Source organism: Limanda limanda, chromosome 7, assembly GCF_963576545.1.
Source record: "Limanda limanda chromosome 7, fLimLim1.1, whole genome shotgun sequence".
Taxonomy (NCBI): Eukaryota; Metazoa; Chordata; class Actinopteri; order Pleuronectiformes; family Pleuronectidae; genus Limanda; species Limanda limanda.
This window is the reverse complement of record NC_083642.1, coordinates 4,773,688-4,891,187: the sequence shown is the minus strand read 5'-3', so window position 1 is coordinate 4,891,187 and position 117,500 is coordinate 4,773,688. Positions and strand designations below refer to the sequence as shown.

General features: G+C 44.3%; 5 protein-coding genes across 5 annotated transcripts; 2 read left to right on the top strand and 3 right to left on the bottom strand.

The window, feature by feature from the left end:
* Positions 1–13,833: 13,833 nt before the first annotated feature.
* LOC133004634 (transmembrane and death domain protein 1-like) lies at positions 13,834–19,945 on the top strand. Its single transcript, XM_061074109.1, has 5 exons — positions 13,834–13,867; positions 16,572–16,763; positions 18,205–18,324; positions 19,124–19,273; positions 19,701–19,945. The coding sequence occupies exons 1-5, from the start codon at positions 13,834–13,836 to the stop codon at positions 19,943–19,945; spliced, it is 741 nt and encodes a 246-aa protein (XP_060930092.1).
* Positions 19,946–30,039: 10,094 nt separating this feature from the next.
* Positions 30,040–36,737, bottom strand: LOC133004633 (solute carrier family 26 member 9-like). Its single transcript, XM_061074108.1, has 21 exons — positions 36,613–36,737; positions 35,603–35,742; positions 35,368–35,478; positions 35,054–35,229; positions 34,311–34,475; positions 34,079–34,231; positions 33,868–33,950; positions 33,652–33,799; positions 33,461–33,574; positions 32,896–32,973; positions 32,708–32,803; positions 32,512–32,618; positions 32,333–32,402; positions 32,154–32,246; positions 31,917–32,066; positions 31,570–31,821; positions 30,948–31,002; positions 30,665–30,801; positions 30,384–30,500; positions 30,172–30,225; positions 30,040–30,051 (listed from the first exon to the last, which is right to left on the bottom strand). Exons 1-21 carry the CDS (start codon positions 36,735–36,737, stop codon positions 30,040–30,042), a joined length of 2,436 nt encoding a protein of 811 aa, XP_060930091.1.
* A 920-nt stretch (positions 36,738–37,657) lies between these two features.
* slc48a1a (solute carrier family 48 member 1a) lies at positions 37,658–41,035 on the bottom strand. The gene is made up of 3 exons (XM_061074946.1): positions 40,617–41,035; positions 39,104–39,271; positions 37,658–39,012 (listed from the first exon to the last, which is right to left on the bottom strand). Exons 1-3 carry the CDS (start codon positions 40,744–40,746, stop codon positions 38,876–38,878), a joined length of 435 nt encoding a protein of 144 aa, XP_060930929.1. The 5' UTR covers positions 40,747–41,035; the 3' UTR covers positions 37,658–38,875.
* A 3,498-nt stretch (positions 41,036–44,533) lies between these two features.
* Positions 44,534–64,045, top strand: rapgef3 (Rap guanine nucleotide exchange factor (GEF) 3). Its single transcript, XM_061074966.1, has 28 exons — positions 44,534–44,574; positions 45,176–45,261; positions 50,234–50,278; positions 54,593–54,699; positions 54,790–54,911; positions 56,566–56,743; positions 56,834–56,918; positions 57,260–57,320; positions 57,582–57,658; positions 57,745–57,891; positions 57,979–58,079; positions 59,223–59,311; positions 59,415–59,493; positions 59,830–59,980; positions 60,103–60,185; positions 60,309–60,339; positions 60,471–60,546; positions 60,672–60,809; positions 60,944–61,041; positions 61,154–61,279; positions 61,619–61,800; positions 61,912–62,002; positions 62,376–62,426; positions 62,528–62,615; positions 62,719–62,783; positions 62,884–62,938; positions 63,032–63,103; positions 63,510–64,045. The coding sequence occupies exons 1-28, from the start codon at positions 44,550–44,552 to the stop codon at positions 63,626–63,628; spliced, it is 2,628 nt and encodes an 875-aa protein (XP_060930949.1). The 5' UTR covers positions 44,534–44,549; the 3' UTR covers positions 63,629–64,045.
* A 1,733-nt stretch (positions 64,046–65,778) lies between these two features.
* Positions 65,779–101,412, bottom strand: itga5 (integrin, alpha 5 (fibronectin receptor, alpha polypeptide)). Its single transcript, XM_061074564.1, has 30 exons — positions 101,027–101,412; positions 90,071–90,201; positions 86,171–86,271; positions 84,695–84,818; positions 84,481–84,542; positions 84,014–84,059; positions 83,775–83,900; positions 83,643–83,687; positions 83,418–83,461; positions 83,133–83,189; positions 82,523–82,575; positions 82,169–82,377; positions 81,722–81,913; positions 81,582–81,627; positions 80,571–80,684; positions 79,191–79,246; positions 78,619–78,776; positions 77,459–77,596; positions 75,052–75,119; positions 73,656–73,806; positions 73,440–73,532; positions 72,742–72,821; positions 72,538–72,618; positions 72,324–72,429; positions 71,899–72,057; positions 70,956–71,075; positions 68,335–68,448; positions 67,600–67,701; positions 67,383–67,505; positions 65,779–66,854 (listed from the first exon to the last, which is right to left on the bottom strand). The coding sequence occupies exons 1-30, from the start codon at positions 101,227–101,229 to the stop codon at positions 66,771–66,773; spliced, it is 3,186 nt and encodes a 1,061-aa protein (XP_060930547.1). The 5' UTR covers positions 101,230–101,412; the 3' UTR covers positions 65,779–66,770.
* Positions 101,413–117,500: the final 16,088 nt, after the last annotated feature.

Genomic DNA, 117,500 nt, shown 5'->3' with positions numbered 1-117,500 from the left:
TCTCCCTCATATTAAACATCGCACACTATTAGCTCTCAATAATCATTTGCTGCAGCGGAGGACACAATGATTTCCCATGACACATAAAACTGCAATAACGTCAACTCGGTTTCAGAAATAATATTGCCGGCGTTCTTTTTTTATGTGTCTCCCCCAGCTGGAGAAAAATAGCTCGCCCACTCTCATATGGAGAAAAGAGATTGCACAAACCATTTGTAACTTTCCAAAGTTAACGAAAAATCTAGTTTCTGCACGTGTCTCCAGAAAATCCATATCTGAGTTACAGAAGCAAGAGGAAATATCAGGAGTGGAAATAGGCTGCACACTGAGAGCGACAGATAGTTAAATATTCGGAGCCTAGGCTTAAATATTGTATTCAACAGCTCCCTGACCCTAATAATTACCACACACATCCATAAATCATCTGGTTCGTATACTGTGCTGCATGTGAATGAGAGTTTACAATAAAAATACAGCTGATAATATGTCAAACTGTCACGTCCTCTGTGCGTGGATTGAGACGTTATTGTGTTTTCAAGACTCTGAATGGAGGAAAACCACAGGCTGCAATCTCCTTCTATTTGATGACAATAATAAGGAAAATGTGTTCACAGTCTGGGTCAAGTACAGGGTGAGTTAAAGAGCAAATACAATGAGATGTCAAAAAAAAAAAAAAAAAAGGAGGAAGCAGTCGAAAGCTTTTAAACTAGGAATCATTTCACATTTCTGCAGCGCGGACGGATACTCGGGGAATTTCTGTGGTTATCAAATAAAAAATTGAAGTGAGGCCCCCGGGCAGCGTGGGCAAGAAAAGACCGGGAGAGTTTCTCCTATTAACTCAGAAAGGTTATAAAAGTCATATTCCACAGGATGTCAGGTTTCAAATAAACTCAAAGATTTGTATCAGCCGACAGTCGAGTCTAATGAAGAGAGAAGAAAGTTCAGGGTTTAACTCAACTTGATTTCAAGTCGTCAGTTTATCCAGTTCATCCATTTGTAAATCTAGTTTTATCAAGATGAGGGATCTATTTACCTAAAGAGCATATACAGTACTATATTGTACTATACAGTACAATATTGATATTGGATGAGAGAGTGATTTCTTCTCATTTCTACCTTTACTTATTCTAATTCTATTGTATTAAATCTATTCGTCTGTTAATCGAAAAACTTCAAGAATTATTTAGCAAAGCACTTTTGTTGTGGCTTCAGTCCAAACGTTCTTCAGTCTGGGTCAGGAACAAGAAAATAAAAACATATATTGTGTGTCGGCATCTCTTAATAATAAGTTTGTAACGCATTATTGTCATGAAAAATTAACCTCACAGCTTTTTTCCATATAAATGAGCACGTGCTGTAATAAATTCAAACAAACTTTAAATCCATGTTCAATCTCAGAGGAAAATCTTTAAAAATAATGTCCATGCCTTATTATATATACAATATTCGGTTTTCATAAGAATGCATTTACAAATGTGCATTTTCCAAGTATTCCAAATATTTGTTTGAGTAATTTTCATATATTTCCGCTCCTACATTCTCAGGGTGTCTTTTAACGTCTAATTAAGATTTCCACAAGTCAAAAGTTTACTGTGTTCTTGCATTTTACTTGTTGTAGAGTTTCTGTCCACTGCCTGAAAACCCAGTTATGGATTGTTGTGAATTGAAGATCCTGCCCACGCACGCTTCCTTCTCTGCCTCAGTAGAGGGCGCACAAGTGTGTCTCCAGTGTCTCCAGTGTCTCCAGTCCACTCGACCAAACAAACACGTGATGATCCTCCTGCAGGTCGTCACTGAAGCTCTGCCTCAGGAATTGTTATTGCCCTTTTTGCAAATCACTAAGTTTAATTTTCCTGAGGAATAAATTGAGTAACTCCGGGGAGGAATCTGCGCTCAGTGTTTTTCTTATCGAAGGACATTTCCGTCTTGATTTCCTGATTCATTGCTCTGTCTCCAGATCTCCTTCAGAATCAAGGCAGAAAACGGTCAAGCGTTGCTGGTGTTAAAGCTCAACTCAATGAGCTTTCAAATTGTACATCATTACCGGGGACTCGGATCCCATTACGTGCATGGAGATGTGTTGCATCTGTGCATTTTGATGGTACTCCCACATAATAGAGAGAGAGCGGAGAGAAGCACCAAACTCTTATCTTCGCTCGAGGCAAGGCAAACTGTATTACTTTTCCATTTCAAAGAAAATCTCACGACTGGATCAGGTTTCATAGGCAGCCAGGTCCAGTGACTTAACCAGAGCTGATCACAGAGGGCGAGGAGCGTTACAAAGCTGCGGCTCATGTTGCCCTGTGTCAGCAGCGCTCGGGAGGAAAATAAAGGCATCCTAGCCTCTGTCAAATTCCTGCAGTAACCTCAGTAGGATGCTTCGGTGTGTGAGGAATGAAGGTGGAGGAGGAGGTGAAGGCAACACACTCATTTGTGAGTCAGCCTGCAGCACACGGGGAGCTGTGTCTGGGTTCTGAGGTAAATCCTCGGTCTGCTGCTTGGTTTTTTCCCTTTTCTAATAGCTTCGTAGCATCAATCACGAATCACAGATCGATGACGGTGGATTAGGATTCACGTTTGTTGTTTGTCCTCAGACATCGGACACAAAAGACTTGAGGAGACAAATCAGTCCATCAGCAGATAATGATGTTGATGTTGAACAAGTAGAAAAGGTTCCTACACGTCTTCCCCTTCTCTGTATTCATTCACAACTGACTCACCTAAATTGTCGTCACATCAAATATCACATATCTAAAATCTACATCTAAATATCTACATCAGTTGTAATTGTCTATGAATTCCAATAACAAGGGCCTACATTCAAATTATAAAGTTAAGGAACAAACATTTTGTTAACTTTCTGCTGTCACTTGGTGGAACTTTTTCTCCGGTTTTCTTTTCTTACGTCTGAGCTCGTTCTCACAGACACTCCAGGACATATTCTGCAGACAATGCGAGAACCAGACATGCTCCATCCTGTCAGCATTCCACCGTTCTGCAGAAACACTTCTGGAAAATTCCTTTCTGAAGGATGGCAGAGAAAAGAGGGGGTGGCGCGTTTGAAAGGACGGGGAAAAAAAGAAAAGACAAAACGCATCCCTCAAATGACTTTAAGGTAAATCTCTCCTCCTTGGATGATTCCACAAAGCAGGTATCAGCTTTTTAATCTGCATGGTGGTGACTGGCTGCAGGTCACAAAGCGAAACCCGCTCCCTGACTGCAAAGCATCTGCACACAGGAGATGTCCAAATGTCAGGAAGCTGCCCCAGAGCTCCGAGCTGACCCAACACACTCCCATTAATTCTGGGCTGCACAACACTTGAATAAAAAAGGCCATGGGATGAATATTTATCACTGATTAGATTGCAGAGCTTTCAATCAAAACCCATACCCACAGCGCTGCTCTTATCCACATACGAAGCAGGCCGTGTTTATTCTGCTAATAAATGGACACTTGCAGAGCTATAGGTCCGTGTTGCCTTCTCCTCGTAGAGCGCTTGGCCTGTGGAGAGAAATCACCATTAGATGTTGATACATAATTTAGTTTCCCACCTGTGAAATCCAACCTTTGCCGCAGAATGAATATGTAAAGCCGGAGGCTGTGGCTCTTATTTTAAACTGGGAAAACTCATTCTGCTCCTCGTGTTCTAAGCAGATAAGCAGCGGATAGAAAAAACGGCAGATTATAAAGTCTCAATTTAGAGCCAATGGCTTCTAGAAATAAAGTGATGTAGCTAAATCATCTCTGGGTTTGAAATCAACCAGTCAGGACACTGTTTATTTTGAGGTTGATTCAGGGTTCAGTGGTAAAAGCAGTGTCGACTCACAACAGGTTCTTGGTTTGAATCCCAGAGGTCTCTCTGTGTGGGGTCTGCATGTTTGCTCCGTGGCACTGTGGGTTTTCTCTGTATGGTTCTACATCCATACTCTGCTAAGGTCACGCCTGGCGTCCACACTGCTCCGGAGCTTCAGAGTCGCATTTTCAAAACGCTTCCACCGCTGTTTGTGTCAGAAAACTCTAGGGTAGTATTTTAGTAGCGATGGACAAAACTGAGATGTTTGGAAACGATGATTTAAACGCTCACAAACTCATTCTAGTTGGGTCTTTTGGTCATGAAATAGCCTTCAGTGATTCGTCAGGCTCCTGTCACATGATCCCCCTTCAAAATAAACTCAACCTGGAATCAGCCTAATGGAGAACACAACATGGAGAATCAATTACAAGCATTGATGAACCCATTGCACTCCATTTGACAATCACACAGTTTACAGGGACGAGCTTGTCTTCCTGTGAACACCTGCAACCACACGCCCCGGTTTACTTGAGTGATCATGAAATATGGGTTTCCAGGCGTTTTCGTTTGGACGAGGATTAAATCTGTTACAGATCCAAAAGCCTTGTGTCAACCGAGATTGTTTAAGATTGAAAAACGCCCTTTTTCAAACAGAAAACGTAGTGGTATGGATGTAGCCTGTACCCGCCTCTCACCCAGTGTCGACGGTGTAGATAATGGAAGGATGGACTGAACAATTCTCGCCTCATTCCACAGGGAGACGCACATCTCACCTGTTTATCACGGGAGCAAACGTGATATTACCACATGATCACTTCTCTTGGTGTTGATCTATAAATACAGCTCTTCTGACCCTTATCTAACTCTGTGGTTGCTCAACATTGAATATTAAGAACATACAGACGCTGGTTGTTGGTCAGGATCCACAAGAGTTGTTGTTTTTGTGTTTTTGTGCCTATATTTGTAATAATAACAACACTTCTGTGGTATTTTTATGAAGAAGCTTTAAATACCTGCAGGTGACACTGTGCTGAATGTGCCTGAGAACATTCTGCCACTAAATTGTTGTTTCACATTCTCACCTCCTACACATTTCACAGAAACAGTGCGTGTTGATTCAATTAAGAAATGAAGAGCGACCACTGCAAGGTTTCTATCAATAACAATGATTCCCTTCAACACTAACAAGTGGTGACGTCTGTGTCACTATAGAGTTGTTCACATAAAGATCTGGCAACATTGTTGAAGAAGTTAAACTTTCACAAGCATGGTATAAATAGTGGTTGTCTTTTCCCAACTGGCTGATCATCACCGACAAATACAATCTGTTAATTTGGGCCTTTTCCCAGTTCAATAAGAATCAAAACCATTCTGATATGTTGGATAAATATAAAGCAGAAACCAGTAGCTATAAACTTAGCTTAGCATAAAGGCAGGAAACAGCCTTGGTCCAGCAAAATGATTGGAGCAACATTCAACCTCAGATTAAACAAACAAGTCAATGTTAATTAACTATGGAGGTTGTGTTTTCATCTGTGTTTGATTAGTAGTTAGCGAAATAATCCAAAAGCTAACGTACAAACAAGGATTCCGGACCAGCAGGTGGCGCTAAAGTGTACAACAGTGATCCATCTAAAACTCAGTGAGCTTATTCACATTTTTGCGATAGAAAGAAACCAAAATAATAGTACCTCGTAGTTTTTCACTTATTTCCTTATAGTTATTCTACATCCTCATCCAAGACACCTTTCTAATAGCAACACTGGGCTGAGAAACATTGAGATATGCGCCGGTGCCGTATTTACCACCGACACTGACATATTAAAAGTGTAGTTTGTAGTTTCTTTGACCGAATAACCTCAACAAAGAGACAAACCCGTGCAGCCTGCAGCCTGTCACACCTCACACAGTTTTCCTGCAGCTTGTTGTGTCTGGGGATTGACTTTCGACTGTGGAAGCTTAAGAATCTAAATTGGTTGCCAGTGCTCCTTTCAGTCCCTTCAGACAACGTATTGACTTCCTGCGTCCAGGTACCTAAACCCTGCGCCCTGAGGTTAGCGGGGAAAAGGAAGAAGAAGAAGAAAAAGAAGAAGAAGAAAATCAATCCATCAGTGAATCTTTGAATTTAAAAACCAAGGGATGCAGAGAATATACCTTGAATAACCTGGACTTTAATGTACGAGTTAGGAATTCAGGTCTCGACGAGTTTTCATTTGAAACAGACACAGCTCACTTCTTTGTATAGAACACAATCATATACACAACACACACACACACACACTCATATGAGCCTGAGTCCTCACACTAATTATCATTCAGACCTTTTGGACGACAAAATTGCGGCGTGGTGACATTTGACCCCGGTGGTCCGTGTGCTGCTGTGTGACCCGGTTAACTAATGGACTAGCTAATCAAAGGTTGTTGGCCGCGTCTGTCTCACCTCTGTCAATAGACGAGTGTTGACCTCTCAATTACGGCCCCCCCGGCCCCCCCCTCCCCTGCACACAGAACAGACCAGCACTAATCAGCACCTCCGGCCACCTGGAATGTTCCCAGTTTGTAAAGAAGAGGAACCAGACAGGTCTTACTGAGCCGACAGCAAGCCCAGACTCGCTCAGCAGTCAGGGCTGCAGAGCGCCATTAGGAAAAGAAAAAAAAGAAAAAAGAAATGGGAGTGTTGTGGCAGCTTTTGTGTTTGTGTTCTCACAGGAAAGAAAATACACACTTGGCAGAGGAAATGTTGCCGATTCTGCAAAAAGTGCAACTATTAACGCAGCCAGACGTAATGAAACAAAAGCCTCTTATTGCATCTTGATGTGTTGAATCCCCATGGCAACAGGACGGGTTATTGCTTCTCCTTCTCGATGTTCCAGACGTTGTTCTGCACCGCGGTGATGACGATGACGAGCCGTTCACGCTCCAGTGATATTCAGATAAGGCACAATGTTGCGGCGGAATGGAGTTTTTTCAGTGATTCACGCTGCGATGCCGTTCCTCCTCCACTGTTATTACCACATGTTCCATTACACCACGTCAGGGAGAGAAGTGCATAAACACAGGGTACTGACAGACCCCCGGTCTCACACGTGAATGGGAGAATTACCCGACTCCCTCCTGCCCCGACACATTCACCCTGCAAGGCAACTTCTTTCTCCTTTTATTAACGCTGCTGCAATTCAACTATTCCTAAAGGTCCAGCGTGTACGATTTAGGTGAAACGATCTATTGGCAGAAATTGAATATGAAATAATCCTGCTGATGTTTTCACTAGTGTTTAATCACCTTTATATTTACATCAGGAGCAGGTCGTCTCTACGGAGGCCGCCATGTTTTTTACAGAAACACAAACTGGACAAACTATACCTTTTGAGTTTTTATGACAACTGAAGCTACCACAGGTTCTCTTTAAGGTTTGGAAGGGGAGGGTGAGGTGAGGGGTGTTCACCTGCAATGTGCAACTTCACCACTAAATGTCACTTAATCCTACACACTGATCCTTTAAGTCTGAATCAACATGATACACGCTAACATATCAGGAACGGCTACGACCAAATCAAGAAGCAAACATGGGTGCCTGCTTCATTATTTCTTAAAATCTCTGTCTGTCCACACTAAAATGGAATCCTGCAGTTTTCAAACTCCATTTTGTGGCTTCAAAACACATCCACTTTTCGAGTGAGCTAGTGTGGACTGCAGGCTTAACGTAGCTAAAGCAGCGCATTTTAAAGCTTGAATGTATAAATGTTTGGGTGTTGGCAAAAGAGCTCCATATTCGAGCAACTGCATGTTGACAAATTCAGTATTTTAACTTATAAGGTAGCAATGAGTGTTTCTGAAGACCCCAAATGGCCAAAACATTCTGTTATGACGGTAGAAGTAGCAAAAAAACCTGTAAAATGTGATGATTATCCTTGAAATCTCCTTTTCAAAATAATAAATTGAATGAAATCTAGATGTTCATGATTGTCTGTGATTGACATGAAACTACAACTATAAACTGTTACGCTTATAAAGAACAAATAACAAATAAAACGAAGGTTCTCCAGTAAAGTTCAGTGGCACATGACCGATTAAACTTAATTTAAATCGAAACACAGATAATAAAGTGTTTACGTTTGACACATTGAAATAACCCAGCCATTCGTTTACAATAATAGGATTTACTGAGAATCACAATGACCCAGGATCAGTCAGCACCAAACACTTCACTCCAGTTACAAACAAAAGACTCACTGAGGAATTTGCACGTATCGATTCAGATTCAGAGAACTCCGTAAATCTGCCTGAAACTATTTTCTGTGAAGCTCTTGTCAATGTTGTTTTATCAATTTCATTTCAGACAGATGTGACAGGAGCAGCTTTAAAAAAGCCATTTAGAAAAACCGTAGAAATGTTGGACATTCGGTTAATTGCATCGCCGGCTCCTGCCAATATCTCAGAAACTGGAATTTGATTAGACTGGAATTCAGACTTTATTATTATTTATTGTTTTGTTTTTGCAGAGTCTCAGTGATTCTCCATAAGACCTTATCACATTGCACCATATTTGTATAGAGCTCACACAAATCAAATTCACAGAGGTTCCTATTTGGTTTTTTTCCCACGGGAGAGAAAGTCCATTTGTATTCTGGGTGTGACTCCTCGAATCTGCATCCAAATGGAGGGAGAAATATTTATGCTGCGAAATGATGGCGCTCTTCATTGTCAATTTGCTTGAACATAAAAGTGCATTAGAAGGTAGGTGCATTCCTGCCCAGGCAAGTCAGGACAGCATCAGCCAATGAGGCGTCAGATAGACGAGAAAAGAGAACGAGGGGAGAATGAACGTGGAGAGAGAAGCTGTGGGCGGCCTCGGGCTGCAGAGCCTGCAGACACGGCCCACACCCAGGAATCTCTCAGAAAAACATCCAGACTGCAATAAATGTCGAAAGGCTCTGAATCAAACAGCATCAATTAGACATGAGAAGAGCTTGGGTGTGATTATTAAATAGGTAAGATTACTATGTGCATTTTTGCAGACGTGCATATGAGGGAAGGTGCAGAGCATGAATATGAAACGACGATGGCAGACAAAGACTCTTAATGCTGCATGTTCTACAGACATGAATAAACAATAAGCATCTGTGATATGAACGTGCAACGTTCCCATATGTTATTCGTGAAGAGATTTCTGAATTACAGAAAGAGACTGCAGCTTGGATGTTAATCTTTGAGATGAGATTTGGATTAAACTCATCTGCTTCCTGTGGATTAAAGTCAAAGTCAATGCTTACTGAGATGTATTGTGGCTCCTGCAGATGGACTCACAACACATCAGGTACATGAGATGCAAGAACTATCAAAGTTATTAGTCAACACTATTTTGTTAGTGGAAAGCACTTCAGGTAGTTCAGCGAAGTTTTGGCAAAGATTTGAAGGAATACCGTGTCGGATGAAAACAGCATTTACTATATAAGATAAGAAATTAAGCTAATAAACTTGAATTTCTAATTTATTCCAACTTTTTTCATTCAAATTGGCCAACCCGCCCATGTGCTTATAGTGATATATTCAATTAAATCATAAGAAACATTATCTCAAGGCACCAAATAAGGTTGAGGCCTCACAATACTATAGAGAAACCCAACTGTTCCATCAACGACTGTGGAGAGAGACTAAAACTCCCTTGTTAACTGGAAGAAACCTTCAACAGAACCAGTTGGAACCAGTTGGCGTCCCGTCGGGGGTGAAGAGGCGACTTGTGTCAAATGTCAAATAGTGAATCGTGTTGTAAGTCGATGATGCTGCAGTTGTCTCCTGATCACAGTGAACATTTTCAATCTAATCTTAAACCAACACAGGGGTTCAGCCATGTGTGGAGGATCCCAGTAACACACACACACACACACACACACACACACACACACACACACACACACACACACACACACAGGTGTCATCACCGAGGCTAATCTGACCGTTGAATCTGAACGTGTTGGAGCTCACATTCCTCACAGTGACGTGTTCCAACGGAGCCTTCACTCCGGTGAGCCGCTGCCTTCAGGGAGCGTGCAGCTGGAAACATCTCCTCCTCCTCAGCTCAGCCTCTGCGTCTAAGGGTCAGCGCTCATCTGCACAAAGCGCTCTGCACGGCAACCTGGCTTGTTCACTGCAGCAAAACATGGACGTAGTGCACCATCGACCAGGCTGTCAGAAGCTGGAGACAACAACACGTTCGAGTCGTAACACCATGAAACATTCAGCAAACACAAAGACGGTGATGAGATTGTTTTGCACACAAAACACCTGCAGGATATGAAACGTGTAAAAGTGAAATGATGTCAGACGGACCTGCTCTGAATCAGAGTCAGAGAGCAGCAGCAATCAGATCTACTCAGTGCAGCTTGTTAAACAGGAGCTTTGGAGCCTGTTTGTTTTCACTCAGCGCTTCATGTTTTACGTGTCTGCAGATTATTTTATGCGTCAATAAAGAAATGCTGCAGCGTTGAAGCCGTTTGTGGAGACTTCCTGTTAACACCGAGCGTTTTGATCTCATCTGAGCCACAACAGCATGCTCACACCTTTGTCACAGACTTCAATGGGACCTCAGTTCCTGCAGGTTGATGCACGGTGATACAAGCTGTCGGAGCCGTGGAGCCAAACAGGTTGTGTGTATATTACGTGTGTGTTTGCGTGAGACGTTTTTGAAAAAAACAAAGCGACGGCGGGAGTTCAGACGGTTCACGCTGCAGCCGGTGGAGCCCGAAGGAAAAACTCTCCTCCTGCAAAGTCTCTCTCGGTGTGGTGAGGAAGCTCCGAGTGCCGAGTGTTCAGAGGCTCGTTTTTCAGCTGTCACCTTCCAGTGGTCCAAAAGATTACCCCCCCCCACCCCACCACCCCCTCACCCCACCCCTCCCCACCGAACCAGCCAGGCTGTCCGGGGCTATCGGGGCCCACACAGAACACAGAGGTGTTCTGTGTGGGCCCAGTCTGTCTCCGGAGGAACCACAGCTCATAACTCACACATATTGGTGTCCTTGTCAATAAAATCACATATAAGGAAGATTGGCCTCGAATGAATGTGCTCTCCAGAGAAATATCTTGTCAGCTGAGGTGTTGGCGCTGCACCTCAGGAATGTGCCGGCGCTGTTCCCTCCTGCACCCACCCTCCCACCCACCCACCCACTCACCATCACCCCCCCCCCCCCCCCCCTCAAAACACCCTGCCATTGTGATGGGGAAGGAATGCTTTTCAAAAAGTTTTAGTCCTTTCACACTGAGGGATGTCGGGTGTCGCCTTGTTTTTCACTCAAGGGCCGAGAACAGGGGGGGGGGGGGTACACAGCTCGAGACGTGTCTTCATGCTTAATGCACACATGTAAATACTATGTACACTGATTCTAGGGCTGGATCATGTTCAGGAGGTGAAATGTAGAGCAACTGACTACAATGGAGATTCTTTTTTCTCTCTCTCGCCTCAGTTGTGAATTATCCCTGAACTATCTTTCTGGAAATGGGTTCAGGGGCTGGTGAAGTGCTTCAGAGACGCTCGGGCCTAATGAAGAATGTAAAGTTTACTCTGGAGATCAGGAGCAAAATGAGCAAATTACAGCAGCGACTCATCAAATAGTGCACGCGAGGCCCTTATTTGATGAATATTACATGAAACTCCTTTATTCCACTTGTAAGTTCAAGAGACTTCTTTCAAAGCCTTTGATGTGGTTGATGTGTTGTGTTAATAGGATGATTTTGAACATACTGTTGTTTGAACACAGAGGATTCGGGTTTACAAATTCACTTTGATTCCAGTTACCGTGTTTATCTTCCCCTTTCTGGATTCCTGGAAGTAGAACCATGCCACATTTCAGGGTGTGGCAGCTTTTTATGACCGGGAAGAAAATGGGCGGTCCTCCTCAGGTGAGACGTTCTCATTGGTCGGCGCGGTCCCTCTAAAACCCCAATACCTGAATCAGGTAGAGAAAAAAGCCAGAGAGGACACAGATAGCTCCCAGCCAGTCGCACCTCCAGTCGCTCCTGCAGACGGCCTTCAACGTTTTCCATCCGCTGTTTGATTTGCGCCGAGAAAAACAAAAGGAATCACAGAGGAACTAAAGGAGCAATTCAGGTGAGTGGTGCTTTTCCAACAAGGTAAGGAAACGTCTGTGCACAGAAACAAGTCTGATCCAGACAGCAGAGTCGTCGAGAGCTACAGCTTTTTCACAACCAACAGCAGAAGTAGTTGTAGTCAATGTGTTAAAACGATAAGATCACCCGGAGGAATCAGGTACTTTTGTTTTTTAGATTCTGCAGAAACCACCGAGATTTTCCAAAGTACGGGAGAAGGAGAGAGGAGGAAAAAGTCAGAATGGGTCCTAAATGCATAAAAGAGGAGAAAGTGTGACTATCACAAGTCTTCAGGTGCTTCAGGGGGTCGAGCAAATTGTTCAGGTGGTGTTGTGTTTCCTCAGGAGTGGGAGAGGGTGTGGGGGGGGGGTAGACAGTCACTCAGCTCAGGCCTGTGATAACCTGCCAGAGAAACCAGGATTCCAGCAGCAGCCTGAAACCCTGGAGCCACGAGCGGAGCCGGGCAGGCCTGGTCTCGCTCAGACTCGGGCTCCGACTCCAGGAAAAAAGGGAGAGGCCGGCATCCAACCTGCCACCCACCCCACCCCCCCACCCAAACCTCCGAGGCGTCCTCATAAATCATAGAGTCCCAATCGCCTCGCTCGGGCGCCAGGTGCCACGGCGCCTCCATCCTGCAGATTAACACTGAGAGTGAAAGCTTAGGGCTTTTTTCCTCCATGTTACTTTCACACTCCCAGGAAAAACTCATCGCAGGGTATCAGAGGAGACAGGGTTGTGTTTTAATTGTTGTTATTTGTCATGTTAAAATGTTGTGTCTTTTTTTAGTTTTTTTCCCCCCAGACGCCATCGGCAGGAATATTCCATGTGTTCTATCCTTCATTCCACCGGAGTCTGTATCTGCAGTTAACCAGATTTCAGTGGTGTGAAGTGTAAGAGACATGGGGATATGACTTCACCAGCAAACAGTCACAACACCAGACGGCAGCCGAGGCAAAAGTCGAACAAATAACACAGTTTGCTGTTTGGTTTTTCCTTTGGTTTTATTTTTAATGACGGAAACTATATTGTCTCCTATGAAATCCTGCTCTTTACTGCTGCTGTGTACTTTTCCTGTGATATATAGAATAAAATCTGCCATGTGTGTATTCTCATCAATAAGATAATGTACTGAGCAACTCTGTAATGTGAATAAACTCCCTGACCTCCTGCTCATGTGTTCAATATTTCCTGCAAGTGCAACATTCCAAATCATTACTGAGCCATTATACCACCCACTCCAACATTCTGTGGTTCTCAGCCCCAGAGCGTGATTCTGTTTTTTTCCAGTACAGCCAACCAGGAGAGATTGAGACTCAGCCCACACAAACAACCTTCACCGTTTGGCAAATGAAGCTTATTAAGAATTTAAAAACATGCCCCCACTGTAGCACACACAATGATATCATTAAACAGGTTCCTCAGCGGCTGGAGAGATGCACCTCGGCTCCTCCCAGCTCTCCTTCTCTCTGCAGCCGTGCACGTCCATGTGAAGGACTCACATAATTGTCTTCTTCGGTTTCACTTTGTAAATGCATCACACTCTTTACAATACAAGCGATGGAGATTCCATATATGAGGGATATTGGTTTTGTGGTTTTTGTGTAGCTCAGCGTCTCAAAGTGCAGGTTGTTTCCTCCCGGCCGGGCGGGTAAAGCTTTCAGCTCCGTGGAATTACAAATAAACAGAGCATATTGCATTCAGGTGTGTGTGAGCCCTTCACCGGCCGAGGTCTGTGTTGTTACTGACAACCAATTCCCTCTGGAGGCCTTTTAGAAACATGAAATAATAACAACACTAAAGACTAAAGGAACATGCAGTTGGCCCATGGTTATGTATGTGAGCTCGTATATATATAAACGCACACCCTCCTTTGTCTCAATGGCACGGAATGGATTTTTCCCCCAATGGCTTCTAAATGTATTTTAGTAGCTGAGCGATGTCGGGCTTTGAAGTGCATCGCTACGAGCAACGTGAGTCTCTGAGACAACAGGAAAACAGGCGGAGGAACAATGTGCTGGGATATGAAGAACATGCCCCCCCCCCCGAATGTTCTGTGCGGTCGTGTTAACAACCTGCGGTGGATCTGCAACCACAGCAGAATGTCATAGCTCCGCCCCCTCATCAAACCACATTTAAATCAGATCCAGATTTTAATTTGGAGCTGCACCACACATTCATAAATATCAGTCGTCTAAACAAATCAGATTTTTTTAGAATCATGATTGTGAAATCAAAGAAAAACCCTAAGTTCCTAATCTCATCCACATCACAGCATTACACCAACTTTCATGGAAAACAGGGTGAAATGTGCACTTTCTGAAGTTAAATAATAATAAATAATGATAAACTAGCAAATGTAGCATGTGATCTGCAGTTGTCAGACACAGTTAATGATAAATACAATCTGTCCCTGTTTAAACTGATTGTCTGGTTCACTAACGAGCTCGTTATCAATCAGCTCTCAAGGACAGAGATGATCCAAAAAGCAGAGAAGACGATGAGGTGATGGATGATGATGATGATGATGATGATGATGAGGATGATGATGAGGATGATGATGAGGATGATGATGATGTCACCTGTTGGTTCCCTGAGTTAAATGTGATCCACCTTTAATAGCCATTACAATATAAAAAATTCCAATTTTTAAGGATTAGGAAAAAAGGACAGAAAGCTGAATAACAACATGTTTATTATTAATAGAAATGTCATTAATTCTTATTTACATGTAAAAGTCATATTGTTTTCACAGAGAAGCTGATCCTACGTTGAGAAAATATAAAATTTATTTTAAACAAACAAACAAAACAAACACAGACAACAACATAACAGTTTAAAACATTGACCTTTTGATTTTAATTAAGCTGTTTATGGTGAAAACTAGAATATTTAGGCTGTTGACAAATGTTTTAATTTTAAATAAAAACTTCAACTTCCTATTAGAAGGATTTATATATTGTCAACATTTGTTATTTAGCTTCACATGTTTGCTGTGACAGGTTTCTTATTTGCTCACATAGATATTTTTATTTAAAAAAATGTTTGAAATAAAAACCTATCAAACTAAAAAACTAACTTTACTTATTAAAATGTTGAACTGGAAAATAAGTGTGTCAAACATTTGCATAATCAGTTGATGCTTCTTCAATTTCTCACAAATTAGAAAAGTAATCCATTCATAAACAGATTCTCTGGGGCACTAGTATAAATATTCAATCTAGCAAACTTTATTGGCTTGACAACTTAATAACAACAACATAAATATTTGAAAAACAAAATCTACTGCATCCTTTCAAACTGGCAGTTGCCCTGTTACTGGTTCAACTCACTCTGCATCATTTGTCAGTTATAAAACCTCAGTTCATAGTTCATCAGTTGTTTGCAGACTGGTTTGACTTACGTGTCAATGACGTATAAGGATTTGCAACAGGCCAATTTTAAAATACAAAAAAAAAAGAATATCTATTATGATTATTCTGACATTAAGAATATTGTGTACACAAAGTTATTTTGGACTAATGATAGATGAACATTTTAATGCAAATATACATTTCGTCCAGTAATGAACAAACAAATGATAAATTACTAATAAATTCATAATAACCGAGGTGAAATTACATGTTACATTTTTGGGGTGGTATTTATTCATGACATTGTTTTTTACATAAACCGTTGTTTCTGAAATATTAGAAGAAAAATAGTCCAATTGCTTTAAAATATTTTACTATTAGTACTAAATGTAAATCATTAATAGAATATAAAAAAGCAAATCTAGGACATATATCTATCATGTAAAACACTCTGCAATGGTCGCATCACATACAAAATCTAAAGGCACAGAATTGGCCACCAAAAGAAAACAAGCTAGGACAGCACAAAAGGTCACTATAAAAAATGAATAATCAAATTTTGTTTTTTTTAGGTCAAACCACATGATATCCAAATGTGGCAACCACATACCAGTTGATTAAAAGGTTATTTTTTTCCAAATTTGAGATTTACAAACCTGTTTCCATGTGTCCTTGGCAAAATGGCTTATGATGCAACTACCTGTCTTTGAATGCACTTCAACATCAAAGTCCCAAATTGGTCCTTTGTAAATGGTCGCATCACATGTTATTTCATAAAATGAACATCATGGGACAAAGTTTGTTTGTATACTATGATAGAAATATAAATGCAAATGCTTTGCAGCTTTATACAGGATTACAAAAGACTTTGGAAATCCTGCCAAATATGGCAGAAAATACATTTGAGTAGATTTTGAGTAAGTTCAAAGAAGTTTTCACGTCAATGACCCTACACAACTTCAACTGAAATCAAAAATGTGGACATTGTGTCTCCTCTTCATCTGTCCCCTTCTGAGTGTGACGCCGGGAGAGGACACAGGTGAGAGCAGATGTTCCCACAGCGCGTTGTGAGGAATCACCTGAAGACTGAATGTGCTGATTCGCTCTGTTCTCTGTGGTGAAATGTTGTTTGTTCGGTCTCTACTCCCGATGACAGTTTGACTGGAGCAGCCGTTGCTAATTGAGAGTGAAACCACGCTGCAGAAATGTTGTTTACGGTGTCGGCCGGATGCTTCGTTCAATCAGATTCACACTGTTGTTAATGTGGCCGGTGAAAACAGACTCACGCCCAACTGCATCTTTTCCTGTTTGTCTCCGTGTTCAGTGGCAGAAGATCTCGGTTCCCATCAGCTGCAGCGTCTGGTGGAGCTGCTGACACACCAGGAGTGTGAGGACCTGCTGGTCGCCCTCTCTCACCCGGAGGAGAACATCTTCCAGCATCTCGAGCGCCTCTCACCAGAGAAGAACCAGCTGGATATCAAACCGCGATCCAAGAGAGACACGTCTTCCTCTGATGGTCGGTACTGAAACATGTCTCACCTGAAACTTTTGGCACATAAGTCCCACATGGTTCCTAGACAGTCATTGAAAGTTAGAGGGCAGATATCAAGGGGACGAAGACAGATAACAGAGAGGAGACGCTCACTCGGACCTGTGTGCGTCTCCGCCTCCTGGTGTGTGTCTGTCTGACTGTCACCGGCCTGTCTGTGTCAGATCCATATGTTTTGTGTTTACCAGAGGAGAACATCTTCCAGCATCTCGAGCGCCTCTCACCGGAGAAGAACCAGCTGGACATCAAACCGCGATCCAAGAGAGACACGTCTTCCTCTGATGGTCGGTACTGAAACAAGTCTCACCTGAAACTTTTGGCACATTAGTCCCACAGGGTTCCTAGAGAGTCATTGAAAGTGAGAGGGCAGATATCAAGGGGAAGGAGACAGATAACAGAGAGGACACGCTCACTTGGACCTGTCTGCGTCTCCGCCTGCTGGTGTGTGTCTGTCTGACTGTCACCGGCCTGTCTGTGTCAGATCCATATGTTTTGTGTTTACCAGAGGAGAACATCTTCCAGCATCTCGAGCGCCTCTCACCGGAGAAGAACCAGCTGGATATCAAACCGCGATCCAAGAGAGACACGTCTTCCTCTGATGGTCGGTACTGAAACATGTCTCACCTGAAACTTTTGGCACATTAGTCCCACATGGTTCCTAGACAGTCATTGAAAGTTAGAGGGCAGATATCAAGGGGACGAAGACAGATAACAGAGAGGAGACGCTCACTTGGACCTGTCTGCGTCTCCGCCTCCTGGTGTGTGTCTGTCTGACTGTCACCGGCCTGTCTGTGTCAGATCCATATGTTTTGTGTTTACCAGAGGAGAACATCTTCCAGCATCTCGAGCGCCTCTCACCGGAGAAGAACCAGCTGGACATCAAACCGCGATCCAAGAGAGACACGTCTTCCTCTGATGGTCGGTACTGAAACATGTCTCACCTGAAACTTTTGGCACATTAGTCCCACAGGGTTCATAGAGAGTCATTGAAAGTTAGAGGGCAGATATCAAGGGGAAGGAGACAGATAACAGAGAGGAGACGCTCACTTGGACCTGTCTGTGTCAGATCCATATGTTGTGTGTTTACCAGAGGAGAACATCTTCCAGCATCTCAAGCGCCTCTCACCGGAGAAGAACCAGCTGGATATCAAACCGCGATCCAAGAGAGACACGTCTTCCTCTGATGGTCGGTACTGAAACATGTCTCACCTGAAACCTTTTGGCACATTAGTCCCACAGGGTTCACAGAGAGTCATTGAAAGTTAGAGGGCAGATATCAAGGGGACGAAGACAGATAACAGAGAGGAGACGCTCACTTGGACCTGTGTGCATCTCCGCCTCCTGGTGTGTGTCTGTCTGACTGTCACCGGCTTGTCTGTGTCAGATCCATATGTTGTGTGTTTACCAGATAGCGAGGCTAAGTGCCAAGCGGCCCTGACGGCCTGGCTGCTGAGATACGGCGAGCGGATCTACTACGACAAGCTCTCCCGCGCCTTGATGCACATCGGCAGGACCGACATCGCCATTGGTGAGAAACAGGCGTAGGCGGGGGGGGAGGGGAGCCCAGGGATCTATTTTTAAACACAACAGTTTTGCATGGGGGTGCCGCGACAAGGTGAAATGTTGTTGGAGGAAACATCTCAGCATGTCCTTCCTCCAAATGCAAATTGGAACCAAGCCCGGTTCGGGTACACGTGGAATCGGGTTTATTCTCGGTCAAGAAGGCCTCAGTACGACTAACCACAGTGTGTAATCGCCTCATTACTTTGAGATCTGTTTTTAATTGGAACTTCAAGAAGTGGCACATTTCTCACACTGCCAGTCGCTGGCATGTGTCTGCAGTCCGGTGTGTGCGTGCAGCTCAGAGAGAGGGAGGTGTAACCGATCTGACAGAGGACTCAGCGGAGCCGACACCAGCCACGGAACAAACCATCTGCTCCTTTCATCAGCAGCTTTGGAGGGAAAAGAGGGGACAAGGAGAGGATGGGAAGAGATGAGTTATAAGACGTGGGGGAAAGGGGGGAGTGCATGAAAATAAAAGCTGTTTGGATGCAGAATGCTGCAATTACCCTGCACTTGATTGCAGTTCTGAAGAGATCCACTCGTACGTCGGAGCTCGAGTGGCTGGTTTTGTTTTATTTCCGAACTAAAGGACGACAGTTGTTCTCCTGCCAGAACTAATTATGTTCATGGCAAGAAAACAACAATTAAATTCAAATTCACAACCTTTTTTTTTATGGGATGGAACACACGAGCGCTCCGAGCTCTTGAAGTGACAGAGAAATCCTCTTTCACCTCGGCTCCTGCTTGTGTTTGTGCTCTCACAGAAGTGGGGACGAACGTCAACGAGGACAAAGACTCCAACCTGAAGCGCTACGTGGACGGCTACCACAAGTACGTGAGGTCGCTGGACGTCCCGTCGGTGCAGCCGGACGCAAAACGACCCCGGGCTGCGGGTCGCAAAAGAAAGAGAGCAGGTAAAGAGAAAGTCTCACACAGAAAACAGACTGAGTGAATCTTAATCTCGGGCTTTTGAAGCGGAGAGGAGATTTTCCCGGGGTTGCCCCTCTGGAGGCCGCCTGAATGACAAATTATCAAATGTTTCACTGAACCATGAATCTATTAAGTGTTTAGATGAGATGCTGGATTAGATTTGGTGGCCGTGGGCAAGCTTCCAACTCATTACTCCTCCACATCAACACTCTCGCTGCATGAGGACTATTTCCCAGGACACCTTGAAATTCAAAAATGTAATTATCACCTGTCCATTTTCTTTTCTTTTTTAATCCTCCCGGGCGTTTAATTCAAGTTAAGACTTGACAAAGAGAATGCTCCCACGGCCCTTGTGTGATTGTAAGTGTGTCTGTCGTCATTGTGTTGTGTGTGTGTGTGTGTGTGTCTCAGTGAAGGATCTGTCGTGGAGGGACCTGGACCTGCTGGTGGAGGTGTCTCCTGTGCTTCCCTACCTGAAGGGCCCGTTGGACGTGCTCCTGCCCGTCCTGTACGGCGTCCTGCTGGGCTTCGGAGGCAGCCTGCTCGCCGGGGCCGCCATCATCCTCATCTCCCTCCACGTCTCCCGCAGAGCCGCCGCCCCCCCCAACCCCCGGGTCACTGGCAGCTCTTACTCTTACTCCAAGCTCAGGGTCTGAGGCTAAGATGCTAAGATGCTAAGATGCAGGATGCAGGATGCAGCTCCTGGAGATCAGACTGGCAGTTCAGGGCTTAACATGACATTTAAAAAAAGTTGGCATTTACTAAACATGCCTTATCTTTTATTTATTAAGGTTTTTATTTCCTAAACTTCCCACTTCCACAGTGATCAGCAGAGGAAACAATATAAGAACTCAATTATGACAAATCTGAGCAGGTTCCTGTCCCTCACCACCTGAAGGAACCTCTGCCTGTCGACCGACACCAAACAGATGTTCTATAAGGCTGCTGTACATGCTTGCTCTTTTAATATGACTTTTCTTAATAATCTACTGCATCAACCAATGAGCTTGCGTTTAATTTTCAGCAGGAAGATTTGACATTTAACGTAAAGCCAGTAACACACACTGTAAAAAAAAAAGTTATTTAACAGAAATGTATTGTATTATTTATTTATTTATTTCTAAATTAAGCGTAAATGAGATAATAAAACAGTAAATTACTTTTATAACCCTAACCCTAATCCATTAAATAAAAGTTGTAATAGGTAAATTAATAAAATGCCTAAGCACCTGAAGTTGGACGTAGCTCTGCTCGTCTTGTACGGCGTCCTGCTGGGTCTCAGTGGCACCTTGCTCTCCGGCATCTTCATCCTCCTCTTCATCCTCCTCTTCATCTCCAACAGAACCAGGGTCACTGGCATCTTTCTTTCCAAACCCAGACTGGAGATGCTAACTTGCAGCTACTCGGAGGTCAGACTATCTGTTTAGGGCTTTTAATCAAAGTAAAGGAACACATGCATTCTTTGTAAATGCCTAAACTTCTGATGTCCACAGTGAGCCGCAGAAGAACCAATGTAGAAACTCAATCATATTGATTCCACCACACCAGGACAAACAGGACAGTGATAATGCTGTTTCCGATAAAGTAATTATCCATGCTGTGTGGAGCTGGACCGGTGAGCGTTCCAGTCCTGCCAGTGGGAAGACGACCACTGGTGTGACAGATGCGCTGGAACCCGGCCCTCACACCAAAGGTTGTTTCCGGTGTTACTGTGATAGCGATGCCACTTTCCATTTCCCCTCCAAGTGACGGCAACGTGCCCGTCTGGCATCGGAGAACAACTAATTATCCAGCCTGCCGCCTGCTTCCCGGGGGCCTGGCCGATGCCTCCGCCCGAAAAGACTAATAACAATGACAACGCCGGCAGACAATGGAAGAGCTGCTGGTTGTGATGGAAGCTGCTGGCGGCTCACAGGAGCCAGATAGAAGACTCGCAGCTGGGTATCTGTTTTTAAAGGTGTGAGGTAGAAGCGAGGATTGTTAGCGAGCTGAGAAAACTCCATGTAGGTTCAGAAAATGTCAGAACAGAATCCAAATGTCTGTTTCAGATGATTCAGATCAACTCTTTTCCTTGCATTTCCTTACATGAGGCTGTTTTCACGTTAACTCTGCTGAGACAAAGTTTAATAAGAACAATAGCAAGACACTCTGAGTATTTTCTAGCTTCTTGTTCACGGTTTCTTACACTATTCCCAGTTTCTTCGTCATAATTGAACTAATTACTTCATTATACAAATGTGGCCTCATGTGCTCCAGGAGGCAGACAGCCTGGATTAACTGTGGCACTAAGCAGCAATTACAGACAATTAGTTCATAAATCAACATTTAAACAAATTATAATGCAAAGCAAAGCCGCGTGAGCAATGATCTGAAAGGACAAAAGGCCGAGGATTGGATTTTTGACTTATTAAGTAATGATGACTTTAATAATCTGACACATGACACATGACGATGTTTCGTAAGGCTGCGATAATTGTTCTTTTGGATTTGCACTTTTATTAATACTCTGGTGCATCAACCAATTTGATCGCGTTTCATTTTCAAAAGGAAAATCTATTTCTTTTACACGTTTAAAGGGACTCTTACCTTTGTTGCATTTGAGAATTACAGCACATTCAAATCATCCCGCCTTCCTCCAATGCCCCACCCCCTCGTTCCCATCCGCGGTGTTTTTTTGAAGAAACTTTATTTACAAGCAGACTTACAACCTACTGCCTCCGCGCACGCACGTGAGTTTTTGTTTACCAAAGCAATGGATTCGGATTCAGAAGCACCGGTAAGTTATATACATTTACATTCACATATATATTTTTCAGTTCAATGGTTATTTGCACCATTTATTTGCGCCACAAGAAGCAGACGGAAAACCTGCATGTCCATGCAGCAAACAGACAGGTCTGTCGGCCAATAAGATCCTTCGGTCCGAAGAATTTTATTGGTTGAAGTTTTCACTAAATATTATGAGAGTGAAATAATTGTTTGTTTTTACTCCTGGTGGGTCTGTCTTGCATTTTAGAGTGTCATTACCTTATTAATACCAATTTAACCTTATCCAAAAAAAGTGTAAAAATGCAACAAAGGTAAGAGTCCCTTTAAGATAAAAACAGAAACATACACTATAAAATATTTTTGGCAAATATTATTTTTTTCTAAACTAAATGTAAATACCATTTAACTACAGTAAATAATTTGTATTGAAATCATTCAAATTTATAAATAAAATTTGATTTGTAAATAAATTTAATGGGAAATTATAGATTTCTCTACAGTCATTCAATCGCTGAATGGTCTTGAATATTCCTTTTAATTTAATTATATGACAAATACAAAAAATAACCATCATTTTGCTAAAGGTATGTTTTTGTATCTGCATTTTCTTTTTAAATGTATGTTTTTGTTTTACTGTTATTTTGATGGGAAGCAACTTTCCCTACCAGAGCGTCATATCTATTTATAGTAGCGTTGTGTTGTAACAGTTAGTCTTTTCGCTCCGTGTGTCTTCAGACTACATTGTGTTTCACCTTCATCAGCGAACCTCCCGGGCGGCAGAACTCTTCACGACAAAACTTCCCGTGTCCTTTCGGTTCCCCTGCTCCGCTGTGAGGATCCTGCAGGTGCCGACTGTGACAGGTTCACCTGCTGCGGGCTCACCTGTGTTCCTGGAACCAGTGGAGAGGAAAGCCAGCGTACCGTTTGCATGAATAACTCAGAGAAACAAGGCGCCACATGGGGCCTGCATCATGGAGGTGACACTCCTCAGCGTCGCCCAGGTCCCGACCAGGAAGCTTCTCTGGTAGCGGGTGAGGGAAACTGCAGAAAGCACCTCCGGCCTGTTTAGGTGCAACGTGTAACTTCTGGACTTCACAGCACAGTGAACAATCTCATCTCACGTGATACAACCTGGTCCTTTAAGATGCATTTCATTCACTGAGCGCCAGAATAGGCAAATGTTCATTTCGGGCCATTCTCATGCAAAAGGGTCGAAGCAATCACAGACGTCATGGATGAATAGAGCAAGACATGAAATTGACATTTACAGCCAGACGTGTGAGGATATGGTTTCCAGGCATTTCCATTCTCATGTAAAATAGGCCTTTTTCCTTCCCTTCTTTTTACCGGGGTGGTTTCTTTGGGTTATTTAACCGTTTGCAGAGCAGCTTATCAAACCCTGCTCTCCGAGGAGGCCACATCTGTCTGTTGTCATTGGCGGCGCTCGGCATGAGGAGTCAAGTGTTCGTCTGGATGAGGATGTAGATGGACGGGAGGTGATGCGTGCCGAGGGGACCCTCAGACGGAGGGGCCGCGTCCTCCGTGTGCTGAGGCTGAGTGTTCTGCACCGCGGCCTCTCGGGGGGGTGCTTAGTGCCACTGAAGGCTTTAACTTCCCCCTCCCTCCATTTGCATCTTCATTCATCTGCAGGGCCACTGAGGCGCCGCGGCCCCGGCTCAGCCATCACTCTCCGTTTGCTCAATACATATGGATCACAGGAAACAAGATCACAACACCAGCTCTTTTAAAGTCAGACTTCTCTTTTTTTTTTCCTTTTATTTTAATCGCCTCAGCTCCTGCTTTCACAACTTTGTCTTTCATGGTATCCTTCGGGGGAATCGGAGACTTCTTCAAAGTTTTCGGTGGTTGATCAGACAAGAGCGGTTCTGGGGGGGGGGGGTGTGGGGGTTCAGGGACAAAGCCACAGTGCCCTCCTCTGTTCGGCTCAGGTCGTTACAGCAGACAATCAACAAGAGTGGAGTGATACTTTTGCTTTAATGGTTCGATTAAAGAGCGAGTTTAAATGGCAATGATGAACCTGTGAGCTGTAATAGCAGAGGATTATGTGAGGGGATCATTGTGTGGATGATATATTGTAAAAAGCTGAAAGAGACAGAGAGAGAGCAGTAAAATGTATTATTCAAAAAAAGAGAGGAGACGTGATTATTTCAGCTGGAGGAAATGCGGCAGGAACTATTGCTATTAGATTTAATGTGTTTAAGCAATGTTACACAAAAACTAGCATGAAACCTGGATCTGAGGATGAGACGTGGGTCAGAGATACGACCTTTGTCAACATTTTCATCATTTTCTAGGTAATAATTCATGGAATTCATTAAAAAAAAACTTAAAAGGCACTGATGTCGATGAATGTGTGAAATTTGGCGCAGCTTCTATTAATTTAAAGGGACTGTCGGGCCTTGGTGGAAGAATTAAGTGCTGTTGTTAATGTGATAATGAACATTTACACCTTGTCTCATCACATAACAGGAAAGCGCTTCATACTCCTAAATGCCCAAAGACACAAGTGTAATGTCTCGGGCACCTGCATGAACGTCAATGTGCAACACGTGTGTTAAAATACGTTACTATTGAAAACACGTTCAGGTTTCTTCTCAGTAACGTTTGGTTTCTCCGATGCAACCTCACTTAGAAATATAGTTTTACGTTTTAAATCTTTTTTGTTTCGGACTCTTCTACGAAAAGTAAAAATGCAGGTGAGGATGAAGGTAAATACTGCAACATACATGGAAATACCTGAAGACCAGAAGAAGAGAGAGGACTCATCCTGTTTTATCATTTTGTTTCACAATCTCCACGCAGCCAATGACTCTGAGCTCTTAATTAAAAATAGTTAATAAACCAGACACACAACCACGGTTAAATTCCCCTGGTGACGATGAGAGTTAAAGCAAAAATCTGTAAAAAGAAATCTGTCTGTTTGATTTCCTATCTGTGGAGATAAAAGCCTGCAGATTTCTCCTGTGAGCTTCAAACAGGTGAGTTTCCTCTGCACCAGAGACCAGCAGCGAATCCTCAGGGGACGACTCACAACAACAGAGCAAACAAACATGTCTGAGGAACGTTTTCCACTGAGAGTCAAGTCCAGGAGTTTTGTCTTTTCTCCATCTCTCCCTTATTCTCTCTCTCTCCCTCTCTTATCGTCGTGTGTTTGGAGGTTAATGAGTGGAAACCTCTGTGGGCCTCTTTCATGTAGAGCTCTCAGAAAAGTTAGTTTGCTAATGTTTGTGCTAATGACTCTGAAGCAGAGGTTAATTTAACTAATGGTGTCTGCCGGCGCAATCTTAAAGCGATTGAAGACAGTCAGACTCAGCTGGTCTCTGTTCCCAAAGTCTCTCTTCTTCAAGTGGGACTTTAATGGTGTTTGTCAGTGTGTGAGCACGAAGCTGCAGAGGAGCTGTTTTCAAGAGGTCGTTCACAGCCAACGTGCACCGGGCCCAGGGCTGTGCACGAGCTCCACAGTCTGCATGCCTCTGGACTAGGGTTGCAAAGGGGCAGAAAGTGCCTATTGCCATTAATTTATCCATCAATTGTAAAAGATGTTTACAGACGATTCCAATTGTTTGGCTAACTCTTTATATCTCTGGCACTGCATTAGTGTTTTTGTTTACAAACTTTTTTCTCATCTTATTCTACAGAACAATGCCACGTGCACTATCTCATGTGTGGAGACATTTCAGCCCATCCAATGTAGAAGGAAAGGCTGTGTACATTTGCAAATACTGTGCAAAGACCTATGTTAAGAATGACACTAAGATGCAGAAGCATTTAGTCAAGTGCCCAAAGTTTCCTCAGGGCTCAAATCAGCCTATGACAAAACAAAATGTTTATATTTATGTCTGTATATGACAAGGTAAATACAGTTAGTATAAATTACCTACAACATTTCCAGTTTATTCCCGTTTATTCCCGTTAATTCCCGTTAATTCCCGTTAATTCCCGTATATTCCCGTTAATTCCCATTATAGTCCAGGCAAAGTAGCCCATTTTGGAGCCAAAAATAGAAGTAATTGTAAAAGAATTTTTTTCAGCATAGATTATTTCTATGAGGTGTCCAGAACAACATACTAAAAGTCCTAAGAAATCCTAGTTGAGGAAATATTTTTAATTCTCATCAATGTGTGCATATAAGGCCCGGCAACAATACACCCCAAAAAGACTATTTTTTTCCTTTACTCCTATCAAAATGAAACTTTACACAATGAAAGTAACCATGAACCGTAACATTTTTTGTATTACAAGTTTCTTTGAAAATGAATTTATGTATGTATTTGTAATACATATTCAATAAGTGTGGAGCTCATGTGCTTGTCAAATTCATTTCAAAAGAAACTTGTAATACAAAAAATGTTACGTTTCATGGTTATTTTCATTGTGTAAAGTTTTATTTTGATTGGAGTAAAGGAAAAAAATAGTCTTTTTGGGGTGTATTGTTGCCGGGCCTTATTGGCACACATTGATGAGAATTAAACATATTTCCTCAACTAGGATTTCTTAGGACTTTTAGTCTGTTGTTCTGGACACCTCATAGAAATGATCTATGCTGAAAAAAATTCTTTTACAATTAGTCGGATGTAAAACGCTACTTTGCCTGGACTATTAATTCCCATGGACAGTTTCCAACTTTGAATATTCCTGGAATTTTGCAACCCTACTCTGGACTGAGAGGAAGCTGGAGAATAACCCACAGAGACACGTGGAGATTCAAACCAGCAACCTGTGAGGCCACAACACTAACCACCACAGGACAATCCTTCCTTGGAAATATGAAATCTGAGAACACATCAATAGAAGTCTGATTCTTCCCGCTGCAGCAAAGCTTTTCCCTCGTTTACGTCCTCCTTCCTGTGAGTTTATCTCTCAAAATTAATAAAGCAATTGTGCACGAGCTATCAAATTGTGATTGTGTAATAACACTCACAACACCCCCGATGACATGTTGCAGAGCATCCTGTGGTTTCCTCCCTCGCTGCACTCCTCTAATGAGTTCCCTCAGTGTTGCACCACACTGCGCTGTTTTGCATTGTCTTGTCTAATTTCCCTGCTGGTATGGAATGGCTCAGTGAGGAGCCGCTATCTGCAGCTTCCATCTAATAAGAAGACAGGAGAGCAAACAGAACCTGCCGCTCTGTTTAATGAGATGATGGGAAGATAAAACGCTGCACTGATGACGGGCGTATCTGTCCGACACCAGAGCTGCAAATCCACCTTTGTCTCGATGCCATGTTCAGAGGGAAAGTGAACGTTGTTTATCTTTCCACTGTTTTATCTTCTTCCTTCAGCTCTGGATTGTGATACTGTTTATATGAAGTTTAAATTAATTCCCTCCTCCTCCTGACATTAAGAAAACACCAACCTTAAAGGGTTCTCAGTTTCTGCCTCTGGCTGTTTGTAGTTCACATCATCATCATACATATAGTAAAGTTTATAATAGCGATGGACTTTTAATGCAAAAATGGTTGCGTGAAAGAAAAGAGCTGAAGAGGAAAACAGAACTGGCAGCAGGTTGAGTGGTTTCCTCTCATCAGACCTGGAGCTGGGGCTTCATTTAACCGTAAATAATTTACCATCGTCTAGTCAGAGATGCAGACTCAATAATTTCAAGCCTTAATTAATCACCAGAGGACGCTCCATTGTTGGTGCATTTAATTGCCGTTGAACTGCAGGAATGAGACAATACACAACCTGAATTAATAACAGTTATCAGTGGTCAGATTTGCCCTCGTGGACTCGGTGAACAAACCCTGTCCGAGGACAATCTGCTGACATCGAACGATCAAGATTTATGATTCTCCGGCTGCAGAGCGGTGTGTTAATGAAGCAGAGTAGAGCCCCAAACACGGGTCTGTAAAATGCATATGCAAAGCGCTAACTGCCGTCACTTGATCAATGTCAAAGAGCCATTATTCAAATTTCCAGGAGTGGTTTGGGTCGCTCTACATCATCCTCACTTCCTCGGCTGACACTTACAACCCCTCCGCATATTTGAGGAAGAGTCTTTTAATAAAATTTGGCTTCCTGGCTCTTTATTATGGCGTTCACAATTGAAATCTTTATTCTGAAAGGTCAGAGCTGAATATTGTCTCCGGGGCGGCGCTTCATAAAAGCGGGCGAGCACTAAACGACAGGGCATCGTGACTCAATAGGGGGGGGGGGGGGGGGCAATTAGTCTCAATAGTAAGAAACCACTGGGCGTGTAAACAAATTTAATACATAAATCTCCCCGTCTCAAATTTCTAAAAGGGACCTTGTTAATTAAACCATCATGGTCAATGAATGTGCAAGGGGTGTAAAATTAATTTTTATGTGAACTTGCAATTACGTGGATTGAGAAGCTTAGCTCCAAGCGTTTCATAATTCAATGTAATCACCGGCCGACCTCCACTAAGGTTCGGCTGGTTCTCGACCTACAGCTCTGCTGATAAGGGACAATAACATAACATAATATCCAGAGAGTCAAATTAAAAAAATAAAGCTAAATAGGCAAAAGCTGAAAGTGAATTTAGATAAATGAGAATAATAAGAAGCAGCGCACCATGTAATGAGAGGCAGGGACGTAACAGAGGGGGGGTTTACAGATGTGAGCAGTGTTATTGAAAATTTCTCTATATTCTCATGGTTATCCCAGGAAATAGTTTATGGATCTTGTTCAGGGATGTGATATCTATGAGTAGGTGATCTTTAATATGAAAACTTGATTTGTCACATTTCATTGTCAAAACCTGCTTATAAGTAGTTTTCAGTGTGTAGATACTTGTGTGTAGCTTACGAGATAGTAAAACTCTTTTTTATACTTTTAAACATTCAAAGATAAGGACAAAATGCCATAAGAGCTCATGCGATGTCAAAAGAAGATTGTTAAACAAATTATTTCAAATTTCAATTTCCCAGATTCATATTAAGTAAATCAGACTCGAGCAAAAGCTGTTCACAGACGGTTTGACAAACAAAGAGGTAGAAAAGAAAGAGAGGGATGAGCTGCAAGAGGTGAAATTAAACACAAACATTCTCCCTCTCTCTCTCTCTCACACACACACACACTCACACACACACACACACAGACACGCAAAACCAATGAGAGACTTTCCCAGAGCTCCAAATTAAAGCTGATGGCCACAGAAACCTTGTAATCACTGGTGGAGCCAAATTGCTGCGGAGACGAAGGGGAGCCGAGCAGCAGATGTGTGCCAGGATACCTTAGGATGATTTCTTAATAGCTTCATAAATCCATTCATGCATCGCACACACACCAAGGCCACCGTCAGCAGGCGGCTACACACCACAGGCCCTGACGCACACCTGCTACACAAACACAACTTGGTAGAGCCCACGGTGTTTCTCCTTCTCACTGCACCGTGACAACCAGAGACGACTACAGGTGTGACTCTGGTTGTGGTGACCTCACTCCTCCGTGTGGACAGTGATGCAGAATGTGTTGGTTTAATAGAGTTTTGGGAACACAACAAAGCCACGAAACTGCTGACTCTTCGAAATTCCTCCTTTCATTTGTGTTTAGCCCTTTTCTCGACGCCTTCTCCTCCACGGGGACTCGACCAAACTGCTCAGCTGGCTGCGGACCCTCAGCTGAGGCCAGGCCCGCTCCCAGTTAATTACAGGCCTGCTCCTGTGTGACTGCCCAGTCAGCAGGCCCCCCCCCTAGTAGTTGTGAGGGGGTGGCTGAGCTGGGACTCAGAGCTCCCCCTCATTATCTGCTCAGCACTTACTGGTCTGTTGTGTTGGTGTGTACCACCCCCTGTCAGCCGAGTCTAGTACTGATTACTCTGCACAACCACAATGTACATAACAAAAAATGTATTTGGATAATTGACAGTCAGCAAAAGAAACAATCCATGCACGCAGGACATATTTGGGGTGACAATACATTTGCGTAAATTACACTGACACAGACGATTATTGTTGGTATTTGTGTCGTGTTTCTTCTGCTCATCTCCAGCGAAGCTCAGAACATTTCCTAAAGAGATGAAAGTACCGTTAGTTACAGAACAGAGTGATAAATAAATAATAATAAGATAAAAAGGAAGTTACTGTCATTTTACAGTGTATCGGCCTGAACAGGCAAACAAGTACATACCTGTTCCAAATCAAACTCCCCATAGACACCAACGGGGAATTCATCTCCTTCTCCCTGCAGCCAACAACGGACACAATTAGAATAAAACCAGCACATACACAGTGTTATATTATACAAAATAGATGTGACTAGATGGGAATAGTCGTATTTTTAAACTTTGCCACTAAAGCTGCTTTATTTCCCAGTTCAAAGCTGTGACACATGTTTGTAACCTGCTTGTCGTCTGCACTCGGCAGCACTCGATATGTGGCCTGACCTTGGTGTAACTTGCAGCTCGTGATATTCTTCTGTTGACCCTCGTCCAAGCAGATAAGGCGACCGAGGCCGCACTGAATAGAGGAGTTTCCCTCTCAGAGAATAAATCAGTGTATTACATTCGTCTTAATCTCTCCCCGTGGCCCAGAGCTGAAACCTCCGAGCAGCAGGTGTTTGTTTGTGATGTTGTGGAAAAAGGATTTGTATGATAAAGTTATTTTATTCAGCTGGGGCCGACCTTTAGGGAGACGCGCCTCTCTCCAGTGGCGTGTTGAGCAAACAGGACGGCGTCGTGGACGGAGAGGAAGAGATTACCGCGGGCGATGTTTCCGTCATCAAACGCTCCTCCGGCCTCCAGCTCCTCCTGCACCTGAGCTGCAGGAGGACAGACAGCAGGTTCACACAGAGAGCTGCACACGACCAAACTAACTCTGACTTATGTTCATTCGATATAAAGACAAATACAAGGATAGATCTATTTATATGTTTACAAAGAGAAAAACTCTGAGTTGAGATTTTACCTTGAACATTCGCCAGGTACAGTTTGATCCCCAGCATCGAATAGCTTGAGTTCATCTGAGGGGAAATAAAAAGACAGAAGGTTGTTGATCAACATTCGAGAAAAACTACATCTGTATCCAAAGAATCATAAAAGGTCAAATCAGGACACTTATCCTCCAAAATCAAAGATTCTTTTGCCTCCACAAAGTTTTATAATATTAAAACTTTTTACAGCCTTTTACGATCAAGGAAATATACATAATTATATTTTGTCTATGTAATGTAGATGTTTCTCTTCTTTTCCTGTGTTCTCTTGTCACAGGATGAGAAATAATGTACTGTAAGGTTAGTTTGAGTTAATTCAATATAAACAGTTGCCTACACTAATAAAGAAAATTATTTAAAAAGTCAGTTTCAAGCTCTCATCTGCCTAAAACTTGTAAAATTACATTTACCAATGCAGTAATGCTTGTGTAAGTCTGTGATACCATGCTGTGAAAATATATTAATAATACATTTATCTCCGCTCAATTCTCAGTCTTCAACTGAACTGTCTTAAACTACAGATCCTAAAACTGTATTATATCAAACCTCTTATTCTCATAGTCAATGTGTCGGTGCTGCCTAAAACAAGATTATGACCTTTATCAGCACGTTGATTCCCATGAGATCGATGAAGCAGACGCCGGCCAGGTCCAGGACCAGGGTGTGGAAGGGCATGGGCTGGGACTCCAGGGTCACGGCACTGGGACTGGGCGGCTCCTGGTCAGACCTCTGCTCGCCCAGTTCAATGTCACTGCACTGGAAGTTGACGAAGCTGGTGGGAGTCTCAGGTGAGCTGACGCTGCCATCGCTCATATCAAAGTCGTTCTGCAGCTCGAGCCGAGATATGGTCTGTGGAGGAAACACAAAGAGGAAGGTCACAGGTGGAGCAATTCACAGTTTGAATATGAAATGTGAAAAGGTGTTGTTTCTGCTCCTGGTCCCACCTGAACCTTCATGGTCACCAGCGAGCTCGGCTTCCTCCTCCTCGTCTCCTTGTCCTTCTGGTCCTTCTTCTCCGTTTCTACTTTTTCCTTCATCTCCTTCTCTAAGAACTTCCGCTTGGCCAGAATCAGTTTGCCGGGGTCCAGTCCGGTCTAGACACAAACATGCCTGTGTAAAGATTCAATTCAAACCTGCTGAATCGTGAACAGCAGCAGAGAAAGGTCATTAACTCACGGCACCTTTTTAACGACCCTCTGCCGAAACATCTCAGCATTTGCAAAATAGAGCGGTGAACAGTAGTTGACTATTTTCACCCCCGTTATTGGCCTGACCTGTGGATTTATTACAAAACCGTTAAGTGCAGATCACCTACATTATATATATATTGAATTAAATATGAAAAGAATAGTTTAAATACCTTCGTGTACACCTTTGGATTTATGTAGATATCTGTATCCATAATCTGGACCATTGCCGAACCGTTACGACTTCAAGGAACAAAGTAATTAAATAAATCTTCCCTTAATATTTACTCTGCTTCATTGTACTATTAATTGTTGGTTCAATTACATAACCTTTTTTATGGAGATTACTTACAACTGTGTCTTGAATATCACGACCAGGATGGAGAACCCGACCCCGATGGCGACTCCGTACGGGAGGCTGAGAAAGAAGGTGGCCAAGAACGACACAACCCACACACACTGGGAGAGAGAGAGAACAATCCAGTGAGGATAATAAAACATATTGTTTTGTGTTGCAACAATGCAAACAACCAACATGTTTAACTTACACAGTCCAACTTGCTCTTCTTCCACAGGTAGTAGGGATCTGAGAGCTGCAGGAGCGTGTTCTTCAGGTTGACGGCGATCAGAGCTCCGAGCACCGACTGAGAAGACAAACACAAATTAATTAACCACAATGCCATTTTTCAAAACTGTTTTGTGTATAATGTTTCAAGGGTGATAATGTCACACCTACTTTGGGAAGTGGTTTCAGGAAGGCTCCCAATGCAAGCATGGTAACCATGACAACCAGCATCACACACAGACTCGCAAACTACGGGAGGAAACATGTGAGCGGTAGTTGGTAATTTGACATATTTTATACTTGTCTTCATTGAATTACTGTTCCATGTTAATTTAAAGATGACATTTCTATAAAGCTTTTAAAGAACAGAGTCAGTGAGCAAAGTTAGGAAATCATAGAAAAGTCAGATAAAACTCAGCAAATGCAAAAACCAAACAGATAAAAGAACAAAAATAAAACACTAATTTATTAAAAAAACAAAATAAATGTCTTCCAATACAAGTGAGTTCATAACTGCTTTTTAAAATGTGGAGCTGATTCTGCAGATTTGATGTTGAGGTGGAGTTTGTCGAAGCTACGACCTTAATACCATGGGGCCAGTTTATTTTAAACCTGGATCGTGGGACTTGTTATTCATTTTTTGATCCTGTGATGTTGGAGTAAAGTTTTGAAGTACAAAGCGGATCCAGACCATGTAGGGATTTACAAGTGACCAGTAGAATCTGCCGGCTCTCACCTGTGATGTCCCCCCGGCGTTGTCCACAGCCAGGGTCACAGACAGTGCGCAGCAGATCACGTGGATCTTAAAGAAGGACCCGAGGAAATTGCTGCAGCCAAGCGCCAACATTTCCTGTAGAGCAACGTGCAACCTTTCATTCATTTTGTTTTTAATGATCTACCAAAAGAGATGGTGGGTTTTTCTTCTACCTGGTTGGGATCCACATCATAGCCGTGCTTGGCCGCCAGAGTCCTGCCCATCGCCAGGTTGATGACATACCCGACTATCGCCAGGGAGAACGCCGTGCTCAGCATCTCCTGCCACTGACTCACTGTCGGGAGGGTTGGAGACGGGAATCTGGAAAGTAAAGATGGATTGTCACGGAAACAGCCATTTGATCAGGAGTTTGCTGATGTGTGTTTTACCCCAAAGGGATTTCTCCCACGATGTCCATGTGGTAGAGCTCAGGAAGCTGCAGAGGGCCCGAGACGGCCGTGGCCACCAGCACCTGAACCGGAGGAGGCAGAAACAACCATCACCTTCATATTGATGGACCCAGATGATGAAACCGAACACAAACTGAGGAGAAGCACTTTTTGGGTCCTTGGAGAAATGAACACACTATATATTACTTACAATAACGATCTCCATGGGGACGGGGAAGGGCAGTTTGTGGCGGTAACGCACGCTCAGCTCCTTGACGACAATCAGAACCACGCTGCTGACCAGAGCAAAGACCAACGACGCTATGTTGGTATCAGCAAGGCCGGCTGCGATATCTCTGAGAGTCTGTGGCAAACAATGACAATTACATATTACAGAGAAGCCATTTTGATTGTCTTTTATTCTCTGTGCAACACATACTCACATAGACCACAGCCAGGGGGCCACTGTACGGCGGCACTTTGATACCAAAGATGTACTTGAGCACGGAGATGAGGATCTGTAACCCTGCAGCCGTCATGAAGCCTCGGACGAAGGACTCCGACAGATAGATGGCAACGAACCCAAACTGCATGAAGCCAAAGCCGATCTGTGTGGACAAGAGTGCAGTGGTAATGGAGGATCCTTTGTCGCGTTGGCATCGGATGGTGGTGGACCACGACCGAGGCGGCGGCTGATGATGGATCCCAACTGGCGCCAGTGGACAATGACTGTGGACCTTAGTGGATCCCATCTTGAAGCTGGATCGTGATCTTGCTGGCTGCTGACCAGAGATTATGATTGCAGCAGGACTGCGTGACATATAGTATTGGAAAATGTTTACCCTCATCGATGCTGCTAAAAACTTTAATCTTGATGAAGTTTTCCTACACTTGACATCTATTGCACTTGTGTCCGTCCTGGGAGAGGGATCCTCACATGTGTCTCTCTGAGGTTTCTATGTATTTTTACCTGTTAAAAGGGTTTTTAGTAGATTTGTCCTTACTTTTACTGAGGGTTAAGGACAGAGGATGTCTCACCATGTTAAAGCCCTATGAGACGAATTGTGATTTGTGAATATGGGCTTTACAAATAAAATATGATTGATTGATTGATTGAGGAGACGATTTTAGATGGAACTGATTCCTCTTTTGCTTCAGTTTGAAAGCCTCTGATGGGAACACATACCTGTATGATTGCGGTGAGGCAGGCCAGAGTTCCAGATATCCCCAGACGAACCTCATTCATCCTGTCCGTGTCCACCACTGTGGCGTTCAGGGTGGCGTTGAAATGACTGAAGTCCGATTCAGGGGCCAGCTGAAGACACACGATTCCCACCATAATGCTGAGGACGGCGAAAGTACCTGAACACAGAGAGAGCGGTGATGTCACATCGAAACAGGGCCGAGTCGGGCCGAGTGCAGCTGATCTGCATTGTGCAGCTCGGGCAACTTATCACTGTCATCCCACCGAATCGCAGCAGATAAATCACTGTGATTTACCCGGGACCATCTGGTGAGCGGTGCCCATGAAGAAATACGGGATGAGGGGGAAGAAGGAAGAGTAGAGGCCGTTGACGGGAGGGAGATTTGCCAGGAGGGCGAACGCCATGCCTGCAGAGAACAGAAACCTTTTTATCACTGTCGAATAAATCACAAGGAGGTAGAGAGACTGCAACTAGCAGCGGTGGACAGGTACTACACAGACGCATCAGCAGAAAGAAGAGGATTGAGTGACCTTGGGGAACCTGGATGGTGCCGGCGCTGACCCCGCTGATGACATCACACAGCAGGTGGTCTTTTGCTTTGTACTTGGGCAGCCAGCTCAGGACGGGCAGGTGTCGGAACAACAGGCGCCTCAGTCTCGACTCGGAGCATCTGACACAAACAAACCGGAGAAACGCTTTGAAAAGCTCTGGTTTTTTCTCGTTGCTTCTGTGAAACTCTTGTATAAACTTTGTGTGGAGTCACAGCTGCAGGGCGCTTCACTGCTGATCACAACTCTCATGTCAGACGTTGGGTTCAATCCCTCCCTGGGTGTAAAGCTTGACTCAGATCGTTACTTTCAGACCAACACATTTGATATTTTCCTGTTGTTTGAGTGACAAATGCACTTGGTCGGTCTTTAAATGAGTCGCCAGGTGCATTGTTGCTGCATCGCTATCTAAAGGCAGCGGAGAAGCGATTGTGTGACCGACAGAAACCGGAGGACGCAGTTTTTTAATGTTATTTTAAGCATGCATTGTCAAGATAATCATATTGTCGAAACAGTATTATGCACACAGATTATCTGATTGGACATTTTCATTTTTTACAAATGAGCAGATTCTTTCTCATTATAGCAATTCACCCAGGTGCAAGCATACCTGGATTTCCAAGGAAATGGGAGATGATAATAATTACTTTATTGCATGTTGAACCCAAAACTCTAAAAATATGCAACCTGCAGCCTTCTCTTCACCATTAAACTTGCAGGTGCATGGTTGAAAAGTGCTGAACGATATCTCTTCATTAATCATTGGTGGGTTTTAGGTAAAACACGCAGTAAACCAATCAGAGTGACATTTGCTGTGGTGGTTTTTCGAATAGGCCAATTTATCTGGAAATACTGCAGCACTGACTTCTAACAAGGTTTTTGTTATTTGCTGAAAATGACCCGAGGTCTGAAACCTGTAAAGATACGTGGTCCCACCGGGTGTGTGTCAGGGCTCTATGGTTTAAAGGAGACTGTTTGTTGTAATTCTGTACCTGAAGAGTTTCTTTACTTTCTCGCCAACAGGAAACTGTCGACTCTTCTTGTCAAACTCTCTGTCGAAGTCGGGGAGGTTATACGCCGGCCTGTCGATCACATAACGTGGGCGGTCGACGTGCATGGCTGAAGAATATAGAGGCATATTAAAGCCATTATGTTTAATTTAATTAAATTAAAAGAATTACCATAAATAGCATGTAATGAAACAGTGTTAATAAAATATATTTGAAGTGTTGCATCGTGTTTCGTATCAAAGCTGAAACCACCTAAACAAAGTCAAGGCAGCAACGTCATTACATTTCTTCAATAACATAAAAATATGTAAGATACAATTTATCCCTGACTCTCATTTTTAAGAATTACATTTTTAAATCCTCGTCTGAGTGACCTCAGAAAACCTTTTTTTTTTTCATTGAAGATCCTAATCTGACCTTGAAGGACAAGTCAACAAGTCGGATCGCTGCTAAAATATTTAATCAACAGCAGGTAAATAAAAGCACACGCATGAGTTCACTTTGTCTCAAGTAATCGTTCACTTTTACAAGCAGAAAAACATTTTTATTTATTAAATCAAGTCTACTTCGTTTTATATTTCAGTAAAAAAATAATTATTAATCATAAGAAATAAAGAAAATCTAAACTTGAAAACATATTCTTTCATCTACACTGTTAGAAGTGGTTAATTCTCAGGGCACAGGGATTATAGGAACTAAAACACAATGGACAATAGGTTATAGATTGATTCCCACAAACCAGCCTTCACCTGCGTTTATCAATAAAACAATTAAAGTGAAATTCCTACACATCCGTCTCAACACTATTACAAAAATATCAGTTTGAAAACACTGGTTAATGTCAAATTAATAACAATAAAATTGTGAAAACAGCACTGCACCTTATTGTTGAAGCAGGAAGTCTGAAGGCATTTGGCTGAGATATGTATCAACACAACTTGGTTTGATTTCTTATCACTAAAGACCTTTTTCACCTTGTAGGTGGAGCGTATGAAAAGCTTGAAAAAAAACTCAGCAGACAACGTGATTTAATTAACAATAAATGCATCTTTAATGGGTTTGGTTTCTATACACGTGGATTTCTCACATTCAATCTCCCATCGACAAAATACAAATGTACATGTTTTGTGGTAGAGGGCAAACGAACGTTACACCCGGAAGCAAACTACTCACAAAGCCTAGTATAACTTACACAAATCATAGCAGGTGGAACATTAATGATACATAGTGTATAAATAGTGTATTTCATCATTAAAAAGGGTGAGACATAAATGAGAGCATTTAAAACATTTTATTTATTTTGCCCATTGTATCAGGATTTGTGTGCAAAACAATGGGGCCAAAGACGAAAGTGCATTTATTTATTAAATCAATTTTATCTCTCTAGACTGGAGGAATGTCTCAGGAGTGCAGACAGGGAAAAAGCAGGGCTCCCCCTGGTGGAACAAAAGGTGAACAAGCAGAATATTCCACAGGAATGCCTTTTCTCCACCGTTTCAAATCGAATGAAAGAAAAAAGGGTTGTAACAGGGTTAGTATCTTTAAAAGGCTACAAATGAGAGAGAAACCTTTTCAATCAGTGGTTGAATTAAAAAAATATATAAATTCTTCAAACTGCTTCATTGATGATGACTATCAGACAGACACTGAAAGACAGAGACAGTCTGGAGACGTGAGTATTCTGTGGTTCAGGGCCGGAGTTATGAAAACGCCTGTACGGGTTAAAATAATCAAGCGCTCCAAACACACACTGTCAACTTAGCTTCATCCGCGTGGCTTCAGGTAAGTGGTTTTAGTTTTGGTTCTGAGAGAACTTTCATTTTAACAACTGCTCATTGAAATAAAAACCTGTTATAGAAGGGGGTTTCCTTTTACATAATATTTTGTTCTAAGATTGACACATCCAAAGATAAAATCTCTCTGAAAATCTCTTCATAAATAGCCTTCAGCAAGTTACGCAAAAATAAGTTCCGTTCTTCGGAGGTTCCGACTTATGACGACGACAGGGATATAATATGTGGGTCATTAAAAGTAGGAGAACGGGTTACAATGCAAATACAGAACTTGTTAAGCGAGAGTAACAGGTGAATCTCCATGTGGGGAAAAAAGGTCAGAGGACTTTTTTTAATCTAGCCACGTCTGGGGTTTTTTTCCTCCTCTTTGTTACAAAAAGCTCTTTGACCAGCTCCTGCCGGAAATTCTAAAACCCCTGGAAGTCCATCGGAGTGTATAAAATCCATCCGGACTAGAAGTCGCTGAGGATGCTGATGTCCGCGAACTCCTGGCGGTACCGGTGCGAGTACAAGGCCAAGAGGAAGGCCCACTTGAGAGTCAGGAAGCTCCAGACGGAGGAGAGGTAGAGGCTCCTCGGGTCAGTGGGAGCTGTGGGACGGGAAACAAGTCAAGGGATGAATACTTTCCTCTGCTCTGACGCACGTTATGAATGAGGAAGAAAGGAAGGGGAGGGGCTTACATTGCTTCTCTGTGATGGCGAGGGTGAGGAAGGTGATGAGGGTGGTCAGCGACAGGATGGAGAAGAGCACGCCGACCGCTATGAAGAACTTGAGCCCCTTGAGCCAGGTGCGCCAGTAGTCCTGCAGGTACATGATGTGTGTGACCAGCGCCCAGACGGCCAGAACTCCTGTCAGGACACAAACACACACACAGCAATGAGATCCTATTCTAACTTAGAATCAATTATAGATCCATCACTGGGGGAACTGTTGGGTTTCGCTATAAACTTAAGGTCTTGACCTCATTAAGTTAGGATCTTAATTAGACTCAACAGTAGGGCTGCCACTAACGACTACTTTTCTATTGATTAATCGTCGACTATTTTATCGATTAGTCGATTAATCTAAACGATTAATTTTCATCCAAAAAAATCAAATTGACCATTTCATTTCAATTAATTTTATTTTGACAACAAACTGTATGTCATCGTATAATGCAGCACTAAACAAAGGCTAAAATATTAAAGTGCAAAACTGTAGATTTAAACCAGCAACTCCAACGTGATAAAAATAAATAAAAAACAGGGCTTATAAATTGAGTCAGCAGGGCAACTCAAAAATATATCAAAGTTTCTATTTAACCCCTTATCAAAATAAAAAAAGGTTAGGTCTGCATATTAAACAAAGTGCAACATGTTTAAAGTATAAGAAACAATGGTGTCCAGCTCAAAATCAAACTCAAACGTCAGTTAGACATGTGTGTTGTGATGTAAGAATGTCAGCATGTCCACATGTTCTGGACTCAGGCTAGCGCCCCAGCGTAACATTGTTTAGATAAGTGCCATACAAATAAAGTTATAATTATAATTATTAATATTATATACTGGATCTGAAACTAAATCACATAAAAATAAATCCATTTCCTTGATTGTTTTGTTTGTGAAAATGCCAGAAGAAGCTCCAGAAAATACAAAGAAAACATCTAAATGTGCTCAGATGAGAAGCTTCGAGTAGAAAAAGTTTCTGGAACAATAACGTCAATCATTGATCCATGAATAAAACACAATGTAGCAGATTTATATATACACATGTAGCCATGGCGATATGTCAACTAACACTGTGCTTATAGGTTTACATGTGGGCTAATAACTCACAGGACAGAAAAGATAAACTAGTTTAAGCTTCGTCATTTCAAAACAGCACAGAGACTTTGTTTACATGGTGTGTGAGTCAGTTTCTCAAGAGATTAGACCAGATTATCATCTTCCTCCAGCCTCACATCAGCTGTATTAGTATGAAACACATTATTATTACCTTAAATAATCATAACTGAGTGAGACCATTTCTCTGTGTCACTGACAGATGAAAGTGGCCTTGCAGCAGATATTCAAGCTGCTGACACTGACACTAATACAGAACAGACACTAAATCATGAGTTATAAAGATACTCATGACATGATGGACATTAGACACAGAAGAAACCCACACATGAGACACTTCTCTCCATGTTGTTGTGTGTTATTGTGTAGGTACCTGACAGGCCTCCCATGGCTGCCGTCCACGGCTGCTTGTAGGCGATGTTCCACACCAGGAAAGCCGACAGACCCATCAGGGCCCCGAAGGTGGCGTACCCGATGCTGATGTAGATCCTGTTGATTCCCATCGTCTCATATAACTCAGCTCCTGGTTCCAGAAAGACGTGTTATTTAAAAACAAGACGAGGTTTTAAGCTAATTCTTCGGTTTAGCTCCACATTGTTATGTAATTTCCTGGCAGGAAAACAACCGGATGAAAGTCCTGGATCAGCTGGAGTGAAAAATTGGCTTTTTAAATATCTAACTGACTGTAATTCGTGTGGTTTTTCAACAGGAATCTAACGAAAGAGAAAGCATTCGAGTTTCCGGCTAACGAGGAGGCTACAAAACATCAAGCTAGCTGTTTATCTCACAGGCTCGAAGATGACGGAGGAGACAAGAGGAGTCACCGCCTACAGGCTGGTTTCCGGTCGGCAGCGGGCTGCTTCCGGTTCGAAGCCCGACGACCAGATACATCACAACAATCACGTTTCCTTGACGTTTTTGTGATTATTTCTGCTTTGTTCTTATCAAACACATGGAATAAAACATATAATGGATGTTTTTAATGAAATTAATTAGTATGACGTGGTGTTTTTCAGGCTTTTTTCCTCCATCGCATCGAATCTTTTTCATCTTTGATATCTTTGCTCAGAGGAAACCCGCTTCTAAATGCAACATTGCCCCTAGTGGAGGAAAGGGGGAAATGTAAAGTCACTCCTCTGATGTAATCGCTCCATTCTGAGCATGTGTCTGGGTTGATAGAGTTCAAGTTTGTTTTTATTATTCAACACTTAACTTCAAACAAAGTTCAGTATTATTATATCGTATTAAACTTCAAGCAAAGTGCATTAAACAGAACAAACAATATGTTTGATAAACTGTATTATCCAACATTAGGAACAAAGAGACAGCATGAACAAAATTCATTCCACAATGGTAGAGATAACAACATTGTATAATACTTTAAAATGTATCAATGAGGTGTAAAATTAAATTAGAAAAACTGCAGAGCAAAGGGATTGAAACAAAAAACAAAGACAACAAAAAGGAGGCAATGTACTAATCAGTTAAAAGACTTGGATATGGATGAGGACATCTTTTAAAACATTTTCCCTTTCAGTGACATGAAGAAGTTGACAAAGATATGTGTAAAACATACTGGGATGCGACTGGGTAACGCCATACACGCATGGACATGATATTTCCCAAGAATAATTGCTCATGGGATTTATTTATCATCTGCCTTCTACACGGAACAAGTTCTCCTCAGTGAATTTGTGCATTTTCCACGCTGCTTTGCAGGCGCATGTTGGAGAACAGCTCCTCTGTGCTCAGGATGTCACGGTGTCTCCTGTCTCTTCATCAGGCCTCTGTGGGTCAGACGCTTTGCTGCAGGAGATACTTCTGATGACCGCCTGTATGTCCGGGGTCACTGCAGGAGTTAACTTGAACACAAGACACAGTCAGACAGAAAGAAAACAAAAGACAGACGAAGAGTAAGGATGCACAATTTGAAATATACGTACATACTATATCACATCTAAATAAGACCCTGGGTAGATTAAATCCGGCAAGAATATAGTTCCTCTGCAGGAAATATGAAAGAAAAATTGTATTATTGACTGGAAGCAATGTTTTTACAGATTCATTATGAAACAGCAGTGCCACACATAATGCAGAGCGTGGAAAAAGCTTCAAACTGTGTCAGTGGTCAGTCACGGCTCTGCTGCAGTCACCGAGGTCACTGAGGAAAACCACACTTCTTATTTACTGCTGTGAAGTCAAAGCAAATCTGAGAGCACTAAAGTCTGTGCTGTTGTTTCTGATTCTATCTCAACACGCACACAAATACACACACACTGTGTCTCACCGCTGTGCTCAGCCCGGGCCCTGGAGCGCTCTCCTTGTGACCAATGGGAAAGATACAGGAAGCTATGACCAGAAACCGCCCCCCAACTCACAGAAGCTGACAGACAAATCATCCTCACACGTATGAAGGAAGCAAAGAGTGGAAAAACAAAAAGTGTGGACGCCATCGGACTGAAGAGGTGAGTTCCTCTCAAACTAATGCAACAGAATAGCTTATTCTGATGCTTTACACATTTTGTACATCTTCATGTTTATTGTTATATGGAATGCCGTGCAATTGATGTCCTGTATGACCAATTACACTTATATGTCTTATGAGAGAGTTTATTAGCAGTTTATTTTCATCAGATTTGGGCAAATAAAACAAGTCCAAGTTGTTTTGTTGTTGTGTTAGTATTTATAACGATGTTGCAGGATCTGCTTTACTTTCTGCTTGAGTCCTCATTTGACCAGGGGGTCAAACAGATAAAACACGTGTCTCCATGTCACTGCTAACAGGCCAGAAGAGAGGAAGTGTGTGTGTGTTTGTCTGTCAGCATGTGTGTGTGTGTGTGTGTGTGTGTGTGTGTGTGTGTGTGTGTGTGTGTGTGTGTGTGTGTGTGTGTGTGTGTGTGTGTGTGTGTGCCCACAAAAGCAGTTGGCAAAGTACCCATTCCATGGGCGTAGATGTGTCGCAGGAAATCCCACTCCCATTCCCCGAGGATCTAAAAAGAAGCAAGAACATAAATAAACAGAAAGACAGAGGGAGCGAGACGGGGACACACATTTAGACACAAACAACATTATTATTTTACTCACATAACAGAACAAATCTCCTTTGTTTAAAGACCTCTATACAGAAAGTGGACCAGTTAATATGGGAAGTTTTGGTCTTATAACATTATCAGGATTTATGAGAAAATGTGAATGGGGCTCATATGAATATCCTCTTCCCTGGATGAGGGGTGCAGTGCATTTAAGTTCTCAGTAGAGGGCAGCATTTATTTTCAGAATGGCAAACAAGCATGATGGGACGTGAGGACCTTACATCCAAAGCAAAGTGACCTGGGGAAGGATGAAAGTCACTTCCCCTGTGTGATGGAGCTTAGTGGCTACTTTACCACCATAGTGTCGATTCACAGGTGGATGTTCTGACCTGTTTAAGCTCAGAAGTTTTAGCTATGTTACTGCTTTTATCACTGAGACTAAGATACAATGATGCTGGACTTAAATGAGTGTGGACCAGAGACATAAAGAGACCGACCAGCCCGAGACATGAGCGATTTAACACAGGTTACATTCATTTCCTTAAGCTCCTTGCAACTGACGTTAACACTGACCCCAAAATCAACCTTTTTCCCACTTGGACATATAGCTTTGGTCCCCAGTTGGATGAGCGAACCCCAATTAACTGGTATTAAAGACTTGAGATTGTCCCTAAAGGTGGCTTATGACACTCACACAGACACAGACACACACACAGACACACACACGGCTAGTAACAAGGTCATCCAACAAGGCACCAGCATTAATAAGCTTTGATTTAAATCCCAGGGCCACAAAGCAATTACCGCTCTTACATTTTTTCTCGTTTCCATTAAGAAATCAATTGTGGGATTGTCTCCACCCACTGTAGATTCATCTGTTGCTTTTGTGTGGCTGAAGACTTATACATTTGAAACCACCACTTCCTTAAACACCTTGAAACAAGCCCCCTTCTCATGCACTGAATGTGCTCGCTGTGCCAGATACTATCAAAGGACTGTGCTCTTTCTTATCAGCAAAACTATCGTCTTCACTTCCCCCCCGAGGAGGTTTCGAGAAGCAAAGCTGGATTCTTTCATCGTGCACATTCTAAATTTGAAATCGCACAGTTCCTGTGAGGCTTTTGGAGGAAACAGAGAGTCACACAACTCGAGCCGGAGCACAGGAAGCTAATCGACAGCACTTAAAATAGTGATTTTTGTTTTCCCCTGTTTGCTTTGATTGCTTGTTTACTTACGACTTTGGCTTTTGGGACAGCTGGGACTGGAGCGTCCTCATGACTCCAAGCTGGAACAAACTGGGTAAGAAGTCATTGTTTTTTTTACCCTTCTTAGATAGATAGATAGATAGATAGATAGATGGATAGATTCTTCTGCTTCACAGTAGCTTCAAAGTACGAACAAGGGCCATGTACGCTCGGTTCTGTTATGCACTTGAGATTAATGAGACTTGAGATTCAAAGTGAAATTGAAATTGAGTTCCCTCCACACACTGAGAACTCACCAAGATAGAATCAGTTATATCTTTAGCAGCAGGAACGTAGAGGAGCTCCAGGCAGTTCTATCGTTCCATCACCCTCCTGCATTGTCTCAGCTGGAGGAGAGGAAGAAGCCAACCAGAGCTTTGAAAGCAAGATAAACGTCTTGTGAAAAGCTGAAAGCAAACTGAAGTCGGTGCAGGAAGGGCAGCGCTGCACAGGAACAATAGCTGGTATTTAAACAAGTCTTTCATAACACGTCCAGCCTGCGAGACACATTTGACCAATATCCAATTTTAATTCTATTTAAATTCAGGCGTTTCCCAATCTGCAGATTCACATCTATTTGACTAATTAGTGACAAACTGGTGTTTCTTTGCAGCTCTTAGAGAAACTAAGTGTCCCCCTGTTTATTTTCCACACAGATGCAGTTCAAGCCATGTTCTCTATGGAGAAATTGGTCAAATCCATCTGTTCTTCACCGAGAAACTCTACATCCAAGAAGGGGGGAGTAAGTCATCTGTTCCTTTCCTACAAAAAGAAATCAAGTTAGTGAATAATATTAAAGACGAGGTTATAGAGCAACATAGCAACAGCAGTGATGGACCTGTTACCAACTAAATAGAGTATCGGGTTTTGAGTTTTTATGGATCCATACTGCGGCTCATTGGTATATGTCACAGTCTCACACATGTCGAGTTGTGTGTTCAAACTGAAAGTGGAGAAAAACAACTGATGATCAGGTGCTGTTCTCCGACCTCCACCGCCTTGTGCCCTTGAAGCAGTTTATCTCCACCTCCACAGACCCGGTTCAGCCAGACAGCTGCACGACTTGATAAGTGTGTGTGTGTGTAGTGTTCTGCTGCCCGTATGTTGTAACCATACAGTACCTGAATGTAACATTAAGCCGCCTTAAATACCCTTTAGTTTAGTGTGAGGTTTAAAAGAAAAAACAGGTAGTTTATTATCATGCCAGCCTCCTGTATTAAGTTTGCCATATTAAACCCAGCTATGTGGGACGTGGGCTAATATCAACAGCTAATACATGATGTGCTGTACAATGTAAAAACTGCACCTGCCCACATACACACAAAGTGCATTGATTACACTGTGGTGAATGCCAGAGGGGGGGGTCGGTCAGTGTGGAGCCAAGGAGCGCACCGGTACGCACCATTACGCACCCGGAGCGCACCCATTACGCACAGCCACACACTTAACAGCACTGTGCGCCTGTGCTGCAAGGGGTGGGGGGGGGGGGGGGGGGTGGTGGCTGCACACTGTCACACAACCCGTCCGCACTGAATGAGCAACACAACACTTCAGGAACTACACGCAGCCCTGTGTGGGTCCGTGGACAACATGCGGAGCGCTGAGCTGAGACGCTGCAGCCTCGTCGTCTGACTTTAAGGAGCCAGTGGTGGTGGTGGTGCTGGTGGTGGTGGAGGTGGTGGTGGTGTGGATTATGTCCGGAGGCGTCGGGTCTTCTGACTGGGAAAGTTGTTTGTTGTGATCCGAGACACGATGCATCTCTTTCGGAGCCACAACTACCAAGTGTTCCCGGACCGCTGCTCCGGGGAGATGGCGACCATCCGAGGCATCAGCTGGGTAAACGCTGCTTCTGTCTTCTGGTTGTAATACCTGGTGCATTTAACAGAGAGGGAGAGAAGGATAGGTGGTGTAGATGAGGAGGAGGAGGAGAGATGACAGTAGTGATGAAGACCATTATTGATTGTATCATACTCATAGAGAGTAAAGTGTAAAAAGAGCAGAACTTCACAGCCTGATTTTCATATTCATCTAATGACTTCAACACAAAATAATGATTATTAAAGTGTAATTAATTGAATTAGACAACATATAAGTGTTTTCCTTACTGCACTGAGAGACTAAAATAATACAAAACTTTAGCTTTAGTAGTTGGTTTTACTGTTTTATTTAGTTGCATATCGATTAGTATCTATGAGTTTGTGTCTCTTAATCTGATTTTAGAGCTTAGTTTTATTTAATTGTCTAGACAGGTGCAATGACATACAATTTAATATAACAAGGCTTTTATTATTTAAAGTATTGTGCAAATCTCTATTTGTTAATATGTATAGGGAGTGTTTAAATAAGAATAGGAATAAAAATAATAACTTTATTTGTAAAGCACTTATCAAAACAAGTGTTTCACAAAAAAGTCCATGGCAAAAAGATGATTGAACTTAAATAAAAGGTATTCAATTCTGTTCAATTTTAATGGCGAAATCATAACATAATAAGAAGGACATTTCATCACCAGGTGATAAACTGACAGAACTGCTGCGTATCTGCTCAGAGACTGTGTGTCAGTGTGTGATTCAGGTTTAAAGCTGAACACACTAAAAGCATGTTGTCCCTGGACAGTAATATTACATCTGACCCTCTCGAGTTGTATTAGAGGAATATCAGCTCCTGGGATCGAACAGAAGATCCTCAGTCCCACCAGCTGAAGAACGCTTTTGTTCCTCTGTCAAATAGTTTGAGATCTAATCAGGCTTTAGTGCGGTCGAGGCTCTGAATGTTAAAGGAATTTAACTGAGGCCTTTTATGTTCATCTGTTTGTGTTCAATGTTTGTAGAAATATTTTTTATCTGATAATTATATGTTTGGACGTCTTAGGATGCAAGACACATTTCAGAAGAGATTCTGACATTACAGTCTGATCTAATGTAATCTAATCTAAAGTTTAAAACCGTCTGAGTGGCAGATGAGGAGGAGAAAGTGATGCTGACCCAGAGGAGGTGCAGTGTGTTTAAAAGAGGGTTTTGCTTGACCTCACTTCCTCTCACCTCCGTGTGTGTGGCACACTTCAGGCTGCAGATATTTCAGGAACATAGTTTATTTCTCTATTGTCTCAGCAGCTCGGGTGTGGGGACGCAGGAAGGTAACGAGGCTACAAAGTTTTTATTAAAGTCCAGTTATTAATAGTGTATTGTTTATTGTTCACCTCCAGTGCTCAGAGGGGAGGTTGTGAGTGCAGGTCACAGGAAGACAGAGCAGTGGCTCGGAGCTGCTAAATTTACTTGACTTCTCAGCATCAGTGGGTCACAACATGACTGTAAATCTCCACTGACTGTTTCCTGAACTTCAACATGTTACAAATACAACACAATACAGACACTGATGTTGTTTATACTAAATACACACAATGATCAAGATCCAAGTTTCACTTTATCCTCAGTCAGAACTTACACAAGACAAGTGCACAATAGAACTAAAGGAGTGGTAGAGTTTATATAAGTAGATATACAAACTATCTAAATAAAATAATGATAATAATAATAAATACAAGTATAAATAGATAAATAGGGGACAGAAAAACAATAGCATTACATGAACCTGAATACAAGAAATCAATGAATCAATATACATATAATATCTAAGCAGACATGAGAATTATTGGACATAATGGATAAATTGCAGGTACTAATAAATATATAAATACAACAGAAACAGGAAGTATATTGGACACATTCTTCTTGGTTAAGAGCAGCAATATTTGTATAAAATAATATTTATCTAAACACTGACCCACAGTAACAGACTCATTGTGTTTTGGATCTGACATTTCAGTTTGACACCCGGAGCTTAACGATCAATTTAATATAACAAGCTGTTTATTCCTAAATGTCACAGGAGCGGCTTTAATTGAGAGTTGCTGAGTTTGTGTTTATTCAGGATATCTTACGTGTCATAAATTACACAAGAGCACTTCCAGCGTGACGTCCTCGCCAGTTTAACAAGGTTTTTTACAAAAGTGTAAAGTTCGTGTTGACAACACAATAAAATGAATAAATGCACCGACTTGACATTATACACACATGATTATATTTTCCACATAGTTTGTTGGGCACTGACACAAAAGCTTTGAGATCTGCATCATGAACAAGATTCATTTAATAAACTACAGCTCAGGTTTGGGAGTTGGAGAGTTCAGTATTTCCCCCCAAAATATTATCCAGTCTCTCTGTGCATTGTTGTGTGATATTCAATTATGAGCCCAGTTAAACAGGCTCTGAGGCATAAGCTAATTCCTTCTCTGGCCTGGTACAGTTGGATACTTCTAACAGGGACGAAGCTGAGCTCATCATTAGATGCCCGGGCATCGTGCTTCCCGTCCTTTGAGCTTCTGCATGCCAGCGATGAGACGAGGACACAAAGCGGGAGCTCGCGTGCACAGAGGTTCCTAATTGTGTATCTGTAGGACACCGGTCTTTCCACATTCTTTGTCTGCTCTGGGGGAGCCGACGCCATTTGTGGTTCGATCGAAACTGATAAATCTTTGCGATGCATCATAACCGAGGCTTGAAAAATGGAAAGTCCTTCAAAGAAATCAGTGAAAACTCAGCTTTAGTTTGGTGTTTCTTCCGGCTGGTCGCCCACGGTAACAGACGTACAGTGGGAGTCAATGAGTTTTCTTATGAGAAACTTCAAAGTGTTGGCGATGTTCCATTCAGGCATTGATCATGTGATGCACACGCTTCAAAGTCTCTCTGCAGCTGGCCTGCACTCACAGAAGTGTGTCAGTGATATGAAGAATTGATCACAGATTCCTGCTCAACACAGTCAGCTACTGTATCTTCTCGTGTGAAGCCGAGATTCACAATTACTGTTTGTGTGTGAAAGTTTCCTGTGTAAGCTATTGATGCAGCATAAAGGAAGAAACATATTTCTCATGGTAAATATCCTGCTCTTGCAATGTAAGCAACCAGATCAGGAGAGATGTGTTTCATTCAGATAATACATTGCATTGGAAAAGGTCTGCATACATCTGTGCATGATATTCACTCAAAGTTATTGACTTGGGAGTAAAAGTACACAGTGGGGATCATAAAAACATAAAAACCAGGCAACAAAAGAGGAAGTACGACTTGGGCCGAAGTGCAGACATGGGAATGTTGAATATTTGTACTTGCCAGCAGGTTTTTAAGTTAGTGCTGGTCTCACGCAAGGGAGTCTCCAGAAAACAACATGTGATTAAAGTGATGTATCCGTGGCAGTGCATTGAGTCGAGGATTTTTCAAAAGGCTTTTTCATAAGAAAAGCACAGTCTGTGGTTAGAAGCAACCTTTTCACTTAATGGAACGTGTGTTAACAGACTCAGTGTGTGTTCCTGTGCTGATGTCTATGTGCTCTGTCCTCCCACTTCTTTCCACACACTCAACACCCGCCCACACTCCATCGCACACAATGGTGACACAGCACAGGTTTAGATAATGTATTTGTGTTGACCCTCATCCCAGTGAAAAGAAAACGATAATTCTTCGTATCTGCACAGTCCAGCTTGTGTTATGTGTGTTTTGATTTGGTGCAAACTGAAGTGAGATTATCATCAGCGACCAGTCCGGCTTGTTCCTGTGGAATGTCGTAGCAGAGCCAGTTATCTGCTTTATTTCAGAGCGTTTTAGATATGAAGAAACGGCTCCGCTGTGATAACGTCTCTCTCTCTCTGTTTCTCCCAGACTCCACTGCCAGAGGCCCTGGACTCAAAGGACTCGATGAAACAGGTGTGTGTGTGTGTGTGTACGTGTGTTACTGTGTGTGTGTGTGTGTTGGTGCATCACCTCCCGACAGTGAACTGTAATCCAATGTTCTCACTGGTGTTCTTAGACTCCAGCTGGACGGAGGAGACACAGTGTCAGAGGAAGAACAGTGTTTCATTAAGTCTCAAACAAAACATCATCTCCTGCAACTTTAAGGAAAATATGAGTTTTGGTTATCAGAATTAAAGATTAGATTAGACAAAAATCTGCTAACATCTGGCTTTTTCCTGCAATAGTAAATAAAAGCTATCGACATTTACTCCCAGGTCAAACAACTCTGTAGTATAGATGTGAGTTTGTCTCTGATCTGCATTGACAGAAATGTATCACCCTGGTTGAAAGTACTAATCTGGTCTAATTAAGCTGCTCTATTAATACCTTATAATTATTATGTAATAGAGGTGCCAGTATGCTACTATTAGTGATCATTTCATAATCATGTTGATAAGCAGGCTCCTCAACTTCTTTATCCGCCCCTTCAGTAAGTCTTTTTTAACATTGGTTGGCTTTGTCCTTGGTTAACCTCTGATTTCCCTCCGGCGCCTCAGAGCTGCACTGACCTTTGCTATCATCAGGTTGCAGCGCTTGCAGCCTCTCAAACTGCTGAACTTGTTCTTTTGTTGCTATAATATCCTGCAATGCTACTCAAGCGAGTCTTAAAAAACACATTCCTCCCGGGACACGCAGTCACAAGGAGTCTAAAGGGCTCTTAGGCGTTCACTGTCAATTGACCATCTCCTGCCCTCCTCAGCCCTACTTCCACTGGCCCCGGTCCTGGCCCTGGCCCCGGCCCTGGCCCTGGCCTTGGTCCCAGCCCCGGTACTTCCACTGGCCCCGGTCCTGGCCCTGGCCCCGGCCCTGGCCCTGGCCTTGGTCCCAGCCCCGGTCCTGGCCTCGGTCCTGGCCCCGGCCCTGGCCCTGATCCTGGCCCCGGTCCTGGCCTCGGTCCTGGCCCTGGCACTGGCCCTGGCCTTTCCCCTGGCCCCCGGCCCTAACACTGATCCCTCACACTTCTGTATCTCAGAACCTCACCACACAAAGGAGAGAACTTTTAAAGCACCTATAATAAGGTTTGACATGGAAAGTAAATCCTGTTTGGATCTGGTGCCCTCCCCCTCAGACAGAGGAAGTAGAGAGAACATCTTTCATCCGCCACAGAATCAATGCCTGAGATTTTCTTTTTGTGCCGGAGGGAGGAAATAGATTGGATTGAGTAATAGAGTCTGCAGGAGGCAGGTGTTGCTTTGTTCGGTTGCTCAGGCTCCAGATCTTAGAAGTCCCTATAATGAGCATCGCACGTGATCATAGCACCAGGCAGGACTGATTGTTTTTAATAAGCTTTTTTATTTGTATAGTGACAAATCACAACATACTTCTCAAGGCACTTTAAAATGAGATGGAGGACTCAGACAGTTCCCACAATCAGCAGGCACACATGGCGACAGTGAAAAAAAAAATCTCTAGTCTGGAGGAGGATGGATGTTTGCCTCAGCCGGTCGGACTGAGAGGAGGAAAAGGAGGAAGGGGGACAGCTAAAGCAAAAGTCTAGTTTTCTTCTTGGACACAGTGAAGCACTCGCCTCCTAGCCAGAAGGTTCCTGGTCTTTCTGTGTGGAGCTTGTATGTTCTCCTCATCTCAGCCTGGGTTACATGCAGGTTACACAAGCATGGTTGAGTTACTGTAACTGTAAATTCTCAAATATCCATAGGCGTGATTGGTTGTTTGTCTCTGGTATCTGATGGTCACAGAGTTGCATTAAGGTCCTTGTCACCTCAAACTGTTTTCATCTGCAGCTGCAGGTTCATGTTCGTGTAGATGAAGCCACAAGGGTCACCACAGAGAAACTGTGTCACCCACAGTGGAGACACACGCTTCATAATGCTCATCATCTTTCCACTGAACAAGACCAACACATGAAACTGAACCTATCCCTTCAGGGGGCTTTATCAGCGAGGGACCTAAGTTAAGTTATAGAAAACTCTGCACATTAAAATGGAGAATTATTGTCAAACAGATTCTCCAACAGAAGGATTATGTCACAGCTGTGTGACATCCAGCATCTGCTGAGCTCACACGTGTTTGAACAAACTGCACAGGCTGTGTAAAGAGAATATAAACAGGACCCTGTAAGTCTAAACCAATATCCAGTTGATGATAAACTTTTAAACAGTAGTCTTAAGACAGTTTATATAATATAGAAACTTCACTGTAAAGTTACATCAACAGTAAAACATTACACACATTGCTCCGCACCTTTAACGTTTAATGTCAATTGACTGTTTGAGCTGTAATTTGACTCAAAGGGAACAATCACCAGTGGGTTATAGTCCCTGTACATGATTATCTAACCTACACGCAGACGATAAACAACAGATTTCACCACTGTTAGCTCTGATCTGTTGTCTACAGTATATCGGTTATTCCTTTAGAGTCTCAGATTGACCTGAACCCTTCTACCAGCGTTCTGCCTTTAACTCTGTAAAAACATGTTTACTTATTTGAGGTTTTTATAAGGTTTTCTAGTGAGGACCAATTAAGCCTTTTAATGAAATACCCATCCATCCATTATCTGTACACGTAAATGCTTTTGAGGGTCCAAGGGGGAGGGAGGTGGAACCAATCCTAGCTGAGATAGGGCGCAGGGCGACCACACCCATATTGACACCTACCATCAATTTAGAGTCTACGATTACGCTATAATCTGCATGATCTGAAACAGCCGAACTGTGTAGATTAAATCTACACAGACATGGAGAACATTCAAGAACAGTTAACAGGGATTTGAACCTTGCTGTAAACTGAATCTCCTCTACGGCACTAAAAGCTCTTTTAGTTTTGTGCATGTTTACATCGTTGTCAGGTTTCCCTGTGAAAGCCAAGCCCTTCAGTGAAATATGGCTTTTGATATTGCTTTTCTAAGAACCGGGTTAGGTCATGGAAAATTGCCTCATCAAGAAAAAACAAGTTTCGGAGTTGACATGCCTGAGAATGGGGCTATAGGAGTCTCAGGCCCCTGGGAATGCTTGTGACCCCTAGACAGCATAACTCCAGCAGGGCACAGCAGTCACTTAGAGGCACATTTACTCTGTGGATGTCAGGTCTGGGAACGGGCTGATAGGAGTGTGTGGCGCTCAGTGCTGCCCACAGTCATCTGTCACAGTTGTACAGTGTAATTAGCAGACCTGCGTGAACTTGGATCTAACGGGCGTGTGTCAGGGCCTCCAGTGCTCTGGTGTCATGAAGGTGTGGGCTCCCTGCGTGGGTCAAAGGTCAGGCAAGGGGGTTTAATAACCTGATTGAGCTGCAGGAGGCCGGCGGCGCAGGTTTAGTTTCTCCGTCCGGCTCCATCTTGTGTCCCCACTCCGCTCATCAAGACAGAACTGAGGAAGGAGCGGTGTGCGTTGGGTTCTGTGTGAACTTCACGACCACCACCCTGGACACACAGCAGAGCCCTGGAGGGAAATCCCAAGAACAAACAGGCAACAGTCTGAGTCACTCGTGGAATCACAAGACTGGGTGCAGGAGAGGGAAGGAAGGAAGAGGGGGGGGGCGGGGGGTTAACACGGAGGAGGGAAATATTAATGTTACATTTTTTGGTCAATCATCATGAAGCTGTACGTTGTCGGACGGCACTTTGGGGCCGATTTTGTTTTTTGAAACCGAAGCAGAAAGCAGGAAAGCATGAAATGGGCCCGAAAAAGGAACAAAGCAAATTCTGGTTACGTAAGCCCCCCCCCCGCTTCTGCATCGATGGCTGACAGGTTCTGCACCCCTAGCTGCACTCTTTTGTTTTCACACCTGACCTGAGCAGACCTGACTGTGTGTGTGTGAGAGAGAGAGAGAGAGAGAGTGAGCAGGGAAACCAAATCAAGGGGGCGTTCAAAGAGAATCCGTTGAGGGTGGTCAGAAAGTGAAAGTTTGTGGCAGAGCCTGGGAACTTCCACGAGGTGTGGGAGAGTTTAGCGTAGACATTTTCACACCTCCCTGCAACACACACACACCCACACACACACACACACACAGTCACACACACACACACACACACACACACATGCCAGGTTACACACCGACACCCACAGAAATCTCCACGTACATGATTTCCATGCGACGTCTGTCTCAGTGAACAGGACAGTGTGTGTTTCATATCCATCTGTATGCAAACAGGCCTCTCAACTTCAGAGGGAACTCAACATGAAACATTCATAACTAAAGCAGGAAAGTGATCAAAAATAGACGATTGTTGAACTGCTCAGTAACATTTGTTTCATGTTGATCCAGTTTCTTTCAGATCGGGTCGTGAAAGCAGCCAGGTCCCTGTTCAGCGTCATGATGGAGAGGAACGCTGGTCTGATCCGAGACAGAAAGTATCACCTCAAAACCTACAGGTACCTGAGCTGTGATTTCTGTCGTATTAAAAGTGTCACGAGTCTGTAAAGTACATGCAAATTGATTAAATTGTAATATTTCTCTCCTAGACAATGTTGCTCTGGTAAAGAACTCGTCGATTGGCTGATGAAACAGAACGAGGGCCTCCAGTGGAGAAGTCAGGCCGTCGGGATGTGGCAGGTCCTGGTGGAGGAAGGAATTCTCGTTCATGGTAAGAACTTACGATTGGCAGAATCGTCTCTTGATTGAAGGTGCAACAGTTCACTTGGTTGAGCCGGGGCCTCGTGTACGGAGGTTTGATTCCCCCTGGAGCAGCCGATGGTTCAATTCTGACCCCTGGCCCTCAACTGCATATCTCCACCTTCTCACCAGCTTAATATCTGACCTTATCTGTAGAAAACCTCTTCACGTCCCCAAAGCAGCAATGAATTAAGTTGTCTGGAGAAAAAAGAAAAAGTGGCCCTCGCTCTGTAATAAACACGTCCGGTTTCATTTAAACCGAATTAAATGGCTAGCAAAGCATAGCAATATGGTTTTGGCCTGCATCCCACATCCCCAATCCACTTCTGTTTGCTAAATCTTGGCCTCAAGTTAGCCATAGCATTAGCGCCTTGTGTCAATCAAAGGTGACCCGAATTTGTTATGTGCTATGTGGGCCATGTTTACCATCTACCGCCATCCAGATTACACCAGATTAGTTCCTGATCGCTGCCTGAAGTGGTTCACATCCGTTTGCTATCTGAGAGGCATACCTGTCTGTCACTAACCGACCTGCATGTCTGACGCACCCTGTCTGTCCTCTCACTGCACGTGACCACAGTCTTCAGTCATGAGACGTACAAAGCAGAGATGATAGATAGAAATGGGTGAGCGAGTTACGAAAAGGTTGAGTGTGTGTTCATGTGTTTCGGATGCGTAGCTTTGATGAGAGGACTGATGTGAGGAGGTCGGATGTATCGGTTTCTTTTCTTTAAGCTTCTCCAGGATTACCAACACTCACTTTAAGGCCCAAAAATATCAAAAAGAAAAAGCACGAATCCCTTTCCTCACCAGACAGTTGCTGTCATTTAGCCGAATCTAAGAATACATCAACATAATATTGGTCAAGTGTTGGTTAAGTTCAGGCCTTGGAATGAACTGTATTGGAAACAATTCCACAATTATAATCAATATATTCTGATTATAGTGTCTGTTGCGTCTCAGTGGAGTGTTCACTTAACACTTTGGCTCTGAGGACGAGTCAGTGTCTTCCTGGAGGAGACGACTGCAATCAGGACGGACATGTCTCATCATTAAGTGAAGAGCATCACTCAGAATAGATTTGCAACTTATTTCCATTAATCTTGTCATTCTGAAGTTTTGTGAAGTTGATGCTAAGGTCAATGTTAGTCAGCTGAAAATAATATTAGGGAGTAAAACGTTTCCGATACTGATGTTCTGGCTGACATACATATTCAAAGTAAATTTTACAATGATTTCTAAGATGTAGTTATTAAACCCTTATGAAAAATGTATGTAGTTGAGGCTTGATATATACAATTTTAACCATAAACTTTATTAGGAATAACTATAAATAAAAAGAAAATACAAATATATTGAACTAGCATTTAGAAAATATTTAAGGTCAAATGTAGACTTATTTTCTGTCATCAATCGTTGCATGTTTGTGGATATCATTGTCTATCCACAAATAATAACACTATTAATAACTAACCACAATCTGCTTTGGAAAAACCCATAATGACACCGTTTCCAACAGCCAAAGGAAAATAATGAATCGATTTTTGACGGCCAACCAATAAATAGGTCAGGTTCTACATTTAACTCAGTGTTTTTTCCCTCTCGTGTGTTTTGCCTCAATCCAGTGAAACACGAGTTGAACTTCCAGGACAAGGACACTCAGTTCTACCGATTCCAAGACTCCGAGTTCGGCCTGAATCCCGAAACAGACGAGAGGGAGTCGGAGGACGAGCTGCAGGAAGGTCTGTCGCTGCTGTCTCAGCTCGGCCCGGACGCCCTGCTCACCATGATCCTACGCAAATGGTTAGTGCGCTGAACATCTACATAAGAATCATGAAAACCTATCGTATATAGTATGTCGGATTTCATGTTCTTGACCCCATGTGTGTTTAGCCCCAGTCACCGGAGTGCTGAGGATCTGGAGGTGATTTACGAGGAGCTGCTCCACGTGAAGGCTGCCGCTCATCTCTCCGCCTCAGTGAGTCAATCTCACTGCTCCACAATCTGTCACCTCGTGGTTTATCAGTAAAACATAACTTTTTCTATTTTAAAACTTTGTTCAGAAGAAGTTTTTGAGTTTGTTCCCTTCTCCAAATACAGATTCAACCTTTGGCATTCAAAGCTAAACGAAGAAACATGCTCTTAAACTCAATAGCTGCCCTGCAAAGTCTCTCACGTTTTCTTTCATTAGCGATAATAATCAGCTTTATATCAGATAATCAGACAAATAATGCACCAAGAACAACTGGAGTACAATCTAATAGACACAAGAGTAATGAATTCAGTTGAGTCCTATTTCTTGCTGTGTTGTGCCTGTAGGTGCGTAAGGAGCTGGCAGCGGTGCTGGTTTTTGAATCACATGCCAAGGCCGGAACAGTGTGTGAGTGAAACATCCTCTCCACAACACAACACAACACAACTCAACACAACTCTCAGAGTCACATCCACCCAGGAATAAATCTAACTTCCTAATTTATTAGTCCACATATCAAACTTCGGAGTCTTCTCAGATTTCCAGAGTTGTAGCAACAGTTATCCTGAATATGAAATTATAGAAACATAATAAATTAGCATTGTAAACGTGACCTTCATGACCTTACTATTACCACTGTTGCCGCTGACTGAGTTTCTGGTGATACAGTGTTCAGTCAGGGGGACAAAGGCACGTCGTGGTACATCATCTGGAAAGGCTCCGTGAACGTGATCACACACGGGAAGGTAACAAATCAAATCCACACAATGAGGCAGAGAATCGTCCCTCGTGAACTGCCTAACGTGATGCTGACAGTACCGTGTGTTCACAGGGACTGGTCACTACACTTCATGAGGGGGAGGACTTCGGGCAGCTGGCGTTGCTGAACGACGCCCCTCGCGCTGCCACCATCATCCTGAGAGAAGACAACTGCCACTTCCTCCGTGTGGATAAACAGGACTTCATACGCATCCTCAAGGTTGAGCCTGGTTTTATCACTTCTGGAGATTTGCAAATCGATTCTGTACTTGACTGGGGTCGTGATCTGTGTTTGTTGCTCTTTCAGGATGTGGAGGCTAACACAGTGCGGCTGGAGGAGCATGGGAAATCCGTGCTGGTGCTGGAGAAGAGCTCCGCCTCCGCCGAGCAGGGAGGGACTGGAAACAAGTGAGAAACTGTGACACACACACACACACACACACACACACACACACCTCTGAGGGATAATTACCACGTCACAAGCAGGTTTACAATCATTAAGATACTTCACATGGGTGTGAGCAGATTCTGTGTCAACACCAACAACACAAGCACTGCCATCGGGTTTTAAGGGATTTCTCTTTTTGTCCGTTGTGGTTAAATCATTTTTTAATGGACTGTTATCTGACAGCCAGAAAAGAAATGGACTTCAACCCTGCCCGGCTGAATGACTCGTTATCACTCCTGAAGTGTTTTAGCAAACACAGAAGTGAATTAACTTGGTGCCGACCTCTCCCTCAGGTCACACTTACCTTGCTCTCCCTTGTTTCTCTCTCGAAGTTTCTCTCCCCTCCACCAAACAACCGGAAGATTTACTATCCGAGCCAATAACACATTTTGGTCTGAAGCAATTAGACAGGAAGGCCTCTCGTGTAGTTCAAACTCTGCAGCGGTGACGTCAAAGGCTGCTTTATGCTTTTCGAATCATTCAGCGTCTAGACACAGAACTAATAATAGAGGAGCCTTGATATTTTGTTTATTTATCTAAGACTGTGAAAGCCATCAGTTATGTACTCATCTAAAATGTGAATATATTAAACAAGTTTCAATGAACATTTAGCCCAAAGCACCCGTTTCTCTAAGTACATACAGTCTCACAGTCTCACAAGGTTCGTGACACAGCAATATGGGATTTAAAGGTTTGAATAGAAAATGAATGGACGTTGATTGAAGGTGTTGAGGTGAAGATGTGTCTAAGGAAGGATGTATTGGTTAAGGAAGGAGGATGAAGGAATGTAGGTAGACATGAGGGAAGGAGGATGAAGGGATGAGAGTTTGAGGTGAGGAGGATGAAGGGATGAGGATGAAAAGATGAGTGTAGGGATGAGCAGAGGGAGGGATGAAAAGGAGTGTAAGGATGAAGGGAAAGGCTTGGTGGAGAAATCGGAGACGAACTGGAAATATGTCGATGAGAAGTGAGGCTCAGCCAAGGCCCTCGTTAACTAGTTAGCTTCATTATTTAACATTAACACATCATTATCAGAACCTATCAGTAATATTATGAAAGAAAATCACTTCTTCTTCTTCTTCTCTCTATTTCGCTCTGTGCAGATACACAGTCATGTCAGGGACACCCGAGAAAATCCTGGAACATCTACTGGAAACGGTCAAGTTGGATTCTAATGGGAACGACGCCATAGGTGGGAGCCTGCTGCGAGGATCCTTTTCTATTATGACTTGTGTAAATCAGTGATTCAGGAAAACCAGACTCAAAGTTAAACTCTGTTGTTGTTGTCGTTGCAGATCCCTGTGTGAGTGACTTCCTGCTAACCCACAAAGTTTTCATGCCCTCCAGCCAACTGTGTCCTTCGCTGCAGCACCAATATCCTGACATGGTCTAGATAACAGTAATGTTGTTATGGTGTGAATTGTTTCTGCTGCTGGTGATTCTGATGATAACATCCACAGCACAAACAAACAAAACATCCAATAGCCAGTAAACTATTTATTTTTGCCCAACATTGTTATATCTCTGTGTTATAAAGTCTTTTTCACCTCTGGAAATCTTTCTGGAGTTTCTCCTCCCGTTGAAGCCCTTTGAGGCAAATTGACATTTGTGATTACGATGAATTAATAAGTAGATTTCCCCTCATGGATTGATAAACTGAGATCATCTCTCAGACTCTTTGTGACGTTACGCTCCTTGACGTCACTGCACCTACCGGGCCGAGCTCTCTGAGGGTTCAGACCAGGAGAAAAGTGCGTATGTCCTCAACACCAAGAAGAAGGTAGTGAAGCTGGTCGGCCAGTGGGTGGTGCTGTATGGCCTCCTCCTCAAAGAAGACCCTTTCGCTCTGGATTTTCTGGAGGTGACTGTGTAATTTGTGGATATTGGAATATTTCCACTGCTTTTTTAAGAAATAACATTGATTTAATTGATCCATAATCATGTTCCTGCTTTTTTTTGATTTGCATGTTTGTGCTGATTCAGAAGGTGAAGAAGGAGGTGGCCGGGGATTTCCGTCTGTCCAGTCTGCTGAAAGAACAATTTAGGGAAAGGAGGAGGCCGAAAGTGTAAATTCTAACTTTACATAGTTATTATTAATTATAAGTGTGTTTCTTTTTCTACAGAATCCTCAGTTATCAAGTTATAAATACTGCAGCGTGTGATATAACAGTGTTGTGTATCCTCTGCAGGTCGGAGAATGGATATCAGTCGCTGAGCAGGGTGAGCATCATGTGTTTGTGTTTGCATGAAAATGAACATTATTAATATCTGATGATAGGTTTTAGTGATAAAATGAAGTTGCTTCAGTTCCATGTGTCTCACTCACTGACTCACTGTGTTGCTGTCGACAGAACCAGCCCTTTGACTGGTTTTCCAACTCTGAGGATCCCGTGGGGAGGATACAGCCAATCAGAGCACAGGATAAAGGTGAGAACAGCCACACAGAAACAGGCAAATCAAATCAGTCACAGCGCTTAGATCGATATCACATGCTCAGTATCTGCGGGCGTCGTTCATGAGTGAGTCATCAAGCATCACATCGGTCTGTGCAGTGTTGTATGAGATCTGCAGCCCCGACAACAAACCTCTGACTCTGATGCTCCCGGTGAACACGTCAGTGCAGGATGTGATGTCAGCCGTTGTCAAACCAGGCGGAGATCACGTCCTGGTCAAGATGAACTCCTCAGGAGGTGGGACTCACTTATTCATGACACATCATATCGTTGTTTTTCAGCATAAAAGATAAATAAAGTTTCTAGCTTGCTCCTGTACTTTGTTGGTTCTGATGCAGAATATAATTCTTGGATCTAATCAATGCACACAGAAAGAGCTCAGTTGAAGCTGGAGGCGACTGCAGTCTACACCGCTCTGGGACTCAATGAGAAACTGTTCATCTGTACAAGCAGCCAAGTGGAACAACTGGTGAGGATCCGCTGCCTCCAGTTCAAAGCAGAACCACAGCAGCATCTTCTCTCTGCTCATGTTCTCTCTCTCTCTCTCTCTCTCTCTCTCTCTCTCTCTCTCTGTCTCTCAGACGCCCCTGAGGGAGCAGCAGGGTCCAGAGAGAGGAACAGCCGACGTCCTGGAGCAGATGGGCTCCAAAGACATCGCCAATGAGCTCACAAACTACGACTGGGAGCTGTTCACTGCCATGCATGAGGTAACTCCGCAAATATGACCACACATTTTGCTGACCACAGCGTAAAAAACTAATCACTGCAGAACAAAGTGGAAATTATCTCCACATTAAAGTGCCTCAGCAGGGTTCTTCCCTTTGATGAAAACTTACCTGAGTCACACGGCTTTTAATCTGACGGCACCAGCTTTGCCTTCAGATCATCTGGAACTTTGATGCAACACTTCCTGAATGTTTCACATGTTTTCCGAGTTCAGTCACGTTCGTTAAAAACCGACCTCGCTTTGATTCCAACATTTCTCCTTCGCAGAGTCTGCATTTTTATTTCAGTGGTCGGTGAGTCGTTGTTTTCTCTCCCTCCAGGTGGAGCTTGTTAACTACATATTCGGCCGCCACAAGTTCCCCGGTGCCACCACAGCGAACCTGGAGAGGTTTGTGCGTCGCTTCAACGAGGTGCAGTACTGGGTGGTGACGGAGATCTGCCTCTGTGAGGAGCTGGTGAAACGAGCCGTGCTGCTGAAGAAGTTCATCAAGATTGCTGCAGTGTAAGAAAACCTCCGCCATTGTTCTGAGGAGAAATCAGGTCCATGATCTTAGACTGAACTGAGATATCTCAACTTCTTTCTGTGTCGTCATGTGTCGTCTTCCTCTCGCAGCTTGAAGGAGCAGAAGAATCTCAACTCATTCTTTGCTGTGATGTTTGGTTTGAGCAACAGTGCCGTGCAGAGACTGTACAAGACCTGGGAGGTGAGAGGCCCCCGAGAGCTGCAGGCATGACGAAGACATAGACTCTAAATAAAGATGGACGACGCCTCTCTTCGTTGTAAAAAGAGTGAAGCTAAAACATTCAGGCGAAATACAGGGGCTGCAATCTGGCACTTGTAATAAAATTTGACTTTAGCTTGATCCATGTCCCATCCACTACCATGGAGGAGGCTGGGTTTCATGACCTATATTGCAGCCAACCACCAGGGGAAGTGGGATCCTAATCGTTTGGCTTCACTTTCGGTCGAGTCCATTTTTATATAAAGTCTTTGGAGGATGATGAAAGTTGTGTCAAAAATATCAATCAGCTTTTTGATCTTTTACTCATTTTGACATTTTTTCTTGTCTGACACAGAGAATATCCAGTAAAATGAAAAGAATTTACTGTGCCTACGAGAGGTTGATGGTAAGTTTCATCATCTTCTATCAGCTACAGTTTCCTGCCTCTTAACATCCACAGTTTGCGATATCTCCAGTTAATCTTAAATTCTATCGTGTGTTAATTAGGATCCTTCACGTAACCACCGGGCCTACAGACTGACTGTGGCCAAGCTCGGGCCTCCGTACATCCCCTTCATGCCTCTGCTGCTCAAAGGTAACTGGAAACCGGACCTGGTGCAGCTGGTACATGTGGATATCATGTCATCAAAGTTTTCTATCAGATAACTGTGTTGTTTTCTGCTTCTGTCTTTGCGCAGACATGACTTTCATCCACGAGGGAAACTCCACCTATGTAGACAAACTGGTGAATTTTGAGAAGATGGTAAGACGGAGGAATGTTTTCTCAGCTCGATGATTCTCACTCGACTTCTCCTCAGTATGAGATTAATGTGACATGCTTCCTTTTCCTCCCGCCGCCACAGCGAATGATCGCCAAGACGGTGAAAGTAGTACTCGGATGCAGAAGCCAGCCGTATGGTGAGAGCTTGTCGTACAACTAGCAGAACCAAAAGTTAAAGAATGAGTGAAGCATGTGTAGATATCAGGTTGATTTCTGTTTCTCGTCCTCAGTGCCTTCATCTCCACAGAGGGGCCTAGCTGATAGGATGTTTCTGGAAGGACCTGCTACTCGCATATCCACGTGTAAGCTGCCACTAGCACAACAGATATTGTGTTTGCTTTTTTCATCCTCCGCCAAATCTTTGACTGTATATGAAAACATCGAGGTCGCATTATTACATGTAGTTGACCAATCGAGAGTCAAGTACACCTGTAAATCATCAAATAAGTAATTTAACCCAATTTATCAGAATAAGCAATTGAACATACATCATTTTGATAAGATCGACCTAAAAATTATTATTAAAAAAACTAGTAGCTTGACTTGGGTTCATGTCTCATCTGCAATCCAAGAAGCAATGGTTTATGACTTATACTGCAGTCAGCCACCAGGGGGCGATTGAGATGATTTGGCTTTACTTGTGGGAGCTTTAATATCGTCCATCTTTATACACAGTGTATTTATATCCATTTATTTCCTCTGATCCAGACTCGGACCACGCCCTCCCTCTGCGCAGTCCCAGCAACATCCGACACCACATCCAGAACCTGAGGGTGATCGACAACCAGCGCACGCTAACACAGCTATCGAGGACGTTAGAATGCTAAGGCCACGAGCCTGAAGACACTGTAGCACACGTCGGAACCCGGAGAACAGATTCTATCTACGGACAAATGTTTTTCCACGCTTCTCTTTGGATGAGCCGGACCTGGACATGTGCAGAGGGCACAGTAACGACCTCTAATCCTGAACCACCCACTGGACTTTCACGACATTTTTATTCAATAAGTCTCACAGCCTGTAAATATGTCTAGTGCCACAATGTTACAACAATAACAGTTTTGTCAAATATGTATAATATACGTCTTTGGTGTCAAAATTCATTCATGTGAAATTTGGATCTTGCCGTCCACAACCACAGCGGCGGCTCCACGACAGACTCATAAAGCTGCACCACTTCTTCACCACTAATCACTTGAGGTCAGCTCTTGTATTTTCACATGAAAGTGTTGTATCAGGATTTTTTGCACATAATTTCATACAATGTTGTTTTCTAAATAAATTATTTTCTCAGCCACGTGTTTATTCAATGAAAGCACAAGATTTTCTTAAAAAGAGAAAAGGTTTTTTTATTTAAAGTACGAACTGTAACAGGTAAAAATTGATCTTCAAATAACCCCCCCCATTTCGTCCCCGTCCTCTCCCCCGCCCGACAGAAATGTTCCCCCCAATATGGGGTGAGAAAAATTCACAACAAATCAGTTATCAATTGAATTCATTACTCTCCTCGTCTTAAATATGTACAACTTCTTTTTTTTGAAAGTCCCGGAGAGAGAAAATTGAAAAACAGAAAGGAATAAAAAAAAATTCAAAAAACACACAGTGCCTTCTCCTGATGTCACCGTGGAGGACGTATAAATAATGAGTCGACCTGTTCAGAAAAGAAAATTTCATGAGGACGGTGTTAAAGGATTTAAATCAATTATCAAATGGGGATTTCATGGCCCAGTTGATAAAATAGTAAATCACTATCCAATAAGAGGTGGGGGGTGGGCTTATTGAAAGTGTAATGAGGGAAACAAATGTAAAACACATGGTTGGACTACTGGGGGGTGTTTGGACAGGTGCAACAGCAGAGCACATAAATTACCAAAGTGTGTCAACATGTCCAAGTTCAACTCAGATATGTCCTGGAGGTGGTTCTTAAAAAAAAAATAAAAAATCTGGAAAGTGGTCCAGCAGGTGGTGAAAACATCTCAAGTCCAAAAAAAATAAAATCATAGTGAGAAAAGCAAGTGAAAGGGAAAAGCCAGAAACCTCGATGTGCTTATCACATGTTTGAACACACAACGTTCTGGTTTTTCACAAGTCAGTCCACAACAGAAACATAAAACAAAAGAAAGCACTGTAATATTAAAAATTTAAAAAAACAGAGTGAATATAAATATTGCACTTCCAGAAAACAGAGAGTTCCCAGTGCCGAGCTGTTTTCCCTTTGTGAGAGGAGCCACACATCCAGAAGAGGATGCTAACATCTGGACGGCAGCCTTATTGTGATTTATTTATTTATTGTGAGGTTATAAATGATTAAATTCATGTTGCACTGTTAAACAAGTCAAGTCAAAAGGTTCAACTTTCATTTATTTGATCAGAAGTCATTCTCCTGGATGTGTAGTGTAATTATCACTGTTCAATATGCTTAACCTGGATGAACTCAAGCTACAATGGCGGCAGGGATAAACAGGCCCAGGCAGTGGGAAAGGTTTAACCGACTCATACAGGAAACAAACATTCATAAATACACCATTCACACAAATGCATGTGTGCGTGAACTCACACGTGAACACACGCAAACGCTAACTCTCACCCACAGACATTTAGTATTTACATGTAAGGCACAAAACATCTATGTACAGGACAAATACAAGAAACCAACACAAAGCATTGAAATGTTCAGTCCCTGTAGTCGTTTGGTTTGTGGGGAGACTCGAGCCGCTTCTCTTCCTAACCCGGGAGGCAGCTGGTACTCAAAGAGACAAATCACAAATACAGTAACTCACAGTCGCACACACACACACACACACACACACACCCACACACACAGGCACACACACACACAAACACACACGCACAGAGCGACGATCCTGCTGTGATCTGTCGAGGCTACAACGCTGCTGATTGTCACGTCTTTGGATCAAGTCATCGTTTACGCCGCCGTCATTGACTCCCCCCCCCCCCCCCAAACTGAGCAGGAGTGAAGGCAGCGAAAGAAAATTGTGTATTCTTTGGCAAATAGTTTTTGCCAGAAGCACCACACTGCTTCAAGCCTAACGCGAGGTGCCACAGGTCCGCGGTGGTTCCAGTCCCGTCCCAGTAGACTACACAACATCGAGGACCAGCACTGGGACGACAAACAGGCTTCATACAAAGTGATCAGTAGGAGTCAGAACTCAAAGGAAGGTCAATCAGTGAGTCTCTGGTGTGTTTTTCTGGAAATATATCAGTAGATTTCCTTTGAGTGCAAAAAAAAAAACCAACTCAACCCAGCGCTGTCCACCGACCTGAGGCAGAGAGAGATCATTTCATCCATTTTCAATACCCGCTTTCCCTGTGATGGAACCAGGGGAACATCTCAGACAGGTCAGGATTTATATTATCTAAAAAAGAATCTTTCAACAAAGCTATCGGACAGATTTGCTTTTTCGACATTTGGGTTTGAAGTATTGCATTTGCCTGAAACCTATTTCGTGATCTTCTGCCAATAAAGAAGAATGTGAACATGTTCTGGACGTATCAGAAGAATCCTGTCAGGCCTCAGCAGGCGGAGTCATTCACAGCTCCCGGCTGCCACAAGCTACACGAGGACATTTCCTGTCAGAGGCGGTGAACACATCACATCCTTAGCACCAAAATAAAGCAGTTTAACAGGAATCACTGAACTCTCTGTCACAAGAGTCCACAAAAGGAAACTATCTCGTTGCATCTGCAGGCTGACGTTCTCATGTTCGCCTCGAGGAACTGAGGACAAGTCCTATTTGCTAACAATCCCAACCTGCCCTCAAACATAAATTAAAAAAAACATTCATTTGGTTTGAAGATCTTTGGATTTCGTTTTTGTCTTTTTTTTTCTAGCGCAGCACAGTGGAGTTTCAGTGGTCTGCTTCCTGATCCACTCTCCACGTTCCATTGTGTCTGTCTGCTGCAATCCCACGGCCAGGTTCTGTGGTTCTGCTGAGTCATGGGAGTCTTCTAGGCCTCGGAGGCGGCCTGAGGTTTCAGCTGTGCTTTCTCCATGGCCGTGCCGTAAGGTAGAGATCGCTTGAAGAAGCCAAACTGCAAAACAAAGAGACAATGATTTCAGAAAAGCAGAAAATTAAAACATTCACAGACCCTCTCAGGTTGATGCAATTACTGTACATTCATCTCTGAGTATACAGGATGGCAATATCTATAATTATGCATATTATGTTCATATACTGGTTCATCATTTTAATCTGGGTTATTACTTGTTAAGGTTTACACGCTCTAATGTTCAGAAAACACATCACTTTCCTCAGACTATCCATTGCTGCAGCTCCTCTTATCAGCCTCTGTCTGAATCACTTAGATTTAGCTCCTGTTTCTTTAAGCCCCGCCCCCTCCCAATTAAGCCCAGTCTGCTCTGATTGATCAACCAATCCCAATGTCCATAGGAAATGTCAGCCACGACTCACTAACCATAGTGATGTCAAATAGATTCACAGTGATGCAGAAGAACTTTACGCTTGTTAAACTTTCTGGACCTTTCACAAAACGCTCTATATAACGCTCTAAAGGAAAGAAAAACTGAAAGAGCATCTTGTGTTTCTCGGCAGCACCGACCTTGTAAAGAACATAGATGAGTAACGCCAGAAGCAGCAAACCAGCCAGAATGGCCAAGATGATGATCCACAGAGGAACTGAGTTCTCGATGTCCGGCTTGTTCCACACGATGGGGGTCACCACCTGAGGAGGAGGGCGCAGGTTGCTGTTAACTCACTTTAACCAACAAATATTAATAAGAAAACACCTCCATAGAATGAATAAACATGTTTCCTACCTTTTTGTGTCCACTGAGTGCAACTTTGGGAAGGATGGCGTAGGGCATCTTCTCCACACTGTACCTGGCCAGGCACTCCAGCACATACTGCTTGTAAGGCCTCTGAAGGACGAAATGTCAAGTGTTACTCCATCATATTCTAAACGCATGCATGTGCACTAGATGGCGCCAGAGGCCGGATGCATCCAGCAGAGAGAAAATCCTCTCAGCATTCCGATCCCATGAGCAGCTGCGACGACCAGATAATGAATTTTCAATACTTTCACACATATGCCTTGTGTTAGCGGATGCATGGTGGTAAATAATGTGTGTGTAGCTGGGACATGGCAGGAAGGCGGTGATGTCAACTGATAGAAACTACAGTCTGCACCGCCAGGCTGGAGCGATCATCACGCTCAGTTAGCAACTGTCATCCCATTTGTTAAGGCCAATATGGGAGAGCAGGCGAACTGGCAGCGTCTTCAAACTGATGCAGATTCCTCGTCAACACAAACCAGAGTGTGAGACTCACACTCACTGACTCGCAGCCGTTTGTGTCGTCTAGCAGCACATGTGAGGTTTTAACTCTCAGTGTTTTGGATGCTCTAATGAAAAATGGGTTTTTAACTGAACCACGACATAAAAAAAATACACTGCTCTACAGTCTGCGGTGGTTCCCTCTGCCGTGACTGTGTGTTAATGAACAGAACATGTCTTGTGAGTGTGTGTAACAAAAAAGAGTCGTCTCCCACAAACCTCCACGAAGGTCTCGGCCCAGACGCGGGATCGCACTTTGACAATGGCAGTGGTCCCTTTCTCCAGGAGTCCCACTTTGCACTGGAGCGACCAGCACTCCACATTAGAGCACGACTGTGGAAACAAAGACATTAGGACAGTGTTAACGAAATGATAAATGTGTTTTGAGGCATTCTTCTGCAAAGATAATGTCCAAAAAAGGAATCAAACGTAGGTGAAACACAAGAGAAAACTGTCTGAGGGACAAATAACAGCCCTGTTAATGCTGCAGGTCGAATAAATATAACAAAGAGTCCAATGTTATGATCCCGTTTCCACGCCTGCTTCGAATTAGATTGAAGGAATGTCATGAGACTGTAAAAATGCAACATGCACCACTCTCCACATTATTGTCCGACCACTAAAACCGGCCCGTTTTTCTCAAGACTGCAGAATACACAATCTTAATTACGTGCTCGTAATGCAGCTCGGTTGGGTTTTAAAAGGTTTTTAAAAAACGTGCACACATTGAGCTGCAGAGCCAGACCACCCCCACACTGAGAGAGGTTTCAGAGGGTTTCCTGCGGGAGTGCATTAGTTTACTTATTACACCGAGTTGGGAGGAGGAGAGGAGGAGAGGAGAGGAGGAGAGGGGGAGAGGGAGAGTTCCCTCCCAGCTCCTCCAGGCGGAGTCTTAGCCGGACTTAATGAGGGTCTTCAGACAGTCAGGGAGCATATCAGTCCACTTCTCCCTGGTGGACCTCCTCCATGCCCCAGGGCCGGGGGGGCCACGGAGGTTTCTGTGGAAATGACATGAACATGGTCCAGTGCCAAAGATGCTTCAGTCCAAAGACCCACATATCCTCCCTGGTGGAATTACGTGGTCAAGATCTGGAGCTGGGGGGTGGGGTGGGGGGGACGGGGGGGTGGAAGCTGTTCCCACAATTACTTAAAATCCCAGTCTGGCCTGACGACACAGCTGCTGCACGCACACAGTCTGTGTAGGTTCACACGAAAAGAAACTGATCAACTGATAGAAAATCATTCTGTAAAACAAGCCAGCAAAGTAAAGTAAAGTTATAACTTTGTACATTTACTTTGTATATAACCCACGAATTAAAAGTAACAGGAAATATAGTAGTTTACTATCTAAAATATATGGTACCGCTGTCTGATAGGGCATCCTTTATATAGAGGTTATAGTTGCAGAGAATGGAATTATAAAGGATTAATACACATTAACTAATCTTCATAATCAATTAACAAGCATCTCATCTCTGACAGCTTGTGTCAAAACATATTTGACTGCTGTTAATCCTTTCTATCCTGTAATAATGCAGTTACACATGTTGGATAATCCCTAAATAAATACTTGAGGGTTTCACACTTTCTAATAAATTGTCACGGCTTCAGTTACATGTGTTAATCATTTGCTAATGAACAGATTTTCGGTGCAGATTCTCTGCAGGTGTTACTGCAGGTGGTCCATCACGTGGTCCGGATGAATGAACAAGATAAAAAAAAAGACATGTGTCCCGCTGCAGGACAAACACCTGGGAGACGATATTCTTCCCAGCCCGGAAAACTCTGCAGTACTTACAGTTTACAAAACTTTAATCACGTAGCACTAAAGAAGATATCACTTGCTCTAAAACAGCACTGGCCAAAACAAAAGTATCTCAAAATAACTCAAGGACAGCACAATAACAGCAATTGAAAAGTGTCCCAGTGATCATTTTGTCCATGTTAGTGTCCATCATAGACACGTCTTTGTTCTCCCTGCAAAGCTAAGCTCTTCAAAGCCTGATCAGGTCATTTGAGTTCTCATACTCTGACCTCTGGGCCGGCAGCATCACCCAAGCATTGCAAAACACTAACACACTTTAATCAGGAGACACTTTGACCGGGGGGGGGTGTCTTGTCCCGCTGAGCGTAGAAAACAAAAAGTGCAGACACAGGGGACGCAGGAGAAAGGGCTCCTTCATGCTAACGTGCCGGTGGACATGCTTGACAAACGAGCGCGGTTAGGAGCGACCGGCGCCCGGACAAAGAGTTCATTGGTGGAGGCAGGTATCCACAGGCGGAGGCGGAGCCAGCAGCGGCGGCGTGCAGGTGGGCGGATCAATGGCCCCAGTGTTGCGAGGGCTCCGGGGGGGCCCCAACAACACCAGGGGCCAAAAAAATCAAGAGAGCAGTCTGTGAAGCTAGCAGAGCGTCTCCTCCTCTCCTCCACCACTACCACTACTGAAGGCTCTTTAATGTTAATCACCACAAAGGGACAAGGCCTGTGTGCCCTTTGACCCCTCCCTTTTAATGACATCATAACCTAATTAGCCAATCCCAGGGGCCTCATGGAGGTGCGGGGTTAATGTCAGGTCCAGATTTGCAGATTTAAGGAACTGCATTAAAATCGTTTCAACCCTTCTGCGTCTGTGTTTAACTCCCGAGTCTCCACCGGCTGTGGGAATGGTTTTAACAGCTTAACCACATTCAGCCTAACGTGTAAACTCAAGCTCCTTATTCCCTCACTTTCAACTCACCAATCAGTCGCCTATTGCATTAGCCTTCACCTTTTGGCCCCGACACCATTTATTTTAACGCTTTATTCACAGACTGGGACCATTCTTTTGTAAGCATCTCACCAGGTTGGTCAGATGAGCGAGCTGGTTCCGGTGGACGTCCCTCCGCTCCACCCGGTGCTCCACCCGGTGCTCCGGGGCCTTCAGAGCCAGGATCGGAGTTTCTGTGGACGTGCGCTGGAGCTAAAAGAGAGAGAGAGGAGTGCATTAGAAAAAAAACACGTTAGCCATTAGGACAACACACACCAGGCAGAGGAGCACACCCGACTTTCTGTCAATATGAGACCTGAAGCTAGCGTGACCCTGAGGCTTTTTTGGTCATTAATCAGAAGCATGTGAGCCCGGCCACGCATGGATTCCCGTGGAAACGCCGAACTTAGCGATCCACCAGGGGGAAAATAAAAACATTAGCGAAGACGGATGACCCCTCACGACCCCTGCTCAACATCTGTCAAGCTTCAAAAGTAAACACAAACAACTGGAGGCCCTGCCCACAAAATCCTAAAGATACCCCCTTGGTGTAAAGGGGGGGGGGGGGAGGGATCACGGGTTGTCAAAGATCAGTGAGTGTGTTCATCAAGCTGTGCGGAGCAAAAGGGAAGATCTGTAGCTTCAAAGCGGTGGTAGGGTAAGTGTCCTGGGTGGGGCTGTGGAGCCGGGTGGAGGAGGTGGGTGTGGTCCCAGCAGCCAGCCAACTGGTAATCATAAGTCTGACTGGGAATCAGTGGGAGGCCGACCGGCTGTCAGATTCTGCCTCATTTCAACCCTGAGAGGTGAGCGAATCTGTGCAGATCTGCATATTAAGCTGCTTTTAGAAACGTGTTAAACTCCAGAGAGCAGCCGGGCTTTCTCCAGAGCTTCTCCAGAGTTTCTCCAGAGTTTCTCCAGAGTTTCTCCAGAGTTTCGAGACAGAAGTCAAGAGAGATTTTGAGGAGAAACTCCCTCTGGAGAAAGTCCAGACCCCCGGTTGTCCGGTTGTTCAACGTCTGAAAACGTCTCTACTCACTTTGAGGTCGAGGTGGTTCATGTTCTTGTCGGCGGTGCAGTTGATGTTTCCTTCTGTGGAGAACTCCAGCGGGTAGAGCAGGTTGTGGCCCTGGACACTGAGTGGGCAGAGCAGCTCCAGGAGGGTGTGGCTGATCCGACTGGGCCCGTTGTTCACCAGCTGGGGAATTGGAAATAGGTCAAATAAAGTTAGGGATGTGAGCTGAAACTTTAAAATCTGACAGATCCCTTTACTCAACCAATAGGCTGTTCTAAAGCAGAGCTGCTTATCGTCACCAGGGTGAAAGTGGATTTGACGCAGCCTGAGAATAAATCACACTGGACTAGTTTTCCTTCGCTGCTGTCTTGGGGAATTGCGTCACTTTTCGAACACAGTATATATGATCTGCTCAGACCCAATGACTCAGCACAGTTTTGGCTGATTACCTCATAGATATGTTCCATGGCGGGCCCCACGTCCTGCTCCGCCCCGTAGCTCTTGGTCACCTTCCAGTTGGCCGGCGGGAAGAAGACCTTATCTGGTCGAGACACACTGAAGAAAGAAAGAGAAGAGGAGGTGTGACAACATGTATCGAGTGGCTCCGGGAGACTCGATAAAGTTCCCTGGGTTCAAACGAGGAAATCGGAAACCTCAGCTCACCCCTGCAGAATGACCTCAGCCTGGACGACCACCTCCAGCTTGTAGGGGACAACCTCACTGTGGGAGTTATTCTCATTTTTACTGTGAAAACAAAGAGATTCTGATTAGCTCACAACCTTCATGAGAGCCATGAGAGGTCAGGACAGCTGGATCGGAATCCACATATTAACTCTTGGTGTCTCGGGGGTTCACGTGAAGTCGTACCTGCGGATCTGAAGCTCAAACTGCACGTTTTTGTACGTGTCCTTCAGCCGCGGCACCGTGAAGCGCAGACCCGCCCACAGCTGCAAAGACAAAGATCAGACCTTCATTATTAATAATCATCAAAAACAGGTCTTAGTAATATTTTCCATGAGTAGTTTTCCGTTTTGTCACTTTCCTCGAGTGGGTTATGTAGGTTGTAAAAGATGTTTATGACACAGAAGGAGTATTGGTGGGCGCCAAAATTCTGCATTATTATTTTAGTTGTCTCCATTTAATTAATTAATTAATTAATTAAATCTGTTCAAGTCAATTAAGATGAATAATGCTAAATTCTGAGCCGATTATGTGACAACAACCAGTTTCTTTTTAATGGGATAAATCTGTCTGTCTCCCCCAGTTAACACGTCTTTGACAGTCTTCCTTTACAGACCTATTAAACGCATGCCAGCTCGTGACTCCGTCATTAAAAAGGGAAACGCTGCGGGGAGCTGAGGGCACAGATGGCGTCTGTAGTTTCGTGTCACAACACTTCCTGACACACACACACAGACTTTTCCTGTGTTGTTCCCTCCCAGCGAGAGGATGACACACGACTTGTTCCGACACGGCAGGAAACCACGATGGGGCCTCGGACCACAAATCAAATCAAAATATATATATATACAGGCCTTAAACCAATAAGGAAGTAGTGATCTTACACTGGTAGCAGACTTCATCGGGTTTCCCAGATCGCAGCTGAGGTATCGGGTCTGGTTCTCGGTCTCGTAGCTGCAGGTGAGCTGCGTCAGGCTCTGAGAACCGAGAGAACACGAGAGTCAAACCACAGCAGTGGAAAAATCACATCAGGGAAACATAAAGTCCCGAGATACGACCTGGGAGTTGTAGCTTTTCACTCTGTTTGCAGTTCTACTCACCTCATTATTGCGAGCGATTCCGCTGTAGTCAGCTTCCGGAGGCAGCACCACGTACAGCTCGGCCTCGTAAGCCCCTCCCTCGCCCTCGTTCCTGGCGTTAAAGGTCAAGGTCAGCGAGTTGTCGTCGCCCAGGTAGACTTCCTTCCTGTCGCTGAGGAGCCAGACAGAGAGAGAGCTGATCACTAATGTGGCCAATCACCAGGTTTAAACAGCATCAGGAACAACAAGGGATCTGCTGTATGATGAGGAAACAATGACATTCTTTGTCCGTGTGCGCTGGCATTCGCAGTCGGCAATAAACTGTTAATGAAAGTAATAATCCTCAGGCTTTTTTAACTGTTTTGTTTAGAGCCGTGCTAATTATCTAATGGATCCATTTCACAAAGCTACCCCAATTAAATCCAAACTTTTTTTCCAATGTGGGAATGAAGTCATCCAGGACTGAACAACACCTCCCTTTTCTCTCCTGCTCTCGCTCTCTGCACCTCTCTCTGCTCGGAACAATGGGAAACGCCATGTGCAGCAACCACACAGACGCTTTTAATTACAGCTCATGAAGCAAAGCAGGAGAGTGGAGAGAGAGAGAGGGAGGATTTCTGAGGCTGATCCTCCGCCGTACCGACAGTCAACCTTCGTCTGATTCTCCCTGGCAGAGCACTCTTTAAACCAAACAGAGGCCGAAAAACTAGAAAACACCACGAAACCTTAAAGGTTCCCACAGGGACGCTCGGTCTGCAAGGTTATGTGCTTTGGCAGCGGAATAGAAGAATCAACAGTGCAGGAATGATGGATACGTTTTTTTACTGAAATTCCATTAACTCGTGCCCATCCCCTCAGCTCCCCTAAAAACTATTAGGGCTGCAATAATTTGATGCAGAGCAGACGGAAACATCCAGTTTTTTATTTTACCTGCACGAGTCCCAATCTCTGGGAAGAGGCAACGCTCGCAGCAGGTTATTCTACGTGTGATGGATCAGACAAACATCGAGAGAAATGGGGGCAGATGGCAGATAAATATAGGAATGTGAGATGGAAATGACAGAGCAGAGAAGGGAGTATCAGGGAGGCTGTTATTTTTTTGAGAAAAATGCAAACAGATTGCTTGAATCAAAGTGTGGCGGGCAGAGCCGGGACTCGGCTGTCAGAGTTTACACACCCTTCCCTTCTCATCTCTCTGTGTGTTTTCCTCTATAACTGTTTGTCAGGGAACCTGTGGAGCAGAGCTGCTTCCTGTTTTCATCGCTAAACTTAACAAAGCATCAGACCAAACAAACACAGATGTATTTATGCTTTTTGCAAGTTCCACGGCCCTATCGGTGTAGAAGAGGTGAAGAGGTCACCGTGATCACGTGCTCTGGGTTTTTTAGGGAGTACATAAGGAAGTGAACAGACTCACCCTTGAACTGACAGCTTCAAATCAGGAACACAGATATTGTCCTCTCCGCAGTCCAACAGAATCTGAGCCTATAGGAGAAGGAATGGGGGGGGATACGACAGTTAAGAGGGGGCTGCGGACCCTGAAAACAGCCTCCATTCACATGTGAAAGGGATTACACACACAAAGATAAATCAGATGTGTGTTTAATGGTGACAACAGGATGTGTGCAGCAAGATGCGACATGTGGTTCTATGACTAATGCATTCCCAACCCCGGGGCCTCCTGATAACCACACACAACACACACCTGCACCGCACTCCCTCTTATTTACAACTCATCCTCCTCTCTGCACGTCACACAGAACAGTGTCATGGCCTGGGGGGGGGACAGTGACAGAACCGGTGAGGTCATCAGGTCAGACGCAGACACGTTGAACGCTGAACCAGCTGAACACACTCGAGATGTTAGAGAAGGAGATGATGGACGGCGTCCGACCCGGAGTCCGACTCGCCGGAGGACTCACTGAGCCGAGCCCGAAGCTGCCAGCGCTCGCCGGCGTCCCCACATCACAGCGCCGTGTGGCAGACCACGCGTCCACCACACGCTACACCCCCCCCCAGCGAAACCACAGCGGCGTGGCTATGATCATATGGACGAGAGAGGGGAAGCCTGCATCCCGGAGGAACTCTCTGAGACAGAGGATAGCTCTGTTGACCTGGAAATCAGATGTGGAGGCTCAGAGAGAGATTACAGTGGAGGGGAAAGACAAGAAAGAGAAAAGACACACTGGCGGATAAGTGGATCGACCGCTGAACGTGTGGCAGAGCGGCAGCGGCGGGCGGGGGGGCGACTGTCACAGTTTGATGATGCTCACGACGACGAGGATAATAAATAGAAATGGAGGAGGAGATTAAAGAGAGCCGAACGCCCCCCTTGTCATTACGCCATCCGGGGGCTGTAATTATGGACACCATGGAAACCACCACGCGAACACGGCCACATGTGCACCCGGGTCCGTGCGCCTGCACAGGCCGAGGAAACAACATCACCACTGATATCGACATGTGACAAAAAGAGGGCAAGCATCAGGCAGTGGAATCAACATGTCCACTTGCCAATAAGCGTGTGACCATTAATCAGAGTCACACTTATTTGGTCGGATGTTGTTGTTTTAAGAACAATCGGGGCTTTGAGGCAGTTTCAGACATTTCAAATTTCCCAAAAGATGTGACAAGGACTGAGAACATTTCTGCTTTTTGCAACATCTCTTCGTTCAGGATCTGAGAATCGAGGCAATTAATATCATAACTCTCCATAAGAACATGTGGAATGCATCAGGAGAGAAGGAGGCTGTGTCGAGCACATAAACCATATCTCATTCTCACTGCAGCTTAGAGAGAGAGAGTAAGACCTTGGCAGAGCCGCTGAAATGTTACATGGCCGGCCGCAGATTTTTCTCACAGCATATGTGGAAATCAATAGGGCACCATGCGTCTGATCAAGGCCAGTGGTATAATGGTCTGTTTATGCTCTGATACGTTCACACATTCTACAGGAAGATTAATGAAATGTGTTGGCAGCAGGGACATTTCTCCCACTCCTGTTTTACACACACACACATCCTGCTCACACTCCTTTTTGGGCAATTTGAGGCTGATGTTTTTGCTCGGGCTCATCTCAAGGTCTCGGACAAACCACATCTGTCTGAGGCCCGACAGCTGTAAATATCTCTGAAGGGCATGGAGGGCCGGGTTCAGTTCTGATCCAGCAGGAGTGAGATAGAAAGAGACCGGGATTGAGAGAAATCTTGAGAAAACTTTGCTGATTGCCGTTTCCCAAAGTGCTCTGAGCCGGTGGCTGAGGCTGAGCTCACATATGGTGCACGCTGTGCCACAGCTGAAAGGATGCCCACATGTTGAGCCAGCTCCACTCGCCGCCTGAGGAGCCCCGGCCGACTGCCAAAAGATCTCAACCAGATGGGCAAATAGCCCGGCTGTGCCCCACCCTGGAAATATCAACCCCCCGATCTCTGGAAGGACTCACCTACGTACCGTCAGAGGGCTGGTACAGGGAAACACTCCTCTCTACATATGCCTCACATTTTCATTTTTGGAAACCGATTTCCAGACAGTCTGGCCCTGGTCCCAGTGGAGTGGTTCAGAATGCAGATTAGAAAGAACAGACTGAGTCTTTCATCAGGGACAGGAGGGAGCTGGTGAGGCGCTGGCAGGTGATGTGAGAAGCCATTACTCAACGTGGCGGATATTCTTATCATCGGCTCAGAGAGCGTGAGTCGGAGCAATCAAAGAACCACATGTTCATTATCAGAGGAACACTGCTCCACTATATATATGCTGATCCAAGCTCTGGGCATCACTCCTGGGTTCAGTTAAAACGTGCTGGGTGGAAGATGGAGGGAATGTACCTTCTGCTCGATGACGTGTGTGGTCTGATAGTTGAGGATGGGACGCAGGCCGCGGGAGTCGGCTGCGGCGCTCGGATCCAAACTGAAGTTCAAGGCCACATAGATGGAGGAGAGCTTATCCCTGAAGTCCTTCTCATCCTGCAGCCAAAGAAACACCAATTAGGGTTTGAAGAAAAACAAAACTTTCCCAGGAAAACAACCACAGCCATATATATGATTAGGGTTGCAAAATTCTGGGATTATTCAAACTTTCCATGGGAATTAACGGGAATATACAGGAATATACGGGAATTAACGGAAATTAACGTGAATAAACTGGAAATGTTGTGGGTAATTTATACTAACTGTATTTACCTTGTCATATTCAGACATAAGTATAAACATTTTGTTTTGTCAGAGGCTGATTTGAGCCCTGAGGAAACTTTGGGCACTTGACTATATGCTTCTGCATCGTTGTGTCATTCTTAACATAGGTCTTTGCACAATATTTGCGAATGTACACAGCCTTTCCTTCTACATTGGATGGGGTGAAATGTCTCCACACATGAGAGAGTGCACGTGGCATTGTTCTGTAGAATAAGATGAGAAAAAAGTTTGTAAAAAAACACTAATGCAATGCCAGAGATATAAATAGTTAGTGAAACAATTGGAATCATCTGTAAAAATATTTTACAATTGATGGATAAATGAATGGAAATAGGCTAGATGAACAGATGAACAATCCTCAATCAGCTGCTAATATATTTTCCCCAGTTATATCATTGAAACTTACCTGACTAGTCCTGCACTCTACAGCAGGCCTCAATAGCCCTGCTGTAGAGTGAAGGATGCTGGGAGTTATCTGTGCATGTGATGGAAGAATGCACAGTGGAGGGTTGAAACTCAACGTTCCATACATCTTTAAAATAGAGTTTTGAATGATGTTTTTATTGCTCAGTGTTTAATTTGCGTATTTTTTTTTTTTTTTTCAAAATTCCCAAAATTCCCGGGCTTAACTTCCCATGGAAAGTTTCCGGAAAGTTTCGGGAAATTTACCGGAAACTTTCCGCCCCTTTGCAACCCTATATATGATATATATTTTATTATGACTGTAATCAAGGCTCCATCACATATATAATCACATTCATTGAGGCTTTTTATTAGCCAGAGAGGGGGCATACCCGTAGGTAGATCTTTGTGTGGTTGCAGACACGCTCGCCATGGCGAACCCTCACACTCCTCTGCAGCACGGGCAGCTGGGACTCCAGGAACAGAGCCCTCTTCACGCCACCTTTCTGCTTGTGCTTGTGACTGTCGAGCTGCACCTCCACCTGGAAATCTGGAACACATAACACACACACAAATGAGTATTCATGGCCGTGATGAATGTACCGCAGAACCCTAATGACAGCTCTAAAAAAAAAAAGAAAAGAAAAGACCCCCATAAATACTCTGACCTCCATAAATACCCCCAGAGCACTCACAGTGTAACTTTAACATAATCACACAGAGAACAGTTTGTTACAGAGGAAGGAGTCAGGGATGATAACAGGGGATTGTTGATAGAGAGAGAAACCGAGAGGCTGGATCACTTAAGGTGGATCACTGTAGATACTCAGTCTCACATCAGCTGCCAGAGCACTTTAACTTTGTAGATTTAAAAACATGACCAGTGTTTTCACCGGTGTTGCTATTATTTGACATGTTTCTTCACTTGTAATAAAGAGCAAATGCAGGAAACTTCTCGGCTCACCTAGAACGTCCGGTAGGTGCTTCCCATCAGCGGATATGCAGAAGCTCAGGTTGACACTGTTTTGGACGGAGGGGACAAGGACATGATGAGAGAAGCATATTCCATGATGGCAGAGATTCAGAACAAACAGAAGACACCTCACTCGCCCTCGCCTGCTCCCTCCACTTTCTCTCCTGCTCTACTTCTCTCGCGTCAGCTCCTTACATGGCTCACGTTACAAGACACCGGGGCGTAATGGGAATACAATGATTAATATGAAGACAAAAAAAAATGCCAAACGCTCGGAGACACGCTGGCATCGGGGAGCTTTCTCCGAGCCAGGCCGATAAATCGTCGCGTCTCCGTTTTCCAGCCGGCGACCACGACGCACACAAAGGAATAGCAGAGTTAAGAAAGGGTGAAATTGGGCAACGACTCGGGTTACAGTGCTGACCAGTGGATGGCTGTGTCTACATGAGCCTGTAGCTCGCTCCCATGACATCAGCCTGCACAACACTGTCCAAAAGCCTGCAACAACCCCCCCCCCCCCCAATCCCTTTAGTCCCTTTTACTAGTAAAGTAGCAGAAACTGGGAGAGTTGGGAAAACAAAAGCAGGAGTGTGTCGGGAAAAGAACCCAGGACATGGAAGGGAAGTTTAAAAAACGAGACAGAAAGACACAAAGAATACAAGGACTCCATTGGAGTAGTTGTAGAAAGGTTGTGTACTCCTGTGTGGGTCTGTCTGTGCACAGCTGTGTGCGCACGCTCACACAGTCTACGTGTCCTGATGTTTCCCAGCTGTGTTCCACCACCAAACAATATCTCATTCAAAGCAACTCCGAAAAAAAAAACCTCACCGCCCCTCCCCACCCACACTCAACTCCCTCCCATTATCCCCAGTGCTCTCCCTGCACCCCCCCACACACACCAAAAAAACTCCTCATCACCAGGCAACGTAGCATAATCAAGACACATGTGTATACAAGAGTTTCCTTTATGGATCAGGATCTAGAGAAGGAGGGGGGAGCGGACACATGAGCACAGTGTCAACCATGTTGAGCAGCGAGCAGCAGTCATCTGTTTCCTCTCCGCTCTCCTGGAATCGAACACTGTGCACATTTTGGAAAACGCCAAAAGACACGAGGGCCGACAATGCTTCCATTCAGCAGGTTCCTTCTCCGCTCCTCAACAGAAACATTGTGATATGAGAGCATTTTGGAAAAATAGGTCAGATAAGAGCAAACGAATAACGTGACCGCGGATGGAAAGGATATTCCTTATCCGAGCTTCCTGCCAGGATAGCAGTGTTTGTGTATTTTTTTGGGGGGAGGGGGGGGTGGGAGCTGATCTTTTTGCAGTTGGATAAAACAAATACAGAGCGGTGGGTAGCAACCACTCACCAGGAAACAGGGACGCTGGTGTTTCCGCTGGTGACGATGCAGTTCTTCTCCTCGGGGTTGATCATGGTGGGGTAGACGGTCAGAGAGGCACTGGTGTTCACTATGGGGCGAGATCTGTGGGGAACGGACAGGATGTGGGTTGAAGAGTCTGTGGTCAAAGTGTTGATTTCCATATTTCCTGCATTTCCTGAATTTTGGGAAACATGTCAATTCGCTTCCTGAGGGTGAGATGAGCAGATTGATGCCACGCTCTCTCATCCTGAACCCCTTCACATCAGTTTTTAAATAGATTAATAACAATAATATAAACCATGTATAAATTAGAATGAGATTTAAAGCTGCTGTTAAAACCAGGTGAGCTTTTTTCCCGTTTGTAGTCTAACTAATCTAAGTTAAGATCCTAGTTTGGAAGCCCAGTCTTAATTTCCATATTTCCTGCATTTCCCTACATTTAGGGAAACATGTTGATTCGATTCCTGAGGGTGAGATGAGCAGATTGATGCCATGCTCTCTCATCCAGAAGCCCATTACATCTGTTTTTAAACAGATTAATAATAATAATAGAAACCATGTATAAATTAGAATGAGATTTAAAGCTGCTGTTGAAACCAGGTGAGCTGTTTTCCCGTTTGTAGTCTAACTAATCTAAGTTAAGATCCTAGTTTGGAAGCACAGTGTTAATTTAAATATTTCCTGCATTTCCTGAATTTTGGGAAACATGTCAATTCGCTTCCTGAGGGTGAGATGAATAGATTGATGCCACGCTCTCATCCTGAAGCCCATCACATCTGTTTTTAAATAGATTAATAACAATAATAGATAACAGGTAGAAATCATAATGGGATTTAAAGGTGCTGTTTAACCCAGGTTAGCTGTTTTCCCGTTTCTAGGGTTAGGGTTAAGTTAAGATCCTAGTTTGAAAGCACAATGTTAATTTTCAGTGTAGAGAGGCAGTAAAGTCTAGTTTAAACCATTCATATAAACATACAGCATATATTTCAATCAACATACCTGTAGAGAACTGCTTTATCGACACCGAAAGCTCCAACGATGAGATCTGAGGAGACAAAAGAAAAGAATTAGAAATGTACAATCAAAAAAATTGTAAAAAAGGTTTATGATTGTAATTAAAGACGTCTTGAGTCCCTCACCAGGGTATCCATTCATGTCCAGGTCCTTAGCTCCTCTGAGAGCGAACCCAAAGCTGGCGGGAATCATTCCAGCAGCCCACTGGCCGGTGATCACCTGAGACGGTTTATCCCTGAGTCCTTCTGAGTAGCCGTTAAAGATGTAGACCAGTCCCCGCCGGTCGTCCCCTCCAAACGGACAGCTAATGGCCACGTCTGCAAAAGCGCAAAAAGATCAGGAAACGAATTAGAGTTTTAAATTTAGATTTCATGGATCTACCACATGTCTTAGATGTAAAGATCTTTGTTCGGATCTTTCTCCTGTGGAAAAATAATAATGGCAAAATCAGGTTGACCATTTCCTTTGAGTAAAAATGGTTTCACATGCAAGAAGTTATATAAGAGATCTAAAGGATCATGATTCTAATTTGATTTATGTCATAAACTCAATCAGTCCCTCGTCCTCCTCACCATTGAAACCGTCCTGGTTCAGGTCTCCCAGTGGAGCGATGGTGCTGCCGAACCTCCCGAACGCCTCGGTGCCGGTGATGTGCGGCAGCTGCAGCTCCAGGCTCATGGGCCCACGCTGCAGGTAGACGTAGACCCGGCCCGTCTCCTCCAGCCGGCCGTCAGACCCCCGCACCATGAACATGGGAGCTCCCACCAGCAGGTCAGCCATCCTGGAAACCACAGAGAGGAAGATCCCACAAACTCATTTAGGATCGGACACATGGTTCCAGCTGTAATGAGTTGTTGGTGGCATCCAATCTGGATTCAGTCGACTCGTTGTTTCAGAAAGAAAGAGGGTGAGAAAACCCGACTCACCCGTCGCTGTTGATGTCAGTCGTTGCCACAGCGTAGCCGAAGTATGACCCCATCTGAAAATAAAGGGGTTTCCTTGACTTTAGCAAATGAAATGGTATTAACATCATAAAGAATAGTCACAGTGCTGTGATCTTCAGACGTGCTTTCTGCATTACTACAATAAAGCAAAGCTGGAAGGAAACATAAAGGCCTGATGGGTTTTACAGGTCGGCCCCAGTTTGGTTCTGTGTCTGTTCCAGCTCTGTCATGAACGTTGTAAAGAACCTTGTAGAAGCAGCGTGCACTGCAACAGATTCGCTCCTGGTCTTTATTTATCCAGCTGAGTAAATCGTGATTGTTCAAACAAGCTCAGTGCTTCTCTATTCCCAGACTCATTTGTACAAAATTACATCTGCACGTTCTCGCCCCAAAAACCCGAGGTTCACAGCAAACCACGAAAGAGACCGAAGTCAAGTACAGAGAGCGAGAGGCAAAGGAAAATTAATTTTGCTTAAACCGACTCATCAAATTAAGAGCTCTCAGGAGGAGTTGAGGAAAGAAAACACAAAGGGAGTGAAGCATGGAGGAGATTTCTTAAAGGGGGTGAAGATAGAGGAGTTCTCAGACTCACCTGCTCGCCAGTGTAGTTAATCATGGCCTTCAGATCTGTACCATTCAGAATACACACCTGCAAGACAGCAGCCACATGTGGTGAACATCTTTTTTATTGGTTCTAATATAAGCACAGTCTCTGGTATGGAATTCGCAGCACAAATAATTCCCACTGTGATCACACCAGTACGGCTGCTTTCGAACTTTTTATTTTCCTGCATCAGTCCCAAGTCTACAGCCCAGGTCTCCCATTCTAAAAGGACCCAAACGAAAGCCAAAAACTGTGATGATGGAGCTTTCTTACCGATCCATAAAGCATGAGTCCTTTTGGAACACCGGCCACAAAATCTGAAAGGTGCACAGAGAGACCAAGCAAAGATTTAGGAGGGAGAATACACGGCACAGAATTCCTGAAGTGATGACATTTCCAGCTCAATAATCGTGTAAAATACTGCAAATGACTTCGGTTTGTGTTTACTCCAACTGTAATATTTGCATTGCTGTGTAACTCCATATTTGATGGACTTACCTTCCACTTCATCGCCACTGAATTCCCCAACAGCAACAGAGTAGCCTGTAAAAGCAGAAGAAGCAATGAGGTCATCTTCAGCTTGCACGGCAAACACATTGAGGATTATGTCAATGTGCATTCATCTCTTACCCTGGTAGCTGTCGTCATGTTCGGAGTTGACCTGTTTGGTTTGGATCTGACCCTCCACAGACTGCATGAAGTAACCTGGGTAGTACGCTTTGATAATGTCCTCCTTCGCTGCAGAAATCACCTGACCTGAAGTAAAACACAAAACGCAAAAGGTATGAATGTGAAATTACACTTGAACGAACATTTCGAGGTTTGGATTTCCTGATTTTCAAGTGGTTGGTTAGTGTGTCTGACTTTACCTTGCCAGAAGTAGCTGCCTGGCCCCCCCAACACCACTTTGCCATCCTGAAATATGAAAGAAAGAAATCCAGCACATTACTAAAATGACAAGAAAAGACGATACTGTCCTGGGTATCTGTGATTAACCTCTATAAACAGATTCTACATGTAAATATGAAGAATCTGTCGGCTAAGGACCAGTTTTTTAGGGTCGAGATCCTTCTGGTTGTTGTTTTTACTTTTGTTTCCTGCAGGTAAAAAGCCTGTGTGAGCAAAATAGCTGTTAATGGAGATTATCCTAAATGTCATTGGACCAAAAACACCTTCAAAAAGTATCACTGTGTGTTTTGTGAGGAGAAACGTGATTAAAGAACCTAGTCGGACTCCAAAAAGTGATGGAGTCTAAGCCAAGATATCTGCTGTCAACACCAGAAGCCACAAAATATTGTCCATTTGGTGGTTTGCAAACAGTAAGATTGTTTTTTACCTTTGTGAAGTCGGCACTGAATCCTCCCTGACAGTACCCTTGTCCCACAGCTTCACTGATCTCTGAAAGAAAAACAAGATTGGAGCAATGCCCCATGAATTATTAAAAATGTTCCCTTATCGATCTCCCGTGTAGAGGAAGGACAGCTGTCGATACTTCTCAATGGAATCACTGATCAATGTTACAGCTCCGATTTGAGGAGGGGACACGTTACCTGTGCGACACGGAGCGTACTCCACGAACTTGGTGAAATTGTGGACGGAGAGGTAGCAGGTTCCTGTGGCGTCAGATTGGGGGGTGTCCTTTTCAGTCCGCCAAGAGTAGAGAGGGGCACAAGCCTGGGGTGCACAGAGAGGGGAGGTGGAGAAGGGGGGGGAAGTCATGATAAATAGGGTGAGCTTTTAGGTGGGTGATGTTTTTCTACTTGCAACAATACCCTGCTGAACTCAGGAGGACACCCGGGCCGGGGTCAGCGGTACATCTGGAGCAAGGTAACTGATAACTCAACCCAGGTCACTGCCAGGGCCATCGGGCTAAACAACCCGCAGCTCTACTTTCATGTAATGGTGCAGGGGCGGGCGGGGGGGCACTAAACATTTCTTAATGGTGAAAACTGTACAGTAGGTAGAGAGTAACGTGAGACTAGGGTTGCAAAGGGGCGGAAAGTTTCCGGTAAATTTCCGGAAACTTTCTGGAAACTTTCCATGGGAAGATTAGCTCGGGAATTTTGGGAATTTTGAAAAAAAAAACTACGCCAATGAAACGCTGAGCAATAAAAAGATCATTCAAAACTCTATTTTCAAGATGTATGGAATGCAGCACACGCTGCACGTTGAGTTTCAACCCTCCACTGTGCATTCTTCCATCACATGCACAGATAATTCCCAGCATCCTTCACTCTACAGCAGGGCTATTGAGGCCTGCTGTAGAGTGTAGGACTAGTCAGATAAGTTTCAATGATATTACTGGGAAAATATATTAGCATGCTGATTGAGGATTGTTCATCTGTTCATCTAGCCTATTTCCATTCATTTATCCATCAATTGTAAAATATTTTTACAGAGGATTCCAATTGTTTGGCTAACTATTTATATCTCTGGCATTGCATTAGTGTTTTTTTACAAACTTTTTTCTCATCTTATTCTACAGAACAATACCACGTGCACTATCTCAAGTGTGGAGACATTTCACCCCATCCAATGTAGAAGGAAAGGCTGTGTACATTTGCAAATACTGTGCAAAGACCAATGTTAAGAATGACACAAAGTTGCAGAAGCGTATAGTCAAATGCCCAAAGTTTCCCCAGAGCTCAAATTAGCCTATAACAAAACAAAATGTATATATTTATGTCTGTATATGACAAGGTAAATACAGTTAGTATGAATTATCCACAAAATGTCCAGTTTATTCCTGTTAATTCCCGTTAATTCCCGTATATTCCCGTATATTCCCGTATATTCCTGTTAATTCCCGATAATTCCCATAGAAAGTTTCCAACTTTGAATATTTCAACTTTCAACAGAGGAGCGTCCACAGCGTTCCTCCCGAGACGTCGGTTCAGGTCAGAGGTTTCCCACAGACTTCAATGAGAGTCCTTATGATAACAAGTGGAGAGCAGCAGTGGAACCGATACCCTAGTCCCTCCCCCTTCCCCAAACCCCCAGAACCATCCTCGCCAGGGTCCCCTTACCAGGATGGTGTCGCCGTGGGAACGCACGGTGGCGCCGAACCATTGGTGCGACTTGAAATCAACCTGTTGCTCCGAGTCCTGGAGTGAAATAGTGCGATCGCCTGCAAGGAAAGAAAAAGACACAAGGAAAATGACAATGAGTGATTTATAGCAGCTATGATAGAACATGCATTCCTTCAGCTGTATCCTAACACCGCCTCCCCCCCCCTCTCTGAGTCCTTGGAAACATCTGGACAGTTGGCAGAGAGCAGGCTGTAAAAAATGAAGTTTGACGATTTTCCATGCAAAGATCAGAGTGAGAATTTGAACAGATCGGTATTTGCTACACCGCCAAGGCGAAGCAGATCGGGGAGTTCGGACTTGGCCGAGCTTAACCTCTGTGACCTTTCGCTCTGTTCGACCACCTGGCCGCTCGCGCTGATCTCCCTCCTCGACCGTACGACAGCAGCAGGTGACGGGACAGATGGTCCGAGGAGTCGGGTTTAAACGCAGCTTTATTGGAAGACAGATGTTACAAATCGGAGAACGAAAATCCAAACAAATTGATTTGTCAGGGATGTTCCGTCCCACGCCGCACCGAGGGCTGACATTTCAGTTGCCATTTGTGGAGGAAGTTGAAATGTGAGGGCTGAGGAACCACTCCTCCCTGACCTTTGTGCCTTCCTCACACACATTTCCCTTCTAGACCTCCTGCAAACCACGAGTGTGTTGCAAAAGAGCATCTCTCAGGGCCTGATCCATGCTACAAGAGATCGTGACCTGCGTGGATGTGAAGAAAGCCGGCCTTGTGCCAGGCCTCCCCTCTCCGTGACCGCCCGCCCCTGGGTCTCTATTCCCAGCCAGCTAGGCAGCCTGGAGCTGGGGGGTGCTCCTTGTCTTTATGGAAACAGCGGAGAGGCCGAGCTCCAAGGAAAACATACACACTCTGGCCTCAGCTTCCTCGTAGCAACCTCCCAGTAATCTCTGTTTAGACACACACTTCTCTCTCTCGTTCTCGACATTATCTCCGTCGCTCGACTCATTTTTCTTACGCTATCTCGCCCCGAGTCTCCAAGTCCAAACAACGCTTTTCCCTCCTTTCTGCTTCCAGGGAGCTCGGCCTTCCCCTCGCCCCAAGACGGTAAGCAGAGAGATTATAGGTTTTTAATAACCCGCCTGTATTTCTGCTTAATCTCCATGTCTGGGCTTTCCTGCTGAAGTTATTCATCGTGGTCCAAGCAGCAGCAGCCGGCCCTGCCCCCGACGCAGCGAGTCCATGTGTGAAAACAAGTGCTTTAGCCGTACAGGCAATAACATGAGCAGTGCTTCAAACGGCTCCTTATAATCATGTTACCTTAACTAATCTACCTTAGCAGCCGGCTATACTTTCTCTTAAAGCATACACCTTTTTAATATTTTCCTAACTCAGCGGGTCTTTGTTTGGATAAGGCTGATGATGTAAAGCTGCCGGGGAAAAGTAGAAGTTGAACGATGACGGTGCCGATTTGAGGTCTTTGCAGCGATGGAACCACGACAGGCAGCAGAAACGTCATCTCGTGATTCCTACTGAGTTATTAGATATCTCACTGTATAAAAATCATGGGAGTGCATTGACGTAATCTCCCCGAGACGCTGAGCGAGGTTCTCACAGGGCAGCATTAGTTCTAGCATTAGCTCTGTGTCACTCGAATGCAGCTGAAGAGCTCTGCTTGTTGTCTGAAGGAGTCACGTGAAGAGCTCCGGGATGAAAACAGAGAGAGAGAGAGAGAGGAAGCCAGAGACGACAACATGCCGCTCGCCGCTGCGTGCCGATGGGACCCGGTGCCAGGGCCCAGTTTCCCGTGGGACACAGCGGAGGAGCGTGGGGGTCTGGACTCCATCCATACACTCAACCCCCCCCTGGCTTTGAACTGTGAGTGAGAGGACAGCCATTAGCCGGGTTAGAGCCTCTCACTCTGAGTGTGTGTGTGTGTTTGTGTGTGTGTATTTGTGTGTGTGTCAGTGGGGAAAGAGACAAATGGCCGAATTCACTCATCACATCAGCCGCCCCTGTGGGAGTACTGACAGCAGGAGAGCAGAGTGGGACCGGGCGGAGGACCAGGGCTCTGGTTTCCCCCCCCCCCCTTCCCTTCCCTCTGGCCTTCTCACCCTCCCTCCCTCCCTCCCATCCTGTATGTGCCCCTCTCTCACCCTCCCTACCGCCCTTGCTACCCTCTCCTCCTCCTCCTCCTCCTCCTCCCAGATCCATAGACAGCCTCTTATCTCGATGGAGGAGGAAGTGGATGGGAGGGGGCCTCTGGCCACTTTGACCCAATTAGCCCGGCTAATTAAGAGGGTCTGTGGCCTGCGGGTCAGAGCTCAAACACACCAGCAGATACTGAGACACTACCACACCACTTTGTTTCAGCAATATATTAGATACCCCTGCTCCGGTGGAAGATAAAACTAATGTGGCAGTACTCGTTTCTTCCAGCATCCATAGTGGAAAGAGTTTAAAAAAATATGTAACCGCCAGCATCATCATTTAATGTTATTTTTTTTTATTGCTCTTGCTTTTACTTTCAGGAGCTGGCAACGAGAAGCGTCACAGCTTCAGCAAATGAATTGCAGCCGTAAATATCATCCATTCAACAGCTGTTTGGCACCGGGCACATTTGCATGCAGATGTCCGTGTGTTGAGTGTTCCTCCGCTGTGCCACGATCCAGATGTTCGGAACCAGCTCTGGCACTCTAATCAGCTGCTTCAAAGCTCGGTTCAAAAAAATATATATATTTGAAGGACGCTGTCTGACAACCCCGGGGACTAACCTTCCCCGTGAGTCACATGACATCACTCCCCGAAGCCTCCAGCCAACGCCGAGGGATGCGCAGCACATTTTAATGTTGCAAGGAAAACAGTGTAAAATTTAAAAAAAAGGTATCAAGGCAGCGGCGTCCAATGAGGGAACGCTGTTAAACCAGGCTTGTGAAACACTCAGTGGAATATGTCTCCCCACTGTACATTACGGATTGTAAATTTAAGTTGGCTCCTCTCAACGCTAGCTTGTGATTTCTCAGGAAAGACGCCAAAAAGTGGAGTGTTAAACGTCCCCTTTACGTGTGAGAGTGTGCGAGTGTGTGTTTTTCAGGGCATGTTCAATCTAAAAGACAGTTACTACACAGTCTTTGTGCTTCCGATTGCCCCTCTCCTCACTTCACCATTGTTCGGACCCGGCTGACAGACGCCCTGTCAACACCCTGAAATACGAATCTACTCATTAGACCCTCACGCGCTTCCTCATGTTCCCCCAAAGCTACTTCACCTACATCCGACCCAACTGGATCCTTTTTGTCAGCTACTTCTCTTTGTCTGACATATTTGTTTATTGCCTGCTTATCTCACTATAGATCCTGGGCCGAGGCAAGACAAACACGACCTGGAGGAAGGAAGGAGTACCCATCAAGAAAAAAACCCTCTTCAACAGCCCATTATCCTTTTCATCCCCAAAAAGCACAGACACAAACAGGAAGGCAGGATGATCCCGAGTCCAGGAGCCATGAGGCCAACAGCAGATCAGTGGAGTGGAACCCTGACGCCTGATCCAGGTCTGCTGCTGACAGAAGGAGCAGAAGGGAAATGCTCCGACGGCTTCACAAGCGAACAGAGCAGCGGAAAACAAAGCTCGGCCTTTTCAAGAGGCTTCAAGCAGCATCTTCAGTTTCTCAACCTCTCAAACGACCAGGTAATGAGACTGTATCCGGGTCTTATCAGTTGGTTCAGGAGTCACAAAGAAAGCATTTGTGTGGTCATTGTCCTGAAGCACAATTAGAGTTAAATATAACGTCTTTATTTGCCAGTGGCATTAGAAAATCCCCAAAGGTCAAACCTCCCCAACACCACATGAATCCACCTTTTCCCTGCGTGTCAAACAAGAGACTTACCTTTCGTGTCGAAGTCGATGGTGTGACAATCGGTTTGGTTGTGGTTCCACGGACAGTAGAACACAGATCCTCCTTCTGTCACATTGACCTGCCTCGTGCTGGCCTTGGGAGCTCCGATCACCACGCTGGCACTGGGAGGGAAGAGACACAAAGAGGAACACGTGCTGTGAATCAAAACATTACAACACAAACCCGGCGCTTATAAACCTGAGTCTCTCTTTAAGAAACCATTGCTCAGCTTCGTTAGTTTCTTAGCCTGGTTTCAATTAAAACATGCTTTCCACTCAACAGCTTCAAACATGATGCAGTTTGCACATTCTCCTGCTCAGCGAGCTTCATTGGGACTCGACATTAAAACCGGCTGCAGCTGAGATTTTTTTTTACATAATCTCAAACAATGAGCTGCACCTCTGACATGTTGTTCACGGTTTATTCACAGACACACTCGCTGCAGTGGAGTTAGGGTTGCAGAGGGGAGGAACGTTTCCGGTAAATTTCCGGAAACATTCCGGAAACTTTCCATGGGAAGTTTAGCTCGGGATTTTTGGGAATTTTGAAAAAAAAAAACTACGCACGTAGGATTTCAACCCTCCACTGTGCATTCTTCCATCACATGCACAGATAATTCCCAGCATCCTTCACTCTACAGCAGGGCTACTGAGACCTGCTGTAGAGTGTAGGACTAGTCAGGTAAGTTTTGATGATATTACTGGGAAAATATATATGCATGCTGATTGAGGATTGTTCATCTGTTCATCTTGCCTATTTCCATTCTTTTATCCATCAATTGTAAAATATGATTACAGACGATTCCAATTGTTTGGCTAACTATTTATATCTCTGGCATTGCATTAGTGTTTTTTTACAAACTTTTTTCTCGTCTAATTCTACAGAACAATGCCACGTGCACTCTCTCATGTGTGGAGACATTTCACCCCATCCAATGTAGAAGGAAAGGCTGTGTACATTTGCAAATACTGTGCAAAGACCTATGTTAAGAATGACACAACGATGCAGAAGCATATAGTCAAGTGCCCAAAGTTTCCTCAGGGCTCAAATCAGCCTATGACAAAACAAAATGTTTATATTTATGTCTGTATATGACAAGGTAAATACAGTTAGTATAAATTACCCACAACATTTACAGTTTATTCCCGTTAATTCCCGTATATTCCCGTTTATTCCCGTATATTCCCGTATATTCCCGTTAATTCCCATTAATTCCCATGGAAAGTTTCCAACTTTGAATATTCCTGGAATTTTGCAACCCTAAGTGGAGTGCAGGCGGACACACATGGACAAACCCTTACACAGTCACACATGCAGGCCCTGTGGGGCAGATTCAATAGGAAAACTAGAAAGCAGACGGGCTAAGTGGAGTCACACTCGTGTTTCTACAGCTGTCACACTCAGCATCCACGTCCTTGGAGCTGCTCTGCTACAGCTACAGGAAGAGCGACCAACCATTTCACCAGACACGTGAACCAGTGAGGTTACAGGTGCGTTTCAAGACTAAGAAAAACCTGGATGGACTTCACAGATGAAAGAGAGGAAGGCAGACGGCGATTATACATTGATGTTGGGGTATGGTTAAATCCCCCAGTGGATAATTTGACTGGAGCGGATTTTTTTGCCATTACTTCATTCTGGAACCACTTGACCAGACAAGCATCACAGATACAGTCGCCGGCCCTGATGTGGGTAAAGGAGGCACGGAACCGCTGAGACCAGACATCGTCTAGGGGCCTCCAGGACAGGAAGAGCACACCCTTTCCTGTCCCAGATCTTCCAATAGGGCATGAAAGTTTACATTTCGGCTAGTTAGCATCCCGCCCCCAAGGGTGATGACTCAGCAGTGTGCAGAGGAAGATGAACGAGCCAGCAAGAGTCCAACAGTTAAACTGTGCAGATCCAAGACCTCGTAATCCACAATAGTTAATCCCACTGAACCGATCTATTAGCTCGTATGACAAGACATCATGAGATGGCTTGGGGAAATAAAATACAACAATGGCCCAGGGTGTGTTGGTGGTCAGGAGAATGTGACATCATCAAAGCATCCACGGTTTGTAAACCACACATCTGTGGGAGGACAAAGGCCCCAGAGAAGAAGGTATTAGTTTAATATTACCTCAATACCTGAGGAGAGATTCAGTCTGATGCCAAGTCCAAATGTGGAACAGAAACTCCTGGTTTGTGTTGGAAGGGAGGAAGAGAAACAAACCGGTCTCACTTGGAAAGCAAGAGACAGTGTCCCCCCTTTTATTTCTGACCACATGTGCAGACGCATGCAGGAATATCCCAGCGGAGCAGCGGAGCTCCACCTGTGAGATAATCTAAATCGCAGAGAGGATTCCTCCGGCTCCGGATCTTCTTCTTTCTCTCCCTGAACGTTCACGCACAAACATCCAAACAGATGATAACTGTTCAACAAATCAACAGACCACACTCTTAAAACGCTCATCACCTAAAAGCGCCACAATATAATACATTCGAGGATGAATTTGTGAAATCTGATTCAGCTGATGTTTCCATGGCGACATTCAAAAATCATCTGAGGGAAAGCACATTTACGCAATAAACAGCTTGTTCACAATAACAAGGCCGAGGAAACTGGAGGCCGCAGCATCTTTTGTTTAATCGGATCTGAGCCGAGGCCAGACACAGTTGGCCACGGCGGCTTTTCAAAAAAGAAGAAACACAGGAAATAACCAAACCAGCGGATCGAGCTTTAATCAGCGACTCGGCGGTCGAGACAGATTCTCACTACCTCGCACAGACAGATGCAGATGTGCGGAGACACGGTCACACACAAACTACATTGATAGCGATCTGAAAGTGCTGTGAATGTGGAGGAATTAGCATTTAATGGGTCTCTATCTGGTGAGGATCAGTCGAGTTCTAGCTGGCATTCGCCCCCCCACCCCACCCCTTCTCCTTATCTGCTGGCCAAGCTCTGAAAAGGTAGAAGCTTTGGTATCATTAGCATTTAATGAAGCTCTAACCACAGTCGACTGACTGCTGCATAACAAATTCCTTTGTAAAAGTCAGGCCTCCGGGGCTGGGTATGCAAATATATGCAATTAGAAGGGGGTGAGAAATACTCAGCTGTTCAGCTGAAGGACAGACGTGCTCGTCGGGCGGAGAACCGAGAGGGTCTCCAGACAAAAGGCTGTTGATGGTGGGAGTGAAATCAGCACCGTGGCAGGTTTGATAGGGATCACGGAGGGGAGAAGGAAAGCCTTGCTGACAGATGGAGCTCAGTGTGTATGTGGAAAGGAAGGGAAAGCACTTCTGATTCTCTCAGACACACCAATACTCCAGCGCTGCTCACGGGGATGTTTTGGCTACGAGAGAATCGTATTAATCTCTCCTACATCTGCACGACTACATACATTTGAAAACGCATCGATCCTGCTACTTATAGTTTGGAAACGCTGCCTCGCCCCATTTCAATTTGAAATCTCCAGGACTGAACAGGCAGAATCTGAGATTGTAGACAACGATTTCATATCTCTGGTCACGCAGAGCCTTCTCTGATTCGTCAGGCTCCTATCACATGACCCCATGACCCACAGCTGGCATTAGCCTCGGCCACCAGTGTAGAACATAGTGTGGACACTCGATTACAAGCTGAGCCTGTTGTCTTTGCTAACAGCTGCTGTACTGTTAACATTCTGCATTTTAACAATGATGAAGCAGCAATCCCTGTGTACACCATCTGCATGTCCAGTGCATGTGAGAGGTCACGTGATGTGTGTTTTTCAGGCGTGTTTGAGAATTGTTTTAGTTTGAAAACACCAGTTTCCATGAAGCACATAGCGGCTGCGGCCTGACACTTTACTAAATACTTCAGCGCTGCTCACTGAAATGTTTTTGGCTGCTTGGGCTCGGTTGTCATGTTGCAACGGACAAATAGCAAACGCATTACCCAAGACACTTGAGCAATATCCTTACAGAGGGGGGGGGGGGGGGGTGGTTGGTGCATGAGAAACATTAGTGGCTTCACCATGTCTCGCACGGCCGACCCCACCAGCTGCCGTTCAGCAGCCACTAATGACCTCCACCACCCGGCTCACAATTAAACATGAATTAAGCTACAGTAAAGGACTGGGGCTGCGAGAGAGGAATGAGTCAACAACAGTGGAAGACTGAGTTTTTTTCTTTTTCTCATTTGAAGCTCAAGCAATCAAGGAGGACCAAATCCCTCAGCGCACCATAAGTGCCAGACTCTGACCATATTTTATGTGGACTTGAGAAATTAGGGCCGATGCAGAGCACTGGAACTTGCTGATGTGACGCTATGTGGAGTGGCCGAGGCTAATAGGGTTTATGATGAGGTTACAGGAGGGGGCAAATTCTTCTGTTGCCCCCCTCCTGTTCATACCCACACACACACACACACACACACACACACACACACACACACACACACACACACACACACACACACAAACACACACACCACTCCCTAGACGCCCCCATTCCACATTTAATTGTCTTCCACCCAGCTGCAAAAAGCTGATGTCACTTGAACACTATTATAAATGTTTCACGCTAGAAAGAGAGTGTGGGTGGGGGGGGGTGGAGAGAGAGAGAAAAATCACATGCACATTTGTTCAGGCTGCCAGCGCCGGCTACAGTCACCATCTGCAGTCGTAAACACGGCTCAGCCAACGATACGGTACAGGGCGCAGAGGGAAAACGGCTGGGGGGGGGAAAAACCCCAGAGTAGTGTCCGTCAATCCTCCGCAACACCTGAGTTACAACATGCACGCCGACCCGTGGAGTTCACACGGAGCTATCAACACGTGCTTAGACGCTGAAGTGGTTCCATATCAGTGGAAGGAACTCGGATGCAGGGACCTGAGAGGAGCCACGGGCGGCGCTTGACCTTCACCGCTGCCGGTCCTGCAGAGGAAAGAACCAAGAGAGGACGCCGGGATAAAGGGAAATACATCCCTCCCCCCCGGTTTGACTCTGAGGAATCACTTAAAGGGACTCTTACCTTTGTTGCATTTGAGAATTACAGCACATTCAAATCATCCCGCCTTCCTCCAATGCCCCACCCCCTCGTTCCCATCCGCGGTGTTTTTTTGAAGAAACTTTATTTACAAGCAGACTTACAATACTGCCTCCGCGCACGCACGTGAGTTTTTGTTTACCAAAGCAATGGATTCGGTAAGTTATATACATTTACATTCACATGCCTTGATGACGCGGGCCCGAATGCGCCACAAGAAGCAAACGGAAAACCTGCATGTCCATGCAGAAAACAGACAGGTCTGTCGGCCAATAAGGTCCTTCGGTCCGAAGAATTCTATTGGTTGAAGTTTTCACTCAATATTATGAGAGTGAAATAATTGTTTGTTTTTACTCCTGGTGGGTCTGTCTTGCATTTTAGAGTGTCATTACCTTATTAATACCAATTTAACCTTATCCAAAAAAAGTGTAAAAATGCAACAAAGGTGAGAGTCCCTTTAAGCAACAAAATAATAAGACACCTGGAATCGCTGAGAGTGGAAATGTGGAGCTGAACGGTGATTTGACTTGTTCGGCAAATTAATGGACGGACGGCCCGATGCTGCCGGATGACATCATCCAACACACGGCAATATTGACTTTTCAAAGCCTGCGTGGGCACTTAGAGTGAGATCAGCTGAAAGACCGGGATGAGAAGTGCAAGTGGTATGTGATGACTTGTTCTAAGACCACATGGAGACACACCGACAGACGCATGTCCTCCCAGAGCCGAGGCCAGACAGGAGCTGGTTGATTCCGTACGGCTGCCATATGGACGCTCGTCTGCTCACACACACAGACACACACACACACACACACACACACACACACACACACACACACAGACACACACACACACACGTGTTCTCTGTGCTGCTGTCCAGGAGACAGAAGATGATGAGAGTAGCAGTGCCTGCTGGGATGGCGTGTGCTGACTACAGACGGTCTACTGTGCTGAGCTGAAGCCACATTTTCAGATGGTACTGTACTGATCTGTGTGTGTTGCTCCTCGGGCCGGGAGCAAGTCATGTATCTTAAAACAATTTATAGATTTGAATTCCCACAGGCCAGGCCGTGGTTTTAAAAGGAGATCTGAATCAGCATAAATAAAAGCATAGAATCCAATATAAATCTACATTCCCTTAGTATCTAGTGTGAGAGCAACAGGTGGCTTTCAAAATAAAAGCGCTGCTAGCCTGGTTTTGCCAAATCCTGTTGTTTATCGTCACACGGTTTGGACGTGAGGATTTTACATGACTCTGCAGCGGGGGGGTTCGGAGTTTGGTAAATGAATTAGAAAGTCGAGACCCCTGCGGATTCTGCACTCGTGGTTTTTCCAACCTTTCAGCAAGTTTCAGTCCTTTTTATAAGTGTATTATATCATCGTGTGTTTTATCGCTAATGTGTGAAAACCAGCAGCGGCTTTGTCAAAACCAAACCAACCGTGTCGTGTCACTAAGAAAACAAGTTTAGCATCCTCCTCCTGCTGCTGTAGAATGACTTGTTTCCATGTGTTTTCTCATAGAGAACTTCTCCCCCACCCCCTCACACCCCCCCCCCCCCCCAGCCTCCCTAAAGTCCTCCTGCAGGGAGTTTAACTGCCGCTGGTTCACACCTCGCTCCACAATGCCCACGTCAGGGGGTCCGTACCTCTCACCTCCGTACAGAGAGGCCGTTGTATTAAATGCGCCGGTGGGGGGGGGGTTGACGCAGCTGTTGAGACGCTTTGTCTGTGCACCCACATTCCCCAGCCGCACCCGCACACGCACGCATACAAACACACATTCATGGAGGTCACATCTTATTTCCATCTCACATATGAGAAGTGATGCAAATTTGAATCTCAGCCAGGAGTGCGCCACTTGGACCATGGCGTCATGTGCTCGCTGGTGGATAAAGAAAAGCCTTTATCAAGTTACCGTGGATGTGAGTCATTTTCTGACCCGGGGGTTAAAGCAAACCAGGCCTTCTGGCAGTCAGAGATTAAATCTAGCCGAGTCTGAGTCAGGACGACCCTGACCGATGGGCCACTCCATTCCAAAGTAGACATGACGTCCTGCGGGCATTCCCAACCCAGTACTGGTGTGACAGCAGGGTTCACATTCACAAGCTCTTTAAACACACTGTCACCGTCCACACTGACGTCTTCTTCAGGCAAATCCCACACAGGCTCTTTATTTAAAACCAGTCACAGTTAGACAGGCACTCCATGTTCGAGACAGACGCAGTGAAGCCATTCTAAGTTTATCCTCACTGACCTTTACAGCAACAGACACTAATGTTCCCGACCCACTGGCTTCTCTGAGCCGTCAGGGCGGCACACAAAGTATGACAACAGATAATTAAAGCAGTCAATCAATTAATTGAAGTTCCTCGGATTAAAAACAGGCATTAATCGCTGCCATCAGACAAAGATCCAGATTGTCTGCAGGCAAATACAAGAACCTGGATGAAGCAAAGCTCGTCCAAATATACAATCTTCTGCAGCTCGGACACTTCAGGGGTCTGATCTTAGTAAAAGGACCCCAATGAAAACAATAAGAGAAATGAGACTGATCATATATGGAGAGGGACCTCGGTGTTGACACAGAGAGAACACGGCTGCTTTAGTGGCCAAAGGAGACCCCAGGTCCAATGTCAATATTAGTTCAACCCTAACCCTGTTTGAGAGGGTAAACTCCAGGAGAGTGACCTACATGGACCGGCTGACCCCAGCCTGTGCTCGTCATGAACCAACCATCCGTACCAGGAACATGTGACTCTCTCCCTCCATCAGACCAGCCTCCATTATTTCACAGTGATGAAGATAGAAAAGTCAAAGGGTGATAAAATGTAAGATATAACAGAACACTGGGGCAGCTTTGAATCATATTTCATAACAACATAACCGCCCTTCACTTTTCAGGAGCTGCCTCATCTTCTCATCCTCACCAGGCGAGGTCTGTTATTATTTACAGCCCCCGACCTTTGACCCTTTCTATCTGGGCGTGATCCACTCCCTCATCCCTGCCTGGCACCGGGAGAAAGTCAAAGCGAGAGTCAGTCAGTGTTGGATTATGAAGCGTTTGAAGGGAGAGGGAGCTCTGCCCTGGACGCAGGGGAGGGTGTGAGTGACTGTTGACTTTAAGCAGCTCATCATCTCTCAATGTGGGATAACACACACACACACACACACACACACACACAGACACACACACACAAGAGGGGACCATATATCCTCTTGCCCTTCCTGTGAGCTTCTGACAGGGGGCCGTCACACGGTTCACAGACACTCTCCCCGGGCGTTCTTCCACGGTGGGCCGTCTGCCAGTGTCCAAACTGAATGTGATTACGCCCGGGCCGAAGGGCACGACAGACCCACACATACAAACTCAGTTGTCAGTGATGAACGTCGGAGCGGGAGAGAGAGGAGGCCTTTGTGTTTGCAGGCAGGGGAAAGTATTACCCTCCCTTGTCTCTGCATCTATATCTACCTATTATATACTATATATACTGTACTATTGTTATATACTGTCTAACAATACCATTACCATCATATCATCAGTACTTTTACCATCATCTTGCCAATGCACCTTATCTGCTTATTTTATTGTATTTTATCTTGTGCTTCTGTTTTTTTATTCTTTCTACCTCAATATTTTTTATATTATTCTATTGCATTGTATTTTATTGTATTCAAATATACCGGCTGCTATGACAACTTAATTTCCCTTCGGGGATGAATAAAGTATCTATCTATCTATCTATCTATCTATCTATCTATCTATCTATCTATCTATCTATCTATCTATCTATCTATCTATCTATCTATCTATCTATCTATCTATCTATCTATCTATCTATCTATCTATCTATCTATCTATCTATCTATCTATCTATCTATCTATCTATCTATCTATCTATCTATCTATCTATCTATCTATCTATCTATATATCTATCTATCTATCTATCTATCTATCTATCTATCTATCTATCTATCTATCTATCTACCATCAGTCTCATTTCTGTCAGACAACACTGCGGTCTAACCTGTGATCTAGACAACAGGGTTTTAACTCATGGGGTCGGAGCCGAGCTCACAGCAGCTCATAAACTCCCTCAGTCTGACCTCACCCTGGGATTCCATCTACTCCCCCCCCACCTCCACACGCATGTCTCCACAGCCTGGGTCGTGATGATGTGACGGCAAAAACCCACAGATAACAGAGACTCACCCCCAGGACTCCACTGAGAGGCTTTCTAAGAAGCTGTGGATGAGAAGAGTCACGTACATGCGGCGTGCAGATAAAGCGATGATTCACCTTCTCTGAGCTGCTCTCTGGTACTTTTTGGTTTGTTTGACACACGACTTCTGAACACATATCATCCACGGGGGAAAATTACAGGGCGGGAAGCTGCATTTAGACGCTGTTCCTACTCTGCACATACAAACCATTGTCTCCTCTCCTCCTGTGTAAGTGTAGAGAAGTTCACATTATGTCATTAGCAAGATGAGGTCCAGTCTGCCTCATGCTTAATGGGACAAAGAGAGATGATGGGGTAGTGGTGGTGGGGGGGAACGATGAATTAAAAAGCTCTGCAGAATGACATCAGCATGGGAGGAAGTCAGGAGGGGGGGATGCTGGAGAGAGGAAAGTGGGGTCCACGCATATATACGAGCCTCACATACTAAATCATACACCGCTCTCTCCTGAAGGCCCGGCTTCTCCGGCAAGAGACATGAAGAGCAATGGCTGCAGGCTTTTAAAGAGACAGTGGGGGCCAGGGGGGGGGGGGGAGGAGGAGGGGGAGGGGGGGACTCTCCCCATGTCTGAGGGGCTGTCGTCCAGTGGAAGGCAGGGAGGAGAAGCAATGGGAAACCAGAGCTGCTGCTGCTGCTGGCGGCCCACTCGGCACAAAGCCCTTTCCTCCTCCGAGCCCAGCTAGGCCGGCTGGGTAGACGGTGGTCCCAGACTCCAGCAGCAGACGAGGGTCTCAGCCAGGAAGTCTGAGCGTGTCTGAGAGAGGAACCTTGACTGCAGCCACAGAAACCTTTTTCTTAATGATTATTACGATTACAGGGTTGGGTCCACAGCCCACCAGTCTACACAAATGCAAATCTGTCAGGGACTGGGGTTAACCCATGCCTGGCCTTTCTGTTTCACTGTATCCCAGCCTGTACAGAGACAACATGCTCCCAGGACAGTCAACATGTCCCACTCCCACACTGTTATGTTCTCCTCAGACGGCCGGGGTATTAGACCTGACCACAGGCATGTCACGCATGATGTAAAGTCCAAAAACCGACTGGTGCCAACATCTCTTGAGGAGGAATGCTGGGCTTGCAGCAGCACACTGAGTGTTACAGGGATTCTCCACTGAGCCAGAAAGCATCACAGTCAGCAGCAGCTTCTCATTCCAGTGAGATGTGACTGCTGTGGGTCCCAGTCCAGGAGGAGGCGAGCGAGGGGGAGATTAAGAGGTCAGAATTATGTCGTTTTTTTGAAAATTGGATTAGGATTTGAGGAGCGATTCCAAAAGCGTCCTTAAGTTCCTCCTTTACCTTGATGAAACAGACACTCTTTTCTATTGGCATAACCCCGGCTTTCATGTAGGAGTCATCCACAACACAAATGCAATTTCCTCAATATATCCAATTACAGTGGGTTACACTCCCTGGGAGCTGTGCGTAAAGAATGCGTCCACAAGGCAGAGTAAAACACTCAAAACCCTGATTTACTGTCCGAGTGAAACGACCTTCTCGTCCTTTTCCTAGTGGAAAGTTGCTCTGTAACTTTAACAGGAGGGGATTTGGAGATGTTCTGCAGTTTTGGCTGAAACCTCCGATATAAACCAAATGGAAAGTTTCACAGGATCCCAGATGGAATCATAAACAAATGTCTCTCTTCTTACAAGAAACCTTTACATTAGCCGTGCGTAAAAGGAACACTCACCTGGAGGAATTGGCCAAATAAAAGTCCACGGCATATCCGAAGTAGCTGCCCAGAGCTCCGCTGTAAACAGCTGGATTCTCCACGTCCAGGTTGAAGGCTTCGCAGGCGGAGAGAGAGAGAGAGAGCCCGAGGATACAGAGGAGCGAGCGGGAGAGACGAGCCACCATCCTGGGCGTCTGTGCGTAAAAGCGTTCCAATCCCATTTCTGCGATATAAATTAAATCCACTCAAAGTTTGCTGTAGAGGTTGGGGAACGGGTCCCAGTGTCCGTGCTCTGGAGTCCACAGATCAGACCTGAGAGCAGTGGTGGAGTGTGACTACAATCTGCATCCCTGTGTCTCTGGTCCAGTGTCTCATGAACAGCTCCTTCAGCTCCTCTGTGCGTCCTCCTCTGTGCCACTGGCCTCCTCCTCCTCTCCCCTCAGCATGATACACGGAGCAGGGAGTTCCCACAGCCGTGACAAACTTTAGAGGAGAGGAGGAGCCTGTGATTCCCTGAAAGGAGGAAAAAAAACTCTGCAGAGGGGCTCTTCTCATCCATTATCTCAGACTGCATGTGTGTGTGTGTGTTTAGCAACGAGGTAAAACACATTTGCAGTTTTGATTTCCAAAGCTTTTCTTATCTGCACCACTGAGATTATTAACCAAAGGAAAACATTGGAAATCCATAAGCCTTCTTTTGGGTTTTATCTCCCAGTTATCTCGACCCTCCCTCTGAGAATGAGTGGTGTCAGGCGGTGATGGAAAGTTCAATGAATCTCAACCAATCGTTGTTTAAAGACCTCTGCTGTCCATGGTTTGATAATCATGTGGATCTCTCTCTCCCTTGAGGTTCCATTTCGCTGATAAGTCAGGAATTCAAACTGTGGTGAAGCTCTGTCTGGGCTCTGTGGCCACTGATAGCACCAAGCCCAACTTTGTGTATAATAACTAGAATGGCAGCAGAGCACATTCCCTAAAGTAGTTAAATTCAATTCTTACTGTATATATTATTGTTCTTACTGTATTGTTTTGTTTTTATGTACAGTGGCAATTTCAAATATTTTCAATATATGCAACTGTTCAGTTTACTAAGAGGTTAACTTAATTTAACCTCAGTTGACTTTTACACACAACACACACACACAGCTGTTTTCCTTATTAATGAATATTAACGGTCACCGCCTATTCCAGAAAATCTCTGCACCTTAGCACTGTACGAGCCCATAACTCTCTCACTGTATATATTGTTTCGTTTTATATTGTTTTATATATATATTGTTGTTAATGTCGGATTGTTATTTATGTGCACCAACCACACCAAAGCAATTTCCTGTATGTGCAAATATACTTCGCAATTAAAATAGTTCTGATTCTGATTCTGAAATCTAAACAGGCTGCACCAAATTTCACACACTCATCACTTTCCCTAAATGTGCCAGATTCTTCTCATCAAGATTCCACCAACGATTCCCTCGGGAAAATGTTGAAAAACGCCCTTTCTCACAAGGGTGAAGACATTTGGAAAAACTTTTTGGGTCCTCAGATAAATGTCCTGTGTTCTTCCCTGACACCTCATCCCTCCAACCCAAGAGTCAAGGAAATCTGTGAAGTGTAATCTTAGAAGCAAACAAACCCACCGATACACAAATGGACACTTCATGGCGTAGGTATTAATAACACAAACAATAATGATAATAACAGAGTCCTGTGTTTGTATTTTGATATTCTGCATCTTCATCAACAACACCGGGAATATCATCTTCCTCAAATACACGTCTCCAAATGTGTAACAACAAAGCCGCGACTTATTCGCACAACTCCAAAGTAATTATACCTCCATCACGCTCCCTTGGAACTAAATGTGTGATCCACATGTATTTCTATCTAATTACAGCGTTACGTCTGATTCGGGCACCCGATGCTGTGGGAGGATTTGCTGCTCCTGCCTCTGAGTCACACCAGGGAAAGTGGAAAGTGGTCTGGGCCGTGAAAAGCAAACTGCTCGCTATGAAAACCGAAGACCTTTAATAAACCCGTCCAGACCGGCTGGAATTAGTGACTGTTGGTTTAGCTGATTCACTGGAGGCCTCTGGGATCGAACACGGGGGCCAAATTTGGCTCTGTCGCAGTAGCAACATGAACTCTCTCTCTCTCTCTCTCTCTGTCGAGTGCTGCTCGTATTTATATCCGACAAAAGGGGAGCGAGGTTTCACCAGACTGATGGGAGGGATCCAGAGTGTGTGGAGGCAGCAGGAGGGCGGTGGTGGGGGGGGAGTTCACAGCTGTTGGGGGCACTTGATGGTTCAAAGCCCTAATCCTGGACGGGCCTCATGCTGTTTTTAGGCCGTCGGGATGAGACTGTAGATGAATGACAGCCAGAGTCGGTGGTTTGCATGGAGCCATTAAAAGGATTCGGAGTTCCAAACTTTCCCACTGAAGTTTTGATTTTTGGTTTTCAGTCCTTTGATAGATAGATAGATGGATACTTTATTAATCCCGAGGGAAATTCAGATCATCCAGTAGCGTATACAGTTAACACTTAAACACCTCACTGACATAAATCCCATACGGAGAACATATATACAGATACAGGAATGGGATGCAATGATGTGATTGTATCAGTGTCCAGTAGGGAAGTGTTCTTGTGCTGCTGGAGTGGAAAGTACACTAAAATATATATATATAAAACAACAAAAATATATACATATATAAATATACAAATATATAAGAATATGTAGTGGTGAAGTCCGTGCATGGGGCTAGTTTGCAAACTCTGAAAAAGTCGTAAATAGAGATAAATTGAAGTGATTTTCCCAGGACACTTGTGTTTCTGTATCCTCTGGATCCCTGAGCTTATCTAGACCAGTGATCTCATGCATGAAGTCATCCAGGGGGGGGGGGGGGGGGGTGAGGTATCAGCTCTTCGTCACTGTCTTCCTCGGCATCTGTCTCAAAGTACAGCACAGCTCTTGTGTTAGCCAACAATCTGCCCGACCTCTCACAGGATCAGAACCAGGAGACAGGAGACATATTTTACTCTCAACTGTTAAATCCCTTTCTCTCCCTTTCTCTCTCTCTCTGTCTTTCTCTCTCTCTCTCTCTCTCCTGTGTGTGTCGTCCAGTAGGAAGTGAAACTACAAGCCGGTGTCCGCCCATGTGAACGTGTGGCGTTAGGCATATTCGGTGAGTGTGAGGCCAGAGCTTGTTCTGCTGGCGGATGGAATAGTATTTTCCATCTCTGCTGCTGCAACCGTAATTTCCGTTGAAAACAGAGGGGGGGGGGGGGGGATCTCTTGCAATGCCTCTGCTTTGACATCATCATTCAGCCGCCGCTATGGCAACAGATCTGAGGTGCAGCAAAACACGAACAGAGCATTTCACAGGATCACTCTGGATCCGTCCCTTTTTTAAATATAGACCTGACACATTGGCACCTCTGCCAGACCGGTCATATATGTAGTTCATGCAAACACACAAAGACACACACACACACACACACACACACACACACACACACAGACATGTACATGGACTGGCTCCCTCTTTGGTTACTGAGCATGTTTTCCTCTACAGTGGGACACATTATTAATAGCTCTTGCTGAGGGCCACTATATCTTCACACAGTAATGTTACGATACGAAGGTGTGTCTGAACTGCAATAACTCCACCAAACCAGCACCCTGTTATCGTATTCATATAATCATATTTGAATATTTGCACTACTGCACAAATTGCACTATTGTTGTTATATTTTTCTCTTCATCTGTAAAGATATAAATTCAGATATATATACTTTATCCTATTTTACATTTTTGATATTCTATTTTATTCTATTTTATACTTATTCTATTTTGATTTTTGATTTTTTTGATAATTACTTGAGCATTGCTTAAAGAGAGCCTGTGACTCAAGTATTTCATTGCCAGCGACTACTTCATGTTATCTCTGTGCATTTGACAATAAAAATCTTGAATCTTGAATCTTGAATGACTCTCAAACTTCTTCGTTTTCAGACAAGAGTTGTCAGACAAACAGATGTCGGCCAATTGCAAATGTATTTAATAGAAATAATCTAGACATTTTCGAGGGGGAAATGCTGATTAATTTCTTGCCATGACTTAGACGAGAGAATCAACACTCTATTGTTATTTCATTCAATCAGAATCAGACTCAGAATCAGAATTATTTTGATTGCCAAGTATATTTGCACATACAGGGAATTGCCTTGGTGTGGTTGGTGCACATAAATAACAATCAGACATTAAACAACAATATATATATATATATATATATATAAAACAATATAAAACGGAACAATATACAGTGAGAGAGTTATGGGCACGTACAGTGCTAAGGTGCAGAGATTTTCTGGAATAGGCCGTGACCGTTGATATTCACTAACAAGGAAACAGCTGTGTGTGTGTTGTTGTGTGTAAAAGTAACTCTGGTGACTTGTCAACTGAAGTTAAACTAAGTTAACCTCTTAGTAAACTGAACAGTTGCATATATTTGAAAATTAAAGCCGGGCAACATTAGCGTAGCTTAGCATAAACCCGAGGCTCGGCTCCGCTCCTCTGTAGATTATCTCCGTTTGTGTTCTCACATGAACTTCTGTAAACTTTCTGCTGACTTTCTACTTTGTAACACAAGAAGCTCTCACTTGAAGAAATGAGTTCACACTCCTCTGGAGAAACTGTGGAGGATCTTGGGAGTTCAGAGCTCGTCTGGAAGCATCTTAAAAAAGCTCTTTAATCCCCGAGGCACCGGCCTCCTCTCCGCCCGGCTCATTTCTCTTTGTAGCACAAACAGTGGGCCCACACTGGTGGGCTCCGGGGGGGTGGGGGGGTGGGGAGGGGCACACTGATGGCTGCCATTAGGCAACTGTTGGCCTTTTAAGTAGCAGGATAAACACAACTTTACCACTCGGGAACAGACAGCAAATAAAGGACACAACAGGCCACTGGATTGTTGGTACACACACGCGTCTCCAGTCACAACAATCGGCCGAGTTCAGCTGCTGTTTGTTCCTCGAGGGCAGATCGCCAGCTCCTCTCGGATTGTGTTTAATTTAGCTGTTGATAAGAAGTCTGGTAGAACAAAGCAAGTGGGGTTAATGATGCGAAATGTGGTGTCTGGAAAACTGAGGGCCAGCTCATAACTGAGAGAAGAACGGCTTCTCTTGATCTTCCCCTCACGTCTGAAACCTGCCTTTCTTTCTGCCCATAACAGAACAGGCTTTCCTTCCTGCCTCCTTCTTCCCCTCTGCGTCTTTGCCCAACTGTACAAACGGAGCGATACACATCTTACCGGGCAGGAAATTCCTCTCCGATGTAAGAGCCAGCCTGTGCTTCCTGTTTCGCCGGGTGCTTATACTCTTTGTGTCGGCTCTTGCACTCAAACACAAACTACATACGTGCGCACACTTTGTTTTTTCCCTGCTGTTTTCTGCAACATTCCCCACATTCACGGAGGAAAGGGGGGGGGGTGAGGTGCTGCTGATGGCTCCAGCCGCTCCGAGACGTTTCTCTCCCTGGATGACAGATTTGTCAGGAGTGGAAGTCGTGAGCTGGCCCGTGCTGCTGCTGAGTGGACCGGCCTTTGTTTCCAACACAAGCTCCTAGCAACCGAGTGCCGGAGTGAATCATATGATTGTTTGAGACTGTTGAGAAAGTTATCCCTGAGGGTTCTTCACAAGATCACCCGCCCGGCTGCAGCATCGTGTGTGGGGAGCAGGAGGATCCAAACACTGTCCATTGTGTAGTTGCCTCATTAAAAAAAGCCACAAAACGCCTGGAAATGAGCAGTTGTGTTTTTATGTACATCTGCTAATCTGAAGGGCTGAAGGAGCAGAACAGTGAAGCAGCAGCGTGTGCGAGCTGCTGAATCCAAAACCACCCGACCAACCACCACCGGCTCCTTCACCATCATCCCACAGCTCACAACACTCACAAGTGTCCCTGCACGCTGACTCCGGCCTGCATGCGTGTTCAGCTGCCTGCTCAGCCCGGCCTCAGTGAATTTGTTTTCTTAGAAACACATCGTTTTACGAGGAGGCATAAAATGCTTGACATCACTTAACGGCAGGTCGGTGTGACCTGGCTGAGGAGGCGAGACAAGAAGTAAGCACTGAAGGTACAAGGAGCAAGAACATCCTTTAAAAGAACACTGGAGCTGGATCATACATGGAAATACCTCCGTGATGGGAGTAGGGTTGCAAAATTCCGGGAATATTCAAAGTTGGAAACTTTCCATGGGAATTAACGGAATTAACGGGAATATACGGGAATTAATGGGAATGAACGGGAATATACGGGAATTAACGGGAATAAACTGGAAATGTTGTGGGTAATTTATACTAACTGTATTTACCTTGTCATATACAGACATAAATATAAACATTTTGTTTTGTCATAGGCTGATTTGAGTCCTGAGGAAACTTTGGGCACTTGACTATACGCTTCTGCATCGTTGTGTCATTCTTAACATAGGTCTTTGCACAGTATTTGCAAATGTACACAGCCTTTCCTTCTACATTGGATGGGGTGAAATGTCTCCACACATGAGATAGTGCACGTGGCATTGTTCTGTAGAATAAGATGAGAAAAAAGTTTGTTAAAAAACACTAATGCAATGCCAGAGATATAAATAGTTAGCCAACAATTGGAATCGTCTGTAAACATATTTTACAATTGATGGATAAATGAATGGAAATAGGCTAGATGAACAGATGAACAATCCTCAATCAGCATGCTAATATATTTCCCCCAGTAATATCATATGAACTTACCTGACTTTTTTTTTCAAAATTCCCAAAATTCCCGAGCTAAACTTCCCATGGAAAGTTCCGGAAACTTTCCGCCCCTTTGCAACCCTAGATGGCAGGGTAACAAATAATCTGCATGGGGGTCTGATTCCATTATGAGAGCTTGTGAACAGGGACGTTCAAGCTGAAAGATGACGTTGAATAAGACGTGTCGTCCCGTTTTGCATTCAGGTCCCGTGTTCGGAGTGTCATGTTTTATTTGGACGGCCTATTTGTCTCTGGGAGTAATGGCGTGCCCCCCTGACCCCCTCCTGTGTTTTGCTATTGGGGCGGGCGTGCTGCGGAGGGAAGGAATGTGGCTGTAAAGTGTGGATCTGGGGGTACAGCAGCAGCGGGCAGTGAATCAGTGGGATCACTGCAGAGCCTCGGGTTATTGTTTCACACACACACACACACACGTAGAACCATTCACACATTCCCTCCAATTTGTCTCCGCTGGGTTCCCACACCCACTCCCCCCTCGGTCGAAGATGTTCGACACAAAGCAAAACACAACAGTCACACCCGGCCTCCCGTGGCAAAAGCAAACTGAGCTTCAAGTGAGAATAGACAAGTTAACAACACTGTGTCTTCTTTTATTCATAGACATAAACATACACCCTTATCTTTATTTAATCTTACTCCTTGATATTAATGTTGCAACGACAGCCTGGTCGGGATTCAACCAGCGCTGTTTAAACACACACACATATATAAGATGTGTGAGACGGAGGAACAGATGATGACCGATGAAACAAAGGCTTCCCATGATATCTAATCTGTGTTTTCTGAGTGTGGTTGATACTTATCGTGGATTTCTCGTTATCTCTTCCTTCCGTTGTCAAACTTGACATTTATCTCATATCACGCTACCGGCTTGTGCTGAAATTTAGCTTTTTATTCAGGGTAAAGCGTCTGCAGCCACTTGCGCTCCTTCATTGGCTTTTAGCAAAATGCTAACATAAGTGTACTAACTTACCTACGATTCCACCACTACCATTAAGCAGATATGAGCTGTGTTCCAATTTAGGGACTGCATTTGAAGACCTGTTGTGTCACAGAGGCACGACTACGATGTCTCATTTTGAAGGCTCAGTCAAACGAGCACTGATAAATACGTAATTTCCTCCCTTAGCAATGAATGCTCCAATGGATGGATCCCTATTAGGTCAACTTATCCCAGGATTCATCGCGTTTCGGTTTGAAACTGTTTTTCAATGAGATGATCAATGTTTTCCAATGTATCAGGCTTCAACTTCAACAGCTAACGATACCCATGTTTAAAACCAAGGGGCGTTAAATCTTAAATTGTGTCCAACTGTTGACCACGCCCTCTGAATCGGGACACGGCTGCAATGTTGATCTTGATCGTTCGCCTGTTTGCACGCTAGCATCTGCTCCTAATCAATCACTTCTGCTCAGGCTGGTTTTGGTATTTGCTCATTAATCAATTGTTGCACCCAATGATGGCTCAGTTGAAAAGTGAAAGGCTTGTCTACCCAAAGTAGTTATGTTTCATCGTGAGGTCGCCAAGAATCCAACCATCCAACAATCATCTATATCGCTGCTTAACCCACATTTCAAGGCTATCCATCCAATAGCTGTTGAGATATTTCACTGAAATTGTTGATCTGAGTTACTGTAATTTTCTTATTCATTAACTGGTAACCATGAACACCTCTTCGTCTATTCATCATTCAGGTTATTTTAGTCTGGACTGGATTACATAACCTATAACTTTTAACATGTTCTTGTGACTCAGTTTAAAAAACTGTGATTATTCCAACTATCTGTCATCTGACCACTTCCTGCTGCATTGTGTGTTACTTCCTGTCCAGACTCTGCTCAGCCGAGGCCGATGAACAACACAGTGGGTTCTTAACGATGTGGCGGCCCCTAAAGAATGTACCATACCTCAGCTGTGTCACTTTCTGTAAACAGCAAGAAACAATGTTTGGGATGGTGAGTCACAATGCCCCTTAAAACGTTACACCTACCCCCCCGACTCACTGTAATCTGTCCTGCTCCTCCTCCTTATAAGTCAATGTTGATATTAATGCTGTCCAGACCACTGAGGTGTCGCACCTCCTTATATAGAAGCCACCGGCGGTTTGTGATCGGTCGTATCAGCCGGTGTGAACCAACATGCAGAGGGTGCTCTGTCATCTCGCTAATGTACCAGTCAGAGCCAGGTCACATGCAGAGGTGGGGGTGCTGGTGAAGCTCAATCCACTCCCTTATATGAGTAAGGGTCCCAGTGCACGCAAACACAGGGTGAGGGGGTCCTGGGAAAGTTATTGGCATTGGTATAAGCCTGTTTTTCTATTTTTTGGTGAAGGTAAAGATTGATGGAGGCCGTTAGAGCAGCACTGGGCACGTAGCTTGTCCTCTGCGTAGATAAGGTTACATCCCAAACAAACTGAAGAAACACAAGCAAACAGAGCAGAGGGGAAGTGAAGTGTCTCCTCTAATGAAGGGCTGCGAGGTCAGTAGCATTATTATGGTTCAGCTGCGGGTTTTCTTTTCCTCCTCTTGAAATCTGACTCATCCCTTAAAGGCTCATGTATTAAATAACCAAGAAGGATCTTCACCAAATCTCCACCTGTTCTCGGAGTTTATTTGTTTGCTGACATGATTCGAGCCTTCGACCCTATGAGACAGTACATGTTGTACTCGGCAGATACTCGTATATATAACATGAACAAAACGGTCGTGAAACACAAGCCATAGCCGGTAGGAAAGAAACTATCCGGCAGGTATTTTTATTGCTGTTGACTCCAGCTCTGGGACATCTCCATGGAAAATCTTTTATTGGCCTTTTTCTGCTTTGCGACAGTCGATAGAACTGAATCAGCAGCAGCTTGTGTGTGTCTGCTCTCTTTGCTGCGAGGAATCCACGATTCAAACAGCCTCTGGACTAAATATAGATCCTGCATCTTTACTTTACCTTTGTTCTGTAAAGGTAGATTTATCCAAACCCTCATTTAAAGCTCAGAACTGGGTTGTATAGTCCTTATAACCCTTATGTGTGGATGATAACTGAATAGTTGTAGAAGTTATGAACTCTCACAGTGAAAATTAGTTTACCAACTTAAAAAATGTGCTCCTGTAGGTATTACAATTTATTTTTAATTGATTCAATATAATTTGCTAAATCAAATCATCTTTATTAATATGTTTGTTACCAATTTAAACACATGTTTAGTTTCTCAATCAATCTGATATTTTCCATGCAAATAAAAGTGTCTTCAGAAATTAATGACTCAGCCGACATCATCATTCCAGAGCTTTCGGGGCCCCGACTGCAAACCCTCTGTCCTCTTGAGTTTTCAGCCTGGTCTTAATGATAATAAACAGAATAAGATCGCAGACCTCGGCCCGAGAATCTAAAGGTAAACGAGCCAGTGAGCAAAATCTTAAAATCAATTCTAAAACATACTGGGAGTCAGGCAAGAGCGATGTGATCCCGTGTGTTGGTTCTTGTTAAACCTTGGCAGCTGAGCTCCAGTTTGCAGTCGCTCAGTAAAAATCACATTAATTGAGTTATATCTCAACATGTTATACGGAACACATGCTGCATCATTAGCCGTGAGCCATTTTCCCACAGTCAAGCATCGCAGCTAACAATCCCAGCATCACAATCCCCGTCTCCTTGCGTGTATATGTGTCAAGGAAACTTGCTATAATGATGTTAAATGCATCATGGTTATAGCGTTGACTAAATGAATTCTGTGGACCACTCTTAAAAGGTTGTGTAACACAGCTCGGGGCTTAGTGAAGGACCACCTACACCACAGCAGCAGTTCTCATCTTCCCTGTGGAGTAAATGTTAAAACATACATTTTGAACAACAGAGCTAGTTCACTGAAACACATATAAACAGTGGGAAACAACAGGAAAACAACTGACCACAGACGTGTATCAGAGGTAGTTGTTTATTTATGGCCAATATTTCTCTAATGAGTGCAGTTTGAAAACATGACCATGAAACGTCCTTTTTCTAACGTACATGTGGGACATTCTAACACTAACAGTAATCTCTCCTGGCTAATGATGGTGTTTTCAAATAAGTTTTTCCCTTTCACTTTCTTTCTTTTGCTTTTTTTGACACCATCACCTTGACAACATCACACACATGGAAAGCCCCACAAGTTAAACTATGACATGTCCCAGATCCCAAGTTTTCAGTTTCGAGATAAGTATTGAGAGACACGACAAAGCAATAACAATCAGCTGCTGTGGGTCAAGAGTCCTTTTCCTTTATTTCTTCACTTCATTACAAACTGGTCGACAGGAAGTTCCAGTAGAACATGACATTTCTGTTTCCAGTTAGCCGTGCAGGGACAGAACTGATCTCACTGCTGATTCATCTCTACCACCTGGAGACTAAATGTCTCACTGCAACAAGGAGTTGACCATTCATGGTAATACATCCATCCCAAAGACTGCTGAGCATAAACATGTAATGTTTGTGTTAAAATGCTGATTCACCCTCGTTAATGAACTCCCTCGGGAGCGACCGGTGCCGCCGCCGCCTCGTGACTCAAACCCTCATCTGAGTGTGATTCTAAATAAGGCCGGGTATTTCTCTGTAAGGTTTATCAGCACGTTCCCCTCTCATAGCACTCACTGTCCCTCCCTGGGTCCTGGCATCCAGAGACTGGAGCCTCTGTTCCTACTCGCTGGATGTCTCACACATGACCAGCCTGGAGGAAGAGAGGAGAGGAGAGGAGAGGAGAGGAGGAGGAGGAGGAGGAGGAGGAGGAGGAGGAGGAGGAGGAGGAGGAGGAGGAGGAGGAGGAGGAGGAGGAGGAGGAGGAGGAGGAGGAGGAGGAGGAGGAGGAGGAGGAGGAGGAGAGGAGAGGAGAGGAAGATGAGACAAGATTAGATGAGAGGAAGATGATATAAGATTAGATGAGATGAGATTAAAGGCAGAGGAACATTATATAATGTGATATGATATGAAAGAAAGAGGAAGAAGAAGATGAGATAAGATTAGAAGAGAGGAAGATGGGATAAGATTAGATGAGATGAGATTAAAGGCAGAGGAACATTTTATAATATGATATGATATGATAGAAAGAGGAAGAGGAAGAAGAAGAAGAAGATGAGATAAGATTAGATGAGAGGAAGATGAGATGAGATAAGATTAGATGAGATGAGATTAAAGGCAGAGGAACATTTTATAATATGAAATGATGTGATAGAAAGAGGAGGAAGAAGATGAGAGGAGATGAAATTAGATGAGATGAGAGGAAGATGAGATTAGATGATATGTAGAGGAATATATGACATGATATGATTTGATAGAAAGAGGGAGATGAGAGATGAGAGTAGATTATATGAAGAGGAATATCTGACATGATATGATATGATAGAAAGAGGGAGATGAGAGATGAGAGGAGAGGAAATTAGATGAGATGAGAGGATGATGAAGATGAGATTAGATTATATGTAGAGGAATAAATGACATGATATGATGTGATAGAAAGAGGAAGAGGAAGATGAGAGGAGATGAAATTAGAGGAGATGAGAGGAAGATGAAGATGAGATTAGATTATATGCAGAGAAATAAATGACATGATATGATGTGATAGAAAGAGGAAGAAGAAGAGGGAGATGAGAGGACATGAAATTAAATGAGATGAGATGAAGATGAGATTAGAGTATATGTAGAGGAATATATGACATGATATGATGTGATAGAAAGAGGAAGAAGAAGATGAGAGGAGATGAAATTAGATGAGATGAGAGGAAAATGAAGATGAGATTAGATTATATGAAGAGGAATATATGACATGATATGATATGATAGAAAGAGGAAGAGGAAGAGGAGGGTAAAGGGTCTTGTCTCTCTTGAGAAACATCAGATTCACGAAATCCCCATGAATCATCTCACCCGACGTCTCAATGGTTCACATCTCTCTCTAGCTTCTCCCAGTTCTTCCCACTCGGTTCCATTTCAAATACAATTTGTCCGACGATAAAGAAAAACACCACAAACTCAACTTTTCACATTTCTATACGTCGCTGCTTATTGTCCAACCCGCTGCCTGGCTCCATCTCAACGAGCTGTCAGCGAGCTCCAGGGGGAGACTCGGGTGTTTATCTACATATGTGTCTGCACGTGTTTGCAGTTTGGTGTCGAATCAATAAAACGTCAAGCAGCCGAGTATTTTCTTACATATACATACAGCAGCTTTTTTGCTTATCTCAGTTAAGTGCAACGCTGGCTTTGCTCTTATCAGCCACTTGTACTCGTCCTGTTAGTGGATGGAGAAACCGCAGGGAGTCATCTCCTCCGAGGGCAAACAGCGGCTAAAAGTTTGTCATCCGTCCACTTCCTTCATTCGTTCTTTCTGTCTTTATAACTTTCTCTTCCCATGCTCCCTTCTCCTCCTCCTCATCCTCCTCCTCCTCTTCCTCCTCCTCCTCCTCCTCCTCCTCCTCCTCCTCCTCCTCCTGCAAAGGTTATTTCCATCGCCCATTAACTACAAACGACGTGTACTTTACATCCCTCCTGACCCTTTTCAAACAGGTTCTCAGAGGACCACAGGACCACAAGCTCTTAGATTAATACGCTTCAGTCACGGGCAGCTTCACTTCGAGCCTCAAGGACTAAGACTGGGAATTACAAAACTCTTTTTGATTGGATTCAGTCACGTTAAACTGCTCTAATTTTTTATAACATTTATCTTGGAAAAATCAAGCTCCAGAGACAAACAACTATATTAAGTATACATCTTAGGTTATTCGCAGGAGATACCGTTAACTTTACATAAACTCAATGGTTTCTTTTAGTTTAATTTCCGAAGAATATCCAGAGTTATATGCAATGATATAGTGTATTCGTTCTTTCTGTCTTTATTTCTTTCTCTTCCCATGCTCCCTCCTCCTCCTCCTCCTCCTCCTCCTCCTCCTCCTCCTCCTCCTCCTCCTCCTCCTCCTCCTCCTCCTCCTCCTCCTCCTCCTCCTCCTCCTCCTCCACCGGTTCCCTCCGGACCTGTGCATTGAAACCCTGACTCCTCCTGTGTCTGGTTTCCATTAGGAGATTTGGCGTTGGCCTGTGCGTGCGTTCTGCGAAGGTACAGGAGCTGTTAAGGCAGAAATTTTCCCTTTTTGCAACACAGCACCCCACACCCCCAGTCCCTCAGTCTGTCTCACTCACTTTGACTCACACACACATGCACAGAACAGCACATGTATGATGTACAAATTCACACTGTCCCACGCCTGGAAGCTCGGAGACACGGACAGCCCGGAACATTTGAGTCTCCCAGTGAACGTGAGAGTGTTAGCATGCTGGTTTCCATGAGTAACAAGGAGGGGTGGATCCCCCGGGGAGCTGCTGTCATGGGCGCGTCCGGATCTTTTGGACGAACCCACCTCAGCCAATCAGTATCTGGCAGAACCGCAGCCACTGAGGGGTTGTCTTCTTTTACCCCATGTGATGGGAGAGCAGAGGCAGGAAAATATAGTTCTGGTGTATGGTTGGGAGGATCAGAGACCTGTTGGATGAGCCAGCGAGAAATAAGTGGTGAGAAAAATTATCATCTGGATCCAGATGTAATGACATGGATCCTGTGAGAATCAAAGCCGCTGGTGTGGATCCAGAGACAACACGTGATTTCAGGGACCATATCTTTGTCCTTGTGTTTCCATCGCCCATTAACTACAAACGACGTGTACTTTACATCCCTCCTGACCCTTTTCAAACAGGTTCTCAGAGGACCACAGCACCACAAGCTCTTAGATTAATATGCTTCCGTCACGGGCAGCTTCACTTCGAGCCTCAAGGACTAAGACTGGGAATTACAAAACTCTTTTTGATTGGATTCAGTCACGTTAAACTGCTCTAATTTGTCATAACATTTATGTTGGAAAAATCAAGCTCCAGAGACAAAAATCTATATTAAGTATACATCTTAGGTTATTCGCAAGAGATAACGTTAACTTTACATAAACTCAATGGTTTCTTTTAGGAGTTATGTCTCTGTTGGCTGATATAAGAGATTTATTTGGACTCCAGAAAATATCCACACAATGAGGTCCGGACATTTAAAGTTCATTTCTGAAAACTTCTCCTTTCACATGTGAAGAATGCAGCAGGAGATCGTCTGGGTGGAACGTGTTCACGACAGCAGGATCATCTCCGGAGCATTCACCTCGCGGAAAGATCTCGAATCTCGTCGTCTTCACAACTTGACGTCATCTCATCTTCAGCATCTTCTACATCTATGACATCTATTTCTCCATCCTGTGAATTCTCATTTATGAGTAATATTAGGCTTCAGCAGGCTACGTTAATGTTGTGTTCCCTTGTGTCTTTTTTACAATAAACGTGGAAGTTACTTAAACTTTTAATCCAAACTCCTGACGCCTCAAAATTAAAACAAATAGAAAAAAAGGTTTGCAAGGAACCAGAAGTTTGGATTTTGTCCTCATCTCTTACGATGAGAGTTCAAAGGTCATGAGAGAAGGAACTATGAGGAAGCTCAGTCCCCTTAAATCCAAGTAGCTTCACCAAAATTCACACACTCATAGATATCACTCCCCCAGATAACAGGAAGCATTCCATATTAGTGCTGAAAAACTCCCTATCAAACAATGAAATAAGACATTCCTGGATCTGGCCCCTGATCCGGGTCCTCGACAACATCTAATGAGTTGTTCCCGGAACGACGCTCCATCCTTCCACCAAGTTTCATGGTAACACATGAAGTAGTTTGTGAGTAATCATGTTTCAACAGACAGGGGTGATGAGGTAATGATGACATCAAGTATGAACTGTTTCAATGTTCAGGGCTGTTTTCTCTTTTCATAAAACCCGGACCAACAAAAGTCGATATTCAACAGCTTCCCCGAAAGAGATTTGTGTATAAAATCATTGTCTTTTTTACAAACATATGCTCGATTCCCACATTTTCTGCTGCGACATTCATAAAAATACTTTCATTCCTCATAAAACCATCTGTCCCGATGCTCCTTTTGAATAAATGATGCTTTGATTTTTCCTCTGCTGCTCAGATTTGACTTCACCGCTGCATGTTCCCGTGCCTGCTGCTGTAATTGCTTCCATGTCTCTCAGTTGTGGTGCGGGCCAAACTGATGATGCTAGTGAGAGGTGGGGGGGCGGTTCTGCACCAGGACAACGGAGAGCAGCTGGGTGGGGTCACTTCTCCCAGCTGAGCGTCCCCTCACGGCGATGACACCACCGGGGAGACGTCTCTGTGAGTAACGCTTTTTCCTTGACTCTTAACGGGTTCTTTCCACTGCAGTCACATGGGGCGTCCCTACGTCCTGGACCACAACCCCCCCCCCCCCCCCACAGCCAATTAGAGTCGCCCGCACACTCAGCCCAAAAGAAATGAGTTTAATTCACTGCATGAAAAACCTGGTGCCGCTTTCTGATCTGTGGAAGGACTCAGATGTTAAAATGAGGAGATTTGCCAGAGTATCGAGCTTCCAGTCAGATCTGTTTCATCTGCTGTGAAGCTTCTGGATAAGAGATTTCTTTTTTCCCACTTATCAACACGAGTCAGTCTGATAAACCATCAAAGACAGATATTTTTAGACGAACAGAATGAACTCAGTGTTCAGACTCCAGCTGTTTGAAGGTTCAAACCCTGGCAGCACGTCTTCTCTCACCTGGATCGTCTGACCCGGATCATCCAGGTGTTCCCACCTCTG

Bases quoted from the DNA above. Each gene is read 5' to 3' on its own strand.
- LOC133004634 (XM_061074109.1), top strand. From the start codon at position 13,834: ATGTCGGGCTTTGAAGTGCATCGCTACGAGCAAC. The intron at 13,868-16,571 runs GTGAGTCTCTGA...CTCCGTGTTCAG, and splicing joins AGTGCATCGCTACGAGCAAC to TGGCAGAAGATCTCGGTTCC. The intron at 19,274-19,700 runs GTAAAGAGAAAG...TGTGTGTCTCAG, and splicing joins TCGCAAAAGAAAGAGAGCAG to TGAAGGATCTGTCGTGGAGG.
- LOC133004633 (XM_061074108.1), bottom strand. From the start codon at position 36,737: ATGCACGTCGACCGCCCACGTTATGTGATCGACAGGCCGGCGTATAAC. The intron at 32,067-32,153 runs GTGCCGTGAGTT...GTTTGTGTCTAG, and splicing joins GGCAGAGGGTCGTTAAAAAG to ACCGGACTGGACCCCGGCAA. The intron at 31,822-31,916 runs GTGGGACCAGGA...TTTCCTCCACAG, and splicing joins TGGTGACCATGAAGGTTCAG to ACCATATCTCGGCTCGAGCT.
- slc48a1a (XM_061074946.1), bottom strand. From the start codon at position 40,746: ATGGGAATCAACAGGATCTACATCAGCATCGGGTACGCCACCTTCGGG. The intron at 39,272-40,616 runs GTACCTACACAA...GTGTCCTGACAG, and splicing joins AGCCATGGGAGGCCTGTCAG to GAGTTCTGGCCGTCTGGGCG. The intron at 39,013-39,103 runs GTAAGCCCCTCC...CCCGTCCCACAG, and splicing joins CGCCATCACAGAGAAGCAAT to CTCCCACTGACCCGAGGAGC.
- rapgef3 (XM_061074966.1), top strand. From the start codon at position 44,550: ATGACTCCAAGCTGGAACAAACTGG. The intron at 60,547-60,671 runs GTGAGAACAGCC...CGGTCTGTGCAG, and splicing joins AATCAGAGCACAGGATAAAG to TGTTGTATGAGATCTGCAGC. The intron at 62,784-62,883 runs GTAAGACGGAGG...CCGCCGCCACAG, and splicing joins TGGTGAATTTTGAGAAGATG to CGAATGATCGCCAAGACGGT.
- itga5 (XM_061074564.1), bottom strand. From the start codon at position 101,229: ATGGGATTGGAACGCTTTTACGCACAGACGCCCAGGATGGTGGCTCGT. The intron at 80,685-81,581 runs GTATGTTGATTG...CGTTCCCCACAG, and splicing joins GATAAAGCAGTTCTCTACAG to ATCTCGCCCCATAGTGAACA. The intron at 72,430-72,537 runs GTGAGCTGAGGT...TTCTTTCTTCAG, and splicing joins GCTGAGGTCATTCTGCAGGG to TGTGTCTCGACCAGATAAGG.